The sequence below is a fragment of the Neovison vison genome, chromosome 7 (assembly GCF_020171115.1).
Source record: "Neovison vison isolate M4711 chromosome 7, ASM_NN_V1, whole genome shotgun sequence".
In the NCBI taxonomy this organism is placed as follows: Eukaryota; Metazoa; Chordata; class Mammalia; order Carnivora; family Mustelidae; genus Neogale; species Neogale vison.
The window spans coordinates 154,711,114-154,851,611 of NC_058097.1; the positions used below are offsets into that span (position 1 = coordinate 154,711,114).

General features: G+C 47.7%; 6 protein-coding genes and 1 long non-coding RNA gene across 15 annotated transcripts; 2 read left to right on the top strand and 5 right to left on the bottom strand.

Annotated features, from left to right (window-relative positions):
* Positions 1–6,202: 6,202 nt before the first annotated feature.
* On the bottom strand, positions 6,203–45,563 carry LOC122912669. The gene is made up of 3 exons (XR_006385665.1): positions 45,060–45,563; positions 27,942–28,419; positions 6,203–6,749 (listed from the first exon to the last, which is right to left on the bottom strand). It is a non-coding gene; the product is annotated as an uncharacterized LOC122912669 (long non-coding RNA).
* Positions 45,564–45,784: 221 nt separating this feature from the next.
* Positions 45,785–50,586, top strand: SMPD1 (sphingomyelin phosphodiesterase 1). Its single transcript, XM_044258716.1, has 6 exons — positions 45,785–46,270; positions 47,179–47,951; positions 48,487–48,658; positions 49,284–49,360; positions 49,542–49,687; positions 49,852–50,586. The coding sequence occupies exons 1-6, from the start codon at positions 45,938–45,940 to the stop codon at positions 50,259–50,261; spliced, it is 1,911 nt and encodes a 636-aa protein (XP_044114651.1). The 5' UTR covers positions 45,785–45,937; the 3' UTR covers positions 50,262–50,586.
* A 352-nt stretch (positions 50,587–50,938) lies between these two features.
* APBB1 (amyloid beta precursor protein binding family B member 1) lies at positions 50,939–72,739 on the bottom strand. Of its 7 annotated transcripts, none has more exons than XM_044258718.1 (15): positions 72,646–72,739; positions 64,867–65,601; positions 59,186–59,361; positions 59,030–59,086; positions 58,865–58,950; positions 58,687–58,750; positions 58,100–58,249; positions 57,589–57,716; positions 57,477–57,482; positions 57,063–57,177; positions 56,840–56,924; positions 56,501–56,584; positions 51,935–52,050; positions 51,611–51,787; positions 50,939–51,526 (listed from the first exon to the last, which is right to left on the bottom strand). In XM_044258718.1, the coding sequence occupies exons 2-15, from the start codon at positions 65,585–65,587 to the stop codon at positions 51,359–51,361; spliced, it is 2,133 nt and encodes a 710-aa protein (XP_044114653.1). In that variant the 5' UTR covers positions 65,588–65,601; positions 72,646–72,739; the 3' UTR covers positions 50,939–51,358. The 7 variants fall into 7 exon arrangements, with proteins under 7 accessions (XP_044114653.1, XP_044114652.1, XP_044114656.1 ...); XM_044258717.1 differs by having other exon boundaries at positions 59,186–59,364; XM_044258721.1 differs by lacking the exon at positions 57,477–57,482.
* Positions 72,740–81,063: 8,324 nt separating this feature from the next.
* Positions 81,064–90,132, bottom strand: HPX (hemopexin). Its single transcript, XM_044260878.1, has 10 exons — positions 90,050–90,132; positions 89,836–89,900; positions 89,666–89,737; positions 89,366–89,487; positions 87,565–87,715; positions 86,639–86,851; positions 86,241–86,372; positions 81,725–81,855; positions 81,483–81,645; positions 81,064–81,345 (listed from the first exon to the last, which is right to left on the bottom strand). The coding sequence occupies exons 1-10, from the start codon at positions 90,130–90,132 to the stop codon at positions 81,086–81,088; spliced, it is 1,392 nt and encodes a 463-aa protein (XP_044116813.1). The 3' UTR covers positions 81,064–81,085.
* Positions 90,133–97,473: 7,341 nt separating this feature from the next.
* Positions 97,474–121,255, bottom strand: TRIM3 (tripartite motif containing 3). 2 transcript variants are annotated; one of them, XM_044258725.1, is made up of 12 exons: positions 121,176–121,255; positions 112,846–113,011; positions 106,813–107,044; positions 106,436–106,587; positions 106,063–106,243; positions 105,066–105,798; positions 104,837–104,940; positions 99,698–99,865; positions 99,356–99,524; positions 99,014–99,084; positions 97,853–97,993; positions 97,474–97,726 (listed from the first exon to the last, which is right to left on the bottom strand). In XM_044258725.1, exons 2-12 carry the CDS (start codon positions 112,974–112,976, stop codon positions 97,574–97,576), a joined length of 2,235 nt encoding a protein of 744 aa, XP_044114660.1. In that variant the 5' UTR covers positions 112,977–113,011; positions 121,176–121,255; the 3' UTR covers positions 97,474–97,573. The 2 variants fall into 2 exon arrangements, with proteins under 2 accessions (XP_044114660.1, XP_044114661.1); XM_044258726.1 differs by lacking the exons at positions 97,474–97,726; positions 97,853–97,993 and adding an exon at positions 98,005–98,247.
* Positions 121,256–123,674: 2,419 nt separating this feature from the next.
* Positions 123,675–128,539, bottom strand: ARFIP2 (ADP ribosylation factor interacting protein 2). Of its 2 annotated transcripts, XM_044258727.1 has the most exons (8): positions 128,432–128,539; positions 127,515–127,655; positions 127,160–127,256; positions 126,295–126,413; positions 125,892–126,113; positions 125,208–125,365; positions 124,885–125,059; positions 123,675–124,442 (listed from the first exon to the last, which is right to left on the bottom strand). In XM_044258727.1, the coding sequence occupies exons 2-8, from the start codon at positions 127,611–127,613 to the stop codon at positions 124,287–124,289; spliced, it is 1,026 nt and encodes a 341-aa protein (XP_044114662.1). In that variant the 5' UTR covers positions 127,614–127,655; positions 128,432–128,539; the 3' UTR covers positions 123,675–124,286. The 2 variants fall into 2 exon arrangements, with proteins under 2 accessions (XP_044114662.1, XP_044114663.1); XM_044258728.1 differs by lacking the exons at positions 127,515–127,655; positions 128,432–128,539 and having other exon boundaries at positions 126,295–126,460; positions 127,155–127,219.
* A 140-nt stretch (positions 128,540–128,679) lies between these two features.
* TIMM10B (translocase of inner mitochondrial membrane 10B) lies at positions 128,680–131,361 on the top strand. Its single transcript, XM_044258730.1, has 3 exons — positions 128,680–128,759; positions 128,935–129,030; positions 129,207–131,361. Exons 1-3 carry the CDS (start codon positions 128,706–128,708, stop codon positions 129,381–129,383), a joined length of 327 nt encoding a protein of 108 aa, XP_044114665.1. The 5' UTR covers positions 128,680–128,705; the 3' UTR covers positions 129,384–131,361.
* The last annotated feature ends 9,137 nt before the right edge of the window (positions 131,362–140,498 follow it).

Here is a 140,498-nt window from a genome sequence, read left to right on the forward strand (position 1 = left end):
CCAGATAAAATGCTTTCAAACCAGGGGAATAGAAAACCCAGTTTAGTTCTTAGAAACAAGAAACCCAATCTGCACCTAATTGGAAAAGCCCATTGTAGAGTGATGATTAAATATAGGTCAGTCACAGCTTCAAATCTAGTTCTTTACCGTTCTCTCAACTGTGCAGCTTCATTTCAGGAGTCAGCTTTATTCCCAAACTAGGCATAAGGTGGCTACAGCAGTTTCAGGTCTTATATCAGTATACAAGGTCAGGAGAAAAGAAGGGCCCATCTTAAAATTTAGGACATCTGGAGCACCTGGGTGGCTCAGTGGGTTAAGTCTCTGCCTTCAGCTCAGGTTGTAATTCTCAGGGTCCTGGGGTAGAGCCCCTCTCTCTCTGCCTGCCTCTCTGCCTACTTGTGATCGATCTCTCTCTCTCTCTCTCTCCCTGTCAAACAAATAAAATCTTAAAAAATAAATAAATAAAATTTAGGACATCTATTTCCCAGAAGCCTCCCAGAATCCACTTGCCTTCTACTGGGTTACATGGCCATTCCAGAACGAAATTATATGGCTAGGAAAATATCCTGCATTGGTAAGCTTTAGCCTGGGTTCCTTCACCCAGTGGTGACAAGAGAGCTGAAAATTACATTTTAACAAATTAGGCCTACTTCTTGCCCTTCCCTAGAAACATGGATGGTATGGGAGGAAAAGTGGATATCTCAGCACTGCTAGAATTAGTCAATTAAAATTATCTTCTAGAGAAAGGCTGTGAAAGAATCATCAGCTTTGAGGAGTAATGCTAAGGGAGTCCAGTGCAAGACTACATGGGTAGGTATTTTTAAAGACCTGCTAAATCCCTCTCTGGATATGCAGAGCAAGGAGGAGCTTAAAACTTAGCAATAAAGCTACTGATGATTCTATGGGTCTCTCTAAAACCTTAGGTATAAAAGTAATAGGAACTGACTGATGTTGGAAAAGTGAAGCCCTTAAGGTGGATAAAAATAACTTGGGGCAACTCAGAAGAATGCTCTGAGTTAACAAAGCCCAGACTGATAGAAACCTTGATCATGGAGTATCCAAGAAGAAACCATGTTGCAGTTTCCAATTAGGATAAGGAAAAAAGAAAACAAGGATGCAGAATGAAACCCTCTAAGGCAGTGTAACCTGATCTTAAAGATTTCTGGGGTGTGGCTGCAACTACTCCCTCAAACTCCTTGGTGTGGGCTTGAAAAGTGGAAACCCACTGGAGTAGGTTTTTTTTGTGTCTCCTGAAAAAGGTATGTTCAAGTCCTAACCTTTGATGCCCATGAATATGTTCTTATTTGGAAACAGGGTCTTTGCAGATGTAATCAAGTTAAGAGGAGATCATACTAAAGAAACAGAGGACCTTAATCCAATAGGAATGGTGTCCATATAAGAAGACATGAGGGAAAAAAAAAAATAAAAAGAAGAAGACATGAGGCACACAGAATGCCATGTAATGACGGAGACAGAGACTGGAGTTATGCTGCCAGAAGCCAAGGAATGCCTGGAGAGACCAGAAGCTGCAAGACACATTCAAAGTTCTTCCCTAGAAGCTTTGGAGGGAGCATGGCCCAGCAACACCTTGATTTCAGACTTTCAGCCTCCCAGAACTCTGATAGAATATATTTCTGTTGTTTTATTTTTTTTATTTTTTAGATTTTATTTTTATTTATGTATCAGAGAGAGAGGCCGAGAGAGCAAGCACAGGCAGACAGAGCGGCAGGCAGAGGCAGAGGGAGAAGCAGGCTCCCTGCAGAGCATGAAGCCCGATGCGGGACTCGATCCCAGGACGCTGGGATCATGACCTGAGCCGAAGGCAGCTGCTTAACCAACTGAGCCACCCAGGCGTCCCTATATTTCTGTTGTTTTAAGCCACAGTTTGTGGTAATTTAATAACCCAGGGAAACTAAGATATCCATTAATTAATCAGCATCATTTCACAGAATCCCTTTACATAGGTTGCTCCCCTCAATGGCCTCCCCAGTTAATTCTGTGGGAAGTATGAAATTCTCTGCAGGAAAAGTTAATAGAGCCTGAAGACACCTTGTGGATGTAGACAATTAAATTAACAGTTGCCCAAATATAATGGATCTTGCAAAAATTTGTGGAATGCTAGGTGGTAGGGCCAACACACTCTTTAAAAACCTGAAACAAGGTTGGGGCACCTGGGTAGCTCAGTGGGTTAAAGCCTCTGCCTTCAGCTCAGGTCATGATTCCCAGGGTCCTGGGATCAAGCCCCACATCAGGCTCTCTGCTCCTCAGGGAGACTGCTTCCTCCTCTCTCTCTCTGCCTGCCTCTCTGCCTACTTGTGATCTCTGTCAAATAAATAAAATCTTAAAAAAAACAAACAAACAACGAAACAAAGGTATTGTCCACTCTGTTTGCCAAAGATTCCTTTTACACACTGGCCCATCCCCTTCCTAGAATTTGGCATACTATGAGGAAAAACTGGCTCTATTTAAAAAAAAAGAAAATCCGCTGTACTTTTCACAGGGTCTAGAATATACTGCTTAACAAAGATCTGCTCACAGACAGCTCTCTGTCTCTGCCAGTATCAAGAACAGTTGGATGTTCCCTTCACTTTCAATGAGATGAGGGTAAAAGGAAATCTCTGAGAGCTACAGAACAGGTTATGGTGACTCAGGTGGTATCATTCTGCATCCTTGGTTTTTTTTTTTTTTCTTCTTTTCTCAGCGGTCAGGTGCCCTACTATATGATGTTCCAAAAATCCCCTGAAACAAAAGTGGCAGAGTCACTGAAAGAGTAAGTACCATCAGTTCTGAGGACCAGCTACAAGGAATCCGGCAGACAGTTTAAGAAGTAGTGGCACTTAAGCCTGCAACAGGTAGGAAAGCGTATGCAATAATTACCTCCCACAACAACAAAGAACAGCTGCTAATGGGGTGTTTGGGTTTTAGAGTTGGCATATGCTCCATCTTGGAATTCTTACACATTCCATCTCTTGGATTATCCAAAAAGGCCACATACTTTGAATAGGGTTCAGAGAAGCTTTGGTAACTGGCCCTGGCCAGGTCACAAGTCACAGTCTGGCCAGTTCTACTCCTGGTGCCCTGTAAGTCAGAAAGAAAGATAAGACCTGAGGTCTCTGTAATTTCTGCCTCTCTCACAGATGATTTGGGGCAGGGAGGGAAAGAGGCAGATCCAAGCAGGAAAAATATAGCAGAAATACTTGCAGTTTTAGATTAAGGCAATGCTTCCAGCCTCTGAGAATTATGTTGTTTTTGAAAAACAACTGATTGTGATTCTACCACAAAAGCTAGTGGAAAGATTCACTGGAGCTTGCAGGGTTGTTTTGTAAATGGGAATGCTCTGTCTCACTTTGCAATACAGACTAACAGTCTTTAATTATTAAATGGGTCAGGGGGATCTAAGAAAGGATGAGGGATGGCTCTGTTAGTTAATCATACAAGAATCATCCATGACCCTGAACCTCACCTTCAGCTGCCCAGACAAACTGGGGCATCCTTCAGGGACTTAACTCTTGAATCAAAAGTAACAATGTGCAACACAGGCAGAACCATGCATTTAACAGGGAATGACCCTCAGTGGACAGGCACTACCTTCCACCCTTTGTCATAGACATCCTGTCTACGGAAGGGGTAAGGCCATTCTACACAATGACAGAGCTCTGTGTCACTGGTAATTAAGAGAGCTGTAAGTTTGGGGCAACAGGAAGTAAGAATCTGAATTGAATCCAGAAATTAAAATCCCCACATGGATGGAAGATCCTGGAATGGTATACTATAACCAAGAGGTTTGGGGATGCCTTTTTATAAAAATCAGGCATGCTATTAAATCAAACCACTATTATTTTCTCATATTTTTGGTGAGTTGAATAGCATCCCCAAAAAAGATATGTCCAAGTTCTAACCTCTGATATTTGTGAATGTGACCTTATCTGGTAGTTGAGTCTTATCAGAGACCATCCTAGTTTTAAAATGGGTCCTAAATCCAGTGAATGGTGCCCATGTAAGAAAAGGAGAAAATACAGCTACAGAAAAAGGAAAAGGTGTTATGCAGATTGAGACAGAGATTGGAAAGCAGTCACCAAAAAAATGAACACTGAGGATCGCCAGCAGCCATCAGAGATTCTCCTTCAGAACCTCCAATGGTGTGTAGCCCTACCAACACTGATTTGGACCTCTGCCCTCCAGAACTAGAAGGGAATAAATTTCTATTGTTTTAAGCCACTAAGTTTGTGGACATTTGTTATGGCAGCCCTAGGAAACCATTATACAGAGAGACACCTACCAAAAGGATTAGGGACAGAAAAATGTTAACAATGAGGTAAATCAGTATGCCACGGATGGATGTTTTGGCTGAGGCACATCCGAGTACCACACACCTGGGATGAGACCGAGGTTGGCAGAAGCCCACGGTTCTGGAGTATGTGCCAACAGTCAGGACGTGGGAGTTGAGCTTTTCCTGCAAAAATGTCCTGGGACATTCCAAAAGGCAAAAAGCCTAGAACACTTACTGAATAGACTCTATTGAACCTCCTTCTGTAATTTGAGGAACTCAGTGGGCTCTGACAGGGAAGGCCTTAGCCTCGCCTGGATCTGAGCTTGCATTCTTCACCAAATAACCACATAGCCACCAACAAACCACTGCAACCCTCTACCTTCAGCTCTATGGTCTTTCTCAACTACAGCCTCTGATCCATGACCATATTCTGCCACCCACATAATAAAGGGCAGATTGTTAGGGAATGGTATGCCCTACCTCTCACAGGGCAGCCCTTTAGACAGAGAGATGCGATGGGGCCTGGAGGACAGGCTGCACTATGATGCCGTGGGCAGTGATTCAGACCAGTGGCGACTACCAGGAAACTCTGTATAGCTGGGGTCCTGTAGCCACATTCGTCTTAGTACAAAGACACACACCCCCACCCCCCCGTTTATCTCAGGCTGGGCCCAAGGAAGGAGAAGCCATTACGAGCCACCCAGAATCTATCACAACTTGGAAACAATGTGGCTTATAAGATTCAGCACTGCATGAGTTGGTGGTGCTTAGTTGTAAGATTTTGTTTGAAAAATAACTCATTTGTTTGGTGTTTAAAAAAGGAGAGAGTTGCTAATCAATTCAACTAGGGAAGTGAGAGAAGTAAGCTTTACCCTGGCAGAGAACAGCCTTGGCTCTGTCATCCCATCCTACTCGAAGGCAACTGGCATCGTTTAGCAGTACTGCGCAACACAAAGTACCCTATTAAATATTTCTTATCCTATTCGGATCCAGTGGATTCTAGAAGCAGAAGAGGAAGCTCTCAGAACCTGACTGTATGAATAATCATTTACCAACCCAGCCAGGTATGGCAGTGGTGAGGCTCTGAAAAGGGTAACCATGTTTTGATAGGTCTGCAAGCTTACACGCTTACTCCAAGAGTGAGAAGGATCCCTAAGACTGATGAGATTGTCCTTGAGGCTGGTACCCCAGCTTTTTGGTATCACACCCTGTCCTGTCAAATGGGATAGTATCACAGTCATGCACTGAATCTCATGGAGGTAATATACTATACAAAATGAGTCCACTGCCAGCTAGTTAATTTGCCCGTTTGTGGGAGCTGCAGATTAATCATGACTCCTCCTTATTGTGGGGAGTTAGATGAAGGAAATATTAATTGAACAGTCAGGACATAAGGGTTAAGACAACCTGTTGTCACCAAGTTACATCTAAGCCACATCTAAGCTCTCTCACCCCACAGGGGTACACAGGGCTGCTTCAGGCCCTGGACTAAGTAGTGAGACCAGGGGGAGGAGATGGGGCTGGTCTTGGAGGCACGAGAGTCAGCCAAAGTTCAGTTAGCTTGGAAGCTAATGTAGATGGGGGAATGCAAGAGGGGACTGGAGCGGTCCTACTGATATGGGCTAGAGATTTATGTTAAAAAAGAAAGAAAGAGGGAAAGGAAAGAAGGATGGTCATAGGTGGGCCATGGGGGCGGGGGACAAAGAGGAAGGCAGGAAGGGTGGGAGAGGGGAGGGGGAGGGGAGAGAGAGAGTGGGAAAAGAGAAAGAAAAAGGGGGCGCCTGGGTGGCTCAGTGGGTTAGGCCACTGCCTTCGGCTCAGGTCATGATGTCAGGGTCCTGGAATCGAGTCCCACATCGGGCTCTCTGCTCAGTAGGGAGCCTGCTTCCTCCTCTCTCTCTCTCTCTGCCTGCCTCTCTGCCTACTTGTGATCTCTCTCTGTCAAATAAATAAATAAAATCTTTAAAAAAGAGAGAGAGAGAGAAAGAAAAAGGAAATATTTACTGACTAATACTTCCATGACTGGAAAATTTGTGCAATATATTGAGGAAACCATATACTTACATGGTTCCAACTAGAATAAGAAAGTTTATAAAGATAGAGAACTGTAACTTCTAGATGCTACTGTACTTATAAAGGTGGTAGAGTTACAATGTAAATCCTCCAACAAAGAATGGAAATTGTTCCTTGCAATTAAGTTAGGGGATGACGGACTCTTGGGAAGTCAGATAAGAGTGCCACCTGGTAAAGCGTAATACCAACAATGTGATCCAAAACCCGTTTTCCTAAATTTGTCTCGGGATTTCTCTAGCCTGGCACTGTCCAACATGACAGCTACTGGCCACATGTTGCTGTTTAAATTTAAATTACAAGTCAAGTAAAGGGAGCACCTGGGGTCCTCAGTCAGCTAAGCATCTGATTCTTAACTCTGGTCTTGATCTCAGGGTGGTAAATTCAAGTCCCACTCCCAGTGTGGAGCCTGTGTAAAAAAAAAATAAAAATAAAACAAATTACAATGAAAATTACATCCCCAATCACACAACCCACATTTCAAAAGCTTAACAGTCACATGTGGCAAGTGGCTACTCTACTGACTTACATACCCCTAGTTAATACCACCCCTAGTGAATTAACTACTCTAGTTAATACTATGGGGGTGAATGCGCCACCCCAAATGCTACCAATAACAATAACACAGGTTTCTCTGAGAGATGACACAAAGAAACCTTTCATTTCACTTGAAAGCCAAATCCTGCAGGAGATGATCAGTGTGAATGAAAGCACAAAGCATTAGTGGAGAAGTGATTTCCTCCATCAGTGTTTGGGACCATTTCAAATTGGTAGAGAAGGATACAGGAGAGTACTTTCTGGAATGCTTCAGGACCTGGATCAGCACTGTCAAAAATATATACTTTTCAACATGGTTTACCTTGATGGTGGGAATATTCTTGTTTTAATGATTTATTTATTTATTTGAGAGAGAGTGTGAGTGGCAGGGGCAAGGGAGAGGGAGAGAGACCCTCAAGCAGACTCCACGCTGAGTGAGGAGCCCAACTCAGGGCTTGATCTCACAACCCTGAGATCACGACCTGAGCTGAAATCAAGACTCGGACACTTAGTGACTGCGCCCCTCAGATGTCCCTATTATTGTTGATCTTATCCTTTTGGGGGAAGTATTGTAATAACTGTTGAAGTTAACAAGATCCCTTCTTGTAAAAATGCTCAGGATGTTCACTGCAAGACTGCCTCACCCTGGAAAAGGGAGGTGAGGGTTATGAGAAGGATGAATATGTTTAGATTGGAGCATGCAGTTCTGAGTAAAAAAGCAAATGTGACCTTGCACCTACCCACAACTGGTTACCACAGATATTTGTGTTCTTAGTTTTAGAACAAATGCTAAGCACCCAAGAGCCTAGAATACAAAGGTGCCCAATACAGATTTGTTAATTGAAGAAAACACAAAATTTGCTTCACTAAGCAAATAAATTGTGCTTGCAATGACAGCCTTAGGAGTAAATGTGTTCATGAGAATTAAGTGCCTGCTTCTGACTGGCAACCTGGGGAGAGAGAGACCAGTGAGAAGCAATGAGAGGAATGGGGGAAACACAGCACATGGGCCAAGTTTGGTCACAGGCCAGGACTATGGTGTTTGGAGTAGTAAACCCTCCTGCTGGTGTCATTGATGCTGCCTGGCATTACCCTGAAGCCAGCTCGCCTGTCCAAGAGGAGTCACCATCATATGCATTGCCAGATGTGCCCACCCTGAAGGAGAGCCTGTAGACTATGGTGATACCTCAGCAACAAAATTTGAGAAAGGAAAGGAAGGAATGCACTGCTTTGCTTTGTGTCCATTCCCTCCCCTGAAATAATCCTTTGCTTAGGCTCCTCATAGGACTTGCTTTGTTTTATCTACGCAATGAGTGAAGGGGAGGCAGAGATAAGCTTTCTCTATGGCTGAACAATTTAAGCCCCTCCCCCCCATCATGATCCCAGGTTCAATCTAGGACCTGAGCCTCTATAAGATGCCTCAAGAGGCCAACACATAGTGTCTTGGTTGAAACCAAAAGCAATAACCATTGGGAAACCCTGGCTTCCCCATGTAGTGCACAAACCTTGTGGGACCGGGATCTTGGGGAGGGGGTGCATAGAAAGACTTCCTGACACAACTCTCAGAAAGTGGCATGTACTAACCGAGTCTTTGACTGAAGCTCATGATCCTCAGGTGAGGGACTCCCTCTCACATCCTTCCAGTCAATCAAGCACCATTAGAAGAGAGGGCAAAATAAATTGGAAAGATTTGAAATGTCAAATGTTACGAGGAAGAGGGAAAGAGAGAGAGGAGAAGTTGGTTACGACTAGAATTAAAAACTCAGAAAACAGATTGAGTTAAACATTATGAGGCACTTGGGTGGCTCAGTTGGTTAAGCATTGGACTCTTGGGTTTGGCTCAGGTCATAATCTCTAGGTCCTGGTACTGAACCCAGTGTCAGAAGATCATCGAGGCCAGCATCAGGAAACGAGCCATGCCTTGGTCTCCACGTACAGCAGGGTGTCTGCTTCCCTTCTCCCTCTCTCTCTGCCCCTCCCCTGGCACTCTCTCTCTCTCAAATAAATAAAATCTTTAAAAAGCATATACAAAATAAAATTAAAATAAGCTAAATTTAAATAAAATCCCATGGCAGTTGGATGAGAAATTGATGGTTGAATTTTAGAAGTAAAACTGATATTTATTTTGTCTATCCTCTATAGTGCATTTCACGTGGCCTAGGCTCTTAACCAGTACCTACACTGCTTACAGTTTCTTTACTAGGTGAACTGACCCAAATCTTCATACCAGAAGAGTTTGAACCCTTGGTGAATTAATCTAGAATTACGCTAATATTTTAAGTAACCTTTACTACCAGACATGGCAGAACAAGAAGTCATGCCAGGGGCTCCTCACATTCTACCCATAAATCTTCAGGCCTGTATTATATTGGGTGCTACTCAGGTGTCACTTTTTTGCAATAAGCAGAAGACCACTCAAGCTGGCCAGGCTTCACCACACTGCTCTGCCCAGGATGAAAGAATCTTTGCCACTTGATACCAGGTGGCAAAGCTAGAGAGTATGCACATTCTTTGAGGCTCTATTGCTTGCAAACCTACTTGTCAAAACCCCTTTCTCTTCTAGACAAGGGTCAGTTGGTTGCAAGGAACAGACACTATCTTGGTTAATATAAATGAAGGTGGGTTTATTATAAAAGAATTGGCAGCTACCCCAGCTCCCAAAGAAGACTACTGAAACAATTTATTGAGTCTGGAGCCCTTCCTGAATTACCAAGAGGGAGGAGCCATTAAAGGATAATATAGCTTATTTATTCTTTCAATAGCTTCCCAGGCAGAGCAGGAAAGAAACCAGACCTCTTTTCTGAACAATAATGGGGCCCACTAACTCTGGGAAAAAGGCGAGATGTCCTTCTAATTGAGGAAATATATCCTTTTTCAATATGAGTCTAGATTGTACTCTCTAAAAATTAATGTCTGTTCCTGGGAGCAGTAGATGAGCTAATATAACAATTCTATTAATCAAATGAACTGACATGATTGCTGCTCACACATATAGGAATATGGAAAAGGAAATCTGGCCAGGAAGACCTAAATCCACAACTACTACAGACTCAGGAGTTCTTCCCTCCCCCGCACCACCTCCTCCCCTATACACACAGTTCTGCAAGACTTGGGTGACAACATGCTTCATTTTGAACTAGCTTAATGTCCTTGAGGCTCACCTCAGATTGGCACAGTGAGACTAGGAATGTTGGGCTGGGGTAAGGATGGTGAATTTGGAGAGAGAGAGAAGACCCAAGAAGTGAGATCCCTTCCTATGACTGGTCTGGAAACTGGTGGGGTTTCAAATGGGACAAATTTTAAAAGGAGGCCCGAGAAGAAAAAGTTGTCCAGCTAAAATCCAAAGAGTCTGAAGGATCTGGATCTGTACATAGCATCCTTTTGAGAACTAAAGAAAAAGTCTCAAAAAAAAAAAAAAGTTAGGAGCACTATATCCTTCCCTTCTTTGACACTGACTCTCCCTCCTGAAATTGCTTCAACTCTTTGGTGAAGAAACCTGCACATAATCACTTAGGCTGCTGGTAATTTGGGAGAGACAAGAGGAAGAGACCTGTGAGGGGAAGGAAGATCTGCCCCAAACACCTCTTCCTTTGAGGTCGTGGAGAGAGACCTAAGTGAGCTGTAACAAGGAGCTCCTGGTGGTGACACGCTACCTGAGGGCAGGGGGACATAACTGTGATGATAGGATAGCCTGGCAAAGATGACAAATTTGAGGAGCAATATGATCGAAGCTTTGGCGTCTTTGTGTCAATTACAGGACCCTGCCTTCTAAAAGAGGAAGTGAAGGACGCTCACATCCCAAGTGACCAATATCATCAGGTTAGTTAGTTCTAAACCTCGGTTTCAAGCCCAAAGTTCTACACACTCTGATCTACTTCTATTCTCTCTCTCTCTCTCTCTCTTTCTCTCAGGGCTCCTATACTCCCTTGGGCTGCTTTCATTCCTCCAAATGAATCTGGGTGTCACGCACAATCCCTCAGTTTTCGCTAAGAACACTGACAACTTCCTGTTTCAAGAGATCGAACTCTAAAGTTTCAGAGGGTTGGTCATGGGAAATGTCACACCAACATCACAAACTCTACCCCACACACTCTGACTCTCTTTCTTCCTTTTCTCTCCAGACTAAGCAAATGCTTTTCCTTGCTCCAGCCAATGTTTTGTCCATACTCAGATTCCTCGGCTTCTCAGCTTCTACCCCAAGTGAGCCCATCATGAAAGTTCTTCCAGAAAACTAACAGTGCTGTCTCATCAGCAAGTCCAGCAAGTACAATTCCTTCCATATCATCAACCTAGGGAGAAGTGACTATCTCACTGACTATAAGATCTAAAAAAAAGCCTGTGGGACTACAATAAGAAGGTCAGAGAGCCCATCTTCTGCCTCTGATTCTCAAAGGTCTCCTGATCGTTTATCTCTCCCCACATCTGTGTGCTTGCTCCATACTCTTTTCCCAAAGCTGAGTCTCTGTGCCTACTTATCAGCAAGGAACAGGGCCATAAAATGGCTCTCCCAATCCAGCTTAAGCACCTACTATCGAATGATTAAAGTCACTGTGTCTTAGGAGAATTTCCTGAAAGATAAAGAGAGTGAGCACCTAACTGACAGCTTTGGGTCAGGCCCAGTTAGCTATTGCCCAGGAGTGAGGGAATGAGATGAATACAGTAAATATGGCCAAGTTTTTTTTTTTTTTAAGATTTTATTTATTTATTCATTTGAAAGAGAGCAAGCGAGCATGAGTGGGGGTGGGGGCAGGGGCAAAGGTAGAGGGAGAAGCAGACTCTCTAGTGAGCAAGAAGCCCAATGTGGGGCTCCATCTGAGGACCCCAGGATCACGACCTGAGCCAAAGGCAGGTGATTAAACAACTGAGCCACCCAGGTGCCCAGTATGGCCAATTCTTAATATGACCTGTAGACAAGACAGGCACAGAAGCTTATCTAACACAACTAGCTAGTCCACTTATCGTTGGTGGTAGTTGTAGAGTTTAAAGGCTCCAATAAATAATACCCACCCCATTCTCTGTCTGAGTTCTTAATCAATTGAGAAATAATGCAAAGGAATAAAGTAAGTGAGAGGTCAAAATAGCAACACTACTGATAAGTTGATATTGATAGATGTGGCTTTATCATTTAGTAATTGGACTTCTTGATCCTGAACCCCAGGATTAGGAAAACTAGCCCACCCATTCATAGATTGTACAAGAAAACTGTAGCTCGGGGCGCCTGGGTGGCTCAGTCGTTAGGCATCTACCTTCGGCTCCGGCCATGATCCCAGGGTCCTGGGATCTAGTCCCACATCAGACTCCCTGCTTGGCGGGAGGCCTGCTTCTCCCTCTCCTATTCCCTCTCCTTGTGTTCTCTCTCTCGCTGTGTCTCTCTCTGTCAAATAAATAAATAAAATTTAAAAAAAAAAAAAAAGAAAGAAAACTGTAGCTCTCCTTACTCCCCACCCACTCCATCCTCTACCCCATCCAGGGAAGACCCCTTTTAAATCTTACTTCATGGAGGAGGAGAATAGAATGTGTATATCCAGGGGGAGTCTGGCTAAGAAGAGCCAGAGGAGCTGTGTTGAGCATACCCAACTCATTCTTTTCAAATTTATCAGAGAAATGACCCCAGGAGGGTCAAATTAAAAATCAAATCTGAATCTGATCAAATCTCTGGATCTAACTACTAATTCACCAGCAATATATGAGACAAAGAAACATTTTTCAGTATATCTAAACAATCTAGGCCTACTGTGGGACCTCCTGCAGGATAAATAACTCAGGTTCCTCAGCTAATAAATTTTAAAGAAAAATAAAGGTGGAAGGTAAATGTATAGATAAAAAGAGATCTATAAAACTTATAAACTAATATTAATGATTGTATCTTATTTGGACTCTGATTCCAAAAATAGGCTAAAAAAATTATGACATAATCTGGGAAATTTGCAGGCTAATTGAATTTTTAAATGCTAACTGAACATTAAATAATATTAAGGAAAAAAGTTTGAGTGTCATACTGGCTTTGTGCTTTTTTTTTTTTTTTTTTAAGTGTTTTGAATTCCCATGCAGTTGCAGGTACTGGAGTCAAAACCTGGTAGAGTTGAACTGGAGTGTTCGTGGCTACTGATCTCAGTAGATAAACTGATAAAGTCAACAGAATATGTTTGGCATACAAAAAAGTAAACTACAACTTTATAATTTGCTCACACTATGATCTCTCATTTTGAGAAGCTGCCTCTTAATGGTTTCCTAAATTTAGTATCCTTTGAAGGAGTCATTCCAGTCAGCTCTGAAATCTGGCCTTTTTTTTTAATCTCTTTCTAGATTTATTTAAGATCTAATCACTGTTTCTGAGCTAATAAAAGTTCAGACATCTTACTCTGTTCTTATACCTTCTTTAAGAGTGATGAGACCTAGATGCATCTCCTTTTCCCATCTTTATTCACCCATCCTGGTCTTCTTAACATGGGGTGAGAGGAGGTTAGTATTTCCATGGTTCCCTTTCTTGGGTAGGGTAATTTCAAAATGGCATTATTTTGGATCAGGTTTGGAGCAGTCTGACCAATAATACAACTGGTAAACAATTGTTCTGCATGCCCCATGTCTAAAAGGCTCATATTAAGAAGGACTCTTTCCTCCAGGAATGAAGCAGAAAGGTTTCAGCTACTCCTGTTTATTAGGACACTGCAGCCCACCAGCATCTCTGTGTGGTCCCTACGTGGCCCACGCACAAATGCTAAGTCTAACAGCTGTGTGTTTCAAGGATAAACGGCAGCCATTACACCCAAGGCTCTCATTTTTACTGTGGCTGTGCCTTTTCTCAGAGCAGTGTGGCCAGCAAGTATTTGCTAGATTCTGTGTAGCAGGCACCTGCTGAGGCCAGTGTCAGCTAAGCCATCCCTCCCTGCCCCAGCCCTCGGACCCTGGCCCAGGGTGGTATCTGTCTCAATCCTGCTGTTATAAATGTTGAGGCCACCTACTTGCGCGGAGCAGACAAGTTTGGCTGAAGGCAGGAATGGCCTGCCCCTGCATCCTAAAGCCAGCCCACCACCCTGCCTCTGTCAAAACAGATCCTCACCTTTGGATAAAGTCCTGAGAGGCGTGAGGACCCACCAAGGGGAAGACCCCATATATCTGGCACCAAAAACCTAAAGTTGCCCATCCAATTACAACTGATAAAAACCAACTGCCTCCATAAACAAGCCAGCCCCATGGCTCCACACAAGCAACCACAAGCCACATGGTCACGAACGCATGCTTACTAAAGTCCCTACCTCAAGCTGTGGATTCTGACCTTACCAGAAGCCTCTTCACATGTTAGTTAGATCCCCAAATTCTATTCCCTGTTTATTTAATAAGGCTTCCAATCCAGTGAAATTAGGTCTTGAAGTTCTGTGGATCTTTAGTAAATAGCCCCCCACTTTTCCTCTCCCCAGCTCAAAACCAATTAAAAGGTAGAGGTCAACATATCACCTTTTTTTAATTGATAAAGCTAATACTGGAGAAGGTGATGTATATAATTGGATGAACTTTGTGATAGCCCCGGAAATAAAGAGAGGCTTACCTACCCAGTTACAGATTATCCTGGAAAACTAAAGTTTCCCCGACGGGGCAAGTCCTTTGAAAACGTCCTACAGAACACGTGCTTCCGTAGGCAGACACGGAGGAGCTGAACCAGTGTGCTCACTTAGTTCTTCTCAAATTTTCTGATAAGTTACTGACTTCTTTTCTAGGGAGAGAAGCCAAGAGTGTTACTCCAGAGGAGCTCCCTCCATATGAAACAAAACCCTGAGAGGGAGGGCAAACCACTTTTCTCCAATAATAGTATTGAAAAGAAAACCACTGGCACACACCACGTGCCTGAAGGCCTCCATCCCGTCCACCTGCTCCTTCCACACTATGATCAGTGCTTGTACACTGGGGAGCACCCTCTGCTCAGCCTCTAGTTCGCCTTTCCTGCTGGCTGACCAGCTGAGAATGTTCTATATCTTGACAGAAACACAGGTTACATTAAATGTGTGCATTTGTCAAAACACATTGAACTATACACAAAAGATCACTGTTCATGCGTGGATCATGTTCAGTGACCACTGTGTTGATGTTTACACAATCCTATGGATTTGCCGAAACCTATATAATTGTATACCACAAAGAATAAATATTACTGTGAGTTAGAAGGGGAAAATTAATACCCCAAGTAGTGGGGGGAATGCAAAATAAAATATAAACTATAGCAAATGATCCTACCTCTTTAACAAATAAATAACGTAACTACAATGAACAAAGTGAGTAGGAAACCAAAATGACTTTGGAAAACTATATTTTGAACAGAAACTAGAAGACAGAATACAAAAGTACAGTCCATAAATTATTTTGTATTTCTTTTTATTTTATTTCTTTTTTTTTTTTTTTTTTTTTTGAGAGAGAGAGAGCACAAGCACAGGGATGGGGTGAAGAAGAAGGGGGACAGAGGGAGGGGAAGAAGCAGACTCCCCACTGAGCAGGGAGCCCAACCAGGACCGGATGATCACACCAGACTCAATCCCAGGATCCTGGGATCATGACCTGAGCCGAAGGGAGATGCTCAACCAATGAACCATTTATTTCAAAGATGTGTTCCTCATAATGATACTGATTACCGTTCTGAAATGATGTGTATATTATGCTTGATCAACTATGTATAATAATGTAGATAATGAGAGTCTGTTTAATATATTACAAACAAGGAAAACGAGAAGGGTGTTCTCTAACACTGTGGTGTTAAGATTGGAAAAGGAAAAAAAAAAAGAAAAGAAAACCACAGAACCAAAATGGAGTCACTTAAGCCAAGCCACCAAACCAGGTCTTCATATAACCTAATTGTGTTAACCAGCATGCAACGCAAAGTTACTCAAGTAAGAGGGCTGAAAGCTATCAGCAGAAAGGAGGAGGGGAACAGAAAAAAGCAGTTCTGTTTTGTTTTACAGAACCTACACTTCCAGCCAAGGAGATGCCCAACTAGGTGTTCACCTGATAGCCCGTAGAAGCTAGTGTGTTTCACCTGGTTTCTCCTTACTGAGCCAGTCTAAGCAGGACCGGAGCTGAGGACCTGCACAGAAGCCCCCTGAATTGTCCTGAAGTTACCTTTAGTTCATTATAATACTAAGATCTCCTTCTACGGCAGTTTTCTGCTATTTTTTAAACATACGATGTAGGCACTAGCATGTGGACATGTTAGGCCTACCCAGTTGAACCAGAAGTGCCTAAGCTCCCTGCCCTGCCCACTAATACACTAAATCTGTGCTAACCCCACAGAGAGACAGTGCTTTGAAAGCTATTTCCCTGTCTCCTTACTTGTACCACGGAATAAAAAGTTCACTGCCTACAAATTTCCTTGCCTTGTGTTCAATTTGATGCACCCCAAGTGACAACCAAACCCTTGGAGTTCAGTTACAGTTGCAACTTCCATCTCCCATAGAAATGTAATCTTAACCAGTCAGAAATGCTCTGGTCTCCAAAGAAAGATGAGCTAATCTGCTGGATAAGACCCCCTGCCACTGCCCCCAAGGGAGGGGAAATTGACTCTGCCTGAAAGAAACCCTTCTTTTCTTTCTGCTAAAAATATCTTGCCACATCCTCCTTCCCATAAAAATCTTGTATTTTTGGGGACGCCTGGGTGGCGCAGTTGGTTAAATGACTGCCTCCGGCTCAGGGCGTGATCCTGGAGTCCAGGGATCGAGTCCCACATCAGGCTCCCAGCTCCATGAGGAGTCTGCTTCTCCCTCTGACCTTCTCCTCGCTCATGCTCTCTCTCACTGTCTCTCTCTCTCAAATAAATAAAATAAAATCTTAAAAAAAAAAAAAAAATCTTGTATTTTTGTACCACTTCTCAGAGCATCTCTCCACTTGCTGGATGGGGTGCTGTGAGATTCATGAATCGTTTAATAAAGACAATGAGACCTTCAGATTCACTCAACAGAACTTTGGTTCTTTAATAGCTATCAAGATTAATCATCCTAGACAACACTAGGACACCTTTTGTTCCCTTTCTGTTGTGTGTCATGAAAAATATAAAATGATCAGTTTCCAATATAGTGGAATTATTACTACAGTCCCCTAGGGGAAATGCTCCTGACTTGGGTAATAAAAGAATCTTGGTGTCAGGAAGCCAACATCTTGAGAATGGTTATTAAAGTATAATTATGAGTAAGGACACTCCCATCTTCCAAAGGACATCTGTGTCTTTTGCAGAGCTTCTTGCAAATCAGGCATTTTTGTTGTTACAAAAAGCTGTAATGGATATCCTCCATTAGGGCCCTTCTGTCAAAAAGCCCATAGTCTAGTGAAGAGACTAATATTGTCATAACAATAGTTATGAAATTTCATTACAATAGTTATGAAAACAATTACTTAATTATCATCATGGTAAATGTTAGGAAATGCTGGGACAGGGCATATCATGTAAAGATCTAACCACGTGAGGTTGAGGGTGAATCACAAAAGGCTAAGGAAGTCACAAAGGAAGTGACTTTTTTTTTTTTTTTTTTTCTTTACATTTAAGCTGAGACTTGAAGGATGAGTAGGAGGTGGTCAGGCAACAGGATAGAGGTAGGTACAGGAGGCAGAGGGGTCAGAATAGGTGAGGGTTTCGGGGCGGGGTGTGCACCACCAGCTCCCCACACATACTAATGCATACTGTAAGAGAGGTGGGCCCCTTCAAGAGTTAGTCACCAGCAACCCTGTCTGCCTGATCCTTAGAATGGGGCAGGGAAGGTGTTGAGGGTGGCAGGGACTGGATAGCCAAGGACTCTATGTGCAACTGGGAAGCGTTTTGACTTTATTTTATCCTCTACACGATAGAAGGCTACTAGAGAGTTTTCAGGAAGGATTTTCGGAAGCTCTAGCTTGTGGCAGTGTGGAGGGTGGTCTGGAGAGGGGTAAGACCGAAGACAGGAAAACCAGGTTGGGGACAGAACAAGCTGTGTGACCTTTGGCAAGTTACACAGCCTGGCTGAGCACCAGTTTTTGGATCTGAAAATGGGAATGATGATTCCTATTTTATAGAGCACTGTCATTACGGCTGACAAAGTGTTACAGATATTAAATGCTCAGTAAATATTCACATTTATTATTTGCCTAAATTCTTCATTCTTCCTTTCACATCTACTTTGCCACAAAATCCTATTCATCCTCCCTCCTAAATACCCCTAAATCTGTTTTCTCCTCCCTAACGCCTTCTTTACTTAACTCTCATAAATTCTAATTTGGTTGCCTATCTGGGTTCCTGTATGCAATCTCCCTCCCCTAAGCCACCCCACACCCCACAACTTGGCTACTAACAAATTAAATAGAAACCTGAATTTCACCTGCCTACTTGAAAACCCTCCTGATTCTTCAAGCATTAAACAGCCATTACCAAATCCCTAAGTATGGGCTATAAGGTTCTTAACGATCCCCCACTCCAGCTGTCTATCTGTTATCCCTACTCCTTACCACCCTCCCAGCCCATCCCCACCCTGTTCCTTCTACTGTAGACATTTGGGGTACAAAATGATCCCTCAACACCCATGCTCCTTCCCACCCCACATCTTGATTCACACTTTTGCTTCTACTCCGGGAACCTTCCTCCACTAGTGCCTCACAAACAAAAACCCGGATCATACTTTGAGACCCTGGGTCAATGTCACCTCTTTCTTCCTTTATGTTCACCAACTCCCCGGATCCTAAATTTCTTCCTTCCCTGGATTTCTATAGCATTGGGTACATCCTTATAGTCCTTATCACATGTATTATATTTTGTTTATGTTAATGTTTCACCTCCAAGATTATGGATTTCGAAAGAACAGCAACCTTCTTTAACCACCCTTGTATCTTCCCTCAGAGCCTAGCACAAACTCTATCAGGTACTAGGCCTGCTGAACAACTGAATGGATGAATGAATCAAATGTAAAAAGTCACACTGCATTTAATCAGCCTGGTGATTAAGAGGACTTGGACTCTAAGTGGCCAGTTAGTTTAGGAGATCTGCTTAGGCCTTGGTAGCCTGGTTCCTCCCTGCCTCCAGGGAATGTGGTCAGAGGTCCCCACATCCTCTCTTTCCTCACCGGCTCGCACCTGGACCCCACCTTGGGACCCAACCGGCAGACCTGTCCTTGTGTGGAGCTGCAGTGCCATCTACTGGTGACTGGAAGACCTGCAGATCAGGCTGAAGGAGGAAGGGAAGGCGGAATTAAGGGCCCCTCTGGCTTTATCTGGCCATAGAATCTGTTATTGGACCCCACACTGGACAGTTTTCCCCATCTATATGGAGGCCTTATTTGTATTTCCTTTGACTAAAGACCTTCAGCCATATCTCAGAGGTCAGAACTATTTCTTCAAACCTCTCAAAGCCAGGACCCCCAACTCACACAGTCCCCTCAGAAGTTAGAGACCCTAACTCCATGAACCAAACATCCTCCTTGGTTCTCTCAGGGAGTACAACCTCTCACTTAGGACCTGTTGACCATACTCGAGAATTTGTGACAGTAGCCTCTCCTTTAGGTTTTGGTAACCAGATGGCTCCATCAGTAAGCAGCGCTACTGACAGATGCCTTAGTGATGAGGTACATTTCCTCAGGTCCTCAATGACCAGACCCCACCCTCAGCAGTGTCAGTGACTGGGGACCCTCACTCAGACCTGTGATGACCTCCCAGGTGAACCCCCTCAGTGACCAGGACCCTCACCTAGACCCTCACTCAGTTACCCAAGCTTTTCCCTCCATTCCTCTAGCCCTGCACTCAGTCTCTCAGTGAGCCAGTTCTCACTCAGGTCTCTGTGACAGGGCTTCTACCTCAGGGTCTCTTCAGGGATGGCACTGCTGAAGTAGAACCACCAAAACTGAAAAAAAGTTTTTAAAACAAATTTGGTATTTGCAGAAAAACATCAATGAAACTAACCATCACAGGATAAACCTGAATTGTATTACTGAACTAAACTTATTCTATGATTTAATTGTTTTACTTTGAATGACATATGAAGATCAGCCAGAACCTTTAACATGTTTAGACCTTTCAAAGTTTTGATTCAGCCCCTTTCCCCCAGGGACCTGGTGCCCATCACTTAGGGCTCAGAGATCGAGGGGACTTCATTAAGGTTTAGTGAGCATAACAAGAGTTAGGCTGTCCCTCCAGATTGCCCATCTCCTTTCTGCTTCCCTCTGGTCCCTGAAGAAGCTGCCAAAGCCCCTTGCCTCCTGCTTTGTCCCTGGGCCCCATGTCCAGACAAGGGCCACAGCTGGGCCCAGGTCTCATGAGGAAGTGTGAGCCTGCTGGGCTAATTGGTAAATCCCATGGACAATCTCCCAAAAGGCCAGCTTTGGCCACCTCTGCCCCAGCCCACATGCATCAGAAGTGATTAGCAATAACCCTCCTTGAGACATTGCTGCCAAACAGAAATCCACGTGAACAGTATAACCGATAAACAAACCAACTTCTACTTTTACCCCAGGTCCCCTGGGAACATAGTACAGGGTCCAAAGTAAATATGATCATGGAAGAAACTGGTGGGATGGATGTAGGAAATTGTGACTCACCATCCCCATTCCCATTCCCAGCCCTCCCAGAACCTTTTGTTCCCTCTATTTTGGCCCAAGCAGGTTCCCCTGCACTTGACCAGACTGCTCATGGAGTCCCCTTAAGCATTAACCACTGCTCTAGGTTGCCAACTGTCCAAAGGCTTGTTTTCTCCTTTCATAAGCAGATCCTTCAGCATTAAGACTTCTTTTCAAAAACAAAACCATCCCCTGCTTATGAAAATTACTGTGGGTCAATCATTCAATTCAATTCATTCATTCATTCATTCATTCCTATCACATGACTTTATTAAACTCTATGTGCGGGGGGCCTGTGCTAGATGCTGGGGATACAGCAGTGAATAAAACAGTCAGAATACCTATCCTTGTGGAATTTACCTCCAAATGGGAGACAGAGATGTTAAATAAACTACATAGTTACTTATTTAATGAAGAGTATGATATAAGCTGCAAAGGAGTAGGCCTAGCATTATACATGGGCCAGGGCTACATGCTCTGGGTGATTAAAAAGAAGTAGATTAGACATATGTGTACTGTCAAGGAGTCAAAATTGAGGTGGAGAGCCAACCTGGAGCTCCTGCTAGGAGAAGGAGAAGGTTGCAGAAGTCCTACACTCTAAAAAAAAAAGTCCTTGAGAATATCTCAAGGACTCCTGATGACTGAAAAAGACAAAAAAATGGGTAAAGGAGCCCAGGAAACAGGGCCAACAAGTCAGGATGGCATGATAAACTAGTGCCAACAGGCCAAACATGAAAGCAAACGAAGTTTAGAAAATGTAGCACCAGAGAGCTGCCGGTAGTACCAGCTGGGTAGGGAGGGAGGCATAAAGGGAAGGCAGGGTTTCTTAGAGACGGGGTAGGAGGTATGCAGGCTTCCCTCGCCTGTTCAATCAGTCTGCACGGATAAATGTCAGGCATTGTGCTGGGCACTAGGGATAAAACAACTAACGGAAAAGTTTAATGGGGGAAATACACAATTCAACGCAATAATCGCTATAAAATATATGCAGGAGGCCCGGTGGTGACTTATCCTTGTAATAATGTCACCCTCACTAATTCAGAAGAAAAAGGGGTGGTGTCACAGCCAGGATGCAGGAATTGCTTCTCCAAAGCCTGTGCCACACACACACACAGTAGCCAGGGGTGGGCAGACTGCTAACATGCCAGAAGTCGTGCCAATTTCAAGTCATCGTATTGCATTGAGATGTAACAGTTATTTTTACCACCGGCTTTCATTTCCTGCAAAAATCCTGTCCAGGTTTAGATAAAATTGGGTTTAACCTTTGAGAGCGTGTATGAACATGGATGCCATCCATCACACGTGGTGGGAGGAGAAAAGATTGAGAATGGCTGATGCACATGGCTGAGAATGAGTCTAGTTCCTTAGACCAGGGAGACAGCTGAGTGGGAGGCCGGCGGAAAGGAGCAGCAAAGGATGAATCAGGGTTTCGTGTCCTGGAGACCTCTCCCGTGTGAAGGAATGGAGGGCCCCAGACCTCGCAGGTCTGGAGCAGGGAGGAGAGGAAGCAGCCCAAGGGCCTGGAAAGCCTCGTGGCAGAGCAGCGGCTCCTGACTATGGGACACGCATGCTGCCCTTGGACATCTGACTGGTAGTGAACTATTTCTGTTTTCTATTTCCTCTTGCTCTCTCTTCTTCATAAAAACTCTCAGAATGCTGGCTATATTTGTACTTTCTCCCATGAATATGTATTGCCTGCATAATTTTAAAAAGATATTTATTAAAAGTCATATAAAGAAAAGACTCTAAAATGATATTGCTAGTTGAGCTCTACTTGGAGGAATTAAAGCAAGTTTGGCCCACCTTCCCAGAACAGTTGTTAAAAAAAAGATGAGCAGTTCAACCCCAGGAAAGAGTGGGGGGTTGGGGTGGGCAAGCAGCTGGTTTTTAGGTCTGAAAACCCCAGGTTGGGAGAAGGTGGGACAGGGGAGTCAGGGTCCTTAGCTAGCTCCCTACCCTCATGGCCAGAGCATTCTTCCAGAACACCCCTCTGCCAGACCTCCCCAAGCTTCCACGTGGTTTGTCCCCATGAAGAAAAGCTGTTTCCATAACAGATGGATGATGGTGGCTGGAGAGACACTAAGGGGGACCATCCAGCTCCAGGCTGCAAAAGCCTTGCAAATTCGGAGGGGAGCCAGGAGAGTCTAGCAAGCAGAAAAGTCCATCTAAATGTGTGGCATCTCTTCCCTCCATCTTGGTCAGTCCATATCTGTGAGAACGAGCCCACAGTCCACCTCCCCTGTGGAATTTTCCCTGACTTCTTTGGCTACCATGAACCTCTTCTTCCTCTAATTATCAAGATTAAGCATCCCTCTGTCTTTTTTCTCTTTTGGAAACTATATGCTATATACTCTGTTTATTCACTGGGGTCTCTGTGTATTCTTTTAAAATAAATTTATGGAAGTTCTTGTGGCAGTTGTCTGCAAATATTTCCCTGGTTTGTTTGCCTTTTTATTTGGGTTGCCTTTTCCTTTTTTTTTTTTTTTAACATGCAAAAGTTTAAAATACTTCTACAGTCCAGTCAGTTAACCTTCTCCTTGCTATCTGCTTCTGTTCCTTCTAAGATGGAAACCTACTTCCTTCCAGAGATGTGATAAATAGTTCAGTGTTTCCAAGGTTTTTAAAGCTCCTCAGTTCATCTGGGAAGTTTGTGGTATACAATGTGAAGAAAAGATACCGGTTATTTTTTTCTTTGTTGGTAGCTGGTTTCCCCAGACCATGCACAGACTTAATCTTTTCCTTTACCAGTAATTCCTGATTCCACCTTTATCATCTATTCCACCTTTATCATCTATTTCTTTTTTCCAAGCAAACTTTCCAGTTCCAAGCAACCATCATTTTGACACTTGACGGTACATTCGGTATTTCTCTCTGTTAACTACACTTTTAAGTAAAGAAATCACATATTTTCCTTCCAATTTTTCATTCAGCAAGTATTGGTTAGGTGTCGACAATGGTCCATGAACTTGCTGGGTGCTGGAAACCAAATGGAGGAGAAGACAGGCATGGTTTCTGCCATCATTGTTCTCATGATCAAATAAGCAATGATGATGAACTGTGGAAAGCGTTCAGCAGAAACCAGTGTATCTTAGAGGTGATGGAGGGAAGGCACAGAGAAGGCCCCCGTGAGGTTTCCTCCTAACACCCAGGAGATGAGTGGCACGAATGCAGAGTAGGAGGCTGGCAGAATCTGGGATGCAAGGGGACCCGGGCCAGACCACCCCTACCAGAACCTTGATTCCAGCTCCTGGTGGAAAAGGAAGAGGTGAAGACGGAAACTGATGACTCTAGCTGGCTGTCCTGAGCAGGAGGTGAGGGGCAGGGGGATGGGGAAGAGCTCTAGCTCCCTACAGGTGTCATGACAACATTTCTGTGTGGTTCTCATTTCGTTCTCAGAACCTTCCCAGAGGTTCTATTATTTACTCCACCGCCTACACAGGGAGAAAAATGCTCAAGGTGTTTACATTACCCACCTGCTCCCCAACATATTCAGGATGAAGGGAGGCCCTGAAGCACGGGCATAGGCACCTTGTCCTGGTGTCTTCCTTCCTAGGGGTAGGGGGGACCACTGCTATCCCTGGACCTTTATGTTTCCTGTTCTCCTGTCGTACGATCCTACACCTAAGTCTTCCTAACACTGTGCAGACTCACCAGAGTCCACAAACTGGCAGGGGCCTCGGTCAGACCCTAGAATCTCTGGGCCCATACCCATGATTGACTTTTCAAGTCCTATGTTCTCCACCCAGACACATTAAGAGCTCAGTGAGCTCCCACATAGTCAGTCCTCACCGCCTGCTGCTTGTTGCAGATATCTACATGGAAGCTTCAGTGCACCACACACACAAATGAAGAACTGCAGCCTTCCCAGGAATCTTTTGGGACTTCTTTCCCAAAACCTTCCTATTCCCACCATTTCATTCTGAGCAGGCCATGCCCAAGGCCCACCCATACGGCCACCATCTTCCTTCGTACCCTGTGCTCTAACTTCATGCCAGTGGCCTCCTAGCCTTCTCACTTCCCTGCTGTGCCACTGTAAATATAGTCACTGTTCTTCATAACAGTGCTATTCAAGGTGTGGCCTGAGGACCAGAGCCAGGCCACAAATTCTTTGTACCTGTCCATGATGAGATAAGTTCAGAAATTAAGAGTAAGAGCATAGAAACTTGTATAATGATTTGACTAAATGATTATGTGATTTGAATTCAATAATAAGAAGGGCACTAAATGCCGTCGGTAGAGCACTGGCTTGGATCCTGAAACAGAAAAAGGACATTAGCGGGGAAAACTGCTAAAATCTGAAGAGTCCGTAGTTCAGTTAATTGTACTATACTGAAGTTAATTCATTAATTTTGATAAATGTACCTTGGTTATCTACAATGGTGATGTTAGGGGAAGCTCGGGGCAGGCTATACAGCATCTCCGCTCTCTTGGCAACTTTTCTGTAAATCTAAAATTATTCCAAAATGAAACTTGTATTTTTTAAAATATGGGCTTCTGTTTTATATGTTTTTTCTTCAATTTCATTTTTTGAACAATTTAACTGAATTTTATAAAAGTGTCAGTCTGAGATGGATCCAAAACGGAAATTTTAAAAATAAAACTGGTCTTTCCCCACAGACGGCCGGAAGAGAACGGCTTTATCTGTATCTCCCACAGCACTTGTCACCATGATTGGTACGGATGCTGATCACAAACATTTGCTAGGGGCACCTGGGTGGTTCAATCGGCAAAGCGGCTGCCTTCAGCTCAGGTCATGATCCCGGGGTCCTGGGATCAAGCCCCACTTTGGGCTCCCTGCTCAACGGGGAGTCTGCTTCTCTCTCTCTCCCTCTGCCCCTCTCCCCCAGCTTATGCCCTCTCTCTCTTGCTTGCTCTCTTTCTCTCAAGTAAATAGATAAAATCTTTTAAAAATAAATAAATAATTGGATACTTGCTGATAATGCCCAAACTCACAGGTGCAAGTCTGTGGACCAGTTACTGTACGCAGACTGTGGCTACAGTCACAGCCCAGCACTGTATCACTCAAATTCCGGCACATTTCAGGGCTCAGTCATATACCCAGGTCTGTCACAGCTCAAGGCCAAGCACAGGCTGTGACCGGACCCTAGGAAGTAGTGACAGGACAGGCTCTTGGTTGTTGACAGGGTCCTAGGATGTGCCTTTATTCAAAGAATGTCAAGCCCCGCTCTGTGACTGTACAGAGTACAACAGTATAGTACAGAGCACAACTTTGTTGAGGTACAACAAAGTCCTGACATGTGACATGGTTCTAGAATGTGACTGGACCCTACGATGTGCAGTATTGACTGCTGGGCTGTGCCAAGTTCTGGCTGCAGCAAGGAACGCACTCCAGTTCTCTCTGGGTTTCACAGGGCACCGGATGTTCTGCGAAACAATCGCTCTAATGCTCAGGGCGGATCCTAATTTGTCTTGGATCGGTGGACTGGGACAGCTGAACCAACCCGCAGGCGAAAGTGCATCTGGGTGTGTTGGGCCAGATTTCAGGTTCTTGTTCTGTGTTTCAGAACTATTGAATGAGCCTGTCCCGGCTCCTGGGGTAAGGAACAGACACAGGACTCCTAACTCAGCACAGAATTCTCTGCTTCCAGGGGATCAGCCTGGGGCCATCACCCCAGGGAGTTTGGCTGGAGTCCATCTAACACCCCCCACGCCTCCAGGCCTTGTGGCTCCCAAAGCTGGTGGAGGCTCCCCTGAGCCTTTCTAGCTGAGCATCACCCCAAGGACTGCTCACACCAGCTGCCCTGCTCTGAGTCCCAGCTGCATGGGGTCACAGTGCCATCTGCTGGCTGCTGTGAGTCATGCTGGTCAGGCCCAGAACATCCAGTGTGCTAGGCCGCCTGCAGGCACTGGGAAGGCTTCTCCAAGCATCTCAGTTCAGGATTAATGGAGTGGCCTCCCTCTCAAGAGCCCAGCTACCAAGACCTTCACTAAGACTGCAGTGATCTGCTCATGCCACTACCAGACATGGCCCCCAGGTCCCTGGGATCAAGCCCCTCACTCAGACCCTAATTCCTGTCCCCAGTAACCAGGGCTTTCACTCAGACCCCATAATGACCAGAAACCTTCACTTGGGCTTCAGTGACCGGAACACCTCACTCAGGTTCCACATTGACCAGGGCCTCTCACTTAGGCCCCCCTGCATGACATGGCCTTACACTCAGGCCATTCAATGACCAGATCTATAGCTTATGACTCCCAGAGACCCTCATTCAGGACCCTCTGCACCTCAGTAACTAGAGAACCTTACTCAGAGCCCTGTGGACATATGGAGAGGCATTCTGGGGAGCTCTTGTGTCCCTAAAAGTGAGGCAAGTCCCATCTGCTTCCCCCATCTATCTTCCTCCCTCCCCCCGATCTCCCCAATCTCCCCAGGACTTTCCATCTTTTTTTGCTGTTGTTCCTGGTCCCTGCTTCAGATATGGCCACAGCTGTGCCCTGGTCTCATGAGGAGATCCGGTTCTGCAGGGTCAATTAATCCCATCCCAGGAGCTCTGGCCTGAGAGGACCAGATTCCATAGCAAGGCCGCCTACCCATTACCACCTGGAGCTCACTTCTGCTGGCTCCCCTACACCAAGCCACACACATATGTGTCACCTCATATGCACACAGAGACCCGTCACAGACAAGGCCTCTACCATATCACAGTCTGGCCATACAAAGGCCGAGCACTCCCCAGACCCAGCATTCCACCAAGCCCTGGTGCTGATTCTTCCATTCTCCCTTTCTTCCAGACCCCAGCAGGAGCCAGCCCTGCCCTTCTTGGTCTTTATCCCATTCATCTATTCATTCAAACAAGCATTAAATGAGCCTCTAGTTGTGTTGGGAATCACCTAAATGGCCGCTTGGGGGTTTGCATGCAGGGACAGCAGCACAGAAGGGGCATTTGGGCTGAGATGCTAAGGATGAGTAGGAGTTTGCCAGAGGCATTATGCCAGAGTATGTTATGTAATAATACCAGAGGTATTATGCCAGGAGTATGCCAGAGGTATGTTCACAACAGAAGTGAACCTCTGCCAGAGGGTCAAAGGATAGGAAGGTATTTGAAAAAGGAACTGATATACACAATGCTCAGAGGGCCCGGCTGTTGAGAGATCTCCATAACCATTTGCATGGTGCAGGCAAGAAGACTTGGACAGAGTCAGCTATGGAAAGTAGACTATGGGACTGGGGGCAAGGGTGGATATGGGGAAACCCGTTAGGACTAACTTGAAACCATCTATGCTACAGATAACACAGTTTTGGCTAAGATAGTAGCTGCAGAAGTGATCGGCAGCAGGATTTAGGATACATTTTGGAGGAGAAATAGATGTGAGTTGGTGGTGAATAAAATCTGGAGGTAAGCAAGATGAATGCCAAAGATGACTTCAAGTCTCTAGTACAAATAATTACGTAGATTGAGACACCTAATCCCTCGCTGGGAAGACTGGAACAGTATCAAATTCAGGAAAAAAGATCCCAAATTCCATTTTAGAGATAATTAAGTTAGAGATACCTGTGCTCAGAGGTAGGGACTGGAGATATGAATCTGGAACTCATCACCACACAAGAAGTATGTGAGGCTGTGGGTGTAGACAAGATCACTGGGCTCTCGGGAGATGTAGGGATGCCTGGTTCTGGGTCAGGCTGACCCCAAAACGTTCCCAGATTAGCCCGCAGATCTTCCTTATCACAGGATTCCCCTTATCTTATTTTTTCCCCCTTGGTCAGAAGTGAATCTCTGCATTCCAATAAGGCCTTTAGACTCCTATAAGCAAGGCCCCTGGTCTGACCCCATGACTCAGGGGATCACAGTTTTCTGTATCCTGTGGCACCTGGGAATGGCTGGAGGTGGCAGAGCTGCTGGTGGGTCTGGGTCCGGATCCAGTGGCCATGGTCTCTATTTCCTCCCTTCAGAAGAAGCAAGCACAGGACTTTGGTAAAAGAGATCTTGGAGGATGGAAGATCTTCTAGGTATGCCCCGAACTCATAACCTATAAAAGTAAAGATCAAAATTTTAACAATGGAAAAATTGAGATTCTGCATTGAAAAATCTACCATGAAGGAAAAGACAAACTGGAAAAAAAACTGATATTCGTATCAGTGACAAATGCTTAATTTCTCTAACATGGAAAAAATTTCTAGAAATCAATCATAATAATACCAACAGAATAATAATCCAACAGAAAAATGGGCAAAGGAAAGGGTTCCAATAAAAGAATATATGGATGGCCCTAAATATGAAATGATCAACTTTACTTAAAAAAGAAAAAGCACAAACTAAAACAACTCTGAAGTATCATTTTGTATCTGATCTTATTACCAAATATAATGCTTTGCTACGGTGACATTGTTAGGAGACAGGCAATCCAAGTATTTATTTTTATATGCATAGAAGATCTCTGGAAAGACACCAAAGAAACTGGTAATAATGCTTGCCTCTGAGAAGGGGAGCTCATGGGGACAGGAGACAGGGATGGGGCACTGATTTATTTTCATTTTATAACCTTTTGTACCTTTTGAATTTTGAGCCATGCAAATGTGTTATCTTTTAAAATTTTTAATAAAGTTCTTTTAATCAGTAAAAGGATATAAATTTAAATAAATGAATGTGCTTATTGCCTGAGCCCAAATCTATGTTTTCAAACTTGCCTGAAATGTGCTCTCCCTCTGCTTGGCCCATCCAAATCCTATACAAATTAGAAAACCCACATCAGGCACTACATTCCTCTGGAGCCTTTTTTGATCACCCCAGCCCACACTGACCTCTCCCTTCGCCGAAGAGTCATCTCCTACAATCTGAGTCCAGTAAATACAGGTGGTAAAAGAACACCGAATAAAAATTAGAAAGCCTGAATTCTCATCTGAGCTCTAGCACTAAATCGTTCAACAATTCCACACAGTCTCTGAACTTCTATGGGTGAAGAAAGTGACAGCACTGAGCAGGTGAGAGAATGCAAGGAGGGAATGTCAAGGTAAGTTTAATTAGCCCTGGTACTGAAGGGTTACACACAGCAACAGAGGCTACAGTGCTCTGCAGGATCCCAATACTCCTCTCCTTCTTTGGCCTACAGACTCCCCAGGCCTCCTCCTTGCCCCACTTCTTGCCAAGGGAATCTGAGCAGTAGCAGCAGGCACTATTCCAGGCCCAGGATTTAATGAAAACTGCTTCCAAGCCTGGATCACCTCTCTCTCTCTCTTCCCACCCACACCCACACAACCACCTGCTGCCCGGATTTCAACATCCAGGCAATTCAAGGAGTCATGAGCTAAAGGTGATAGAACCTCTGTCTACCTGTGTCCCCCTCACTTCTCTTTCACGACAGACCCACACTGGACAGCGACAAGAGCCAAAGGCAAATCCATATTGGGTTAAGTCACTGATATTTTAAGACTTTCTTAAAGCAGCTGAAGTTACTTATCCTGAATAATATGTAAGTATGGAAATAGAATAATGGTCCTATAAATCCAATATTGTCTCACAATATTAACTGTGTTTCCCTAATCAATTGGTTTTTGTGCTGTCCACAGCACAACTTTCTCGTTTTCCTCAAATCACCAACTTCCCATCCACACTCTTCATGTATGCCTTCATACTACAGTGGTACAGATCTGTCTGTCCAAGGACAGAAAACCAAAGCTCCATTTGTAAGCTAAGGAATCAGACCACCTCTTTAGTCATTTATAACAAAAGGACTACAGAAAAGACCCTTTTTGTTTGCTTGTATTAACATTACTCATTATGTTCTTGGTAGACACTAGAATGCCACACACATTTCCTACCTTTTCAATGATATCCAGTCCCTGGGGCACACACTCTCAAAGGTTTATGCAGCACCCTGATACCTATAACTATTCCCTAAACTGGAGGAAAGCTTGACATTTTATAGGCCTGTCTCTAGCTAGCAAGACTTTCACAATGGAAGGTGGACGGAAAAAGGCATACATTGGAATTTTGACAGCATGGCCTGGAAGCAAGTCCCAAGTCTTGATTCCACTGATCAATCATTTAATCTCTCTAAGCCTCGGTTTCCTAGAAACTGGGGATGATAACAGTACCTGTCTCACGGTCATGTTGTCATAATTTGATTAAATGCTCTATTTCCTGGCTTCCTCCTCCCTTTCTTAGCTGCTAAGATACTAAAGCCCAGCTCCAGAATCTGATTTTACTCCCCACTCCCTCCAGAATGTGTGCGTTAAATTCTGACCACAGTAAATGAAATTAAGAATTTGAATATTTTCAATCCAAAGAAATGGTGAGAGGGACAAACAAGATTTCAACATAAAGGATACAACAGGTCTGGCAAGTTCTAGAAGGTCACCAGCCCTGCCCATACCCACACCTGCACAGGACTTGGAAAGCAGCCAACTCTCCCGTGCAGTGAGATGGGACCTATAGCTCTCAGCCCCAGTGATTTCCATGCATCTTAGAGTAGCTGAAGTGTCTACTTTAGCACATGAAAGTTAAAGCAGGAGGTTTGCTTCGGCTGGAGCTTTGCAGCAGATAAAAAGCAAAAGAAAGTCCATTATTGGCTACTGGTAACATTGCATACAGTGTCACAAGGGAGGAACAGATAAGAGATATTTTTAAGAGAAAAACACTAAAAGAGAAGAAAACTGTTGCAGAAAATAATATACTTGCCTTGCCTCTTGGCTTAGATTTAAGCAAGACAAGAAAGATAAGGGAAATAACAAGGCTCTGAGCCAGGCGGGCAGGAGGCCCAGTTATGAGATATGTCCTTATGTTAGACAATGACTTCACATACTTTTAGGTGATAAAGGCTGAAATTAACTGTCTTGGCTAAGAGGAAGCTCCCTCTCCCACCCTCACCAAGGGCAAAATGCAAGTATATTGCAGGTTGCTTATGTCAGAGTGTCAGAGTTGAGTGTTCTAAGGGGAAAGAGCATAAAGCGGGAAGGCCATCCTAACAAGGGGCAATACTGGGAACTGAGTGTCTCAATAGGATCTAGGGTTTTTGATGCTATTTGAAGCTAAAACCAGAACCATGATTTTGCTTTTCAGCCCAGAGTACCTGCCTTGCATCTTGAACCCTCCACTGATGCTAGGCTGAGTTAGCAGGTAGCTTGTAAAACCAAGTCCCTTCCATCCCTCAATAATATCAGATAATGGGTGAAGAGCACATGTCACCTCATCACCTTGTGTTTGCAGCATCTCCAGGAAGCCAATGTTGCGAGCGGCTGAGAAGGAACAGAAGGGATGGAGGAGGCAGGAAAGAACAGCCAAAACTGAGGTGCCAGAGAAGCAGAGAGAAGGGAGTGCTGGAAGACAGAGTCATCCAACATGTGCAGACCCAGAAGAGAAAGACCAAGAAGTGCCCACTAAATCTATTCATGTGGAGGTCATAAGTACCTTAGCTGTTCTGGTAGACTGGGGGCGTCGAGATGAGATGGGAGTGTTTTGAAGGACAAATAGCTGAGGAATTGGAGACGGCACACGAGGAGAGCCCTTTTGAGATGCTCCCTGTTTCAGAGAGCAAAGAAATGGGGACTGGAGATCAGATTTGGTCTGGAAAGGCGATTGCATATATTTTGCCTTGCTTATGTTTACTTCATTTTTAAAGATGGAATGTCAATTGGATTTTCAAGTTGAAGGTGCCAGAGAGGTGGAGTACATTGAGACAGCTGATTTCCTCCATCAGCCCTTCTCCTTTATTCCATGGTAGTTGAATCTATGAATTTCAGCTGGGTAGAGGGCCTCCTGATGGGTAAGGCTGCTCAGCCACTTGATGGTGACCCTGGCATAACAGTTCCTCCTGGTCTGACCTTCTCCTCCAGACTCCCAGCCCACCTCTTACCACCAAGTCCTCACTCTCAGAAGTTCCAAAGGACCTTTTCTAGTTTCTCCAGGGCAAGAAGGGGCAAATTAAATTATCTGCTTTGTTCTGTTCTCCATCACCATAATGACATAAAGCCTATGTCTTGATTCCCCTTTCCTTGTCATTTTCAAAAACTTACTTGAAAATAAACATACAGTGAACCATGAGAGACTATGGACTCTGAAAAACAATCTGAGGGGTTTGAAGTGGCAGGGGGGTGGGAGGTTGGGGTACCGGGTGGTGGGTATTATGGAGGGCACGGATTGCATGGAGCACTGGGAGTGGTGAAAAAATAATGAATACTGTTTTTCTGAAAATAAATAAATTTATAAAAAAAAAAGAAAGAAAGAAAAGAAACATACATACCAGGTACCAACACACCACTCTTAACATTCCTACTATTATAACAATCCTAATTTTCCATGAAATAATATGGTTATTTGCACTGTCTACAGCAGGGCTCAGCAAACACTTCCTATAAAAGGCTGGATGGCAAACACTTTGGGTTTGAGGGTCAGAGAGTTTCTGTGGTGACAGCTCAGCTCTACCATTCAGGTGTAACAGCAGCCACAGAAAGGAGATAAATAAGGGTGGCTGTGTTCCAATAAAACTTTATGGATACTGAAATTTGAATTTCCTGTAATTTTCATGTGTCCTAATATATCATTCTTCTTCTTTTTTTTTAAATCATTTAAAAATATAAAAACCATTCTCAGCTCATAGACTGTCCCCCAAAAAAGGCAACAGGCCAGAATTTGCCCACCCCAGTCTAGAGCTGGAACATGCAGAAAGGAAAAAAATGGGCACAGAAAAATATTTCAAGGTATCTTATGATAGTGGAATACTATACTGATTTTAAGTTTTAAAGTAGGAGGAGCTGCTTATCACTTCATTCTTTAAGTTTTCATGGAGAAAAGGATTCTGCTCCACTCTCCAAGAGAACACTCTCCTGGAAGAATACTTCTGGTCTCTTTCTCCTCTTGCTGAGTGAGTAACTCAGGTGCTGAGATGACACAGTGTTTGCCAAACCACAGCCCAGTCTCCTGGCTCTTGCTCTCTCATAGGACTTGAAGGCCCATGTGAACCACACTCTTCCTCCATTTCTGTTCTTGAGTCAGACCTAGCTTCTCCTTCTAGGGCAGCAGAGCATGCATGTCACAGACAGGGCATAAACCAATCCACTGAGGTACAAGAATAAGACTTTAGAAAATTGGAGCTGCTATTTTTATTTTGTTCTCAAATTTGTATTTTAATAAGTTGTTAAAGAAAAATAGCTATGTTACAGTATGACTGTAAATTTTTTATGTAATTTGTAAATGAAGGAACATTTGAGGATGAGTGCTCAACAGTCATTTATTCATAGGGATTTGTAAAAACAAAATTTGGATATTATTATTTTAGAGACAGTAATGAAACTGTGTTGCTCTCCTCTCCCAGGTAGACGGGCCCTGTGCCAGACTGTGATCCTGAATGAGACCCATCCCCAGAGTCTAAATCTAACTGAAAGGTTTCACTGTGGCCTCAGGCCCAAGTGTCCTACTCCAGTATAGTACCAGGTTGAAGCAGACCTCAATCCTCACCTGCCTCTGGGCATTTGCCCTCCATTTAGAATCCAGTGAGGAGCCCATGTGATTCACCAGCTCCCTGGAACTCTCCAAAAGTTAGCTCTCTGCCAGTTGATAGGAAAAGATATTTTGCTAAGCAAAAGAAACAATGTACTGTTTCCTCCTTTGTGTATTTTGCATGACAGCCTATAAATACTTATGTAATGGATTTACTTAGTGAACTGAATGCAGAGAAGCACAAATATTCTTCAGCTTTCTTTCCGAACACAGCCTTTACACATGCTGTACTGAGACCCCTTCTCACACCACCCGCCCCATGAAGTCTCGAGCTGATCCCACAGATGGACAGTCACTTTCAGATAGAAAAATGGTTTCAAGTCAATAATTACAACTAAGCTCACTCCTGTGTATTAAAATGGTTCAGTCCTGCCTAAATCAATATAGAGAAATATTTCCAGTTCAAAATGTCCCCCACCAGCCCTGCACTTCCAGCTCAGGCCAGCTCTGTGGCTTGGGAACTTATAATAATAAAAGGAGGTGTGAAGAGTGCTTTCATCTTCCATCCACCCTCCTTCACCTGTGGCACCTGACTCCTTTGGAGTCCACATGGGGTGTTTGGGTGTGAGTTTATGTGTGTGTCCCTAGCCTGTTGGAACTGAGCTCTGGATAATATAGACGTATAGAGGTATCTACATTTGGCTCTCTCCTGGGGACAGGTATGGATCTCAGAGGCCCTGTAGGGATGCGCTGTTCGCTGACCTGGGGGCTGGGGAAGAAGCAGACCTGAAGGTGTATAAACCCTCCAACTAATCTCCCGAGTCCCCATCTCCTCAGTTCCCCTCCACTAACGTATACTCCATTGTCTCTTATTGCCATTACCAAGTACCACCTTGGACAAGGTTCCTTCACATTCAGCTCTCTTCTTTGATCTTCACTTGACTTGGACATATCATACTCTGAGCACACAGACTACCCCATAGCTGCCTTCTCTCCTTGCTCTCCAGCCAGAGTCCGCCTGAAACATATACAGGTGCAAAGGAGGCAGGAGAGTCCTTGTCACATACCAAGCTCTTCCAAGAACTCTCTCACCATACTTTGCTCTGATAGCTATACTGGGATTGTGCTGGGTACACATTTCTGCAAATTTCCAAGTCTTTCTCCCCAAAAAAGATACCATATTCCCAACCACTCTTGGTTTTCTTAGCAGCATGCCCCTGCACCCTCCCAAACATGTACACAAATGTACACACATTTAGAAAAATCATAGCACTGGCTCCAATGCTTTAAATGTCATAGAATTTGGGGGTGCCTGGGTGGCTCAGTGGGTTAATCCTCTGCCTCCAGTTCAGGTCATGATCTCATGATCTCAGGGTCCTGGGATTGAGCCCCACATCGGGCTTTCCGCTCAGCAGGGACCCTGTTTCTTTCTCTCTCTCTCTCTCTCTCTGCCTGCCTCTTTGCCTACGTGAGATCTCTGTCTGTCGAATAAATAAAATGTTTAAAAATAAATAAATAAATGTCATCGAATTTTTAGACTTCTTTTATATAGACTGAAGATGGATGTTAGGATGAGGGTCAAAGATCTGTTCTCTCAGCCTTTTTTTTTTTTTTTTTTTTAAGTAGACTCCACAACCACCATGGAGTACAACATGGGGGTTGAACCCATGACCGTGAGGTCAAGACATGAACTGTGATCAAGAGCTGCACACTTAACTGACTGAGGCACCCAGATGCCCCTGCTCAGCCAACTTTTAAGTAATCCTTTGGGTATATATATTGTCTAACCTTAAAGCTTTGGTCAAAACATTGAGGCATCAGAAGTCCCATTCAACACACACACACACATACAAACATTCTAAAAAACACACAAAAAAAGAAGTTATGTTTCTCTCCAGAGAAAGGCTCCAGAGTTTGGGGTAGGAAGAAGCATTCTCTATGTAAAGCATACCTTTAGGGGCATCTGGGTGGCTAAGTCAGTGGGCATCTGACTTCTGCTGACTTCGACTCAGGTCGTGATCCCTGGGTCCTGGGATTGAGCCTGCACTGGGCTCGCCACTGAGCGGGAATCTGCTTCTCCCTCTCCCTCTGCCCCTCCCCCTGCTTGTGCCCTCTCTCTCTCTCTCTCTCTCTCTCAAATAAATAAAATCTTAAAAAAAAAAAAAGAAAAGAAAAGAAAAAGAAAACATACACTTTAAGTACTCGAAAAAATTCTTAACATATTCATACTCTGCTCTTCTGGTTTTAAGAAAACCAGCTTTTAAAATAAAACACTTTATTGGGGTGTGGTCCTCACACCGATGTAACAAAACAGTGTGGGTGTTACTACTCACATAAAGCAAAGCAAGGGCTTTGTTAAAGCAATTTAGACAAGTTGATTTCAAGCAAGGATTCAAGTTTTATTTCAAACTTCCCCTCAAGGAAGCTAAACTTCCAAGAAACACAGCTGAAAAGATTTCTTTGAGGGGGAATGACCGTTTTACTGAGGGGGGAGGGGGATGTATATAAAAATTAGATTAAATACAAGAAAATCACTCCTTTATCTTTGAACAAATAAACAGTGACAGTGAGCCTTTACTTTGCCCCAGGCACCATGCCAGGGAGTGGAGATAAAATAGACACTGAAGGTCTTGCCCTCCAGCCCCCACCCCCATCACTCGTGGTCTTGTGGAGAAACCACTGAGTAATTGTCTAGTGTTGAGGGCCAGAGGAGTGTGCTGTAGGTGGAGCACGGGAAGGGTGCCCTGTGTGTGCTGGAGTGGCTAAGCTGAAACTTGATGGACAAGAAGATAAGCAGATGGGGGAGGAAGCAAGTCAGTCACCAGAGCCTGCTGACCTTGATTCCTGACAGATCACCTGACACTGAAATCCTGTTTTCTGTCCTCCTCCTACCCCTACCATCAGCCTCAGAGGAAGCTATATTCCTTTTTTTGTGCCAATCCACCTCTTAACATGTGTGCTCCATTTCTAGCAACAAAACCAGAAACCTTGGTGTCTTTAATTCAAGTGTTCCCTCTGTTCATCTGTTTATTTAGAGATCTGAGGTGGCCCCTTGGCAAGTACCAAGAGCCCTTAGATGTGGTTCTGCGGGTGTTGCTTTCCTTATATCTCTTCTGCTTCCCCTGCTGAACAACCTTCTTCAATCCCACTTTTCAGAATTCATCTCTAACATCACCCATTACCAGCTGATCTCCCTGGCTCTCCTCACTAAAGGTCCACAGGCTATCACGACAGACTCCAATAAAATCCTTTAACGGCTCAGTTACCCAGATTTGCAAACAAACTCTTCAATACCTAGGTCCCGCCTACTTCCCAGCATCTCTCCTCACAACTAGCCTTCACCTGAGCTTTTGGAAATTTCCCCTTTTACATAGTGTTTCATGCCTTTGGCCCTTTGCTTATACTCTCACTTCTAATTTATTCAAGCAATCAATCTTATGGAGACACTGGCAGACATTGTGGTGTGTACTGGGGACACAATGGGAGCAAAACCAGACATGGTCCCCACCCTCATGAAGTCTAGAGTCTACTGGAAAGGCAGGCATTAATTAAATAAGCACATAAAAAACACAAAATTATAATTGCAATTAGAACTATGGTGGAGGATGAAGAATAAGGAAGAAGAGGAGGACAGGAGGAGAAAAGGAAGACAAAGAGGGAGAAAGGAGGAGGAGGAGGAGAAAGAGGGGAAAGAGAAAGAAAAAGAAGAAACAATCAGGGAAAGCATCCTCAAGGAAATCACAACTGAGTAGCACCTAATTAAATGAAGGGGAAGGGAGATCTTTTTAGGTAGAAGGAACAGCAGATGCAAAGGCCCTGAGAAAGCCGGGAGCATGTTGTGTAGGCTCTGAAAGAATATTAGTGCATCTCAAGCACTGAAAACAAAGGAGGGGTGCCTGCATGGCTCGGCGGGTTAAGCGTCTCCCTTGAGCTCAGGTCATGATCTGGAAGTCCCAGGATGAGCCCCAGGTTGGGCTCCCTGCTCACTATGGAGTCTGCTTCTCCCTCTGCCACTCTGTCTGTTCATGCTTGTGTGCTCTCTCTACCTCTCTCTCTCTGAAATAAATAAAATCTTAAAACAAAAAACAAAGGAGAAATCCCTTCCTAATCTTGTCCTCTAGGTAAATAACTAATTCATATTTCAAGACTGGCCTCCTGGAAAAATTTTTCTCGTTCCCATCAACCTTTACTCCCAGGTCAGCAGGAATCCGCCACTTCTTCCCTGGACCCGTTACAGTACCAATGAAACATGTCACCAAAAGCCCTTTCCTGTGGGTCTGTGCTTCATGTCTGTTTCTTCCCAGGTCCACAAGCTGGCTGAGGGAGGAGCTTGTGCATAGTCATCTCTGTGTTTCAGGGTCCACAGCACAACACTTGGCACAGAATAGACTTCTAAGTGTGTGTCACCTGACCAAGGGCTGGATGGATAAATGAACAAAACTATTAACAAATGCATCCATTCCTTTGGGGATTAAGATGAAGGTCTGATGTAATCCTCCTACTTCAGTGCCACTGCCAGTCTAGCGTCAGCCTCGCACACCCTCCAACTCCCTCCCAGGGCTCAAGTGGTCACACTGTCATCTTCCTCAGTTCCCAAATTTGCCAGGCCTTCCCCGCCACAGGACCGTGCATGCAATTCTCTCCACAGGGGCATTAGTCTCACCCCGCCTGAGCATTCTTTAGGCCTGGTATAAAAATAACTCATTTCCTGGGGAACCTGCGTGAAAACCCTTAGCTCCAGGTGACACGCCTCCTCTCTGCTCCCACACCTCCCCACACATCCTCCATGGAAGCTCCTATTGGACTGATTAGATTTGCCGTTACTAGCGTAACAATACAGGGAAACTTCTAAATCATATTCCTCTTAAACGCAAAGTTTCTCTCTCTCCCCTCTGAAGGGAATTGTTGTTACTGAAAGAATCCTTTCATGAGGAATTTAGGGTGGGGAGAGTGAGGCTGCATGAATAACAGCAGATGACTGTAGGGTTTTTCTAGGGACGCTGAGTTCTGTGAGGGTTTTGTTTAGACAAATGTGTGTGTGTGTGTGTGTTGAGCAAATAAATGTATGACTGCCTGGCAATAAAAGGACCCAAGTCACTGCTAGGTCAAGGCTTGCCACGTCTTCCATGGGTGATGAAGGGAGGTGAGTCAGGGAAAGGATTTTTCAAAGTTTCCCACATTCTTTCCTTTGGCCTTCACCTCACCACAGGGTTGCCTCTTCCCAGGCAACAGACCCTGTGAATGGGGCATGGGGTGCCAGGAACCCTGGGACCTGGACCTCATTAAGTCAGCGATGGTCTATACAGATGGGAGATGCAGTTTAAAAGGACGGCATCTTCCTTCCACCCTACATACTATTCTAAGCACTCTGGATTTCGCTGACCTCACCACGACCTTGTACCATCATTATCTCCATGTCATCTAAGAAGAAATCAAAGCTCAGAAAGTGATGTGTTTTGTCTAGGTCACACAACTAGTGAGTGGCCGGCCCAGAACTCTAACCAAGGAGACTGAATCTGAAGCCACTGTCCCTACCACTGAGGGTTCTGGACACACTGTTGGGATTGCCTGTCAGAAGACCATTTCTTCAGGGTCCATGCCCTTAAATTCATAGATTCCTCACTCTCTGGTACTCCCTAAAAAATCCACAAGAGGGGGACCTCTTCCCACCAGTTCCAGGCTGCTGTGGGAATTATGGATTTAATTAGCAGTTTCACAGGCAGCCAGAGAGTTGGCTGGTTACCTGTATAGAATTTGAACAGGTTTCCTGACACAATGGAGCATACCCTAAGTGGGTGCCTGATCCAATTAGCCCAAATTATTTAGGAAGTTCTCTTTCCCAACCAGGCAGCCCATATTATCCCTCTGCCAATCACTCTCCAAGCTTGGCACCCAATTTGCTATGGAAGCAGGACCTGTGTGAGCCTTAGATCTTTAAACACTAGGCTTGTCTCCCCTTCCCCAAGTTTCACCTATTGCCTAGTAGCCTGGGGGCCTCCAAAACAGGTTTCAGAGGTTCTAGGATCCAGAGAAAATGAAGAATAAAATTGTTTTTACCATTTTCAGTCCTAGCCCCACAAAGTTCTGCTTATAATAACTCTTAGGCCAGAGGATGTCCAAATTGTATCTATGCCCTTCCTTAAGGAACCTGAGAACAGGAGTGTGGTGGACACTGCTAGAGGTCACCCACGTTTCCCCTCAGAAATGAAAGACAGTCTCCCAGCTACAGGGGGGTGCTACTGGAATATGGCCCTCAGTGATGAGCCCACACAGGAGCCTCCACCTAGGAAAACCACCTCACCTCAGGCCATACCCATAGGATGCCTATGATTGATCAGTTTGGGAGGGAACAAAGGCCCAGTCCCCTTGATTCAGCCTGGAACACTTCTGAGAGGTTATCTCAGCTTCAGAACTCACTGTAGGGTCAGCTGAGGCCTCTGTAGGGACTACACCAAGGTTCATCCTCCGCTTCTGCCAAACTCTACTTGCTTCCTTTCCTTCACAGGTAGCGATCCTGACAGTACTCCCTAATAAACCTCAGGCAAGTTCATCTCCATCTCAGCTTCTGCTATTGGGTCACCCAACCTGTAGAAGTTGGAGCCAGGATGCTTCAAGAAAGCGGATGGTAAGACAGGATTGTGGAGCTGGATCCTTCGCCACCCAGCTCACAAGTCACCAGCATTGGTTAAGTGGAGTTGGGAGAGTCCCCGGTGAACTGGGGTTGTATGCTGATGGAAGGAAATGCACGGGCCGGGTCATGAGGAAAACTGTAACTATACGAGAAACAAGAGGGAAATTGTAATTGTAAGAATGAGGGAATTGAGTGTAAATAAGCTCAACTGATGCGCTAGAAAAAAGTAATGAAAGGTTTAAAATAATTAATCAGCAGTTAAAAGCATGGAAAAAGTGATGGCCTGCACCAAGGGAGGCAGAAACACCATCACTGACAGGAAGGATAAAAAGGCTCAGAAGGTGGGTATCAAGAATGGACATACTATATGAGATTGGAAAACTTAACGAAATAACTGTTCCATGTGTTCCATGGGATACACAATTTTCGAAAGTAATAAGGAATGTTTAGTAAGAGGGGCATCAGCATCACTAAGAAATTCCATAATGGCCCTCCTATACAGGCCTAGACTGATGGTAGAAAACACCCCTGCTGAGCTGGACTCACGGACAGCACTAGAAATAACAGGACTTTCCTCCCAAAACAGAGACTAGGGGGCAGCATATCATCATTAGAAACCTATTACCATAGACCCCATAGTGTGGGCTCTCTCTTACCAAAGCTGATACAGGTTTCTGACACATGTCAAATGGCTAACCCACTAGCAGCAAAACAGAATCCAAGTCTCCAACATGGCATCATACCTTGAAGAGACCAACTAACCTCTTACTGGCAAGTTGATGATACTGGATTCCTTCCACTCCAAAAGGTGAAGCAATTTGTTTTGTCAGGAATAAATACATATTACAGGCATGGTTTTGTCTTTACTGCCCACTGGGAATCAACTATCACCATGCTCCAAGAGCTTACAGTGTTTGAACAACACGCATGGGATCCCATCACATCAGACCAAGGACCCAGTCTTTAGCAAAGGAGGTGTAAAGTGAGCACATGACTAGGAGACCCACTAGTCACATGACATATCACATCACCCAGAAACTACCAGCCTGATACAGTGTTGGAATGGGCTGGTGAAGGCACAGCTAAAGCATAAACTTGAAAGTGACACCTACAGAAGATAGGGTGTCATCTTCCAACGTGCAGTGTCCACTTTAAAATAGCAACCTTTATATAGTGCTATGTGCCCAACAGATAGAATTCATGAGTCCAGAAACAAGGAAGGAAGCAGGAATGGCCTTCTTACCATTAATCTTGTGATCCACCTGGGGAATTTGCACTTCCTGCTCCTACAAGTCTAGGCTCCTCAGGTTTAGAGGTCTTGATTCCCAAAGGGAAAATGTGTCCAACAGGGGACAGAGCATGACTGCTGCCCAGGAACTTGGGGCTCCTTTTGTGAAAGGACCGGAAGGCAAAACGAGGCATAACTATCTTGGCCATAGAGAGGGTCCTGATTACAAGAACAGAGGAGGCAGGGCAGCTGCTACACAAAGGAGATGTTGGCTGTCCTGATACCAGCTACAGTACCTATAATTCTTCCCACTAGCTTTCCTTTTCTAAGTTGCCACCATGAAGGGAGACTCACAAGAATGCTGAGAGAGCTGCTCCCAGACCATATATGAAGAAATGGATCCAAGTGGCACACAAGGTGTATGAACCGTAGTGGATGCTGTCATTGTAGCCTGGTCTCCATTCAGGAATGAAGGACTTATTCTCCTGGCTGTTAGGAGTGCTCTCAACAGAAAACCCTCAGCCCCCTACAGGCATTTCCCCAAATGAAGCAAACCCACTCATGCCTTTTCAGGACCATTCTGAAGGGTCATCCCAGCTTCAGAACTCCCATATGGTCCACTGAGGTCTCTACCAAGACAGCATCAAAGTTCAACTTGTCCCTCTCCTCAATCCTGCTACCCTTCCTTCCTTCCACAGCTATAGATTCCAAGAGAACTTCCTAAGAAATCTCTTGTATGTTCATCTCTGTCTCAGAACCTAATTCCTGGAGAACAATGTATCCATGTCAGGGGAAGAGGGGCTTTTGATCACCTACCCAGAAGGGTAAGAGCATGTGACACACAGCAACGATGGTACTGCCAAAAGCAACACTATGAAACACTGTGAGAAAGAGAACTGGGCAAGTGAGCAAGGAGGGAGTGAGCAAGAAAGATGCTGTAAAGGAGATGCAATGTGAGCAAAGGAAAGGACCTCCTGAGATAAGGTCTTGGAGAACAGACGGAATTTGGGCCCTAAGGGTCATCAATGTCCTCTTACATAGGAAGGACAGAGACTGAGAGCAGTAATAGTTAAGGAGAAATGGTGCTATTTGAAGTCCCCCTTCTTAATAACCATCTAAAGATACCCATCCTACTGTCCATCAAGATGGACCTTAACTCTCCCCTTTGTGTCTCCCCCTTCTCTTGTTAATCTAATGTTTTTACTGGCATCTATAAAACCCATGAGGGGAAGCTTAGACAACAAATTTGATAAGACTTCTTGGACTGGGGCGCCTGAGTGGCGACTGCCTTCGGCTCAGGTCATGATCCCAGGGTCCAGGGATCAAAGTCCCATATTGGGATCCCAGTTCAGCAAATGAGCAAGGAGCCTGCTTCTCTGACCAAATAAATAAATAAATAAAATCTTTCCAAAAAAAAAAAAAAAGCTTATTGGACTGTTGCTTGATTTCTTGATTTTGCAGCAGAAAATTTACATGGGGGGGGTGCATGCAAAAGTGTCCTGCTTAACCACAGTGTTTATCATGACCTAGGTAATGGGCATATTCAGTGGGTGAGTATAAAGCCAAGATCATCATAAAGCCAGTCCCACATGGCTTGCATATGAAGCAGATCAGCTGCTTGATGTAGGACATTCTACTTGGAATTTATAGGGATTGTTAACAGTGTCCCTTGTCAGGGTAAAGAGAACTTACAGTGGCTTTTATCCAACCCAGCAGGCTGGCCATTTCCTCAGGAATAACCTTCTGTGTATCTGGATGGTGTATAGCCATCTGGATGGTTCCACAGTAACCAATGGGTCCTGTAACAACCCAAACATGCTCTTCCATTCTGAAGTATGTAAAAACAAAAATACTGCCCCTAAATTCATCATGCTCACAGTCCATTTCAGTAAAGGTTCTTCAGGAAGTTGATGATCTTAATCTACAAAATAAAACAACTCTCTCACATTGTACCTCCTGGTTTCAGTAGTTTCTTGGTTTTGCCCTCTCCCATATGGCCAATCTTCTTATGACCAGAGTCTTAGAGGTACTCTGTTTTCCCCATATAATTTTTCCTTCAGGGGCAGATTTGAGACCAGTGGTGAAAACTCAGATTAGCTAAAATCTGAGCTTGGTCCAGCATCAAGGACTCACCAGCGTTCTCCTTCCTTTCATTTTTGCTATTACAGAGAACAATAACCAAAAGATTATATAGTTTGACTTTTTCATATTAGTTTCCATCACCTTTAGCATCCAATGAATCAATTCCCCAGGAGTTGGATCTACCTCTAAATTCCATTGGTAAATTTTACCTTTAGTAACTGGTTACAGCACAATTACTATTCCACACTTTGGGTAACTATGGAATCAAAGGTTCCACCCTGGAATCAAAGGTTCCTCATCCTTTCCTCCACCGTTTCATCTTCTTTACCCAAACCACATGTTTCCATGAGCTAGGGCCTGGCTAGCAAATCCTACTTCTGATACCACTTCTAGTGACACCACACAATTCTCCAATTCTCCAAAACTAACTGGCTGTTCAACAACTCAATTAAATTCTGACACTACCTAGAGTTAACATCAAATCCCACAAATTAAAGGACTCAGTCCCACCAGATTGTCCAGCTTCAGATGCCAGTGGCAAGCTCCAGGTTGCCACAAGCACTTCTGATCAACCAGTTACAAATTCTGGGGTTCTATGACACTCTCCTCAAGTTTGCTATTTTGCTGGAACAGCTCACAGAACTCAGAAAACACCTTACTTACATTTACCAGTTTATGACAAAAGGTACAGGTTCGGAATAGCCAAATGGAAGAAATGCACAGGACGAAGTATAAAGGGGAGTGATGTCACGGAGCTGCCAGGTGCTCTCCAGCTGTGACCCGTACTAGCAACTGAGTAAATTCACCAACAGGAAACACTCAAGAGATTGAGAGCTCATTCTGGAGTCCTCCTCCCTTCCCCGCAGGTTGAGGGTGGAGCTGAAGTTTCTCACCCTCTAATCACTTCCTCTTTAAGTCACCAGCCCCATCCTGAGGTTATCTGGGGGCCCACCAGAAGTCACCCCTCATTAGCATAAAGTTTAGGTGTGATTGAAAAGGGCACGTATAAATAACAAGGAAGTTTTAAAAGATTTTAGTTCTGTGCCAGGAACAGACACTGGAGACAAAGATCAAATATATTTCGTACTATACCACAATTACTCTGAGATGATGAGGAAGAGTCACTTAAAAGAAATTCTCAAAGAATTGCCAGGACTTGGTAGCTCTGGGACTCTTGAAGAAGAATTCTAGAATTAAAGAGCTCACAGGTTTTAACTGCTGTTCTGCCAATTAACTTCCCCATGCTTCATTTTCCCCATCTGCAAAATATAAGTAATAACAGCATCATACTTACTTCTTAGAGTCGTTCCAATTGAAGACAGCATTATAAAGTGTCTGGATCCATGCGGGAACGTGTATAGAGCTCAGTAAATGTTAGTTTTCACCAACATGGATACACGGGGTTGGGACACACAAGTTCTAGTCCCTGTTCCTGGCTCTCCTGGCTGTACGCTCTGTACCGCCTCCTTAGTCACCTCACTATCTCTGGGACAGTTTTCTCATCTGTAAAGTGAATGTGTGGGTGTCCCCACGAGTTCAGGGCCCCTTCCATCAGGAAAAGTCTGCGTCAAAAGTGACTCAAAGATTCTCAGTCAGGGTGATTGAAGGGTGCTGATGCCAGGGGCAGAACATCAAAGATGGAAGGGAGGCGCTCTCTAGCCAGAGGTAACACACTCGGCGACCTGCTTGGTCGTGCTCTCCCCGCGCCTCCCTTCCCGAGTGGGCGGCCGAGTTGAGTGCCAAGTGGGTCTGGAAGTTAGCTGCCCCAGGAGTTTAGTCCAGGTTTGGAGAGTCGAGCCGTTCACCAGCCACACCACACTGCACCCACACACAACAGGTGCGTGGGCGGCTGCGGCGCCCTTCCACGGTTTAGACCGCAGGGAGCTTCCCCCAGCCCAGCGGCCCGCGCAGGCGCAGTCGCAGTTGGAGGGGGCGGGGAGGGGGCGGGGAGGGGGCGGGTCCCGGGCGCGCTCGGTTCTCTCCACCTCCCCGGCGCTGACAGGACTCTTGGCAGCGGCGGCCGTCAGCAGCTGGGGAACGGAGGAAGAGGAAGGGGTGGAGCTGCTTTGCGGTTGGACGCGAAGCAGTCCCCCAACTGCAGCGGGGGCTGGTCAGCTGTCTCTGTCGCTGCTCGGCCCCTTGAGAGCCTGCACCTAGACCGGCGGGACACCGATGGGCGAAGCGGCCTATCTAGGAACTCGGGCAATGCCCCGCCACGGAGTATCTCCCGACCAGGGCCACCCTAGATCCGGCGGGGAGACGGAATCGGACCGGCTCCGGGGGTGCCCCAGACTGAGGCTTCTGTGGATAGGCCTGGCTCTGGCGCTGGCGCTGCCCGACTCCCTGGTTCTCTGGGCCCCTGCCGGGGCCCACCCTCTTCCCTCCCAAAGCCATCCCGCCAGGTTCGGTCGCTTAGTGCCCCAGCTCCGCAACGCCTTTGGGTGGTGGAATCTCACCTGCCCAGTCTGCAAAGGCTTGTTCACCGCCATCGACTTTGGGCTGAAGGTGAGCGCTTAAAAGGGCTGTGATGGTGCAGCCCAGGGGAGCGCTGGTGGGGGCAAGGGCGAGGGAGGTGTTGGGCCTGGGGTCCTGAAAAGCAAACCTGATGGGGAGGCTGGCATCTATCTACAAGCCTTCACCGGATTTGCTGTCCTTTAGGGACACCCATGATTACACACCAGCACCACCTCCACTGTGACCTTGTGAAGAAAGGAAAGAGTGGAAATTGTGGGCCGGCCACTGTGCTAGCCATTTTATATAGGTTAAATCAAACCTGTGAAGTGTTCATTACAGTTGTTATCTTCATTTTACAAATGATTAGAGTTTGGAAGAGGTGAAGTCACTTGCATAAGGGCACACAGCTGGCGGCTAGGGGAAGGGCTGGGACTTTTTTCCCTGTACATCTGACACTGAATCCCCTGTGCCTTAAACTTGGCACCTCTAATCCAGAGCACCAGGCCTTGTACCAGTTACTCAACAAGGACTTGAATTCAGAAACATCCAGGGGTGTGGGACTAGATAGTGATGTCTTGACCCTGATGGGATTATGATGAGTGCTAGTTGGTCAGTGAGCTCTGCAGTGTTCTCCAGGGCCTGCCCCAGACTGTGGCCAGATATACTACCCAGCCCAGATTTCAGGGCACTCTGCAGACAGTTTCTGAGGAAGCCAGCTGGGTAAGCAAAAGGCCTGAAATGCCACTGCCTCTTGAGGGGAAGAGGAACTATTGGCCTGGTGCTGCCTGAGTCACAGGGCAGTGTCTGTGGGAGGCAGAGAGTGCACTGAGGTCTCTTCACGGTGGCACTGAGGCCAGCCTGGCCCCAGTTTGGAGATGGAGATACAAAGGGTGGTAGCCAGGGTTCGGCCTGGTTCCTGTGCTGCCTCTGACCTCTCATCACTGTTCTTCCCACTACAGAAGGAGCCCAGTGTGGCCTGGATGGGCTCCATGGCCACCAAGCTCTGCAAACTGCTGAAGATAGCACCGCCTACTGTGTGCCAATCAGCTGTCCAGCTCTTTGAAGATGACATGGTGGAAGTGTGGACACGCTCCGTGCTGAGCCCATCTGAGGCCTGTGGTCTGCTCCTGGGCAACACCTGCGGGCACTGGGACATCTTCTCATCTTGGAACATCTCTTTGCCAGCTGTACCAAAGCCTTCCCCACAACCACCCAAACCCCCAGCCCCAGGCGCCCCTGTCAGTCGCATCCTTTTCCTCACTGACCTGCACTGGGATCATGACTACCTGGAGGGCACAGACCCTGACTGTGAGAACCCTCTGTGTTGCCGCCAGGATTCTGGCCTGCCACCTACCTCCCGCCCAGGTGCTGGATACTGGGGCGAGTACAGCAAGTGTGACCTGCCCCTGCGGACCCTGGAGAGCCTGTTGAGCGGGCTGGGCCCTGCTGGCCCCTTTGATATGGTGTACTGGACAGGAGACATCCCCGCCCACAACGTCTGGCATCAATCACGTCAGGACCAGCTTCGGGCCCTGACCACTGTTACAGCCCTTGTGAAGAAGTTCTTGGGCCCAGTGCCTGTGTACCCTGCTGTGGGCAACCACGAGAGTACACCTGTCAATGGCTTCCCTCCCCCTTTCATAGAGGGCAATTACTCTTCCAGCTGGCTCTATGAGGCAATGGCCAAGGTGTGGGAGTCCTGGCTACCTGCTGAAGCCCTTCACACTCTCAGGTAGCTGAGGTCCATGGAAACCCAGGAAGAGAAAGGTGGATGATAGGGAAGGGAGTAGAAGTTCTGGGCATTACCTGTAACTATTCTATCATGAGTCAGCTCTCCTCACTGGCCCTCCCCCACCTCTGACTGTAGCTTCTATCCCTACCCTTATGTCCAGACACCCTCCCTCACAGGGCTGACAGCATAACCTCTCCATATCTTTGCTCATGTTGGCCCTCTTTAAAATGTTGGCACCCCCCATTTTAACATCCCAACTTTCCCAGGCCCAGATCATATTCCTTGTGAAGGGCCTTCCCATTCTAGCTCACTTATCTCTTCCCTGAACTCCTAGAGCCCTTAGCCTTCTGAGCCCCTTCATCTCAGTCACATGGGCCCTACAATCAGTACTGTTTTTTGGTCTTCAGCTGGAATGGGAGCTTCTTGGTGAAAGTCCTGTGTGCCTCTGCCTTCTACCCAAATGCTTAGCACAGGACTGGGTGAGCAGGACCTGGATTATGAATGAGTGTTGATCTTCATATTCACTTTGTTCCAGAATTGGGGGGTTCTATGCCCTTTCCCCACGTCCTGGCCTTCGTCTCATCTCTCTCAATATGAATTTTTGTTCCCGTGAGAACTTCTGGCTCTTGATCAACTCCACAGATCCCGCTGGACAGCTCCAGTGGCTAGTGGGGGAGCTTCAGGCTGCTGAGGATCGAGGAGACAAGGTGAGGGAAAGTGGTGAGAACATGGTGTAGTAGTTGCTGGTGGGGGTTGGGAAAGAAGCACGCCCTTTGTGACCGGACTCCTATCTAGAGCCAGAACACCCGTGAGCAGAGAAGCTTAGTTTTCTGAGGCTCCCAATAAGTGTTCCTGGGAGTTCGCCTCCTGGTCCCTCTTAGAAACCCTTTCATCTACTCCCTGTCTCTGGCCAGCAATGCCGGCCGTTGTGGGAAATGAGTACCAACTTTTCCTGGCCAGGGCTGCCTGAACCCTTCCTTGCTCTGATAATTTGTTTGTTTGTTTACTTGTTTATTTATTTAAAAGATCTAATTGGCGGGGCGCCTGGGTGGCTCAGTGGGTTGGGGCCTCTGCCTTCGGCTCGGGTCATGGTCCCGGGGTCCTGGGATCGAGCCCCGCATCGGGCTGTCTGCTCCGCGGGTAGCCTGCTTCCTCCTCTCTCTCTGCCTGCCTCTCTGCCTACTTGTGATCTCTGTCAGATAAATAGGTGAAATCTTAAAAAAAAAAAAAAAATCTAATTGGCTTTATTGAACAACTCATGAATCAGGCAGCATCCCATCTAGCAAATAGAGGGGCATTATCCCTGATAACCTTCCTTAACTCTCCCTGCAGGTACATATAATTGGCCACATTCCCCCGGGGCACTGCCTGAAGAGCTGGAGCTGGAATTATTACCGAATAGTAGCCAGGTAGGAGGGAGGTGGGATGAGGGGTGGATGAAGGTTGGAAATTCCTTTCAGCATCTTATTCCTGCTGTTCCATTGGGGTAGAGGCTTCTTAGTTCAGTGTGTGAAGAAAGAAGCATCCCATCTCCCCAGATTTCCTCCCTATCCCTAGAACCTTCTGAATATAATTAGTATCTTCTGGCAGGTATGAGAACACCTTGGCTGGTCAGTTCTTTGGCCACACCCACGTGGATGAGTTTGAAGTCTTCTATGACGAGGAGACCCTGAGCCGGCCACTATCTGTAGCCTTCCTGGCACCCAGTGCCACCACCTACATCGGCCTTAATCCTGGTAAGTGAGGTGGAAGGGAGCTATTAGGATAGAGGAAGTTGGTGGGATAGAGGAAGCAGAAACAGACTTGGAGCCAAGGCTCGCAAAGGGCAGGTGGGACATGTTACCCCTCCCCCGAGTGGCCTTGGCTCCTTCCCTCTCCAGTCAGTTCTCCCTCCTTGCAGGTTACCGGGTCTACCAAATAGATGGCAACTACCCGGGGAGCTCTCATGTGGTCCTGGATCATGAGACCTACATCCTGAACCTGACCCAGGCTAATGAACCAGGAGCCACGCCACACTGGCAGCGTCTCTATAGGGCTCGAGAAACCTACGGGCTGCCCAACGCACTGCCTGCCGCCTGGCATGACTTAGTGTATCGCATGCGGGGTGACACGCAACTGTTCCAGACCTTCTGGTTTCTCTACCATAAGGGCCACCCGCCCTCAGAGCCCTGTGGCATGCCCTGCCGCCTGACGACTCTGTGCGCCCAGCTCTCTGCTCGCTCTGACAGCCCTGCTCTATGTCGCCATCTAGTGCCAGATGGAGGCCTCCTGGATGTCCAGAGCCTGCAGCCAAGGCCACCTTTCTGCTAGCACCCCCAGGGCCCAGAGGAAATCTTAGAAAAGGAGCAAAAACCCCACATGATAGCTGTGGTAAGAAGTGCATCTGAGCCCCAAGCACACCAGGGAAACAGGACCTTCTTTCATGGAGCTGGTTTGGCTAGATAAAGAAGGGGCAGCTGCTCTGCCTCGGCCTGCCCTGGGACTACTGCTGTTCATGGCTGTGGAGCTAAGGTCTAAGTTGGCACTGTGCCAGCAGATCAGACAGGAGCTGTGCTGGCCAGCCAGGAACCCTGTACTGATGCTGTCGCCTGGTTGTCAGGCTATTAAAATAAAGATAAGAGACATGGACTCCAGACCCCTCTGTGATCGTCCCACTTACTTCTTTTAAAGCTTGGAGGGCAGGGCAGCTGAGTGGCTCAGTCGGTTAAGCCTTCGGACTCTTGGTTTCAGCTGGGGTCATGATCTCAGGGTCGTGGGATCGAGCCTTGAGTGGGGCTTTGCTCTCAGAGTCTGCTTGGAATTCTCTCTCTGCCCCTCCCCCTGTGTGTCCTCTCTCTCTTTCTCAAATAAATTAATAAAATCTTTAAAAATAATAATAATAATAAAATAAAGCAGGGAGGGTATGGTGGCTTTGGGAATATGAGCCTAACTGAGGGGTCAGGGTACTGCAGGTGATGATGTAATGCAGGCACAGGAAGGCACACGGCTTAGCAGGGCAGACAGACTTTATTAGTGATATCAGTACAGCAGAGGTGCTCATGGAACAGGGGGGAGGGGACCCATGCCTGAACCAGTCCCCTCCTGCCCCTGCCGGACCCTACCAAGATGGGGCCTGGCCTAGACCAGTTCCTCCTGCTCCACCTGAAATGTGGGGGTGGAGAGCCAGGGGCTGGCTTTGCTTCTAGCTCCCCTTATCAATCCAGTATTGTCACTTCCTTGCAGGGATTAGGTCTCTCTCTCCCCAGCCCCTAAGCAGGGAACCCCAGCTACTGGGGAGGGGCCACTTTGGTGGGCGGGGGGGTGGGGTGGTGGTGAGGCCTAACAATAGCCTCCAGGGCCCCTCCCTGCCCCATACCCTTGAGTTCCCTGGGACCCAACGCAAGCAGGTGGAAGGAGAACTGAGGGCTTCAGGGGGTATGGGCCCCCAGGCGTTTGGGCTTGAGGGAACCCCACAACGACTGAACGCCCCTGCGGACAGTCCACCCTACACGCCGGGCAACAGACTCAGCAGGGGGTGCTGGGAGGCAGGAGGTGGAGGCCTGGGAGCGTGCATCCAGACACTTCTGGTAGCGGAGCTGTAAAGAGGCAGGTGGGGCAGTCACTCTCCAGCCTGCCCCCTGTGAGGTGGGCGTCATCACACCACCACCCTACCCACTTACCATGCACGCAGCCTGCACGGCCTCTGAGAGGCTGGCAGCATTGGGCTCACACCAGAACATGTGGCAGCAGAAGGAGGCTGGGCCGGCAGCCATGATGAATGCAAATGTGTGGACATCTCTGCCCACGGCCAGGAAGGAGAGGAAACGCACCCGACATTCCCCCAGCACTGCTTCCGTCTGGAGGGATGGAACCCGGTTAGAAAGGAACTGCCCAACCCTCTCTTCCACGGGGCACATCCACCTTACTGGCAGCTCTTCCTCAACCACCCCAGGCTCCCCTCCATGGCAAAGCACAGCCATGCCTTCTCCCACCCCAGTCTTTACCTGCTGATGCAAGATGGTAAGGGTAGCAGGAGCCACACTGACATGACTTGGAGTCCACTGCTCACGGCTACTGGAGGACAGGACTGACTCCAGGGCCCCATTTATCACATCCACTCCTGGAAGATAAGGACACAAATATGACACCACTAGGAGTGGGGAGAGGATACCCCAGGGCCTTTGCTCCATCCCCACTTCACCAGTCTACAGTGCTGTATAAAGCTGCACAGGTATCCCTTCCTTGGTGCCCTCCTCCTTGGCTTCAGTGATTTAGCACTTTTCTGGTTTCTTCTATATTAAATCCTAGGCTTAGCTTTCTTCACCTGACTCAGCCTCTTCCTTCAACCTTCAAAATGAACTGATCCCCACCTAAGCTCTGACCTCCCCTTATCTTGGCTCTCAGTGTTCACCCACGTTCAGACATTTACTGCATCGTACCACAAGAACTCCCAAATCAGCACGTATTAGCCACTCTTCTCCCAAGACAACCTTTGTTTTGTTCTATATTCACTTGAGGTATGTTGACTTGTGTGTGTGGCAGTGCATGCCAGTCATTACAGTGCACAATCCCATGCATACCTCACAACAATCAATTGATTCTTTTATCACCATTTTACAGATAAGGAAATTGAAGTTTACAGTTCCCCTGCTCCTTCTCTTTTTTTCTATTTTCAGAATTAGAAGGACTGTCAAATCTTAGTTGGATTCAGTAAATTTCTGTAATTTCTATAATGTGCTAAAAGGACAGTTGTAGCTTTTAGATCAATCAACATCCCCCTGTAAAAGGGTGGCTTCCTATACCTCAAACTGCTATTAAATACTTCACTCTTGGTTGCACTTGGCCGAGAACCAAGGCAGAAGCAACAAATGGCATGGCAGAGGCATGGGTTCTGGTCCCTGCACTTCTCATGAATGTGTGATCTACTGTCTTTACCTTCACAGCTAAGAGGTTAGAAGAAACTGCCGATGCAAAGACATGCAGCTCTGTGGTCCATTCCTGGGCCCTCTCGCCCCTTTCAGGGCCTCTGGGCTCCCAGAGGAGCAGACCACATGGACCCTTTGTGGGCAGAGGACAAGGAAGAGGACAAATAACTTCCTCAAAAGCCCTCCCTCATCTTGGCCTTGCTCATCTTACCTTTGGCTGGATCAAGGCCCAATTCCCCTCGCAAGCATGCAAGTCCTCCAAAAACTGGCCTCATCTGAGCTGTCAAGCCTCATATTGTATTGCTCCCTGAGCTTCAAATGATTTATGTAGCATTTATTAATACCTAATCTTGGTAAATGCCCTGCTAGGCAGATGGGGAATACAAAGTAAGAAGAGTATGCCCTCAAGGGACACAGGCAGTAACTGTGGAAAAAGCCTCTGTCTGGAGTGCCCTTTCCCTCTAGACTATGTGAGAAACTCCTAATTTTCCTCCTTCAGGGTTCACCCAGGCCCCACCCAGGAAGCCTTCCCTGCTGCAGGGCAGAGGGGGGAATGTTGCTGGGACAACTGGGACAACTTGGGACATCCCAAGGACAGAAGGCATGTTTATTTCATCGATGTGTCCCCAGTCCCAGCACAGGGCTTATCTACTTAAGGAATTCCAGACACTTGAGCAAGACACCCTCAAGGCAATACTGGCCAATGCGTTCCAAACTTGTATAACCAAGTAAGCTAGGAGTCCACAGATGGGTGAAAACACGGGCAGTTCCTGAGTGGGTCTGGTCCGATTGGCAAGGGCTGTGGTGTGTTTGACATTTATGCCAGTCAGTGGAAAATCTCAAGGACCGTAAGTGTGGACAAGATATCAAAGTCAAACCATTTAATAAGCTCATAGGGCGTGGGGGTGGCGCTTGGCCTTGGAGCATGGATCAGTACAGAGGTGGGGAATGTAGTGGAACACTGTGGCCTAGAAACAATCTGCCATATTTGGTGACAACTCGGGATTAAAAACTTACCCTGACCCCTAGCCCTGCACTCCGAATCCCCCTTACTCTACTATGCATTTTTTTCCCCATATCAATTGTTGCCTTCCAACATACTATGTAATTTCATTATTGTCTGTCTCTCCTGACTAGAATGTCAGCTACCTGAAGGCAAGAATCTGTCAGTTTTGTTCATTAATGTGTACCAAGAACCTAGAATAGTGCCTTGCACAGAGCAGGCATCCAATAGTCACTTGTTGAATAAATGAATGATTTATGAATGAATCAATATTGCAGCCTCATGAGGAGCCAATGTTAAACTCCTGGAGGTTAAAAAGGGAAGATGAGACAAAGTAGTAAATAACTTTAAAGACTCAATAGAGCAGACCCGTCGAGGTAACGGGCAGCAGAGGGGCAGTCAAGGATCACAGACAGTTGTTTCATTATAGTGAGAACCTACATGAGGTGGTGGGTTGACAGGGGAGTAGGGGTAATAACTAGAAGAGGCAACACGGGTTTGGAAGTTGAGGATGAAAGGAGAAAGAAATGAAGCAAAGGCGTCGAGGTCAGCCAAGCTTCCTTCCTGCTCCCTAAGCATGATTTTCTCACCCCCAGCTCCATGTCTCTGGCCCTGCGTTGAATCCAACTGGAGTACTAACTCCCCTCTGCAAATCCAGGCCATCTTTCTAACCCCAGCTCAATCCCCACCCTTTCTAAGATGGGTTCCCTTATAGGATTTAAAGTGCTGGTCATTAAAGTCAGCATGGTTTGAGGGGAAAAGCAGACAATTAAAGATGACCGGGGTTTGAGTCCTAGGCCTACCATCTCCTAGTCATGTCATTTGAGGCAGGTCTCATTCATTGTTGCATTTGTCTGTTCATTTATCCAGACACCAAACAGTTGAGCTCTTCCTAAGTATCTTTTGATGTGATATCTGACCACTTCTTGAAGTGGCCTCTTTTGTGCCTCCCCCTCTCTCTCCTTCTGCTCTCACAATCCTTATAATTTCTCCATCCATTAAGTGCTAGAAAGTCTAAAAGCTAGGCCTAGCCTCATTTCTCTTTTCACTGTGGGCTGCCACACTCATGGTTTTGATTACTTCTATAACCCAATAGTGCCACACTTTAATCTGTAACCCAATCCGCTCCTCTGTGAATCCAACTGCTAACCCAAGTTTGTCACTCAGCTTCCCCATCAAACTTGGCATGTCTGAAACTGAACTCCAATCTCCATACCAAAACTGACTTCTTCCAGTGTCTGCGTGTCACCATCCGTTAATTCCCAAAGCCAGGAAGTCAGGAGTCAGCCTGAATACCTCCATCTCTCCTCCCACAGTCAGTGAATCACCAAGACCTGTTGATTTTAATTATCTAAACACCTCTTGAATCTGCACACTCTTCTTCAGCTCCACCATATTCCGTGATACTCTTCTTATCGGCCATGGCTACTCAAAGATCCTCCGAATTGATTCCTCACACCCACCTCCACCTGCTAAACATCTTTCTCCATGGTACAGCCAAAGCCAGCTTTTACAAAATTCAAATCTGATTATGCCAAGTGCTTTCCTGAAAACTCAACTATAGCTCCTTGCTGCTCTCAGGATGAAGAACCAACGGTTAATGTGGCCTCTGACATCATATAAGGTGTGAGTGCCACCCAGCTCCCAGCCTCTTCTGGCCCCAGTGGCCTTCTCTCAATGTCTTTGAAGTACCAAAGTACCTTCCACTAGGGTCCTCTTCTACCCTGTTCACCCCTGCCTGGAGAGTTCTTCCCCTGCTTTATTCCTATCTCCATCTCGTTTATCCCATTAGCTCCCACCTCATTTTTTTTTTTTATCTCAGTTCAAATGTCACTTTCTCAAGAAAGTCTTTTTCCAACATAGTTTTATAGCACCTTGCTACTTTCTTTCAGTGAATAACTCAGTTAATAATTAGACATTTATTATTAATATGATTATTTGACTAACTCCTTTTTTGTTTTTGTTTTTTTGCTGTTTTTTTCTGCTGTAACCTTCTGTAACCTCCACGAAAGCTGTGGCCATTGTTCTCCCAAGACCCAGCCCAAGGTGGGCTTCATAGGAATTCGTTAAGTGAATGAGCAAACAAATAATGTACTGTGAAAGCACTGGAAATATAAGAGACAACCAGACAGGCTCTACTCAGTTTCCTTATCTACAAAATGGGTATTACCATAATCCCAACCTGACAGGACTGTCAAGACTTAAATGACATATAAGGAAGTACTTCGCAAGCAATAAAGCATGTCACGGCTATGCTCACGGCTTCCTCTCTGGATGCTCACAGCCTATCTATCATCCTTAGCACTGCAGTACCAAACCCAGCTCCCAGCTGCTACCTGGTATTTACAGTCATCTCGGACCTGCCTCCCAAACCAATCAAAGCTTCTCCATGGGATGCAATAGTGCATCTCCCGATGTGCCTGGTTCACCGGTTCAAACTCAGTGAAGGCAAGCCAACTGCTACTTACAGGCGGAACACAGAGTGCAGATGGGACAGAGGTACAACAAGCTGGGATGCATTTTAAAGGGCAGAGTGAAGTCAAGCAAGAAGAAGGTCTGGTAAAAAAAGGCATTGGGGGCAGAGGGTGGGCATTGCCTTGGTATCAAGGTGGTGGTCCCTGGGTGAAGAAGAATGCACATACCAACAGGTTTAGCAACAGGCACATTCCCCAGATAATAGACTTGGAACTTTTGTACCAACTCATTCTTAGGTGCTGGAAATTCCACTGTGGGAAAGAAAAGAGGGATCAGTCGTGGTGGCAGACCTTGCTCACTCTCAGTCCCCACCACCAGGGCATAAGCTGGATATGCACCCAGCCAAGGCCCTACCTCCCCCCCTTCCCCATTTCCCTTTGACTTATTTGATCCAAAGAATTTAGTCTCCATGTGCCCATGTCCACGTAGTAGTTTGTGCCTCCTCCTGAGTCACTTCACCTTTGCTGACAAAGCTGAGCTGGACCTGGCAGGGTTGTGGCACTGACCTTGGAAAGGGACATCCACCAGTTTAGAGTGGTCCAGGGAGAGTCCATTTACCAAGCAGCGGGCATTACGCCTTTCAGCCATGATCTGAGGAGAGGAGGGCAGGAGCAAGGGAGAGTCTGTTAGGTCTTCGTTGCCCTGGAGTCCCCCACCCCCACTCAATGACCCCACCCACATCCTTGTAGAGCAAATGGCAGCTAGTCCAGGGAGCAGAGGGGGCCGTGCCTTAGAGCAGATCTCATGCAGGCTGGTGGCGATGTTCTTGGCAGGTGCCTCACAGCGAAACACGTGGCACTTGAGCATCTGGGTCAGCTTATCGCGAGCTACGTAGGCAAAGTCCCTGTTGGGGGAGGGGCACCTCAGTGTCTCCCAGTGCCATCCAGTGTGAGGTGTCATCCCTAACCCACCCAAGCCCTCCCTGTCCTTTGCGACTCCTTCAGGGCTCCTGCCCTCGGGCTGGTGTCCTGTGGGTGCCGCCTTCTGGCTGGGGCATAGACAGGCAAGCATGCCGAGGTGGGGGAAGATGGGCGAGCACAGCGGGCAGGAAAGGGCAGGGCAGAATAGGGGAACTTCGGTGCTTTGAGGCATCTGGTCCAGGTGTGGGAAGAGAAACGGTCAAGGTAAATTAGACATAAGTACCTCTCTCTGGGTCCAGCAGCACAAGAGAGGCAAAGAATAGAGTTAGGAAGGAGGGCCCCCACTCTGACTGCTGGATGCACCCCCACCCGAGGATCCCCAGCCCATCTCCCACCTTCCACTGTCCCGCCCGACGCCCCAGACGCGGATGCTGACGATGGGCTGGGCATGCAGTAGGGCCTGACTCTGCGGTTCCACCAGCTTTAGTGTCTCATCTTCCAGCTGTAGCAGCAGGTCCTTTCCCTGTGGGCCCAGGAAGCAGGCACTCAGTGGAGCCCCAGCTGGGGAGGTGGCCGATCTCTGCCACCTCCAGCTCAGGGGAGGTCAGCCACAGCTCTGGGCCCCTGGCCCTGGTGTGAGACCACCCGCCCTGCAGGCCTCACTCTACTCGAGTCACGTCTGTCATCTCTTACATGATCTGGTTTTACATGATCTGGTCACTGCTAGAAACCATCTCCCCAGGCCACCACCTGGGATTGCACACCCATCTCACCGGGCTGTCACTTGCGGGGGTTGTCACCTCCCTCCCCCAGTCATCGCTTGGGCAACCCAGCTCTCTCACGCTCTCTCTCTCTCACAGCTTCCTTCCCTTTCCACTGAACCACACCCGCCAGCTGAGCCCTCACCTCCCCCCAGCCCCCAGACATGGGGTCGTGCAGATTGTTTTTGTGGTAGGAGAGCTGCCGGATGCAGTTGTTGACAGCCACGCTGCTGCGTCCAGGAGCCAGCTCCTCCTCGGTCATCTCCACCCAGCCTAGGGAGCGCACGGCGAAACACTGCCAGACACAGAAGAGGGGGTGGGAGGTACAACCGGAGGACCCCCCCAACACAGGATGCTCTCTGCTAAGAGCAGAGGAGTTTCTGACTCAGAACATGGCAGTTGGGAGGGTGTTCTGAGCTAAGACTGAAAAGCTCCCCAAACAGGATATGGTTGGTGGGAGGGGGATGGTCTGAGATGAGACCCCTGCCAGTACAAGAAAGCATCTGAGCCAAGCCTGGAGAGACCCCCTGCCAAGGTGCTGGATTGGCTGAGTTAGACTCTGACATGCTTCTGGCTCAGACACAGGGATCTGTGCTAAGACTGGAAGAGCTCCTAACTCAGGACCTGGAGAGCTTCCTGAGACCAGAGATGCCCCCCCAGAACATGACACAGGGGGTCTCCTGCACACAGAGGAGCCCCAACCTGGGGAACAGGCATTGGTCTTGAACAAACCTTGATCCCTGGGTTGGCATTCCGTGGGGGCAGCTTCTCCTCCTCTTGGGGTAATGGCTCTGGGCTGGAGGAAGATGGTAACACTTGGTACAGATCCCTGAACATGAAGCTGTCCTATGGTCCCTCCCAGAGAGATCCATTCCCCTGCCAGCACACTCTATCATGCCTTCCCACTCACCTGAGACTCTGAGCTGGGAAGGGCAATGTCCCCTCCTCAGGGTCCTTCAGTCCCAAATCCATAGGAGCCTCCTCACTGGGTTCATCCTTGGGAAAGGGAGAGAGGAGTCAGGGCCAAAATGGTGTCCCTTCTCCCCCTCACCCATTGTGAAGCAGGTCCCCTCACCTTCCAAAATTCTCCATCCTCAAAGCCTTCTCTGTGGGCAAAGCCTGTCCAAGTGAGCTAGGAAGAGGGATGGGAGTGATAAGTGGGTGGCTCGTCTGGCTCCAGCAGCACCACCCCTCCACCCTTGGACAAAAGACAATAGGCCTGTGAGCTCACCTGAGACTCCTCTTGGGGGCTGCTCCCCTGTGAGGGAGAGGCCCGGCCCGGGGGCTCCCACTGGGTGGTCCCTGTTGGGATGTGCCAGTAGTAGGTCCCTGAGGTATCCTGGACCCTCATCCATCCAGCCGGCAGGTCGGAATCCGTCTCGAAGGCGTTGGGGTTCCAGAAGGAATCTGCTGGGTAGGGGGACTGATGAGGGTCTGCCCACCCAACAAGCAGACAATAGGTACTGATGCCCAGTCCTCTTGAGGAGACCCCATGGTGAAGAGGAAGAGATGGGGGAAGGCCCCAACACAAGGTTCCTGCTTCCTCCTAGAGCTTGCAGTCTGGAGTCACAACATGGGGGACCACCAGCCGGGGACACGACTCAGGTCTCCTCCTGGACCCTGCTCCTGGCTAATGTGCCCACATAGAAGGAAGGAGGGAGGCAGAGAGAAGGGAAGGAGACTGGGTGACCCTAACTGACCTCCTGTCATGGATATCCATCTCTCAAGTACACGGACTTATCAGCAACTCCTGCGCACATGTGTGCATTAGGATACACAACACATACAAGCCCTACTACGATCCTGTGCAGCCATCACACAAAAAATACCAGCAGAGACGGCAGGTATCACAGTCAGATGCACACACATGAGCAAGGGCAAACACACACACGCACTCCAACTCCAGCCATAGCCTAAGGCAGACACCACACGCAGAGGTATGCACACACACAGTTGTATGTATCAGCTCCCATCACACGTGTGCAGAAGCCACACCCACAACAACCCCCCACAAATGTGTGGGTACCACCCAGACAGTGAATGCACACTCAGTCAACCTCTGCCACATGTGTGCAGATACCACAGACACTCATACCCTAACCCCTGGCACACACAGATGCAGGCAAACATTCTCTGCACATGTACACATACCTGTGACATACACCCCTCTTTTTCTAGCAGAGCCACACCACTCCAGCTCCATAAGCCAGCTTCTGCCTCCTCTGCCTCTCCTCCCCACCCAGCCCCAGCCCACATCAAGCCCAGACTCGGGCTACCCCTCACCTGGGCTGCTGTCCTGCAGGATGATGGCCAGGAAGAAGTCCTGGGAGAACATGGCGCTGGTTCCCAGCCCCTCCTGCCTCCACCCTCCCTCCTCACAGCCCCTCCAGCCCAGCCAGCTGGGCTCACAGCCTGGTGCTGGGCTGCAGAGAAAAGCTCATACCGCCCCCTTCTCACCAGGGCAGAGCGCCTGCCAGGCAAGATCCTCCCCCACCTGGCGCTCACTAAGGAGGGGCCAGGACCACCATGGGAGGGGACCTCCTTTGCGTGGGGATGGAGGGTCCTCATAAGACCCCAGCCCTTCCTGCTCACATCTCTTCTTTCTAATCCTGGCTCCCCTCCCCCAATCCTGAATCTCCATCCCACCCCACAACAGGCACCACAGCACCACAGTCAAACCTAGTCTTAGGGACACCAGGAAGCTCAGCGCCTTGGGAATACCTCAGCCACCTGGGGCTCTGCAAAGCCTGGAGCTCTCAGCACAAAAAGGGTGTGGCTTCAGGGCTCCCAGGGATCCCTCCCCTGCCCAGAACCTGTCCTGCAGTTTGAGCCCCAAAGTGGGCCTTGAGGGCTGGGCCCCAGCAAGCTTGAGGATGGGCTTAGGGCTTCCCAGAACAGCCCCCCTCACCTGCCAGGGCCCAGCTAGGCTGCAGCGTCTCCTCGGCAACCGCAGCACCAGGCCGGCTGGGAGCGCCCAGACTGCTGACGTGCTTCCCGTTACCAGGGAAACGAGGAATCCTGACTGGTCCAAGAGGCAGCACTGAGGATATAGGCAGTCCCCAGACCCAGGCTGCTGGGCAACCAGGCACAGGGGTGCCGGGAGCAGGTGTGGTTACCCAAGGTGGCTGCACACCTGATGGGAGAGTTATTTCAGCAAGATGTCTTACCACCCTGTTTGCAAATGAGGTGGGCCCACAGAGGAGGGGCTCTTCTTGCCTGTCCAGCCTTCTAGGTAGCCATTACCACCTCGTCTCCCTCCACCCTCCCCTTTCCTCACGCCCCAGGGACTTAGAATGTCCACTCTTTCCCAGGGACCCTCTATCACCTTCAGGGCTCTCCTGTCAAATCTTCCGGGAACACGGGCACCGAGGGCAACCGTGCCCTCCACGGCCACACCCTTCTTCATGAAGGATCATACACCTCTTGAATCTGGGGACCAATTCATCTTCTGACTGAGTCACGAACACCAATCCATCTGCCATCCCTGTTAGCCTGTACCTTCCTGCTTCGAAGAGCGTCATCCTTCCGATCTGTCCTGGAGGGGCCGCTCTCCTCCTCTCTCCCCAACCATCTGGGAGGCCCTTCTGGAGCCTGGCATATCTCCCTCCAAGCAGAGCCCCACTCAGGCCTTTGCCGCCGCATGCACACATTTATTCCAGAATGGACATCTCCCCTCTTGCGTCAACTCATTCAGAAGCTCACACATGGATTTAAAGGTTTGTGTATCATTCTTTCATCCATCCACGCATGTCTTCATGGTGAAACCGATGTAGTCATTTGCTCGGGAGTCAGTGAGTCACGTAATGCTCTCTCCTCTTCTCCATTCCCATGTCACTACAGGAGTCCAAGCTACTACCTGCAATTTTTCCCTGGATTGCTGCAACAGCCTCACAGGTGGGCTCCCTCCTCCAGCCTAGTCTCCTCCAATCTGGACTGCACATTACAGCCCACATGACTGTTCGAAAATACTGAACTATTCTCCACTTTAATACTCTTAATTGTTTTCTCTTGCCCTCAGGATAGAACCCAAACTCCTCCCTGGGTTTGTGTGCTGTTCTCAGCCCTTAACCTCTGCCTCTCAGCCTTATCTCTGATCACCCTCCACCCCTTGTCTCTCTCTTCCTGCGTGGCATGCCCCTCATCCTCTCCAAGCCCAGCCTCCCTTCCTCACTCTTCACTGGACTCCTCCTTCAGGGATACATGTAAAGATCATGCCTTAAAACTGACCCACCCCCTCTCCCGCATCACACACACAGGCAGGGCTGGGTCACCCTGCTGCACCTTCCCCATCCCAGTGCTCACCATGCTGATCAGAGCGCTGCCCATCTATCTCTGTCTCCCCCACTAGACTGTAAGTGCCATGAGGACAGGAACCTCTGTCCCCTATAGTATGCCTTCTCAGCATTTAGGACAAGACCTGGCACCAAGTATGAACCCAACACAGGTAGTTAAGTTCATTCACTCATTCACTTATTCATTCATTCATTCATTCATTCAGGCACTTATTCAATCAAAAACTTTGTGGAGATCCTAGGCTGGGAAGGGGAAAATAATTTTGCTCAATTCTACTCTGTTCCTACATGAGCCCAGACTTTCTCCGTGGCCTTCAGGATCATGGCACCACAATTACAAAGGAGTAAGCAGTGACTGGACCCCTTCCCCAGGCTGACGCCACACCACTCCCTCCACTTTCCAGAGTCTCCACCAGAGCTTGATCCTTGGCCATCCCCTCTCACTGAGGTCGATCCCCATGCCCAGCAGGCCCTTTCCACTTCTTCAGCAGTTCCAGCCTCCTTCTCCCAGGAGGCTCACAGGTGCAGCTACTGCACTGACCATCCCAGCAGCCTCTGAGCAATCACGCCCTCCAGTATTTGGCCTCTGACTCAAACCTCCAGCCCCCCAAGCTAGGGCAGAGTCTGTAAACTAGCAACCGATAAACCAATATGAGACTCAGACTTTGTATGGCCTGCATGGTGCTTTTTCAAAAAACAGAGTTGGTTGTTAATATCTAGAAATTGAGATATTTCACATCAGTGTCAGTTTTCAGTTTACACTGAAAAGTGTCATGAACTGGCTCCATTGCCACTACATTTCCCCTCACCCAACCCTATAAACAGAGTGAAGCAGCAGCTGCTCCCTTCAAAGGAGGTCCAAGCAATGACCATGGAAAGTCACTAACATCACAGAAAAGAGAGGCAATCAGACTTTGCCTTTGTTGGAAGCACTCGATATCACCTATGAGGTGTCCTTGCAAAAGCAAAATACCAAAAAAACTCTCAAATCCAAATCTGATCAAGTCTCTGGAACACACTACCAAATTTGCAGGAAATCTAGGGGAAGAGACACCTGCTCAATGGCACCACAGGGACAGAGTCTGCAAATTCAGACCACAGAAAACCCAGGCCAAATAACACTGTGTCACCAATTTAAAACAACAACAACCCGCAAGCAGAAATAAAGAGAGACAGAGGGATGGAAGCATAACATACAGCTCAGAGAAACTTTGAGATACACGTCCATCATCAAAAGGTCTAGGACTACTTGATTATTGATTCAAAATAATCAAAACTTTTTAAATAGCAGAGTGGGGGATCATTTATTAAACAACTGGGAAATCGTAAACACTGGATATTTGACAATATTAAGGAATTACTGTTAAATTTTTGTATGCAATATAATGGTACTGGGGATTGTTTTAAGAGTCTTGTTTTCTAGAAATGCATGGGTGAACACTTATGGATTTGAATGTTTGCTTTAAAATTACCTAGGCTAGGGCCTGGAGTAGATCAGGGTATAGATGCAGCAAGATTAGTCATGTGCTAATAATTGCTGAAACTGCATCATGGGTAAACTGGGCTCACTATTCTAGTCTCTCCACTTTCGTAGATGTTTGAAAATGTCCATAATAAGTTTTTGGAAAAGGAAAGGGGATGATGCACTGCCCTTGGCTCCACGGCTCCATGAACTGCATGCTCCCCTGCAAAGGCTCCCCAATTTGGGGTTTGGTACGGTGCCTGTTGCCAGGGGCACAGCAGAGTCCTTCCGAGGCTCTACTTAGACTCCAATCCACAGAACTCCAGGCTTGTAGCTATGACCCATCATCTCTGTCCTCTGTTCCTCAACTCTGTCTGCATCTCTACATGACAGAGACTCAATTTATTTAAATGGGACACATTTAATGATCAGTCCTTGGAGTCCTAATACCTACTTTCTACTTTCTCCTCCTGTCCAACCCCACAAAGGATCTATTTATTCTTCCTTTATTTCCTAACCTTTAGTCAGTATTCTATTCCTGATACAAAGAATACAAAATGGTATCCTCGTAATGCCTTGAGTGGTGCTCTGCATACAAGCCCCGACCTCAGTCTTTCCAGGTAGACCTGCGTGGGGAGGTGCTGTTGCCTCCAAACCTGGCCTGGTAAAAGCTGGCTCACGTGCACGTGGCTCACTGTGCCACATGCACCAGTGCAGGGTAAGCAGGGCTAAGAACTCGGGTCTAGACACAGTTCCACTATGAACACAGAATGTCTGTGACTATGGGAAAGCTACTTAACCTCTCCAGGCTGACTTTTCACCATCTGTAGCACAGGCCCCATAATAGTATCAGACTCACAACATAATTATGAGGATTCAGTACAATAACGCTGAGCAGAGGGCAGTACCTTGAAAGTGCTCCCTAAATGCAACAAGTCCACCATCCATCAGCGTCCACAATGGATGGATCTATCAGTTTGTACAAACATTCTGAATATAGGAATAGTTTTGTTCAGGAAAACCCAGTTATGGCCTGCTGAGGACTGAGGACATGGGCTCTGTGGCTCATGCCCTGGCTGGCCCTGGCCTTGATTTGGAGAGGCCTGACCTCTGTCCTCTTGCCCTCCCATCTTCCCCATGTCAAGCTCCATAAGGTACCTGTGTCCTCCGGGGAGCCGTAGGAGGGGCTGCCCTGGGATAAGGTAGCCCAGCTTGAGTCCTCGTCACTGGCCGCACTGTTCCGCATGCCAAACAGGAGGCTGGCACTTTTGCTGTGATCTCGGGGACCGTCGGCAAGGGCCTGGGGCCTGGGGGGCACCTCCACACTCTCCGGGGGCTCAGGCAGCCCTTGGGGAGAAGACAAGTCCTCCTCCTCCTCCTCCTCGTCCTCTTCCTCATCATCCTCCTCGGCCTCCCCTGCCGCCTTCTCCTCTCCTTCATCCGGCCCCTGCTCTTGGGTGCTGATGATCAGGCCAGATCCTCGGAGCCCTCTGTTGGCCGCATTGTGGGCAGAGAGCTCCAGCTCAGAGTACAGGTGCATCAGGCCTTTGGGGCCCAAAGGTGCCATCTCAGGCTCCTGACTGGCCTCCTCTGCCAGGGTCAAGGTCACGTTGCGATTCTGGTCACGATGGGCTGTGGCAGCCCGCCGGAGCTGGTTCTGGCCCTCCTTTAGCCACTTGGCATTGGCAGGGCCTGGCTCAGGCCCACCCCCCTCCCCCATGGCACTGCGCAGGTCCTTGGGTCCCACAGCCGTGGCCTGCAGCTTGGAGTTGAGCAGCTGGTTGTGGGCAGCGTGCAGGGGCAGGGGTAGGCTCAGAGCGGGGCCTCCGTGGCTGTTGGCATTAATGGCCGACTGGCTCAGTGATGACGGAACAGACATGGCCTTGGCAGATCCTGTGGGTGAGGAGAGGAGACCGCGTTGAGCCTCCAGGTGGGAACAGCAGCACCCCTACATCTGCCTGAGGCTGTTCTCTATACCTCCTCGACTCCCTCATGCTCAGCAGACCAGCACCCACCAGTCTGTGTCCTGGGAGCTATTTTCCCAAGACAACGACTAGGCTTAACTCCTGTCCCCTCTCACCACCACCCACTCAACAACCATCTCCACCAAAGGCTAGAGCCAGGTCCACAGTCTCCCCTGGGCCCCAGTCCCCAGTCCTGAGCTTTCTGAGCCAGCACAGCCAGCCCCTGCTCTGCCCTCACTCCCAACGGCAGAGCCTCCACACAATGGCTCTCTGTGCGTCCCCACCCCCAGCTGATCCGACCAGGGCTTACTGTGCCAGGGACCCAGTTGCTGTGGGACTGGCTCATGTGCTCTGGACACTGGACACTGACTGCCCCCTTCCTCTTGTCACGCTGCTATCCACAGTGTCCCAGTGTGAGCTCCCCAGGCAGTATTCCTATCATCATCAATCACTGGGCTCAATCAGCCCTGAAGCCCAGCCTTACTAGGGACTGTGAGAATAGGAGAGAATGAGCAGCAGAACCATCTCTCAAGGGCATGGACCTGGGAAGGAAGGTCACAGAGGAAGGACCATCAGCTCCAACTCACAGCTCCTTTTGCTGCATGAAACTACACTTTGATGAGTGTTTCTATTAAGTACCTCACTTTGGGCACCACTCCATCTCCCAGACCCTATAATGCCCCATGTCTGGTGGCTCACTGCAGGGGCTTTTGACCTGTACCTTCCAGGCCTTCAGGTCTTGATCTGAACATCACCTTCTCAGTGAGGCTTTCCCTGACACCCTTTTAAAACTGCATGCCACCATGCCCTCTCTCAGCAACACCCAAACCTTCCCTGGTGCCTAGCACCATCTGTCAAGGTATTTACCAATATTATTATTACTATTTGTTTAATGATTGTCTCCTCATGACTATAATTTCAGTTCCATGGTGGAGGATTTTTTCTTTTTTTCAATGCCATATGCCTAGAGCTTAACACAGTAATGGCACAGAACGGGAATTCAATAAATATTTGTTGAAAGGCCCTCCTATCTCTTCCAGGCCTGATTTTAGCATTCCTCTGCCAGTTTCAGAAAACATACTTGGGCCACGTTACTGTGTCTCAACCACTGTTCGTGGTGGCCCAACCAAATCCCATCTGCCCTTCATGTGAGGGGATCTTCTGGTCCACAGTGACAGCCTCCCCCCACTTCCTGTCTCCTTGGACCCCTCTCACTAGAAGCCTTTGAGGATCACTTTCTCTGCCTACCTGTCCTTCCAGCCACATCACCCAGTGATCCCACCATCAAGGTCTCATTGCATCCTCCCTGTCTCTCCTACCTTCCATTTCTCTACCCCCCTCCCTCCCTGACCCCTCCTGTAAAATGCTTACTCCCTGGACCCTCACTGCCACCACATCGCCGGCCATTCTCCCCGACCAACCACTACCCAATTTTCCCTCATCCTGGCCCCCTTAGCTCCTGCTGTCCACTTCCCCCATGCCCTCCCTGAGTCCTCCCATAAGGCCTCCTTGACCCTTGTCCCCAGCACACAACTCTCCCTCACTGCCTGCCTCTCACTGCACACCTCTCTCTCTGACTCCCACTGCATGGTTCTTTTACCCCTATTTCTCACCTGAGAGTTCTCTCCCCACCCCAAAACCCCACTGAGGAGTTCTTTCTTCCCCTGACTCCCAGCCCTGGTTCTCTCTGCACCTCACTATAGCTCTCAGCCCTGAACACAGGTTGCCAGTGAGAAGCTTTAGGCTGCCTGTCTCTCAGGTGGAGTGCATGACGCCTTTCCATCCTGCCTCCCTCCCACCCTAGCACAATTCTGTGTGCACATCTGTGACATGCATTGAAAAAATGTTCCTGTCTGTGTGTCTGCTTCATATGGAACTGCTGGGGCACTTGGTGTGGCTCCACCTGGGCAATAAGCAAACTCATGGTCACGGGCATAAACGAGAAAAATAAACAGCTCTGCCACTACCTAGAACCACAGTAATCTTCCAAAAATGGAAACCAGATTGTGTCACTCCCCATTTGGAAAACTCAGATGGCTCACTGCTCCCTTCAGGATAAGGGCTGTGCACACTAGCAGGAGCCTCCTTGAGCAAATTCCTATGACCTCTCAGACCTCCTCCCCCTTCCCTGCCTCCTTCACACCTGACATTCCAGCCTCACAAAGGGTGGCAGATTCGAGAACATGTCACACCCTAATAGCTCTGGCTCTTTGTTTACAGTGCTCTCCCCGCCCCCCACCTGGAATCCTATCTCCCCATGTGAGAACCTCTGCTCATGTTTCAAAACTTGGCTCAGCAGCACAGCTCCGAAGCAGTGAGCCTTTCCTATTTAGTCCTCCCTCTTCATGCACAGGGGACCATTCCCTCCTCCATGTCTCACGATAGCCAGTGCCCCACTCCAACCAAACACCCAAGACTGTGTCTTACTCAACTTCACATTCCCATTACCAAGGAGCGTGCATTGTGCATGTGTCACAGCGTGGGCCCTCAGAAGGACCGAAGGAAGGATGGAGGGGACAGACATAGAGTAAGAGGAATTCGGAGGCTCAGAACTCAGAATCTGGAGGCTGGAGCAGACACCAAGATAAGCTTGTGTGGCCCTGTGGGCTGAAAGCAGGCAACGAGAGTGTTAGGGAGGGTGATGGAGAATGATGAAGGGTACCCAAGAAGGCAGGGCGTCCCAGAGCAGCGAGGACCAAGATCTGGAGAAAAGGAAGGGAGGGAGTTAGTGTAAGCCGACATGCTGGACCAAAGGCTGCTCCACGGTGGCATCTCCATGAGTGTCAGGATGGTGGGAGACCTGTGGCTGGCGAGCGCAGAGGATCATGGAGATGACGAGCCCTTCTCTGATGCAGCCAGGCTTATAGGTGAGGATAGGACCGACCTCCTTAGCACTTGGAGGTGTGATCTGGGAAAGACACACACACTATGAGGCTGGGGCGCTGAAGAGCCAGGTCATCTCCAGGACAGCCCTGTCCCCCTGGTCACCAGGGCAGAAGGTACTAGGGGAGAAATGAGGAAGTTCTGCTGTGAATAGCACTGAAGCCTAGGCACCTGGCTCAAGGCACTGTGTGGAGCCATCACCTAACTTATTGTGGTCAAAGGGTGACCAGCAGCCCAGTATCCTCAAAAAGAGGCACATTTTGGAGTTTGGTGTACCTGAAGCCTCTCAAAGGATGGAAAGAGCCACATGGATTCTGGCTCAAGGTAGGGAGCTGGGCGGAGCCCTCATGGAAAGGAGCTAAAAGAGTGGCCGCTAAGCCTGAAGGAGCTGCGGTGGGGGGCACATCCCACTCAAGGTCAAGCCTCCTGTAACCTTACAGCTTACTATTTGCAAGGCACTGTGCCAGGCATGGGGAAGAGTGATAAGTTATAAAGCAATGGTCCCTCCCCGGTGGAGCACAGAGATCAGCAGGGAAACCACCCCTTACTGTACAGAACAGTGCCAGTGTCTGGCCAGTCCCTGGCACCGATGAGTACTCCCTATTTGTTGAATAAATGATGGAGTACTGTGATGGGGAGCAATAAGGCACTACAGGGGTAAGAGTCTGTCTTCCTCTAGCCCAGACATCAGCAAAGAGCTGCTTGAGGAAAGGACTTTTTTTTTGTTTAAGTATTTATTTATTCATTTGACAGAGAGAGAGAGAGAGAGATCACAAGTAGACAGAGAGGCAGGAGGCGGGGGGGGGGGGTGTGTACGGGAAGCAGGCTCCCTGCTGAGCAGAGAGTCTGATGCGGCCTCAATAGTAGGACCCCTAGGCAGAGGCTCAACCCACTGAGCCACCCAGGCAAAGTCCAGGAAAGGACTTTTAAGTTGACACAAGAGCACAACTCTCCTGGGACCACCCCCTGCACCAGCCCTCGCTCCCAGAGGAAGACCTCCCAATCCTCCTTCACAGAGGAAACAGAAGCCACCAGTTGAGGGATGTCCTCAAACACAAACTTGCTGTCTTCAACACCTATCCCTTCATCCTTCTTCCTAAGACCAACTGCTTCATCTGTTACTTCCCTCCTTCCTTTCATGACTTTCCAGGAATTTTATACCACTGTTTATCCATTTTCTCTTCTATATAATCAACCTCTCCTTCTCAATGGGACCCACTATCTACCAACTTACATGCAGAATTTTTCTCTACTGACACTCCTCCAGTGCAACTAACTGCTCTCTCTCTCTCTCTCTCTCCCCACTGCCAGCTCAAGCAAACTTCTTGAAAAGACTTGTCTCTACTCACTGTTGTCACTTCCTCACCTTGCACTCACTGCTCAACCCTCTCCAATCCTGTTTCCACCCACAGTACGTCTCAGTAACAGCTCTTGCCAAGGTCAAAAGAACCCTATGTCATCTAATCCAACCCACACATAATCTTGGTTGTATTCTCAGCATCCCTCGATACCCTGCTTCTCATCCAACTTTCATCCATGGCTTCCTCATGCTACATCTCCCGGTTTTCTGCCTACACTCTAATTCCTGTCCGGTGGCTTCTTAGAACCCTCTGCTGGCTCACCTTCTTCTACCAGCTGTTACACAGTGGGATTTCTCATGGCTTATTCTTATGCCCTTTTCTCTTTCTCACCAAATATTCCATGTAAGTATTTATTTGTGTCCATAGCTTTGGGTGTCACCTCATTGGGCATATACTGCCCATTTCCAAATTTACATCTCCATTTCAGACCCCTCATCCAAGCTCCAGACATGTACATTCAATTTCCTACTCAACATCTCCACCAGGATGTCTCAAAGGCTTCTCAAATATGCCTGCTTATGTTTCTCTCTCCCACACCCTTACTGGTCCTCTTTCAGAATCCTGATTCATGGAGGGATATAACCACCTATCCTGTTGTGCAAATCAGAAGCAGGGGTACCATCCTTAACACTATCATCTCCCTCACCACCCCCTACGTTTAATCAATCCCCAGATACTGATAATGTTCTCTCCAAGGAAAATTTCTGGACTTCATCTACTCTCTGCATCCAATGTCATCACAATCCACACCAAGGACAAAGAACTTAAGGTCAAAATTATTAACGTGGCCTAAACTGTCCTGCTCGGTTTAAACTGGTCTCGGCCTTCCTCTCCATCTTCAGCCTCACTGGCCTTCTTTTGATTCCTCGAAGACCTCATGCTCTCTCCTTTCACAGTGTGTTCGCATGTGATTTTTCCCTTCTACCTGGAACCTCCTTCTGGTAACCCTCAGCCTAACTAACTCGAACTCAACCTTTACATCTGAGTTCAAATGTCACATTCTCAGAGAAATCTACCTCAGCTCTCTCTCTCTACCTCCCAGACCAGTTTAGCTTGTGCCCTTATGTATTCTCAAGGCACCATCCACTTCATGGTATTTATTACACTTGTCATTTTATTCTGATTCCCTCCTGGATTGTGGGACAAGATTGCAGTCTATTTTGTTCATAATTATATCTTCAGCGCATAACACTACCTGATATGTAAAAGGTGCTCAAAGTTTATTTGCTGAATGAATAAATAATTAGATCGCTGCAATTTTTTTTAAAAGATCACACTGTGTTGAGAGCATTTAATGGGAGGTAGGCAAGAGAATATATGCTATTAGAGCAATGAGGGGGAAAAAGAGTGTTGGCCTAGATTAAATCTGGTAGTAGTGAGGATGGAGTGAAATGAATGGATCTGAAAAATATTTAGGTAGCGGATGTGACAGAATTTGGTGACATTAGATGCAGAGGATGAGGGAGAGAGGTTAATCTAAAATGTTGCCCAGGAATCCAGCTTGGATAACTGATTGGAAAGTAGCCATTTCTGGGAGCTGTAGGAAGAACAGATTTGGAAGAAGGGTAGAGAGGGAACACATGGAAGGTAATTCAGCTTGGAATCTGTAGGTATGGAATTTCTCTTGATTCAATGGGGATGTCATGAGGGCAGCTGGATATGGAGTTCAGAAAAGAGGTCTGGGCCAGATACACACATTTAATAATCATCAGTGTAGATATAGATATAGATATATGAATCTGAAGACTTGGGAGGGAATAAAATACCAGAGGAGAAAGTACAGAGTAAAAGAACACAGCTCAGGACAGAACCAAGAGCCTTACCAACATCTAAAGGGAGGGGAAGGAGCTGGTAGCAAATGAGACCATGAAGGAGCAGACAATGCCGGACAAGAGAAACCAGAAAAATGCTTCCAGGAGAGTTAACGCACACCACTGCATATACTAAAAGGTTAAAGGGGAAACAGGAAAGTGTCCCTTGGAACCGGCCACATGGAGGTCTCCGGTGACCTTGGCTCCAGCAGTTTCGGTGGATGTCCGCGACAGAGACCAAATGAAGTGGTTTTGAGAATGAATGGGAAGTGGAGACATGGAGACAGCAAGTGTAGGCAAGGTTTTGGCTTTGAAAGAGTAGAGAGAGATGGGACTATGCTGGAGGGCTGGGAATGCAAGAAATGCACAGGCAGATGCAAAATAGGCTCGGAATAACCTCTGAATTGGCGGTAGCAAAACTACTCTTCATGAGTGCTGCTGCGAGTGCTAGGCCTCCTGTCTGAGCTGGGGACACAGCCGGCCCCAGGGCACACCCCTCGGTCGCTGAGGGCAACTGAATGCGGCTTGACAGATTGCAGGCCAGGGACCCTGCAGAAAACCGTAAAGGCTCTGGCCACTTCACCCCACGTCCCAATCCCAGCCCTAGACCTCCCCTCCCCCTCACCCCTCCCCCCATCGACCCCTCGCTGCGTGTACCCCATTCTCGCCCCTCTCCAGCCCCGAAGGACACGAGGTAAAGGTTGGGGAGGGGGCCTTGTGATGACCGAGGTAGAGCCTACAAGGGAGGGACAGGACGGCGGTCGGAATGCGCGCGGCGGGAGGACCGTCAGCGGGGATGGGGCCTGACCGGGGGGGACCCAGACCGAGGGACCAAAGGGAAGGGGCTGCAGGGTCCGCCGACTGCTAGGGCTCGGGATCCGACCTCCAGACCTGGGCCCGGGCAGGGGCAGCTCTTACCTGCGTGGGGAGGCCCCAGGCCCAGGTGGCGGAGGTGGCTCAGACTGCGGGGCTCCGGCTCCGCGGCGGCTTCTCCATCACAACATCCCCCGCCCTGGAGCGCGCGGGCCGCGGGGCCGCGCCCCGAGCGTCGGAGGCGCGCGCGGGGCTCGGGGGGTGGGGAGGTAGCGCGGAGAGGCGCCATTTTGGGCCGCGCGCGGCCACGGGCGCGCGAGCCCGTCGCGGGCGACACTTGCCGCAGCTTGCCTGGGGGCCTCACCCTGCGGGACCCTCGGGCCTCCGTGCACCCTACCGCCCAGCTGCCCCGGCCAGCCGCCAGCCCTGGGCCCGAGTCCCCGGGTCCCAGAGCTCTGCCCCTGCCTCCGTCGACCCCTGCCCATCCGGGCACCGCCCTCCGCGGCGAGGCCCCGGACTCACCGAGAGCGCCCCGCCGGGCCCTGGGTCCGCACCCCCGCGCGCGCCCCACCCACGAGGCTGGAGCGCTAGGGGCTGTGGCTGTGGCCGGGCGGCGGCCGCCTGGGGAGGGGCTCCGAGGAGGCAGCTGCTCCACTCTTGCGGCAGCAGTCCCTGACGTCCTGGTGGAGAGGCGATGAGGACACAGCGTCGGTAATAATAATAATAGATCGTATTTACTGACCAATTACACTATGCCGGGCTCCGTGTTAGGAGTTTTTCAGGCATTCATCCGCACATCAGACGTGTGAAGACGCCACTGTTATCCTTATTTTTCAGAGGCAGATGCTGAGATTCAGAAAGGCAGAGCGACTTGCCTGCAGTCACAAGTTAAGTGCTGAAATCAGACTGAAACCTAGACGTTTCTTAACACTCCAGCCCTGATGCCGAGGGTAAAGCTGTGACACCAAGGTCTCTTAACATATGTCTGATATAAAGCCTTCCCTGGTAGAAATTCGTAAGAAAGAAGGAAAAAGAGAGAATGTGGGCGAAAAGTGTGAAGGAAAGAACGGAGGGGCGCCTCGCTGTGCAGACTACTCCCTGGATTGTGGGGAAGTACTCAGTGGTCAGTGGCCAAGACGTCATCAAAGATATAAGGGGAAATGTTACCATCCAGAAACCTTCTCTTGGTTCATTCCTCTAAGGCAGAGGTTTCCATTTATTGTAAATGCTAACTGTGGAGCAACTGATTGGAGAAGCCCTCTAGGTACCTGAAACTAAAAGTGCCCAGATCTAAATTCATTATCTCATCCCTTTTATTGACCTTCTGAGAAGTTTTACTGGGGTGTGAAAGAACCTCCCCAACACACACACACACTCACACACACCAGTCTGGATGCAGGTACGCTTTGTCCATCCCAAAACCAGAAGCCTCAAGCTCATCCTTGACTACACTTCTGCCTAACTTGAGACGAACATAAATGTTTTAAGTGTAAGCTTACTTATTATGGAAAATTTCAAATATATACAAAAGGAAACTTAACAGTATAATGAACCTTTATATACCTGTCATTCAGTTTCAGTAATTATCAGCTCCTGGCCAAGAGTTTATTATGATTTGACAAACATCTATGATATAGGAACCATGTACCAGGCCCCAACCTAAACCTAAGGATCCAAAAATGAATCAAATTTAATTGTAACCCAACCTGAGGGATATAACATCTGACCTTGGTTCTTGAAAGATAAGTAATTACCCAAAAGAAGAAAGGTGTCCTCATTCACTAATTCATTCTCTTTCAGCTACTAGTTATTATGTGTGGGGCACTGTCCTTGGTACTAGGAACATATAAACAAGCAAGATTGAGTCCCCATCTTCATGAAGCTTGAATAACAGGGGAAAGAGACATTAAGCATGTGGTTAGAAATGTGATGAGTATCTTAAAGGAGATGTTCAGGATGCTATGAGTGGACTAAATTTGGCCTGGGAGGTTTGGGAAGGCTTGCATAAGGAAGTGGCACTTACATGAGGGGAAGGGGTGAAGGACTTGGAGGTCAGCCAGAAGAAGAGAAGATTATTCCAAGTCCAAGGAGAAGTACAAAAAGGCCAGTATGGATGTAATAATGGTGAAGTATTCTTATTAGAAGTATTCTCATCTTATTAGATGAACTGGGAAGGGTAGGCACCTACCAAATCAAAAGGACCTTGTATATTAGGCTGAGGGTTTTGGACATTATTTTAAGGGGAATGGAAAACCATCAAAGCATTTGAGGCAGGAGAGTGGCATGTCCCCCCCCCCTTGCATTTTAGAAGATCACTTCCACTGCTAAATGGACAATAGGTAGGAGGAGAGGAAAACTGGAAGTGTGGGGACCAGTTAGGAGGCAATTGAGGTAGTCTAAGTAGCAGATGATTATAGTGGTAGGAGTAGGAATAAAGAAAGTTGCACAGGTTTAATAAATGTGATCAACTGATTGATTGGCTATGGAATTATGAATAAAGAGGTGACTTCCAGAGTTCTGCTGGAACAAATGAAAAAATCCAGAAATATCACCTGTTTACAAAGCAAAATACTTGTCTTTCCAACCCCATTGAATAGGGTGGCTCCAATATTCAGGAAAATCTCTTCAGATAACCAGACATACGCAGATAGTGGGGGAGAGGGTGGGGAAAGGAGTCTAATTATCTAAGATATAAAAAGCAAATTTTACAGTTCACATGTAGCACAGTTTGACCCACACACAGTCTTCTTAAATCCCTGATCTTTTCCTTTCTGCAGAGCTTTCTGATCAATGGGGAATCAACCTGTGTCCTTCATCTATCCTCTATTGTATCTCTTCCCACTTCTGATGTTCTCCATACCTAGGAGCAGCCAATAGCCTATGAACTGCCTCAGATGCTCAGTGTGTGGTTCTGACCAGTTTAGGTCCCTCTGAGGCAGAGATCTTTTAAAATCATTACCTGGACCTATTTATTCCTAAACTTGAATTAGAAGCAGATCTATCCAGAGTTACTTAATAAGAGTACTGGCTTTATGCTCTTTGGATTAGTAGACCAACCATTTAGCATTACCAGGCAGTTGGCACCATATATGGGAGAATAGATCTTTCATCTCTATTAGCAGCAAAGACACTTAATGAAGTAAAGGCCGCCTTTTCTACCACTACCTGTAAGTATTGCTTTGATAATGCAATCTTTCTTGTAGTTGACTCAATAAACCCTCTTTCTTCTGGGTGTTATTATTATTTGAAAATCTATAAGGAGGGATGCCTGGGTGGCTCAATTGGTTAAGCGTCTGCCTTTGGTTCAGGTCATGATCCCAGGGTGCTGGGATTGAGTCCCACAATGGGCTCATTGCTCAATGGGGAGCCTGCTTCTCCCTCTGCCTGCTCTGCCTGTCACTCCCCCTGCTTGTGCTCTCTTTCTCTCTGACAAATAAACAAATTAAAAATCTATAAGGAGTAAAATCCTTCCAAATATATGGAGGAATTCATAAGCCACATGCTATCCATGGTATGGTCTTGCTCAACCCCTTTCTTCAGCAGAACTATTCTAATACATTCCCAGGAAGAACATATAGGGTGAGAAAAAAGACTTGGAAAAAAGATGTAGGCCTGAATTATAGGAGTACCAGCATTTGGGGAACCAGTAGAGGAGAAGAAGGCTAAGAAGAAAACTGAGAAGAAACAGTAAGAGAAGAATCAGCAGAGAGTAATGTCATGGAAGAAGTCCAAAGGAGGAGAGACCTTCAAGGAGGAAGAAGTGGTCAACAGCATCAAATGCAGCAAAGATTTCCAATAAGTTCAAAGCAAAAAAGTATCCTCTGAATCTGGCAACACTGAAGGCCTGGATCCCCATGATAAGATCTGTGTCAGCAGAAAACGAGGGCAGAAGCCACAATACAGTGAATTAAACAAATGAAAATGAGGTAGAATAAGTGCCTACCTCCCTTTTAAGAAATTTGGAAGGAGGAATAGACTGTAGCTGAAGAGTGATAGGAAGTTAAAGATTCTGGTTTTGTCCTTTTTAAACATAGGCATCAGCTACAAAAAGAAACCAGTAAAGAAGATTAATTAGAAAATAAAGAAAAAAGATGATGAAAGATGGAGGGAGAGTCCAGAGACAATGAGAGGAGGTAGGATCAAGGGCTCATGGAGAAGAACTGGACATCTTAACTTTATACGCTGATGGGAAAGGAGAGAGGACAAGGGTATAGGTAGGGTAATTAATAAAGTGGAGCAGGCAAGAAGTTGAGGGATTTTGTGCCTAGTGATATCAGCATCGTCAAAGTCTTTAGCTGAGGAGTAGAAGAAGTTTGAATGGAGTACAAGAAAAACCATACAAGGTAAGAATTATCCTGTCAGGGACATGTCATTGCCTCTGTTGTTATCTGCCCAGCAAACACCGCCCCCGTTCTTATTGGTAAAAGCACATCAGTGTTCTTTAAAGATCCGTCCCACCCCACTTTAAGTCTATGTGGTTCAGATGGGAATCACCCAGTCCCATACCCATGTCAGCGACTGAGTTCCTAACCCATAATCAGGTCAAAGTGATCAATTCAGAAATGGGCACATGATGAAATCAGATCCAGGAATTTTCCTGCAAACTGCTGGGCAAGAGTTGCTCGTAGAAGGTAAACCTGGTAGACATCTTGCCACTGGGAAGGATGAGCCTGCCTGAGAACAAAGCCAACAGAAAGCAGAGCTACAGGGTAGAGAGAGACGAATGCCTGGTCACATCAATTTAACATGTATATTTACCTTGGTCTAAAGTCACATAAGTCTGTAAATTTCCTTTGTACTTAACACTGATTTGAGTTGGGTTTTATTACTTGCAACCAAGAGTTATGCTGAATCTATGCAGATATCGCCTGCTGGAACTCATCCCCACACCCACTCTTCTATACTCTCCCCTGGGAAGGGCTGGAAATCTGAAAACCACATTTCTCAGACGCCTTTGTCACTTCGTTCCAGTTAGGTTCCACCGTGGGAACCCTCACATGAGGGAGGGAGAGGGGAGAGGTCCTCTTGCTCTTGGCAGGCTCTCTGGCCACATCAGCAGCAGTGGCTCCTGCCTAGCAAAAGTGGAAGTGGTTCCAGTAGCTTCAGCAATACAAACTCCAGGTGCATCAGCAGCTCGTGTAGAACTGTAGGTTCCATCTCCTTGATCTTTGGGCTCCTCTTTTCTCCCTTTTGCTCCCCTAAACCAAGATTAAAGGTAGTTTCCTGATATCTGGGTAATTCTGCTTTCCTTTTTATGTTTCTCAGACTTCCCTTACAACTTTGTTGTTGTTGTTGTTGTTAAGTAAGCTCTTTGCCCAACGTGGGGCTTGAACTCATGACCCTGAGGTCAAGAGCTGCATGCTCTACCAACTGAATCAGCCAGGCACACCCCCTCCCTTACAATTTTGTAACAAATTCTTTGCATTAAATCCTTCTCTACTTGGACTATCTGAAGTGATTTCTATATGCTTACTGAATAGCCATTGTTACAATACACATTTCTATTTTGCATACACACGTGTGTATACACACATACACCACTCACAAGGCTCAGAGAAGGTGTTTCTCAGATATATAGAATTAGTAAGTAGCCTAGCTGGGATTGGAATTCAGACATGTCTGATTCTAAAGTTTTCACTCTCTCCACCTAACATTGGCTTTTGTATTTCTTTTCTTTTCCTTCTTTATGGCTTGATTAAATAGAAGCTAAAGGGGACAGAAATAAAAGTATTGTTAGGGGCGCCTGGGTGGCTCAGTAAGTTAAAGCCTCTGCCTTCAGCTCAGGTCATGATCCTGGGGTCCTTGGATCGAGCCCTGGGGTCCTGGGATCGAGCCCCACATCCAGCTCTCTGCTTAGTGGGGAGCCTGCTTCCCCCTCTCCCTCTGCCTGCCTCTCTGTCTACTTGTGGTCTCTGTCTGTCAAATAAATAAATAAAATATTTTTTTAAAAAAAGTATTGTTAAGAAAGTTGTTCAGGTGATTGATCTTGATATTCAGTTTGGGTAGGAAATTCAGACAATGGAGGACTGGAAGATAATAAAAGGATTAAAATTCTCTAAAGGCAAGGAGCTGAAGTGCAGGAGGCAGAGGGATAAAGGTAAGAAGTGGTCACAAGTGGGATGGTGGAATTTAAGATTTTTCACAGGTGGAACAAATGTGAATAATCACTAAGGTTTGGCCATACTAATTGGATGGCTTCATCAACTGAGAGAACACAGGTGGTTGGTAGACGATGGCCATGAGAATGGTATGGCTCACTTGCATGATGCCAAAGAAAGGGAAATTTAGTCTGCATAGAAAGAGGAAGAGAAGTGGTACAGATGTGTATGGGGGTCATGCTAAAGTTAATACTTTTGCCCATCTATTGGGACAGCTATAGGGAAAGGAGGAGGGACCCTAGGGCAGAGCCTGATGGAGGTAAAGAGATAGAGAACACTCTGTGGAGTGTGTAAAGAGTATAGAGAAGCTTGTTAGCTATGGAGTGAATTACAAGAAGTGCCATGGGAAGTTTGGGAAGAGGAGGTACAATTGTGAATGGGGAAAGGACCCATGGAGCCTTTTGGATGTGAGATTTCTCACTTTCCCTCACCCCTCTATCCAATCTAGCAAGTCCTATAGACTGTCTTCTAAATATTTTTGGTGCAGTTTCTTTTTTTTTTTTTTATTTAAATCCAGTTAATTAACATATAGTGTATTATTAGTTTCAGAGGTAGAGTTCAGTAATTCATCCATTGTATATGACACCCAGTGCTCATTCTATCACGTGCCTTCCTTAATGCCCATCACCCAGTGACCCCATCCCCACACTCCCCTCCCCTCCAGCAACCCTCAGTTTGTTTCCTATGGTTAAGAGTCTCTTATGGTTTGTCTCCCTCTCTGATTACATCTTCTAAATATTCTTAATCTGCCTTTTTCTCTTCATCTCCTTTGCCACCCAGTGCCCAGATCTATGTGGTTTACCACGTGGGCCACAGCGCCCACCTCAGCGGTCTCCTCATATTCACTGTGGGCTCCTTTCACCCAGCATCCTCCCTGCCATAGTCAGAATGATCTCTCTAAAATGCGAACCTCAGCATGCCATGCCCATGTTTAAAGTCTCTTAGTAAGTCTTCATTGCCCCAAAGACAGACAAAAGCTGTGCTTCTTAGCCTGACATGAGCTGACAAGCCCCTGCCTCCTTCTCCAACCTCACCCCCCTCAACCCCTCTTTTAGCCCTCCTAAGTAACTGTGGTTCCCAGTCCTGGCTATTTCCTCTGCTCTGGATTTTTTTTTTTTTCTCATGTTGCCTCATCTGCCCATAATGTTCCTGGCATGGTAGTACATAGTAGGTACTGAATTTATTAAAGGACGTCCATACGTTCTACTCATCTTTTAAAATTCAGATTAAGTGTTACGTGTGAGGCCTTTTCTAACCCCTCCATCCCAGGTATTGCCGATCCAACTCTCCTTTGTATATAGATAGGCTCTTCCACCTTAATATCTATCTCACTTTATGTATTTATTTATTATCTCACTAACACCTTATCTGGGGTCCCCTCTTGACTCTAATGTACAGTTGGAGATTCTTGAGGCACAGACTGTGTGATTCATTGACTGACACACTGTTCTGCTCCTAGGAGCTGCGGAGTGAATGAAAGAAGCATGAGTGGGACCTTTTCTGGGAGTTCCTTGGAGACAAGCTGGAGGCTTCCCTGTGACAGAGCAGGTAGGAAAAGAGAAGAAAGAAGAGACTTAAATTTCTTCTTTGATAGAGAGGAGGAAGTTAACCTAAATACCAGAGTTGCTGGATAACTGTTTAGACACTGCAAAGTGCTCTGGCATGACACAGTAATGGGCCCAGATGTCGCACATCAACTGAATAAGGCCCAGACCCAAGACTCTGGCCTTACCCCCATCTCTCAGACTGAAGGAGGGGCACCCGCCCCTATGAGAATCATTTAGACTCCATCAGGGATGAAGGGGAAAGCTCAAGACACTTCCTCAGAGTGGACCCCACAGCTCTGGTGCCTCACCCCTAACCTCTGTTTCCAGCCATACCCAACCTCAAGCCCTGGGTGCATCCTGGTCTGAGAAGCTCAGATTCATCTCCTGGGCTTCTGGGAGGGACTCCCAGCCATTGAAGCTGGTGAAGGAACCTTAGGCAGTTCTTCTGGTCTAGTGGTACCTGGTACTTATCAGAAGCCACTCAATGGCCTGGCCTCCCAGTACAAAGCCCTGTGTGGCAGGTGGTTCTATCCACCAAATTCACATAAGGGAAGGGACCACCAGGTCATGAGGGGTTAGCCTTAAACCAGATGAGGTCATGGTCTAGAGTGTGAGTCTACTTCTGGGAGTTTTCCCTCAGCCCTCTCCTCCCTTGCTTCCCACAGCCTTGTTTGAACTTGACAGCCTCCAAAGAGATATTACTAGCTCCTCAGTTACAAGAAAGAAATGAGACTCCTCCACAACCAGGGACCCTTGAGTCCAGCAAAGAAGCACTCTGGCTTTATTGTGAAGGAAATAGGGAGAAGGAACTGGGCCAGACTCATCCCAAGAACGCTCCTGTCAATGACTGCAGCCCAGGAGATTCTCCACTCTCTGGGGCTGAGGAAGAGTCTTGGCTGTGCTCAGTTTCTCCACATCACTGTAGCAGTACAAATCAGAACCATGGATGAGGTATAAGCCAGGACCATGGGCAGAACATGAGCTGGGGCCGAGGGACTTTTCCATACACAGGGCCGCGTCAACCTTCTCATGGGGCCAAGGAAGCTCCATCCATGTGGCTTGAGGTCCTAACTTCAGGTCCAGCCACCACAGCTTCCGTCCTAGGAAGAAGGCAACAGACAAAACATTGCTTCCACATCATGGGATTCTCACCTTACCCTTCCCCATGCCCCAAGGGCATCTATGAAATGGAGAAGTAGCAGAACAAGCCACCCTTCATTATCCAGATGCCCCTCACCTGCCATAATGTGGAGCCGAGAAGTCCCTGGACAAGTAAAGGCTGCATCCACAGCTTCAAGGTTGATCCCATGAGGGCTCCCAAATTCCTTCTCCAACCTCTTTGGATAACCATCTACTAGAGTATAGCCTCCCTTTGTCAGGAAGATATATACCTGAGTGCCCTGAAAGACAAAGGAATTTATCAGCATAGAGCTGGATATTCTCCCAGTCCCCATTTCAAGCCTCTCTCCCAACACATACCTGGATTAGGTAGATTTTACTGTCCCAGGAAAAGGCGGCATCCACTGCTGAAGGACCCTGGGGCCACTGATGGACAATGGGCCAGCTGTGCCACCCATCCTTGCTAGTGTCCAGACGCCAGTAGTGGGACCCTGTCGGGTATCAGAGGTACCTCTCTAGTACTGATGGTAAAAGGCCAGGCAGTGAATAGGCAAGTAACAGGTGCAGGGATAGGTCCTGAGAAGGGGGAGAGAATACATCCAGAGGCCAAGAGGGAAGAGGCTGGGTGAGAGGAAATAGAGCAGGACTTGAGCAGCAAAGTTTGGCATGGTGCCCTGATTGGAGCTGGAGTCACTAGGGGCCTGACAGAAGGGCACGCATGGAGAACAGTGGCTAAGGTGCCAAGTGGGGCCAATGTCATGGGGTTTGGCAGGGGCTCCCTATCAGACATCCATTTACAGAGATACTGTAGACAATGAGGGACAGTGACCAGAAGGTAAAAGAGAAGCACCACAGCATGATCCCACCAAGTGTTCTCACTATGGCTGTGTTCCCTAATCCCCTGATGTGGCAGGAGAGTGAGGGAGTAGCCAGACAAGTGCCCTGATTTTCTTCTCCCCTCTTCATAAAGCTTTATTAAGGGAATTATCTAAGTTCCCATTTACCTCTCCTTCCTTAACTGCTTCACTTACACTTGTTTCCCTTCTCCACTGAAACCGTACTTTTCAAGGTCGTCAGTGTCCTCCAACTTGCCAAATCTAATCGTCAGTTCTCTGTCTCCATCCTGCTCCACCTCTCAGCAGCATTTGACTGCTCACGACTCTCTTCTTGAAATATCTTTTTTTGGATCTTGGCTTCTGTGATACCAGCCTCTTCCAGTGTTCCTCTTTTTTTTTTTTTTTTTTTTACTACCCTTCTCTTCAGCCTGATATCTTATATTGGAATCCTCTAGTTTGGGCCTCTTCACTACCTACACTCACTCTCTTGGTGATTTCACCCCGTCTAGGGCTTTAAATACCATCTACATGCTGATGACTTTGGATCTGTTCTCCTCAGCTTTCATAGACCTCTCCTTTAGGCATCAGGCTCAAACTTAACCACCTGCCCAATATGTCTACTTGGGGCCATTAGACACCAAAACCCTACAGTGTCCAAGCTGATGTCTGCTCCCTGCCAAACACACACGCACACAGACACACACACACACACGCATGCACACACACACACCTACCTCATCTTTCCCAATTTTAGAAAAAGGAAACCACCAGTCACCCAGTTGCCTAGTCCCAGAAAGCTAAGTCATTCTTAAGACCTCTCTTTTTCATTCCCCACTCCAACCAATATTCAGTCCATTGGTTAATGCTGTTACCTCGACCTCCAAAAGATATCAAGATGACTCCTCACCACCTCTGGTGCTATTATCCTAGTCCACACTATCATTGCCTCTAATCCAGACAACTGCAAGAACTACTAGCTGGATTCCCTGCTTACAACATTGTATCTCTAATGACTGCGTGCTACAGGTTGATCTTCAAAAAATAAGTGAGAACATATCACAGCCCTGCTCAAGACCCCCTCCTGGTTTTCTTTCACAGTTGAAAATCCTTACCAGGTATATGTAATTTGTCCTCTGTCTCACTCTTTTCAAGCCATTCACCTGCTCTTACACTGTTCTCTAGCCACTCTGGCCTCCTTTCCTGATTCCTCAAAGTATATGCTATCTATCCTTTCTAAAATGCTTTTCCCCCAGTGCTTTATGTACCTAATGCTTTAAAATTTTTTTTTTATTTAAATTCAATTTAGTTAAAGTACAGTGTATTATTAGTTTCAGGGGTAGAATTTAGTGATTTCATCAGTTGTTTACAACACCCAGTTCTCATTATCCCAAGTGCCTTCCTTAATGCCCACCACCCCGTTATCCTATCCCTCTCACCTCCTGCCCCTTTAGTAACCCTCGGTTTGTTTCCTATAGTTAAGAGTCTCTTGGCACACCTGTGTGGCTCAATCATTTAAGTGTCTGTGTTTGGCTCAGGTCATTATCTGAGAGGCCTGAAATCAAGTCTCACATCAGGTTCCCTGCTCAGTGGGGAGCCTGCTTCTCCTTTTTGTGCTTCCCCCTGCTTGTGCTCTCTTGCTCACTCACTTTCACTCTCTCTGACAAATAAATAAAATAAAATAAATAAAATAAGTCTTTTATGGTTTGCCTCCCTCTCTGATTTTATCTTATTTACTTACCTAATGCATTTTTATTACTAAAATATCAGCTCAAAAAGCATCTCTTCAAAGAAGGTCCCCCTCATTTTCCTCACCTCTATCTCATTATCCTGTCTTAATTTCGTCACAGCTTTTCTTTGACACCTAACATTTTTTATTTTATATTTTTAAACATCAACAATCTTTAAATCCATTTATACCACTTCCAAATGATATTTGAGGATAAGGAACATCCTGATGTTCCCATAACACTTCACAACTACCTGAAAGTAGTCTCTTCTTTCCTTTTCTTATGGTCCTTTCTCCCCTTGTCAGGCTGTGTGAGGGCACCTGTCTCATCTGCCATGCTGCCTCCTGTATCCCAGTGCTTAGAGCTACATCTGGTGCCTCTCAGGTGCTCAATAAACACTTGTTGCATAAATAGCCAATGTTCTCACGATAGCCACAATCTCCCTTTATAGCTGTTTACCAGGCATGTCATAGTGACTACATAGCCACCTTCACCTCCTGCAGAAACTACCCTGCTTATGACCCCTATTTTGAGATGGGCTGTGGTGCTCTTTGTGCAGAGGAAATAAGTTATAAGCCCCTGATGCCTCACCAGGCAATGCACAGACTGGCCAGCAACCACTTCAGTGTGGGCTAGAATGAAAATATGGGCTGGGTCAGTCAGATTTCCTCTCTGGCAACCCAAGCAGGAAAAAAGAGAGCAGCAGAGACAGCTCCCAGCTGGACCTGAGGCTGAAAGATCATGACTAGGAGAAGGGAGAGGGCATGATGGGCCTTGTGCAAGCCAACATTGTGAAAAAGCAGAAACAACGGGTAAGGAGCTAGGGGGCAGAGAACAGAGAAAGATATATCAGAGAGGGGAGAGGACCAGCCCTATGCTAAGTAGCTGGGTCACACTAGGGTTGTCATCTCAGCTGGGGATTTTTAACGTAACAGTGTTCTCTCATCTGCTAGGAAACGTATTTAATACTTTTTTAAAAAAGATTTTATTTATTTGACAGAGAGAAATCACAAGTAGGCAGAGAGGCAGGCAGAGAGAGAGGAGAAAGCAGGTTCCCTGCGGAGCAGAGAGCCCGACACAGGGCCCAATCCCAGGACCCTGGGATCATGACCTGAGCTGAAGGCAGAGGCTTTAATCCACTGAGCCACCCAGGTGCCCCTATTTAATACTTTTGATTTAGGAGTTCAGCTGCATTCTATTCATGGCCACATGGCCTGGAGGTTCTATGATCTCTCCATGGTTGGGTATTCTCTGTACATCTTTATGTGGTCCCTGCGGCCCTGTTTCCCCGATATCTCTACCTATCTACCTCTATCTCTGTCTCCCTTTTTCTGTCTGTCCTTCCAATAGTCCCATGCTCTCACCACAGCTACATGTTGATAATTATGTGTTCTTACTATGGCATATATTCTCGGTATAAGTCTATATTTTCACTGCAGGTGTGTGTTTCTTCATGGATGCATGTTCTCACTACACCATGCATTCCTGTTGTGGGGATATACTCTCCTCACAACTGTGTCTTTTTCATTATAGCTTGGTAGTCATATCTGACCAGATTTGTCCAGGAGTTAGCAGCAAAAACGGATTTTCACTATTCTGTATTCTCACCACTATTTTACATTTATATCTGATCATATGTATATCTTAGGCTGAGTATTTGTTTACTCCTTCTCTTGAGCTATTCAAGGTGGATCAAGACTCATCGCTCTCTGCCTGACTAACGCCAGAACATCCCTAGGTATCCTTACATGGCTTTTACTAACTAATGCCAAAGGTCTGGAGAGAGATGTCTCTCTGGTCACTAAGAGAAGAAACTTCCTTAGGCCAGCAAATCTATCTCCTAGAGGTCTAAGGGACCCAAGCTTTCTTGGCTGGTTCTCAGCAATAGGAACATCTCATCCCCAGGTAATGCTGTGCCCAGAGGCCTGAGCTAAGAACCAAGAGGCACTTGGGAAAAGATTGAGCTCCTGAGGATATGTTTAAGGGGAGCTAGAGAACCTAGCAAGACATGCAAGAGCTAAGGGAATATGAGGAGTCATAGAGACAGAAAGAGGGCACAGACCTGAGAGTAGATGGTCCTGTGAGATAGTCAGGCAGATGAAGTTAGAGGCCTGGGCAATGAGAGACAAGGTTGAACAATATGCACCAGAGGAGATGAGGGATAAAAAACTGCATGCCAAGGAGGCTAAGGTTGGGGCCCAAGGGGACAAAATAAAGCATGCAGTGATGAAAATGGAGGAAGTAATCAGAGATATATGAAAGAGACAGGAGGTATGGAGGGCAGAGATGGGGGAGTCAGGAGGCATCTCTCACCACTGAAGGCATATGTGGCACCATGGTTGTCGGTCAGCAGTGCAGACAAGACTAGATGTGGGCTACAGCGCATATTTCCATGGCCACGATGGGTACCATTCCCATGGCCCGTCCCATTCCTGTGTCCATGGCCTGGGAAGAGAAATAGGTGTGGGGGAACACAGAGGGAAGCCAGAGGTCAGAATGAAGTCCGAGATGGCCGAGATGGCTAGGGTTAGTGGGGATGTAGACCTCTTCCATAGGAGGACAACTGGAAGTGTCCAAAATGGAGATTGGGCTAGGGCAAGGGCCAAGGTGCTATATCACAGAATTAAAGTAGGAGCTAGGGTAGGTGGGGTCTGCAAACTCAGGGAAGGTAGGTGAATTCAGGTGGATTTCAGGGGCTGGGGCTTTCTCACCTCTGCCGGGGCAGGGTATGAAGTAGTCTCGAATATCCAGAGGGTACTTTGGAAGCACCTCTCCCGTGACAGGGTGGAAGCGCAGAAATTGGTTACCCCGGAAGCAGAAGTAGCGGCCGAGCCATCGCAGGGCAGAGGAGCATTCCCCGACAGCTGGCCAGGAACGCTTCTTTTTGGTTCCCGTAGCCAAGTCCCAGAACCACGTTTGGTTACCTTTGTCCAATCAGTCAACAAACATTCAGTGAGGCCAGGCTATGCCCTCCCTTAAGCTAGCAGTGGGCCCCATGATGGGCCAGATACAGTCCTGGCCCCGTGGAACTCACAGCCCAGCAGGGAAATGGTTGAAGAGAATGATCATATAATAAACTTCAGCAGCAAAATGCATATGATTGGCTCAGCAAGTGCATTTGGAGGAGACAGGGAAAGGTTTCCAGAGAAGGTGATATTTAAACTCATACCTAAAGCAGGAATTACAGGGCAGAGATGATGAGGAGGAGATGGAACTCTAGAAGGAGGAAAGTCTGAAGCATGGAGCAAATGAGGTGTACAGGGAACAGTGTAGAGTCTCTGGAACTTCATATTCAAGATAAAGGCATGATGAGTATCAAGGCTGGAGGGTCAATAGGAAGTTGGTCATGGAGAATCTTGTATGTAAGACTAAAGAACATAGATTCATCCTAAGGATAATGGAGAACAGTGAAGAATTTTAGCAGAGGTGCACCATGCAGAAGTCATGCAGGGTGACTTCTTCTCCTTCCCCTATTTGACCTCTAGACCATAACCAGCTTCTCTATTTCTTCCCTTCCTTGGGAAGCCACATGGTGCTCCATCACCACTACCTCAGGTAGTGGCACCACTACCTGCCACTACCTCAATCACCACCAGCCCACCATTACTCCAGGCTTTCTATTCCAGCCTGTGCTGACCTTTGAAGAAGAGGACACCCTCCTCTTGGCATTCCCCATGGTGACATTCCACAGCTGCATCCACTGGTGATGGGATTCCAGGAAACTCTTCTTTGAGCAACTTTGGATATCCTTTCTCCTTCTCAGGAGGATACACCCAGACTTCATCTCCCTGCATACAAATCACTCTATTTTTAACTGTGGACCCCACATACTGCCACCTGCATTCATACATTACATCTCTAATCTACTGCATTTATATAATATCCCCCTTGCGTCCCTACACACTTTCAATTAACCTGTGGATGACTGTGTGCTGCCCCTTGCACAAATACATACTATTAGCTTGACTGTGCAAACCACCCCCCCGTTGCTATAGCACATGCACACATCTGACACTTTCATGACACACTTTTCTGTAATACCATTAGTCTTGGCAAACACATCCACAAATAGTCATCCTGCAATCATCCATCCATTCATACATTCATTCGTTCACCTATCCTTTTGTTTATCCTTCCGTTCACTTGAGAAACAGTTGCTGAATGACTACCATATGCCAGATATTGTGAAAGGCGCTGGGGATAAAGGGATGACAGGACAGTCTCTGCCTTCAAGGAGTCCACTGTACAAAAGCAGAAAGGTTCCTACAATCCTAGCCATGCAACCATCAAAGTAGAAACAGGTGAAGTGCATGGGGATTATAGAGGGAGTGCTTAAGCCTACCCAGAGAATTCCTGGAAGGCTTCACAGAGGAGGAAGCATTGGGGCCAAGAGTTGAAAACGGAGTAGGAATTCAGTGTGACAATTGTATAAAGGGTGTCACCAGCAGAGGGGGCAGCAGGTGCAGTGCATGCTCAGAGAATTATATGTAGTCTCATGGAGCTGGCACACAGTATTGTGGTGGGGGAGGAGATAAGCCTGAAAAGATAACCAAAGGCCAGATCTCGAGACCCAAGTGTACCTGACTTGCAGGAACTGGCACAGGGTGGTGCCACTTAATGAAATAGAGGACACAGCAGAAAGGGTGAGTTTGTAAGAAAGATACTAAGTTTGATTTGGGGATACTGAATTTGAGGTACCCACAGAACTTCTAAGCCAAAGATATCTGCCAGGAAATTAGAAAGAGATATCTGGAGCTCTGGGAGGAGCCAGATCTGGTGTCCACAACATAGAGAGTCCTCAGAGCCATGACAGTAGTTGAGATCACTCAGGGAGGGTGTTTTAAAGGGCTGGGACAGATCTCCAAGGAACATTCAGGGACTTGCTGAGGATGGGAAGCTGGAAAACAGCAAGAAAGAGGCAGGAGGGAACCTAAAGCTGGGAGTGAGGGCTGCTGCAAGCACATGGCACCTTGTACAAATTAGGAGAAGGTGCCCCTCCTCCAAGCAGACACAGTCTGGGCCAGGACATGGGACTTGGTGAGCACAGCAGACTAGATTTCATCTTCCCCTGACCCCTTGGCTAGGTGCCATTGTTATGAACGGCCTGGCCACCATATGAAGAGTACGGGAGGCAGAGTCAGAGACCAAGGGAAGACATTACCAGGAAGGGAAGGATGGCCAACAGCATGAGGAGCAGCAGAGAGGTCTGGACAGAGATTGGGCCTGAAGAAGAGCCACTAGCTGCTATGGCTGCCAGGCCCACATGCACGTATACTCTCTTAGCTTGAGCTTTTTCAGGAAAGGAAGGTATAGGGGAAGGAAACCAGGAACCCACTGTAAGGGGTCCATCTAGGGCCACCTGAGGGTCTCTAGAGGGAGGGTCTCTAGTGTCCATTCCAGCACTTCCTGGCCCAGCCCTGACCTTGCTCCAGCAGTACCTTGATCAGGAAGACACTGTTGTGACCACGGCGGAATGCAGCATCCACAGGGTTGGTGAAATTCTTCCACCTCTCTGAAATTAACTCCCGGACCCATTTTTTACTGCTCCACACAAACTCCCCTGAAAAACACACACTCACTGAGGGACCCAGAACAAAGCTTTGGCCTCCTGTGATAGTTACCAAGAAGCTGTGGGTGATGCCCTCAGATAACTTCCAAGATCTCCCACAGACAGATACACCCTCAGAGAATGGGACCAAGTCTGAAGTCCCAAATGCCCCAATCCCAGTCCCTCCTACCTTTAAAAAACTGCATGGCCCCGTGTTCATCCAGGGTGGTAGCATCAAAGCTCGAGCCATCCAAGCAGAGTTCTGGGGTGGGGGTGGGGAGGTGCAAGGAAAAGCCCAGTCAGGTAATACGTTGCAGAGACACAACTGGACAGACAGACTCCAGGGAGGCAGGGCCTTACCAGTCACACCTGGGTTCCCTCTGGTCCCACTCCCACCTTCAGTCCTGTTCCCTGGAGTACCGTCCCTAGAGAGAAGACAGTTGTCTGGATCCACTGGGCCCAATTCCTCTCCCTTCGTTCTTCACACCTGTCTTCACAGTTGCCCTGGCCTAAAAACTGGCTCAACCCAGTCTAGCCCAGTCCCCAGTCCTTCCCCAGCTCAAGCTTTACTCACGGAGGAAGAGGGTGGGCAACAGCCAGAGACCAGCATAGGCCCACCAATCCCAGTGCAATGGGTGTTCCCAGTGCCTGAGCCATGCTGAGGCACTACAGACAGCTCTGGGCTCCAGCTCAGCTCCCTATATAGAGACGGTGGCCGCGCCACCCCCACCATGGCCTGCTGATCCTCCAAGTCCCATCTCTCACAACTATGCCAATATTAGCTGATTACATCAGTGCAAATAAGGTCAGGGTCTGGACAGAAATCTGAGTCCAAGACTAACTTTTCCCAGCAAGAGGCCCCATCCCCCTTCAATGACTTTCGAGCAGTAACTAGCCCGTGCCATCGATACCCGGCTGTGACTCTCATCACCTTGGTGATGGGTCCAGGTGCCCATAAGGTCAAGGAAGGACGTAGAATGATTGATGATCACCTTGCTGTGGTTGGACCTCTACAATGGGGTGGGGGGGGTAGGAAAGAAGTAGAGGAAAGAGGAAACTACTATTTTTGTGTACTAAGTGTCAAGCCATGTTCTAAGACAGATAAAGACACTGATACTTATATCTATTTAACAAACACACTTAGAAATACTCTTTTTACAAACTTCATCAAGGGTCTTTTGGGGCATTCCCAAACCCCTTCAGCTTTGCCCTTGATGGGTTAATAATATTTCACTATTGCCATATGTACAAGTCCCACCCTTCTTTCCCCCCTCCCCCACTGGCAAAGCGCTTAGAAAAATCACCTGGGAGGGAAGGGCTGAATGGGGCAGAAAGAGGTGTCTCTCTCTTGCAGATTGCATTTTAATAATTAGTCTTTCCTGGGAATTTCCACCATAAGGGAAAAGGGCTTTATTTACCCATCACAGAATAAATAGAACTCTAACTGGTGTTTCACAATATTTACTGCTGAGTCTTGCCTAAATGCTATCTTCTGAATGAAGCCTTTCTTGACCACCTTATCGAGCCATTTCAGACACTCACACATTTCTTTTGTGTCATTTATTAAAACGTGAAATTTCATCTATTTATTTGTTGCTTTTTTTCCTTTGTTTTGCCCGTCTTACTTACCATTACATTCTCCCCACCTAAAATACTACCTGTGCATAATAGGTGCTCAATAATGGATTTTGCCTACTAACTAGTGTTGCTAATGTTGCAACTGAATTCCTAACAATTCCTTCTGGGAATTCCTTCTTTGCTTCTGGGGTGACGGGAATATCGGGAATTGGTGGTGTGTTAATAATGGGAAGCATACTGTAATCCAGGGGTCACAAGTCCCCTTGTCACTGCCCTTTACCTGGTCTTGCTTCTCTCTCCAGTGTCCCATCCCCACATGCCTCTCTTCCTCCAGCACTAGAATCTTACCTGCTCTCTCTAGTAATTGCTATCTTCAGTACTCCTAGGGGCCACTCCCAAAGCCTGCCTCAGTCCCATCTGAGACTTGGCTGCTGAATCAGAAGACAAATATGGGTAGTCAGCTATGGGCCAGGATGAGGTTCCAGGACCCCTGTTCCCCAGTCCAGCTCCAAAGGGCCCTGATCCCTCTCAGATGGCTCCATGCCCTTGACATTCCCCTATATAACCTTAGGAAAGGTCTCAAATTCTCCTTCTACTCTGCAAAGTTTCCTCTCAACAGGAAAACAGAGACCTGTGGGACCTCTGGAACATGCCACTAGGCCTCTGCCATCAGGCCCAATGTTCTCGTTTGACTTACAAATGAAAATGTGCTTTTTTTCCCCCTTTCTTTCTTTCTTTTTTCTTTTCTTTTCTTTTCTTTTTTTTTTTTTTTTGAGAGAGAGAGAGGCAGAGGGGGCTAGGGAAATCCACAGTGAGGGTCTTCAGTAGTCATATTATCAGAACATGGCATGGTCCTGTGGGCCCAGGGGAGCAGCCTCCTCTGGCCTAGCAGGACTCTGAGCACATATACAGGATGGCAATTTTCAGTTTAGCTTCTTTTTCCCCACACAGCACTGGTTCCCTTCACAGCACCCCTGGGTCTACCTATCCTGGAAGAGTGATTTGTAAAACTTTTCCACTACTGTTTCCCAATTCTTTTCTACTCTAAGGGGGCTTAGATAGCAGTAGAGGAGACTTCCCCTTCCCTCTCTGCTTCCTAACCTCCCCATCATGCCCTCCCCCAGCCCCTGCCCATCTCCCCCGCCCCACCTCCACAGGGACTAGACAGTTCTGCTCAAGCTCAAGTTCTGAGCAGGAGCTAAGAGGCAGAGGACTGTGTCCAATCGGGAACCCAGGCTGTGGATGTGTTGGCCATTCTGATGTCAGTCACAGGGCACAAGGCAACTCTTCTCAGGGGACCCAAACAGGGCTGGCTTTGCTTCTCTGTTCCCTTGAGGTGGCCATTTTTGCTTCTCCAGAGTTCCATCCAGCCCTCTGGTCTGGGCTGAGAAAGTGCTTGTCCACGCTTGGTCCTGAGCGCCCCCTGGAGGCCACAGGGTTCAGTGCGCATCCACCCTTAAATCAGAGGCCAGAGCTGTTTTTCTTCCCTGAAACGGGTTCTCTGTAGCCTTCTTGCCTCGCTCCTCTCAGCCCGACTATGGGGGCTTAGTAGTACCCCTTCCTCTGCAAACTTCTGCTGCCTAGAGCAGGTTTGGGGACCTCCTTCTTTTGCTTGATATCCTGGGGAGTTCAAGCCCAGAAAAAGCCAACTACCCCTTTTCCTTGTGGTCTTCTCAATCCTATCCAGCAACTTTCTGGCTTCCCCCAAAGGGCATCTGAATGTGGACTTGCAAATGTCTTCATGGGCAGAGCTTCCTCTTGCATTGCCACAGGCTACATTTAAACTGGACACTGACCCATTGTCCCTTGGAATGACTGTGTCCACCCTGCCCCACCCCTGGTCTGAGTTCTCTGATCTCAGTCATTTCTCCTAGGGCCCACTAAGTGCTGCCTGTGCTGGCCTGCAGCCTGTGGCTGTGTACTCCCAGAGCAGAGCCTGGATTCCTTTCCCGTGACTTAGAAGCCATGAGATAAAGCTCCACGCACCAAAAAGTGTTAGCTGCTCCCAACTGACTCCTCCAGCCACGCATTTTTGTCCTTGTTCTGCCTATAATAGACCTCCCTGAATATTCCATTCTTGCTTCTCTATGAATAAACATACGAATAATTTGCTTATATCTGTTGGGTATATGTATGTGCCTGGCACTGCGCTTGACATGGATTATTTCATTCAATCATAAATATTATTTATATAATATATGATACTATCAGTCCCATTATACAAATGAGGAAACTGATAGTAGGTATCATAGCCAAATCCCATTGTTTTTTTTTTTTTTAAAGATTTTATTTATTTATTTGACAGAGAAAGATTACAAGTAGGCAGAGAGGCAGGCAGAGAGAGAGGAGGAAGCAGGCTCCCCGCCAAGCAGAGAGCCTGATGCAGGACTCGATCTCAGGACCCTGAGATCATGACCTGAGCCGAAGGCTGCGGTCTAACCCACTGAGCCACCCAGGCGCCCCCAAATCCCATTGTTAACAAGTGGTAGTGCTATGATTCTGGCTGCCTGACCTTTGGGCTGTGCTCATTACCCTATCAAAGGAGATGCTACAGCACGTGCAACACCCAGCTCTCAGAAGAGAAAAAGTCCTGATCTGTTGCATTTGCTAATTTCTGTGGGTAAATCTACTATGGCCATTGTCAAGCTACAAACATCACCAAAGTGGAATTAGGAAGAAATGCACAGTAATATACTACTACTATATGGTTTTCCACCATGCAGATACAATAGATGTAAATAACTTCAAGAACACAGGTAAATAGTAAAATAATCAGGGAGTGATGAGTTTTGAATATTTATAATATTTAATGTTAATAAAATGTACTTAACTTCAGATTTACATAATTTAATTTTTAATAATGGCTGGGTTATTTAATAATGGCTGGGTTATTATTGACAGCAATAACCAGCTGTCAAAATTCCTGAAAACTTAACCGTGAGCCAGAATGAATTAGCTCCAGCAACCCACTGCCCACCAGACTGCCTTAGTAAACAGAAGGATGTCATCTGCTTTATTCACCACTGTATCTTCAGTTCTTAGAGCAGTGCCTGAAACACTGTTTAGTATTGAATTCTATTGTTCCCACTTTCTAGTTAGACCAAAATTTATCCACTTCTGCCTGCCTCCCTCAAAATGCAAACACCATCATGTCTTACTTGGCCACTGAAATAACCCTTCTCTCCCTGCTTCTCCTGCCCCTCTATAATACATTCTTCATAGCAAGCACAAGCTTCAAAGACATGCCTAAAAACATATTAATGCTCTTGCTTAAAAGTTTTTTTCTTGAAGACAAAAATCAACTTTAATTCTATTAACCAGAGAACACCACTACTCACACTTTATCTATTCCAGCCTTTCTCTATTCTTTTAATATCCCTTCTGAAACAAACATATAATTTTATAAAATCTTTTTCTTCTTTAATGTATCAAAGACATCAGCATTTTAAAAGGATGCATATAATTCCATTATATATTTAAGCAAAACTTTATATAGCTATCCCCTGTTGAGGGACACTTTGGTTTTTCTAGGATTATTTTTTCCTATTATAAATATAGCTGTGATAAACATTGGTGCTCATACCTCTTTGTGCCTTTGCCCAATTTTTCTTGAAAAACATCCTCAGAACTGGAAGACTCTAGATGATTTTAAGATGTCTTCAAGAGGAGCACATTAGAGAGGTTGAATTTTCTTCTTTTTTTTATTCTCACTTTTCTTTCCACCCCATGGAATTGCTGTCCAGCTACCTGTTCATCCTATAGGGCATCCATTCATCTCTAGCAGTTAAACCTTTCTGTGGTTTACTAGGATACTCCAGATCGAATCCAAACTCTATCTGACTTAATAATCCAACACATGCCTGACTCTCCAAACTTGTTCCTTTCCTCTCTTTCTCTGCCTTCCTTCCTCCCCATCACCAGGCCTCCTTTCAGGTCCTCCAATACACTGAGATCTTGACCCTCACGACATTTGTACCTGCTCTTCCTTTATTTGGAAATCTCTACCTCCTCTTCGTAAAACAGGTGGTTCCCTACCCACCCCCACCGCAGCCTGCAGGTGACTGCAGGCCTTCCTTGCCCACCCGATTTCACACTGTATTCTTCCACGTATTGCATTCTGTTCATTTCCATCACAGTGTTAACAGACTGCCACTACACATGTATGTTCTTGTGTTTACTAGTTCGCCTGTCTTCCCCAATGAATAAGCTCCACAAGGGCTAAGAACTTTTCTGTGTGTATTCCCAAGGCACACACTCTGGCCAATAATAAGTGTGCAGAAGTACTTGTTGAATGAATAAATGAACCTGCTGCCCATATATGACCAGAGGGCTGTTCCAATCACTTGATTGCCCTTTTTAAGCCAGGTGTGAGCCCTCATGGGTGCACAATATAACTTTTGTGCTTTCTGATCTATTCCAGCGGGGCTTTGATGTTAAGTCAGTAAAGATTATTTAAGACGAATGCCAACTAAGCCAAGGCATCACCTCTACTGCCAGGCACCACTTCCAGCTACTTCTGGGCCCAAGGCCTAAGTTGGGGGGAGAAAATATGCACTATGATCAGGTCAGGAGGAAGTGAGTAACCCCACCTTGAGACACCTTCTGATGGCTCAGGCAGACAACCTAAACAGGTATCTATGGAAGCCAGCCCCAGCTGCCTGCTCTCAGTCTGGTAGGAGAGCCATGTGGGGCTTCCCATCCAAGAAGTTCATTTTTATTGCCCTTTTATTCCCCTGCTACTTTTAGATGTCAAGAATGTGAGTGGTGAGAAGTTTGGGAACTCCGAGCTTGCACCCTCAGTGCCACCGTTGGTGCTGTGTCATAAAGGATACACCTGAAAACTAATGTAACATTCTGTCAGTTATACTTCAATAAAAAAAAATAAAGAAAGAAGGGAGTGCAGGGGAGAAAGACCATCCAGCTGTGAACTCCCGGGGAAGCCCCCACTGGTGCTGAGGGACCTATAAGTGAGCACACCATCTCTGCTGGCCAGGGCATGGGTTCAGACAATCCTACTCTTAACTAGAGCCAGAAGTGCAGGCCCTATAAGAACCCCCTGCCCCAAAATTGCAGGGAGCTCATATGTCCCTACACCTGCCTACCAGGTCCCAGCCAGCAAAGACAAAGAGGATCAGGGAAGTGAAGATAACCAAGACTTCCATGTGGTTCATATGGTCCCCCTTAATCTCTGCAAAGCCCCCATGGTCTTCCACAGGTCCATGGACAGGCCCTGCCATCTTAGCTCTGGGAATCACCCCACAGAAGGACAACGTCTTGAGCTTTCCCAGGACTTCTTATAACTAACCTTCCTAGATCCATCATTCCCCAAATCTTGGGTGCCTTCTCTGCCAGTTACCATGCCAGATGCAAGGTGCATAATGAGTAAGGAGCGACTTTCAGGTTAGGAGTATGACAGCTGTAGATTCAGGTCCAGGCTCCATTCTTCATCAGTCCCATGCCCTATTCCTCTGAGCCTCAGCATTGTATAGAGGGAGAAGTCACAGTCCCTCATAGGCCCTGCCTCCCAAGCATTGAGTGCTGGTTGTAATTATCTCCAGAATTGGCAGCCAAACCCTGGCCCACGACAACTCAGGATGCTAGGGCCCCCATTCCACCATGGAGAATGGGCAACAACTGTAGAATGGAGAAAAAGCAGGGTTCTAGGGCTTCATCACTGAGCTTTAAGATTGGCTTTGCAGTCTCTCACATGCAGCTTCCACCTGGGATTAGCCCCAAGTTCCCTTACCTGGTCCTGGGCTTCCAGGATTACCAGCATACCCTCAAACTGTTCTCCCTGCAGCTGCTGGCTGTGTTCTGGGCAAGGATCATTTTCCCAGGTTCCTTCTCAGCTGTAGGGCAGGCAGCCAAAGGACTTACTGTGACTGCAGGAGATGCGGGCCTGGGGACAGTGATCTGGCAGGTGCCTAAGAGCCCCAGGGTTCACCCTCCCTTATGCTCCATTCCCGAAACTTTAAAATGTCAGGACTCTTTGGGAATCTGGATCCTCTGCCCAGATCTGCCTGTCTTTTAGTTCAGAACGAATCCCAACCTCCTGTACCCTCACAGCCCCAGCCCACAAGAAAGCAACAAAACCATCTTGGTGAACACATTTACTTAATATGGGGGGTGGGGTATTGCTGTCTCTGTCAGTGTGTACGGGGTGGTAGGGAGACAACAGAGGGACTTCTGCCCTGGAGTAAGAGGCTGTTCTGGACCCAGGCTGGGGGTGGGTGGGGAGCAGACTGATGGGACAGGGCAAGTATGTAAAGGGTGGAGGGTAGGTGAAGCTCTGCACACATCCTTGGGACCACAGTCCAGGCCCACCCAGTCACCAAAGCAAGAACCGAATAAATAAAGTGCAACCGTGGGGTTGGGAGAGAGGGAGAGGGAGGGCACCGGGCGCACCCACGCCCACAGCCCACATTCAGTGCTGCCAGGTCCAGCCCACCTCCTGGCCAGACCCTCTTGTCCAATCCCCCCATGTCTGTCCCTCCATGAGCCAGGCAGAGCCCCTGTGCAGCTACTGGAGGTAGCGATAAGCTTTAAAGCAGTGGTTGCCAGCATCGGCCACCACCACGTGTCCATCTGAGGTCAGTGCCAGGCCCTGGGGGCCATACAGTGGCTCTGCAGACGTGTTGATGTAGGACAGGAAGGAACCAGAGCTGTCGAATACCTGGAGAGTGAGTGGACAATGGAAAGAGAGGTGAGATCAGGGAGGTGGGAGGCATTTCCAGGGAGGGGGGAGGGGTGCACAGAGCACAGCAGGAAGCCTCACCACCCAGCCATCCCGAAGCCTCACCTGGATGCGACTGTTGCCCCAGTCAGCCACGATGATGTTCCCGTTGGAGTCCACTGCTACTCCCGTGGGGGCGTTGAACTGCCCATTGCCCTCGCCATGGGAGCCAAACTTGAAGAGGAACTCACCGTCGGCACTGTACACCTGGCAGGGGAAAGGGCTGGGGGCTGGGGAAGTGGCCTCAGGCAGAGGGCAGGGCCTTAGAGGGGGCAGGGTGAAGCCCCAGGGCTGAGGACCCCCAGATCTGTAGCTCCAGCCCAGTTCTTCCCAGGCTTCACAGCCATGCTTACCACTGCCTACTGACTATCTCCAGGTAGTGTCCCTCGGACAGATCAAATCCAACAGCTCAACTTCCCCCGTGCTCTCTTTCTCAGCCATTCTCAACTCCACCTTCTCCCCTGCTTGATAACCAGGGAATTCACACAACCTGCTGATTCGATCTCAAATCTGCACCCCACTGTATATATCGCCACTGCGGTGGTCCTCAACATTTCCCATCTTGATTACTACAGAAAACCGATCTCCGTGACTAGTCTCACCACAGCCAGAGTGATCTTTCTAAGATACAGGTCTGCGTGGCCCTGCAGCCTGCAGGACTTCAGTGACTCCCCACAGTTCTTGGGAAGAGAACAAGCCCCTTCACAGGCACATGAGACTCCTTGGCACTTGAACCACTCCCCTCTTCAAACTCAGTCTGAACTACCTGTGGTTTCTTGAACACACGAAAGTGTTCCTACCGCCAGTTCTTGGCTCCTCCTGTCCCCTTTGCCTGAAGTCCTCTCCTCCTCCTCTCCCTTCTGGCGAATTCCCCTGCTGCTTTAGGGGGTTCTCCATCACACCTGAATCAAATGCTTCTGCTATGCCCTCACACAGTTCCCTGCACTTCCCTACCACACAACTGTAACAAAATAATACACTGTGATATGCTACTTCACTTCTTCCCTGCTAGACCATTACTAAGAAGATAGACAGCGTATCTGCCTTGTTCATCACTGTATCCCCAGCTTCCAGCATAGTGCCTGGGACAAAGTAGCCATGCCATAAATGTTTATTGTTCAAATGAATGATCTTAAGGTGGTGGTGGGGGAGGTGAGGCAGAGAGGGGTCTTGTCAAAGAGGAAAGGATGTTGGGACAGCGGTCATAGAAGGCAGGAGGACACTGACCTTCACCGAATGGTTATGGAAATCCGTCACTACAATTTCATTCTTGTTGTTCACAGCCACAAAATGGGGCCCTGAAAATACAAAGCAGTTTCTAAGGCAGTGAGCTGGGATACGGAGTGGGTTGGAGAAGAGTATCCAGGATGACAAAGTTAGGCTGTTAGAAGAGGGGTGGGACCTCAGAGGCTGACAGATGCCTCTGGGATGATGGTACTAGGGTACAGTAAAGGGACGGGGGTCCTCTAAGGCCAAAGTATAGGAGGAGGGGTGGTTAAATCTGGGGTAACCAGGATAGCTCTCTGGGGCTGGCATATCAGAATATATCTCTGAATTGTTCCCCAATACCTGCAAAGTGACGGTCGGTGGCCCCGCGGCCCCCAAAACGGCCAACCAGCTTCCCATTGGGCTGGAAGGTAAAGACGCAGCAAGACTTGTTGTCGACCACAATGATATGTCCGTTCCGGTCTACGGCCACGCCTTTGGGGCCCATGAGGCGGCCAGCTCCAATCTTGGTCTGGAGGAAGGGAATACCATTAGGTGCTTTATCCTGCCTTGTGGGAAGAGTAGGCCCAGCCTGACAATAAAGGAGAAGCTTGGGCTGGGGATGGACCATCCCAGGCCCTAACCACCGTGCTCACCTCAGCTGGCCACCACTAGTGCAGAACACCAAGACCGTAGGCCTCTTACCTTGAATTTGCCCTCAGGGGAGAAGATGCTGACCCAACGGTTGTCATAGTCTGCCACAATAATGTCTCCATTGGTATCCACTGCCACACCCGTGGGGCGCTGCAGCTGCCCAGGTGAGCGCCCTCGGACCCCAAAGCGGAATTTGAACTGGCCTTCATTGGAGAAAACCTGGAGCAGAGGAGCAAGGGAAGGAGCGGGGAGGAGGGGAGAGACTGTGGGCACAGAGGGAAGGGAGCAAGATCCTGAGGGAGGAGACCCCCCTAATCATTCAGCCATTCAGCAAACACTTACTGACACCATGGTGAGGGGTTTGTATAGAGAAGAATCAGACGTAGCTGCAGACCTGAGGTGACATGCAGCACAGGCCTGATGAGAGAGACTCTAGGAACAGGATGTGACGGGGGAGGGTGGATGGCCAGGAAAGGCCCTGAGAAAGGACTATCTGGTTTCATGACCTAATAAGGATGCCAAGAGACAAACCATGCTGGCCAGGAAAGGAAGAGGAAAGGCATTTTAAGTAGAGTGAACCGTATGTAAAAGGCCCAGTGTCCAGGATGGGCACTGGTTGCCCAGGGTGGCTGGACTGCAGGGAGCACTCCCATGAATAGCAGGAGAAGTAGGGTTTTATCCTGGGTGTAGTGAGGATTTACTGAACATTTCTGGGCAGGGGAGTGATAAGATGAGATTCACTTCTGTGGTATAACAAGAAATATACTTGGGCTTTGTCCCCATTGCCTGGTGCAGAACTCCTCAAACCCTTGGAATTTTCTGATTAATAGGAGTGTCTTTTGTCATTCACAAGGAGCCCCTTTTGAGCTTATGCTAATTGGGTGACTTAGGATGGGGCCCCTACACACAGCTTCAGGATGGGGCTGGTCACCAGAAAGACCAAATCATTAAAGGGTTGGAACTTCCAGCCCTATCTACCAGCCTCTGGGAAGAAGAGGGGAAGGCAGAGGTTTGATGTGCTCCCAGGTGGGTGCTCGGGGGGTGGCACGCCCTAGTTCTACAGGAACCAGGGTTCCCACACTAGAGACTCTTCTAGACCTCCCCCTATGTACTTCTCCATCTGGCTGTTCATCTTTATCCTTTACAGTAAACTGGCAGACATAATTAAATGTTCCTCTGAATTCTATGAGGCACTATAGCAAATTAATTAAACCTAAAGAGGGGGTCGTATGACCCTCCAGTTTATACCTGGTCAGTCAGAAGCATAAGTAACAACTTGGACTTGAGTCTGGCATCTGACAGGGAGACTGTCTTATGGGAAGTGATACTATCTCTAGGTAGACAGAGTCAAAATCAGTTAAATTTGTAGGACACCTGGTCAGTGTCCACTGACAGCTGCTTGCTGGTGTTGGAAAAAACACATGGGAGCTTTTAAGAAACAGTACTCTGGCTGCAGGGAGGAGTCCAAACTGGGCACTAGCTGGGCAGTCAGAGGAGTTGCACTGGTCCAGGTGAAAAGGGATGATAGCTTGTTGCAGAGCAGAGCACTTGCTGGAGCAAAGATGGACTCAAGAGACATGGGAGGAAGACAATAAGACTTGGTAGCGGACAAGAAAGGGTGGGGTGGAGAACAAGGATGAGCATATCCAGGCTAAGAGGCTGGCAATGTAACCTTCTCCTAGACAGAGTGAACCTTCCTACCTTTCCCCCACTTCTACCTCCTCCCTTAGCTGCCCAACATGCTCAGGTTTCCCCATCCTAAGAGTACCTCCTTTAAAGTCCCTTTAAAGCTCCTTCCCTCTACAGCCAAACCTTCTTGTTTCTCCTTCACAGCCAAAACCACTCACTATACAAGCCTCACATGCTTTGCTCTGTTACATGCACTAGGGACACAAGATGAGTCAGAGCCAGGAGCAGCCTTGGGGAACTCAAGTTCTGGGTCTTGCCCTGCTCTTCCATCTAGACCTGTTCCATCCTTAGTGGACTAGGCCCCCTGCCCCATCCCCACCTCTTAGACCTGAAGGGATGTTTGAACTGGTCCCACCAGCCAACTTCAACTCCTCCGGATGTGGACTTCCAGCATACCCTCAGCTGGCCAGTCAGCCCAATGGCTGGAGTCTGCCCGGGTCCCCTGTGGCAGGCCAGCCCTAGCCATCATGAGAGCAGGCACCCTGAGCAGAAGAGCTGATGTCAGAGGGACTAAAAGGACCTGACAGATGAGCAGTGAGGCTGTGTGACTGGCCCCCGCCCACCTTCCCCACCAGTCTGAGCAGCTGTTTCCAGCTCAACACTGAGGCTTCGTGGTGGTGGGCAGTGGGGTGTCTAGCTCCTCCCTTCCGCTCTTATCCCACCTCTGGCACATGGTCAACTCCTATTCATCTTGTGATTCTCAGAAATTTCCAGGTCACTTCCTCAGAGAAGTGTTTCAGGACCAACTCCAGGCCCTGAATCAATACACACAGGTAAAGGCAGGCCTCCACAACCTACACTTCACAGTTTTCCTGTGAACAACGGTCACTCCTGCAACTAACTGCTGAGTACCCTTATCTCCTAAGGAGGTAAGCCTCAGGTGAGACCGGGACTGGCTGCATTTGCACTCCTGGCACAGCAACGGGCACATGGAAGGCAGTCAATAAACGCATGAATTCCTTAGCTCGAGCTCACACAGAGCTGGGCATCTCCTCTCAGCTGCTGCACAGCCATCTCACGCTCCACATGTGCAGATGGGAACTCACCAACTGATAGCCCGGCCTCCTCCTGAATGGCAGCACCCGCGACCCTTTGCCCCAGGTCCTGCCATTCTTGATCCCTTCTCCCTTGACATCTGAAAGCTCACCAAAACCTGCCATATTTGCTTTCTTAACATCCCTAATCCGCTGGTGCCATAGTTTGGTCCCTGAGCTATACTATGGTTGCCCTTAGTAACTTCAGGATCTGAGTCTAGTGGGGTGGGGGGAGCAGAGAGACTAAAAAAATAACACAACTATCCAGTGACTCTGATAAAGAATGAAAAGTGCTACAGCAAAGGCTGAGGAAACTCAGAGAAGAATGTGATTAATATTCTGCCTGAAGAAAATGAGGAAGTTTCCACAGAAGAGCTGATAAATTTTTTTTATAAAGACTATTTTTTAAAAGACTAAGACTATTACACAAGGATGTAATATATACAAATCACATTTTTCATTCAAAATCACAAAATGTTTTTTCTCTCCTGTCAGCTGATGCTGATTCAGCAAAACACCCTAAGGGATCTGCCTCAGCTGTCACCATAGACAGTCCAAAGAAGGAAAAGTTCACAAGGTTATCAAACCTCATAAATGGGGAGGGAGGCAACATCTATCTGGGAGCCTGAAAGACCCCAAAATAAAGGAAGCAGAAACTCAGCTCTGGAATCCAAGAGCCCACTTCCTAGCAATTATGAAATTAGGAGGCAGGTGGGGTAGGAGCGAGAAGGAGGGCTGCTGTAGGAGCAACAGGTATCCGGAGAGGAGAGGGGGCCCTCCAAGGCCCTCCCTCTCAATTCCCCAGTCCCTCTTCAGGGAGACAAAGCAGCATACATATTTGTGTGCATGTGAGCACCCATGTGTGCACACCAGGGACACTTTCCCAAATCTCAGCCTTTTGGACCAAAAGCCATCCCTGGCATAAGGAGGAGAAAAGGAGTTGGAAGGTGGAGGGTAGGGCCTCAGCACCACCCCCTCCCACCCGATCCCTCCCTCACTGTCTAGGCTGAACTGAAATGTTTCCATGTGCTGCCCTGCACCTCTCCATTCCTTTGCCCTTAGGAATAGGGGAGGAGTAAAAGCAGGCTGGACAGGACCAGGAATATGGCCATGGAAGAGTTCCTGGCACCTTTAGCCTGCTAACATGGAAAGCAGGGGGTGGGAGCAGCTGACATTGAGGTGACAGACCTGTGGCAGGGGTACTCAGATAGGGTCAGGAAGAATTTTAAATTTATAGGTGTTGTGAAGTAAGGATCTTCAAGAGAAGTTTTGCCACCTGATAAAATGTTTTCAAGAACTGAAGTGCATGGTAGTTAGAAACAATCCAGAACAGGATAAAATCAAAATTCCACAGCATCCTCTCCGAAACTATTTACAATGTGACCTCAGCTACTCAGCTCCTAATAGTAATCTATGTCCAGCTGCCTGGGATACTTCCAGCTCCCTTAACAATCCCCTCCAGCACTCTTCTACCTTCTGGCTTTTGTTTACAGTCTCCACCTGGACAATGATATTTTTAACAATACCTAATATTAGAAGATTCGCCAGGTGTCAGACACTATGCATTAAGTCATTTTAATGTTCCCAGCAACTCCATGAGGTATTCTTTTCCTAATTTTACACATGAGTTAACTGAAGCTCAGAGAGATCACATGACTTGTCAGTAAGTGGTAGAGCTGGGATTCAAGCCCAGGTGTCCGGTTTCAGAGCCTGAGCTTTGAACTGCTGCTGTACCATCTCCGAAGCCGGTGTCTGTCACTAGCCTCTGGGCTCAATACAAGGAAAAGAGAGGGAAAAGCATGCTTCCTGGCTTTAAGGAGCTCAAAGTGCAGTGAGGCCATGTCCATTTGTGTTGTGCAGCAGATGCTTTCATCAGGTATGTGAGGGACTGGGAGCACCAGGGACAGGACTACCTGTGAGGCTGCACTATAGTTTAGCTTCTAGAAGACACCTCTTTTCACAAGTTACTCCCATCTGACTGTCTAGCCAACCAGATGTTTGCAGAGACCAGCAGAGACAAGATACACTCTGGAGCCAGGCTGATACAATGAAAGGAAAGCAGGGAGCCTGCATCCAGACCACGTGGGGACAGGGCAGAAAGGAAGCCCCTCAGGTGAAGGATCAAACAGAGAGAAGTGTATGAAGAATGAACCAGATCTTTGGGGTCCAGGAGCTCGTGTGGCCTGAGGCCCAGACTGGGAGGTAGAGGCTGCAAGCATAGTAAAACCCCGTGCCTAACCACTGAAGGGGCACGATAGTGTTGCGACCAGTGGGAGTGGATAGCAAGTGGAGGGTGGGGGGGTGGGGGGCTGGTTAGGGATGGTGCTATGATTCACTGCTCTTAAAGTACTGGTACTATCTTCAAGGGCTGGTTCATCTTTCAAGAGGTGACCAGTACACTGTTTTTTCAGGAGGCTGTAGTTTGAGGACCTTTACTGGCATCACGGGAGAAGAGAAAGACGCTTACCTGGATACATTGGTTGTTACTGTCTGCTACCACTATCCGGCCGCTGCTAGCTGCCGACACTCCCTGTAAATTGGTGAATTCGCCCTTCTCTCTTCCTCGGCTGCCTGTGGGGAAGGCAGGGAGGGAAAAGAAAACAGTTCGCTGAGGTCATTTAGAGTCGCCTTCCCAATCCGCCCTGCCCAATAGCCTGAGCCCAACCCCATCTGGCTCCGCCCTCAGCCTTCTGTACCAACACGGAAGACAAGCTCGTCCTCAATGGGGTTGTCCTTCCGTTTGCCGCCCGTGCTGTACATGGAGCTGGGCCGACGCACGGCCTTCTGGCGCACGTGGCTGCCCGGGCCGCCGGGGGACTTGACACGGCGCTTGACGTCGTCTGGGGAAGGTGGCAAGTCCCCAGGACGCAGGGCACGCACGCGGAAGGGGCTGCCGCGCACCGGTTGTCCGTAGAGCAGCACTGAGAGGAGCAGCTCGCCTTCGGCGCGCGCGGTGTACACTAGCTCGTATGTGCCGTTCTTGTGGTCCACCACCGGCACAGGAAGGCGCGTGCCGTCGGGGCCGGTGATCTCGGCGCGCAGCTCGGCGCTGCCTGTGCGCACCAGCCTCCCATCCTTGTCTTTGGTAGTGACGGTGAGCGAGGCGGGCTGGCCCACCAGCGCCTGGCGCAGGCCCTCGCCCGTCGCCACCGTCTCGTGTGCAGTAGCGCTCGTGGTGAGCAGCGCGCCAAGATTGAGCACCGACCGCCGCAGCCCGTCGACCTCGAGGACTAGTTCCAGCTGCGCATTCTCGTGTGGCCGCTCCGGGAAGGCCTGGGCCGCCAACGCCGCCAGACGCTCTCGCATGTGCTTACGCACTAGCAACACCTCCGGAGCCGAGCCCAGGCGCAGTGCCTGCTCAGCAAAGCTGCAGCTGCTGCCGATGTGTTCTTGACCCTGGCGCAGTGTGTCTAACTGGGTCTGCAACACCTGAGGAGGGGTTGGGGGAGGGTTGGGTGCGCACACTGGCACCGAAAGGGTCTCTGTGATTCCTCATGACCTTACAGTACTATAGCATGAAAGAAATGCAAGAGGGTGAATATGGACAAGGAACACAGATACCGCGGTACCTATGGGGCCAGGGCAGGGGGCAGAAAGTATAGTATGGGGGAAGGGGTGCCCAGGTATGGAAAGCATGGTGGCAGTAAGGCCATCTCACAACGGATGGTGGTAGGGAAGGGTGAACAGACACACCTTCTGCTTGGCCCCACAGATGGCCTCCAGGTCGCTAACCAGAGCCTGCTTGCGCTGCTGCAGTGCTTGCTCCAGGTCCTCGAAGGCTGCGCTGATCTGGGCCAGGGCCTCTGCTTTGCGCTCCTGCAGCTGCTGGCTGATGCCCCCCACTAAGGCGATAGCTGCGGACAGCTGTGGCAGTCTAGGGAGGGGAAACATCTCTTAACCAGGGTTGCCTGAGGATGGCTTCACCAAACCACTCCTTCTCAGGGCAGAATCTACTGTGTTGTCCAGGAGATCCCCTCCCCAACACCTCCCTGCCCCCCAGAACAGTTTTATTTCTAGCATCCCCAGCGTCCCGCAGCCCAGATTTCCCCCCCTCCCCCGCTCCTACCGGCCGCGCACCGCCTCGAGCTGGCGCTGCAGGGCCGCCTTGTGCTGCTCCACCACATCTCGCAGCAGCACGGTGCCATGCTCCCGGTGCTCCCCGGCGCGGCACTCGCCACACATGGCAGTTTCGCAGGCCTCACAGTAAAACTCCATCGTCTGGCGGCAAAAGCGCTCCAGTCAAGCAATGGCTAGACACCAAACTGCTTTGCCTCCTCCCCTCCTGCTCTGCCCTTCTTGCCCTTCACCTTCCAGGTGCTTTCCCTACCTGGACCACTTATCCAGAGAGACACCCTCTCTCACCCACAGCCACTTGGCCCCTCCCACAACCGCTCCTCACCCTCCACCCCAAGTCCTGGCCTCACTGGGCCTGCTTGGGCCCACCTTGCCTTCATGGTTGGGGCAGGAGAGGGGGCGGCCAGCCACTGCGCTGAGGGGGTGGGGGTCCTCCGGGTCGTGGGCCCCATCAGGTGCCTGCTGCATCGCCTCCATGAGGCTGCTGATGAAGAAGTTGTTCTGCAGTGCTGAGACACCCTGCTCGGGGAGGATGGATGTCTGCCGACACACCGGACATGACAGCGTCAGGCTCTGGGCAGGTATGTAGTTCTGGAGGCATCTGGCCAGGGAGGAAGGGGAGTCAAAGAAAGGAGGAGTGGGCAAAATCAGTGCACCCCTCCTCGTGCCTTCCAGGAATGCCAATTCTCCTCACAGATGTATACTTCATTCTGTAATCTATCTGATTAGCACATATGTCTTGTTCTGCCAACAGGTGTGAAAGGCCTCACCTTTCACTACTGAGTAAAACACAACCCTGATCCCTCTCAGAAGAGCAGACAGATCTGCATTCCTCACACTGCACAAATACAGGCTCACCTTTCACAGGTGTTTACAAACCATTCTCATAGAAAATGTGCAACTAGCCCCTCCTCCCATTAACTCATTAAACATTTACTGACTGCCTACTCTTGCCAAATCTGGGCCAAGCTCTGGCGATAAGTAGATAAACCACAGTGTCCAGCTTTAAAATATTTCCAAGTTGATGGAGGAAAAAAAGTCACAGGAAGAGTTTATAGAAGTAAATAGTATAATGGTAAGGGCATGGCAACTCACAACTCACATGCCAACTCGCAGCCTGGAATTCGGCTGCTGGGTTCAACTCCTAGGTCGGTCATCTATGAGACCCCTGCTAAATGACATACCTTTTATGAGCCAAGGATCCTTCCTTTGTAAAATGGATGCAGCACAGACTTCACAGGGTATTGGAGGGAGGATTAAATGTGAATTGCTCACATGCCAACTCACAGCACTATATATTGTAGGGTATTAGTATTATTTATTATTAACATAAAGAATACTGTACATGCAATAATAAGGAAATGTGTAGAAGGGACATCTGGCCCTGGCAGGGGTTGCTGTGGACAGAAAAGCCAGAAAAAGCATCAGAGGATTTAAGCTAAATCGTCCTGGATAAGTCAATGTTAGCCTAACGAAAGAAAAGTGCCGGGAGAAGAGGAAGGGTGTTCCAGACCCAGAAGGTGGCCAGAAACTGCATCATGTAAGTAAGGAAGCAGTGTGAGGTGGCTAGAGATCGAGTTCGAGTCAAGAAATGGTAAAAGAAGTCCGGAGAGAGAAGCATAGAAGGTCACATGGGCCACATTAGGAGGTTAGAAATTATCCCTGGGACACCTGGGTGGTTCAGTTGGTTAAGCATCTGCCTTCAGCTCAGGTCATGATCCCAGCATCCAGTTATTCTGGGATTGATCCCTGCTTTGGGCTGCCTGCTCAGAGGGGAGTCTGCTTTTCCCCTTCCCTCTGCCTCTGCCCCTTCCCCTGCTCATGCATACTCTCTATCTCTTGCTCTAATAAATAAAATATTAAAAAAAAGAGAAAATATCCCAATAGCAATAGGGAACACCAGGAGCATGGTACAGCCAGGTTTATGTTCTATTATCTTCATTGCCTCCGAGAAGGATGAATTTGAATGTGATGAGACAGCACACAGCATCATCATCGTCGTCACTGTCATCCAGCTACTGTTTATTAAGTACTATGTGACAGGTCCTGTGCTTTATGCTTTATGTTTATGTTAATGGACTCAAAAAGGGAAAGCTGTCCAAGGTAACAAAGCCAGTGAGCACTGGAGTCTGGATTCAAATCCAAGGCAACACATGTGCTTAGCCAAGATACTCTTGCAATAGTCTTGTAAGAGATCTTGCAGTAGATGAGAAAAACCCGGAATTAGGCAGTAGCAATGTAGACTATGAGCTGGAACAAATTTGAGAAGTATTTAAGAAGTACAGCAGTAGGAGGTGTTAGGTCTGAGAAGATACAGGGAGTGGAAGATGAGTCTTGGTTGACTCCCAGATTCCTAGCTTAGATGACTGAGTGGCTGGTGCTGACAGTCACTAAGATGAAAAACACAGAAAGAGGAGTGGTTTATAAAGGCATTCAGCTTTGACCTGGCTACGTTTATTGGAACAGTGGGACATCCAAGTAGCAGGGGCCCAGGAGGCAGCTGGGGAAAAGGCAAGGAGAGATGGGGATGGCACTGACATCGAGGTAGCTTCTGTAGCCATGGGAGAGGATGAGATCAGCCCAAAAGGCATGTTCAGTGAGAAGAGCAGGATAGAGCAAATATGGAATGAGAGCAAAGAGGAACCAGCAGAGAGGTAGGAGGAGAGACACTGACAAGACCGTGAAGTGGGTAGTGCGTTTCCAGAAGGAGGGAAGGATCAGTGACCAGTGTCAAAGTGGCTGAGGAGTCAGGGAAGGTAAGGACTAGAAAGAGGCCCCCTGAATTTGGCCAATGTGAAAGTACTTTTGTTGGTAAGGAAAACTGGGGGCAGGGGATAGGGAGTACCAGGAAAAGGAAAGCTTGACTGCTGCTGGTTGAAAACTGAATGAGAGGATGGGAGTTTGAGACAAAAGGGGCTTGAGGGACTGCATGGCAGCTATCAAGGAACGAGGAGCCTTGGGCACGTTTATCAATTGCAGAGCCAGGAGAGAAGAAGACATAGAACCAAGAAGAAGCATGGGCAGGGCTCTGGGAGGGGGTAATGGCTCCGAATGGCCTGAGGAGGAGAAGTGGACTCCATTCTCTGAGTGGGGGAAGGGGGAAAGAGAGAGCACAGGGGTGAAGTTACAGAAGATCCCTCGGTTGCTTCAGGCAAGATCAGCTGCTAAGAGTGAAGGAGGTGTTCAGGAGACTGGTGAGGGCTGGGATTAGTCACTGAAGGGAGGAGGAGAGGAAGCTTTCTAGAAACACACAGCCCCTGGCTGTGTTTGGAGACCACGAATCTCTGGAGGGAAGATCTGCATGGTGCACAATTTCCCATATCCCCAGTCTCTTAATGTTCTCTACACCTCTGGATCTGCATTAATTAATTTTTATTTATTTAACAAATACTATGTGCCAGGCACAATTCTAAGTGCTTCACAAATATTAACTTATTTGTGACCTAGTTTTCCCAGCAGTTGTCTCAAGTAGAAAGTGGTTTCGTCTCATACTCCACATTCCTTAGGTCCAGAAGGTGGGGTTGAGTCTTCCCCACCCATCCTGCAGCTGGAACATTTCTGTTCTTCTTCAGCTCTTTGGAAGCTCATGCCTTCTGTCTACACCACTCTCCTGTTACTATCTTCAGTTGCTATCATGGTTGCTTCCCCAGTGGCTGAAGACTTTCTTCTGTTACTGCTGACCCCCAACACCGTCCCTCCCCCACCATATACATACACTCCTGCCATCACTCTCAGGGGCTCTGACATCCACGAGGTGGATCCATCCAGCATCAGGATCTCAATTCCTTGACCTCCTCAAACCCAGTGATCTCTTCCTCCACTTCACCTCAGCTGTCCCTTCTCATGCTCTCCAGACTTCCTATTTCTCATTGCCAGTCACTGCATCAACCCTGAAATCTGAATTTCAGCCATTAAAATCTGTCCCCCAGTAGTTCTGCCCAGCTCACTGAATCTGGGGTTTCCCCAGAAAAATACCTGCGAACTCATTAAGACCTCATTCCTACATGTTCAGCACACCTGGCTTCCACTACCTTCCTAACTGGTTTCCTCTTTCCATTCTTGCTCCTCTGTAATCCATTCTCCAACACAGCAGCCAGAGGGAGCTTTAAAATCTAATTTATGTCACGTTAATCCCTTGCCCAAAACAAAAACAAAAGCCCTCCTCCAATTGTTTTCCATTGCGTTTAGAATAAAATCTAAACAGTTTTCTAAAAGTTCCTCAATGAACTGTCCTGGCGCTTTTAGACTTTACTTCATTCTCCTCATTCAGCCACTTTCATTTCTTTTGATCTCTGAACATGCCCAGATTACCCCTTCCTGAAGGCCTTGGCATGGGTTTTTCCCATTGCCTGGAACAATCTGCAAGTCTGTCTCCTCATCCTCAGGCCTCAGGTCAAATGTCACCTCCTCAGGGAAGCCTTCCCTGATGACTCTATGCTGAATAGCCCCTGGCCCAACCACCCCCACTCAAAGCACTTAGCACAGACTACAACTCTCCTATTCAGTTATTTGCTTGCTTACTGTCAGTCACCCCTCACTAAGGCATAAGCTCTTAGAGAGCAGGGACCAAGAGATAAATGAGTAGTAGTTAACAGGGAAGGCCCTGCAGTCAAAACTGGATTCAGACGTCAGCTGTCTACTTACTGTGGAGCCTCAGAAACAATTCTTACTCACTGACTCTGAAGCCTAGTTTACTCCCCTCTAAAATGGGGATAATAAAGTATCTATTGTGAGGATTAAGGGATTCAGCACATGTCTATCACTTAGCCAGGCCCCGGCAAATAGTAAGCAATCGATACACTGTTGCTACTGGTATCATCATTTCTCAGGCACTGATTTTTTCCAGGACTGCTCAGTGATCTGGGCCTGAGGAGGAGGTGCAGAGATGTTCAATTACAGTTGTGATCCGGGGTTGAGCATCTGCTGCAGGGGTTCAGAAAAGAACAAAGACACAGAGGGAACTGTGGCATGGTCACATAGGTCACAGAGATGGTCAGCCATAGGGCCTGGCACGGGTAGGAAAGGATGGAGCTGGCAGCTGGGAGAAGGAGCAGTTGAGGCAGCGGGACGTCTAAACCTAGTCAAAGCTGTATAGTGGGACTGGGGTAATGGCATCCAGGAGTGGGATACCAGAGTTTATGACCACAGAAGCGATATTGTTCTGGATGATGGCAAGATCCAGGCATCCGGAAGTGGTATGGAGGATGCTTCTGGAGAAACAGTTGAGAACCAAGAGGCCTAAATGAGTAGTGAAATCACCCAGGTTGATGGAAGATCCTGGGAGAAGCCAGAAGGCTGGAACTGCTTCCAGCTGATGACAGGGGGAGAGCAGCAGAGCTGACATTTTAAAGAGCAGTGGGGCTGGGAAGGAAGTGTGTCCCCGTGGCAGAGCCAGCTTTCCAAGAAGGCAGAAGGCAGCAGGACGGCTTGGGTGGAGGCAATGGTGAGAAGACCCTGGGACCAGAGGCTTCCTGGGGCCCTCAGAGTAAAGGTAAAATTCTGATAGGTCTACAAAGCCCCATGTAGTGTGGGCCTCACATGCCGCTCCAGCTTCACCCCAACCAGTCACACTGCTCTGCTCCCACCTCACCAGGTTTCCTCCAGGCCCCCTTACCTGACACATTCCCTCATGCCTGTCCCATGTTCTTCCTTCTGCATCGAAGGCTCCTACCACTCCCTTCACTAGTTAAGTCACCAACTTCATTTAGTGCATACTCCAGGTCGCCCCTCAGGGAAACCTTCCCTCCTTCTCCGAACTGTGACAGACCCTAGCTAAACTCTCATAGCTTAGCACTTTATTTGCAGCCTTATAAAGGGGGTGATATTTATCTATAGTCTGGCTATATGATTATTTGATTACTATCTTTCCCCTTTAACTACACTGAAAGCTCTTTGAGAGCAAATATTACATCTGTCTGCTTATCATACCCCATGCCTGGGGTAGTCTGGCACATAGTAGATGCTCAATAAATAAATACTGGCTAAAAGCCTAAAGGTGGGAAGTAGCTTCCTTTCACTCAGTGCCTCAGGACAACCATGAAGACAAGCAGGGAAGGACAGACTGTCAATCATCCTCCCACTGCTGACAAGAGCCCACAGCTCTTCAGATGCTGCCACTCATGGATGATGTCTCTGTCTGATGTCTCTGGCAGTGTTGAAAGCTGCTTGAGGTTTGGGAAGGGGCAGGGACCGTGGCCCAGTGTTAGCAGCTTCTGGTTCTCTCATACATCCTTGCACCAAAAGTTCATCTCCAGCAGGTTGGGGTACATCTGCTGCCCTATGTGTGCCTACATTTCCCTCCCCACTACACTTTTACACGTGCCACCCCCATCTCAGGCGGGCCTGCAAGGACTTCATACCTCCCCCTCACACATACATGCACACATACACACACCCCCTCACCTCTCACAAAAGGTATGCAGGCAAGGCAGAACCTTGGGGCATCGGTAGCGATCCAGGCAGATGCTGCACACCAGGAACTGCTTGTCCATCGGCTGGACCTCTGGGCCAGGGCTGTCCTCCCTCTTCGCCATGGTGCCCAGAGATGGTTCCCACCACTCACACCAGCCTGTGTACAGAGAGATGGTCAGCCCCAGGGAGGCCCACACTTCCTCTCCCCACCTGAGCCCCACCACTCGAATCCCCTGCAGAGAACCGACTCCATTTCTTCCCTGCCAGAGGCAGGACAGGCAGTGACCAGAAAGCAACAGGATGAAGTAGGTGGGCTGAGGGGCCTCTGAGCATGGTGCTCTGCTTAAAACCACAGATGTAGGCTTAGATTGGGTTTCAAACCCAGCTCAGCCTCTAACAAGGTATGTGACCTCAGACAATCCATATAACCTCTCTGAGCCTCAGTTTCCTCATTTCTAGTTTCAAATGGATGGTTTGAGAATCTGCAATAGTGTATGTTGAGTGCACAGTACAGAGATGCCCACTTTCAGTGACACACCCATCCTTCACTTCCTCTGCCCTCCCCAAATCCTCCTCCAGGAGACCCTCTTCCTGGAGGGTCTCTCCTAACTACCTGTGGCTCTTCTACTTATGCTCCGACCCACCTCTCAGCACACCTGTCTGGGATCATATTCAATCAGAATTCTAGTCAGTATCAGGTCTGGCGGAGTCTGCCTCTGGAATATCTTCTCCCCTTTTCTCCAAGCACATAGCTACTGCCCTCAGTTCAGGTTGCCACCAAGTCTCTCCTGCGGTACAGCGGTAGCCTCCTAATTGGTATCCTTGTCTCCTTGCTTGTGCCTCTCATCCAACCCCCTGGCAGCTGGACTGATGCTCCTAAAACACAGGTTCCACCTTGTTGCCTACCCCCTGTTAAAACCCTTCAGTGGTTCTCCACTGTCCAGAAGACAAAGTCCAAACTCCTCAGAGTGGCCAACAAGGCTTAGCTTTGTCTGGCCCATACCTCCCTCTACTACCTCATGTCTCATTATTCTGTGATCAGTCCCATTGGTTTCTCTTCAGTTCCTGGAAAACTTGTTCTCTTTTGCTTCTGGGAAGTCACATATTCTGTTCTCTTTGCCTGAGATCTTCTTCCAAGTCCCCATTTACCTGGCTGGCTCCCACTCATCTTTCAGGTCCCCACATAAATGTTACTTCCTCCAGAAGGTCCTCTCTGATTTCCTGAAGTCTGGGTTAGGTATTCCACCTTTAGGTCCCTCCATACTCTGTATTTCCTCTATTCTAGCCTGGATATGCTATACTGTAATTTTCTTGTTACTTCTCTTCTTCCTTCACTGCAGGCAGAGTTCTTTTTTTTTTTTTTTAAGCATTTTTTTCTTTTTTCTTTTTGACAGAGAGAGAGATAACAAGCAGGCAGAGAGGCAGGTAGAGGGAGGGAGGAAGCAGGCTCCCTACCGAGCAGAGAGCCAGATGCAGGGCTCGATCCCAGGACCCTGGGATCGTGACCTAAGCCAAAGGCAGAGGCTTAACCCACTGAGCCACCCAGGTGCCCAGAAAGCAGAGTTCTTAAAGGCAGGCATTATATCTTATTTTTTAATTCCTAACACTTAGCATGGAGACTGGCATAAGGATTGATCCATATTTATTGAATTGATTCCATAATTCAATAAATATTTAATTAAGTGTCTACTTTGTGCAGGTGATGGGGATAGAGTGATAAACAGTGGTTACTGTCCTTGTGGTGGGGAGTGGTAACATATATTTTATTTTATTGTTTATTTATTTTTTTAAAAGATTTATTTATCTTAGAGAGAGAGTATGTGTACCAGCAGGAGGGACAGAGGCAGAGGGAGAGAGAGAATCCCAAGCAGACTCCATTCTGAGTAAGGAGCCAGATGTGGGGCCTCATCCCACGACCATGAGATCATGACCTGAGTTGAAACCAAGTGTCAGACACTTAACTGACTATGCCACCCAGGTGTCCCGACGTATATTTTAAAAGCAAATAAACAAATACGTACTTATACATTGTGGGGGAGGAGAGTGCTAAAAAGAAGAAAGGCTCCTATGAGAAACAACACTTTTTTGTTTGGGTGATCAGAGAGGGCCTCTCCAACCAAGTAACTTTTAAGTTGAGCTCTGAAGAATGGAAGGAAAATGGTAGAGATGAGGGTGGGGGCATCAAGGAGTGAGGTGGGGGAAATCATTCTGGGCTGAAGGAACAGCAGGAATGGAAGTTCTTAGGCAGAAGGCTCACTAAGAACTTGAAAGGACCATGCGGTCAGTGCAAAGTGAATAAAAGGCAAGAGGTGAGTCTGGGAAGGTAGGATGAAATGAGTCACCAAGAACCTTGATGTTCAGAATTGGGACTTTATACTAATTGGGGGTGGGAGGATGGCATGGTGTAATTTACAAAAATTAATTAATTAATTAATTAAAAAGCTCCTCTGGTAGCTATGGGGATTAGGAAGAACCAGAGTGGAGGCAGGGAGACCAGTTAGGAAGCTGCCTCAGTTCTTCCTGTCAGATGATGCTGGGTATTAGCAGAGATATAGGCAAAAGGGTAGACTTATTCGAAAAATATTCATGAGGCTGAATCAAAAAGACATCATGATGGATTGGGTGTGAAAAGAAAAAGGGAATGCCGATCATGACTCCCAGGTTCCCACTTGAGCACGTGGTGGGCCATGCCCAGAGACCATGAAAGGTGAGGAACTGATGTGGGGCATTCTGTTTTCAGCAAGCAAGTTTGAGGCGCTGTATGATATCCAGGTAGAGATGTCAAGTAAGAAATAGAATATAAGCTGGGTAGAATAGAATCTGGCTGGCTACCGATTTGGAAGCACTGGCATATTAATGGCATTAAAGCAATGAGAATGGATGAGTCTACCTAGGGACAGAGAGTGCAGGGCAAAGGAGAACCCAAAGGGGTGGAAGAAAACCAGGAGTCCATGGACCCAAATAAATCCAAGGAAGAGAGTGATTCAAGAAATAAGGGAGGATAGAGGCAAATGAAGACGGGAATGCCCACCAGGTCTGGCTGTGGTGGCCCAGCAGGGGCAGCAGCGGGGCTGGAGGGGCTGAGTGATGAATGGAGACGAAGACACTAACAATATTGGCTGTAGACAGTTCATGAGAGAAATGTGGCCATGAAGGGAGGCAGAAAGACAGCTGGACTCCTTCAAAACACGCCATGGCTAGAAGAATCTGGTAACCACTATCTGTGCCCAGCTAGATGCACCATAGGCTCTGTAAAGACAATGAGTGAGTGAATGAACAAACAAACGTGTGGGGGCCAGTCCAGAACCAGTCCGGGACCAGTCCAGGTTTGGGGAGGAACAGAAGAGCTGAACTGCATATGTCTTATGTTTGTGTAAGGATGGGCATGAGTAGAAATAGGATAGGAAGGGCATCCCTGAGAGCATCCTCTCCTGATGCAAGGACTGGCATTCTGAGGTTCTCCAGGTAGACCTAACACCAGAACAACACAGCAGGGGGAGGACAGACTGAGGGTTGGTGGAAGGAACAGGAGGTGGGAGCTAAGCGGAAGCTCAATCTGGTGAAGGGGAGGGCTTGGGAGGAAGAGTAGGAGTGGTCTACCGGGCCCTGCTGGGGCAGCTGGATACCAGGCTCCGCCTCACTCCAAACCCAAGGGGCTCTCCCAGCTTGTCACACAGGGGCGGGAACTGGGCTACATCCAAGGACGGATAGCTCCTCCCTCCCTTCCCCTTCCTGCTTCAGTTCCCCACCCAGACTTGCTGGGCATGCAATCGCGGAGGCCATCCCCCAGCCTGAATCACTAAGATTCCCTTCTTCTCTTGGGCTCCTACTCCCACCTCTCCCATCCCATCGTGTCCTGGAGATCTGGTCCCAAGGTCCTATAGGTGATGGTTTAGGTGGACTGATTTTCACAGAGCAAATTTGGAGGATCTTGAACTCAGAACTGAGAGTTCACCCTCCTTCCTCAGGCTGCCTACTGTCATCCCTACATCCCTTATTCCACCCATTTTTTTATGGCTCAGTTCTAAAGGCACCTCATTTCCACATACAGCATTCATTCAACACCACTGCTAGAACGGGGAATACAAGGATAAATAGTCTCAGTGCAGCCTTCATGGGCTGTACAATCTAAGAGATTACTACAAGGCAATGTGGAAGGGTCTGTGGGGGAAGCATGGGTTGCTACAGGAGCAGAGAGGTCACCTAACCTAGAGCTGGGTCAGGTGAGAGGGGTTACTGAAGATTGGGGGTCAAGAGAGTTCTCCTGAAGAAAGTGTCATTTACGCTGAGAGCTCCAGGGTGAGGAAGAGTTACAGAACATGGTACTTTCTACTTCAGGAGCCTGAATCACACACTGACAGAAGAGGGCTAAGAAATGAAATGGAGTGATAGGCAGGAGCTAGATCACACAATGCTTTGTTGGCCTTATTAAGGAGTTTAGACTTACTCTTCCCTGTTTGGGGATTAAGGCTTTATTCAAAGAGCAAGGGAAACTTTGGGATGGGGGGCTGGAGCGTGGGAGGGTTGCAGGGGTAGAGAGGGTTAAAGTATGAAGTGATAGAGCCACAAGAGTCACTTTTTGACTGCTGTGTGAAAAATAGTTTAGAAGGGTCACCAGGGGAAAGGTGAGACTGCATGATATTCCACAGGAGGGGTGATGGTGGCGTTGACTAGGGGAGTAGCAAAGGGGAGGTAGAGAGAAGTAGATTTTATAGAGCAGAATCAACAGAACTTGATGACTGGTCGGTGGGATGTGAAGAATAGAGAAGAATTGGAGATGATTCCTTGTGTTCTGGCTTGGAAGAGGAGCAGCTGGATGAAAGGATGAAAAGTTCAGTGTTTTCGTAAGATAAATCTGAGGTGCCTATGGAGCATGTGAATGGAGAGGTCCGGCTGCCAACGGGAAAGGTAGGCCAGAGCCTGGGAAAGAGGTCAGCCTGGAGACAGGGATTTGGGAGTCACTGGTGTAGAGATGGTGCCTAGAGCCATGGAATTGGCTGACATGACCCAGGCAGTATAAGGAAAGAAAGGAGAGCCTGTGACTGTGCCCTGAGGAACCTCAAAATTTAAGGGATAGGCCCAGGAAACAAAGCTTGCTTGCAAATAAATTGAAAAGGTGTGGCTTAAGAGGCAGGAGAAACCGGGAAGGAGAAATATTGTCAAGACCAAGGGAGAAAAAGTTTCATGAATAAGGGAACAACCTTCATTGTGAAATGCTGCAGAGAGGCCCTAGGATCTAAAGCAGAAGAAAGCTGTCTTTAACTTTAGGGAGCATGGTTTCCAGAGGCTGGAGGAGAGGAAGCCAGATCCAGAGGGCTGAGAAGGAAGTTGATTGTGAGCAAATGAAGAAAGTCAGTGCTGACTCCATTAGATCCTTGCCATCTGCAAAGGATATGTTTCAAGGCTTTTCAGTTTCTCCAAATTCTCACACAGCATCCAGTTTCCCCCCAAGACTTCCTCCTACAACCTCATGAGAGTCCCAGGACACATGATTTACACAGCTGTGGCTAGAGGTAGGTGACCAAGGCATTGTTAGAAAATGATGCATGAGGTCAGTATGGCTCACTTACTTCTTAAAATGACTCAGTCCTGTACACTAACCCCCAAATGTATTTGATCATTTGAGACCTCAGCAAAATGACAATGACTGCAGGTTACAGTTTCAGGGGTTTCTCTGGAACAGAAAAATCCCTGGAGGAGGAAAAGTCCTGAATGCCAAGGAATACTTTAAGTCAGATTGACAAGGAAGGAAAGTGATGAAATTCACAGTGCTTTCTCCCCCACCACTGCCAGAGTGAGCAAGTGGATGAACCATCCAATCAGCTGATTAGCCTAGCAAACAATCAGACTGCCCTCAGCATACTCTGGACCAGGCTCTTAACCTGGGAACTGGAGACACAAAGCAGAGACAGATGTACACCATGCCCCTCACAAGTTCTCAGACTAGTGTGGGAAAGAGACATGGAAATATACAACCGTAATGTGTTGTCATGATACTGGCATATTCAAACTGTTGCGGCTGAAAAAAGAAGGAAATCTCTAACTCTAAAGGTAGTGGAGGAGAATAAAGGGGGCTTCCAGAGGAAGGGATATATGAGCTGAGTCTTGCAGGAGCTTAACAGGTACATTGGGAAAACAGTGAGTAAAGGAACAGAAGCATGAAAAATTAAGAAACATGGACCAGTTGGGGCAAGAGAGCAAGACTCAAAAGGGCAGAGGTTGTACTAGGTGTGTTCATGATTCACTTGCTAAGGGTTCTCCACCTGCCCATTCCTTAAATGTCTAATTCCCCAGGGCTTTGATCAAGGGCCTCTTCTCTTAGTTTCATACTCTGCCTGGGAAATCTCATCATCTCCCACGGTTTCAGTTACCATCCACTTGACTTGCAAAGCCTTATCTCCTTTGCAGAAAACTTTTTTGAACACCAGGCCTGTCTATCCAACCATATCTTGGACATCTCTACATGGATGATGCACAGAGATTAGTCTAAAACTGATTTCATCTTTCCTTAACCTACTCTTTCTGCTGGTATTTCTCCTCTCAATAAAACATACCACTACCTACCTGGCCACGTGAGCCAGAACCCTGAGAATCTTCTCAATTCTTCCTGTTCTTTTACCTTTCAGATACTAGCTATGACTATATTCTTGATTCAGCCTCTAAAATGTAACCAAGTAAAAGGTCACGAGATTTAGGAGCTAGCCTTGACTCTGTCACTAATCTCACTACTGCAAGGTAAGACTCTGGGCAAGCTCCTATTCCATCCCCTTACTTATATATTGGGATTGGAGGCGGGGGGTCTTTTTGTTCCCAAAATCTGTGATTCCCAAGGTTCTCTTTCCAGCCAAAGGTCCCTACAGACTGTATTATGTGCCATGATTAAATCCCACCTTGGGGATTTGATTGCTGGTTTCCACAGTAAGACTAGGTGTGTTAGAGGATGGTTGTAGTTGCCCCTCACCTCCCTTCCAAAACAAATGTTTGCTAAGTTTAGGGCACCCATGACACTCTCTTTGGGCACCCTCTACTCTAGCCATATGGTTTTGCTCTGTTTTTCTGAACACGGACTGTGGGCCTTTGCTTAAGCTCTTCTCTCAGCAAGAATGCCATTGTCCCCTAAGTGGCTGAGGCAGCACCTGGCACACAGAGGGTGCTCCGTATATGTTGGTGACAGGAGAGCCATGTTTAAATCACTGCAGTTCCCTCTCACCAGACAGAGAGGCAAAAGCAGAGTCAATAACAAGACAAGTAAACAAAGTTCCAAGGAAAAAGACATCTACTTAACATAAAAAAGCTCTTCTACAGCATAAGGTAGTTAAGTGCTCTGTCACTGGAGGCATGCAAGCCAAGAGAGGCAGGGCACCTGTCAGGCCTGCAGCTCTGATTCCAATTCTGCAGCAAATCAGAGCCCTACTTAGGGGATGAATGGGCACTGGTGAGCTGGACAGACAAACAGGGAAAGACCTGTGAAAAAGACCTCTGCACCCACTCCAACCTCGCAGATCTCATCTTCCTACTGGAGCTAGTTGTGGGTTTATGCTGTCCACATCAGAGACCCCCACACCAGGAACAAGCCCAGGACCTGCCTTCAGTCAGACCGACCTCCCTGGGGTGCAGCCTGCCCCCCCAACCTGCAACCATCTGTCCCTGCAGGTTTGCAGCCCAGGATCTGAAGCCAAGTCCAGAAGGGAGGAGGCTAGAACCAGGGAGGGGCCTGGGGTCCTCCAGGCGGGGCCCAGGCTGAAGGGGAATCAGAGGGGTCCTTTCCTACAACAAGCAGCCCCCGGATGAGGCTTCCTGTCCAGGGAGCAGCGCCAGAGGAGGAAAAGAGTGTCCTCCACCCGGGCTGGTGGGCTTCTGGGTGCCTAAGGAGGATGAAGGGGGTGGGGGAGCCAGGGGTGTAAGTGTCTGCACCAGGGAGAAAGGAACCCCTCAGATGAGCTGGGCCACAAGATTGCAGAGTCCCATTCAGCAACCCCACCCGCCACACCACCAACACCCTCGGCCGAAGCGTTCGACACCCTCCGCCAACATACACAAGCCCCCAAACCTCGAGCTCCTCCAAGGAACCATCACCCATCCACCCGCGCCTCCCCCCTCAAACATGGACCTCACGTGAGCAGCCACAGCCCGAAGAATCCCCCCACTGCTCTCACGGACACGGACACGCCTCACGTGGACAGAGACAGACATAGCTTTCGAAAAGCATCTGTGCCCCCACCCACAGACACTCGGACAGACACACCGCCGTTCGGACTTGGACCCAGAGCCAGGCAGATAGGGACACAAACGCACCCCTGGGGGCCGCCCGTCGCACTCACCGCGGCGGAGCAGGATGGGAGGACCAAGGCCCAGACTGCGGCCACTCGGAGCGGCCCGCGGCGCTGCCCCTACTGCCAGCGCCCGTCCGCCCGGCCCTGCCCGCGGCGCCGCCCCACGTCCCGCGCCTCCGCCTGTACCCGCGCCGGCGCCGCCGCCGGACCCGCCGCACAGGCCGGAGGGAGGGGCTGGGGCGGGGCTGCGGACCAGCTGGGGGAGGGGGTGGCTCGGGTGCTGAAGACCCACCCACGCCCCGCCCGCCGCGGCGGAGGCCCCGCCCGCCTCCACCCCACCCTCCCGGCCCCCCCAACCCCCTCGAGGCTCCTGCGGGAGCTGCCTCCGCCGGCGGGCTGGAAAGCCGCGAGAACCGGATCCCGGATCCTAATCCCTGCCAGCGGCTTCTGGCTCCCAAAGCCAGGGGCTCTGGGGCAGGACTGCGTAGTAGGTTTCAGGGACTGGGCTGAGGCTCCGTCACGATAACGCAACTGGGCAGCAGAGATTTCGGACTCTGGAAGCCGGTCCGGGCCCTCCAGGAGGTGCACTTCCCGTCTTTCTTGGGGCGCACCTTTGAAATATGCTAGCGTGCTCTCTACTGTGCAGGGGGACACAGGGATAGTTGTACCTCGGCACGGATCCTTGGGCGGCGGAAGGGTAGTACCCAGAGCGCTAGGAGAAGGGGCGGACGGCGTGAAAGGTGGGGGGACTGGATTTGGCTGTGTATGCCTGACTCTCCCTCAGGAGCCCCCTCGCCAGATTATGGTTCAGACCATCCAGCGATTCCTTTCCACACTCCAAAAACCAGAGCAATTCCGAATAATCGCATTGTGGAAAAGCAGCCCCAGTGGAAAATTATAATAACAGTTAACAGGGACTGAGTGCTTATTATGTGCCAGAAACATAACGAATCACTTTACATATATTGTCTCCTTCAGTACTTATAATCTTAATAGGTATCTTCTTTTATTAGCTGTGTTTTACAGGGCAAGGAACTGAGGGCCCTTGGCTCCTCAGACATTAACCTTCATCAGCTAACTCAGCCAGAAAGTGGTGTGTAACCAGGGTTTGAGCTCTGCTTTAGAGCCTGCCTCCAGTTACCCGCAGATTCAGTACCTTTCATGTTGTTAGTCCCCAGTGACCCACAAAGTCGGGGTTTATATGTGAAGCACCCAACCTGGTAATCAAGCTCTGGTCAGATGGCTGCAGGCTGACCCAAACCGAGAAAGGCTGCCTGGGAGCTGTAGAATCAGTGGCACAGAGCAAAATCAGGCTGCATGGATCTCAGTGCTGTAAGAACCTGCTGAGTGGGCTGTCCTCTTCCTCCAACCCTCCAAAGGTAGTGCAGAATGCTGAAAAATTCTGGAGCTCTCCTTGGTTGAGGAGCACAGAAGTGGTGATACCTGGGCGCTGACTGAACTGAAGTGCTTCTGGGGGAGAATTCTTGCCTCAAACAGGGTTGATATGGGCTCAACACCTGGGTGCACCCTCACCCTTTCATCCACCTGAGTTCTCGTGGCCAGTACACCTGGGTGCACTCTCACCCTTTCATCCACCTGATGAGTTCTGGTGGCCAGTGCTGGTGAATGAGCCTCAGGGTTCTTGTTTGCTTTCCGGTCTGGGGCCAGGGTTACTAGACTACCCAATGTGAGGGGTCCAGGGTCTGTATGAACTGTCTCAAGCTTCATGAGGACTACTTCCCTCAATTTTAGATTTCTCTCATGTCATCAAATAGGTGCTTGAAAAAGCTTTACAGCTCCCTTTCTCCTAAAAGCAAAAGTCCTTAATCATAAGCCTGAAGAGGCCCAGTGTGACCTCCTCACTGCCTCATCTCTGTTGTCCTTCTCTAGCCTTTCCCCTTCCACTTTTCATTCCAAACTGAATTCCTCCCAAGTCCTATCAGGGCCTTCTCATATGCTGGCCTCTCTGCTTAGACTGCTCTCTCCCTGTTCTTTGCCTCTGTCTACTTGCCCTTCAGGTCTTAGTTTTCAAGGTGACAGCCCATATGCACTCCAGTCTCTGCTAGATGTCCCTCCTCTGCACTCCCACAGCTCCCTGAACTTCTGAATCCTAGTACTCATCACTGCATTGTAGTTGCCTGGTTACTTGTCTCTATCCCTCACTAGGCCATAAGCAATGTGGGAAGGGACTATTTTATTCTCTGATGTATCCCCAGGGTCTAGAGCAGTGCCTGGCAAATAAAAGCACTCAGTAAATATTTGCTGTATGAATGAATGGCTGATGAAGGTCAGCGGGCCCAACCCCCTCTAGGACCTGTGCTCTTAAGACCATAGCTATCTCAGTGCTGGCCTAAAGAGCAAATAAAGCTTTGGCTCCAGCTGGGGCTGGGGGAGGAGTGGTCTCTCAACTGTTCCTAAAACCTGTAAGTTCCAGCTATCTGGCCTCTGCTCCTCTGGCTTAACAGGATTTTGGTGTACGGTTAGACTGAACATTTCTCCACCCAGCCCACCCTCCTAGAGTACCCCCACAAATTGACCTCACTGGCCTGCTTTTATGAAAGGTTTATTCCTAGTGCTAGGTCCCAATCTTCCAGGGCTCTAAGCACAATTAAACTGGGTGGGAAGGTGAGAGGAAGCCCATTCAGATGCAGGGCCAGAAATGGGGCTCCCCATTATCCCCACCCCTTTGGTCCCAGTCCCCTTCTCTGCAATGGGGACACATAGAGGAGGGACAAAGGGTACTGGAGGCAACATCATTGGCCCAGGGGAGCCCAAGAAGAGCTGCCATTGGCTGACAGGGCCTATTGAGGCCCTGCCATTGGTCAGGGGGCACACCCCAGGAGCTGGGGACAGGCCTGAGGAGTAATGCCATTGGCCAGGGAGTGGTTCTGTCATAGCCTTTGGCTGTGGAGTGAAGGAAAAGATCTGGGAATGAAGCCCAGTGGCCAGGAAGATAAAGGACAGGACAGCAGCTGCTGGGCCTACAAGCCCCCTCCCTACCCACAGCAGTATGGGCAAAACTGGTGTCAGGCCCCAGCCAGGGAAGGGGAACCCAAGCCAGAGGGCAGGTGGCAAGGGATGTCCCAAGTCCAGTCTCCCCCACCCTGGGACTGCCTCTCCCAATGTCCTTCTTGATAGCCAGGTTTGATTAGGAGCAGCTCACTGCTCCTCTAGCCAGGAGGGCTTCTCAGCTCCTGGAGGCCGCAGCTTGATGTTGAACTGCTGCAGGGTCTGCTCCAGTTGTTTCTGGTTCCCAGCAAAGTAGGCTGACACGGCATTGTGGAAGAGCAGCAGCTGCTTGTGCATCACCTTGATCTGGGGGTCCAGCAGGGTCAGCTGAGACTGGACTCAGATGCCCTTCTTGAGCCTGAGCCCAGACCAGGGGTACCCGGATTCTGCTCTGATGGTGTTTTTAGGGTGGGGGCTGACCTCTACTAAGGGAGTCAAAGGATAAGGGTCAGTCTGATGGGAGAAACCTGACTTGATTTGCTGGGCCTGGAGTTCTGGTACCCCAGCTCAGGGAATGATTTTTCCCAGTTATGTTCCTGGAATCAGGAGCCAAATCCTCCAACAGAAAAGGGCCAGGGATTGGAGGGCGGGTGACTAGAAAGGTCCAGGAGTTGAAGGGGCTGGGGGGAAGATCCTACCCCTTAGCCAGGCTGTATTTCCCCCATCCAGTAATGGGGAGGGTCTTGGGGGTAGAAGGTCAGTGTTACAGATGGGAAGGTGGGCTGGGGACAAAGGGTGGGGTTGGCACCTTGTTTTCTTCCAGGAACTTGAGCTTGATGGCCACATCTCCCCGCAGCTTCTCATATTTGTCCCGATGGGCCTGGAAAGTGGCCTGTGCACTCTCGAGTCGACCGCGCGTCCCTGCATCCCGGGGGCCTAGGCTCAGCTCCTCTAAGTCTGTTCGGTAGGCATCATATTCCAGCCTGGGAAAGGGGTGATACAGGCTGGTCTCCGCCCCTGTGTCCTCCACACATATTCTCCTTTCCTTCCTCAATTCTTATGACCCCAAAGCTCAAACTTCCACCCAGGCCAGTCAATCCCCAAAACCCTGGGCCCTGCTGGTGCCCACACCTGGCAGCCTCATACTGCTTGACAGTCATGAGCGTGTCTTCCATGGTCTTGGTGACCAATGTGTTGATGCTAGAGACAAAGAAGTTCACAGCCCCTAACAGGGTCTCTCCATTCTTGCACAGCAGCTTCTGTGTCTCTGCATTGTAGCCAAATTCCTCCTGAGGGCAGAAGGGAGGACAGACCTTGAGCAACAGTTCCTACCTGACTAAAGCTACAGGGCCCTTATTCCCCTCCTCCCCATGGAGGAAACAGCCATGGAAACTGGAACAACCAAAGGCTGCCTCTAGCAAGACTCTCTTAGCCAGAAAGTTAGTGGGGCCACCCCAGGGATGGCTGGGGTAGGAATGTGGGAGTGGGGTTCTCATATAAGTTCACAGGACGAGAATAGGGAAAGCTAGTGCAGCAGGCAAGGGAGGGACTCTGATTAGGCTGAGCACTGATGCAGAGAAGGGTTACTTGTGAGGCATCTAGTGTGCCATCTCCCCCACCCCTCCAACTTCTGAACCTCTGTACAAACCCTTAGGCTGCCTCCACAGGTGAGTGCTGCTGGGAGTAGGGCTGGGCCTACCCTGGAGGGGTTCTCCCTCTGGGCTGCAGGAGGGAGGGAGGGAGGGAGGCTGAGGGCTGACTGCCTGGGAGGGCCCGGGCCCAGTCCCCCCACCCTCTTTGGCCTGACCAAGGCACCTGAAGCTCTGGGGACTTCTGGCTGAGATCAGCAAAGGCGTCACCTAGTGCATGCTGAGTCTGCAGCAGGCTGTAGAGGTGGGCTGTCAGTGCCCGGCCCAGCTGCAGGACACTTTCATACTTGCGCTTCGTCTCACGCAGCAACTCAATCTGCAGCTCCAGCTCCAGGTCCACAGTCCGGGAGCCTCGGCCAAATCGCTCTGATAACAGCTGCTTTGTGCACTGATTGGGAAGTGGGGGAATAGGTCAGAGACCCTAGCACCTTGCCCCTCCCCCCAACAGGTATTGACCCTAGCATCCCCACACTCCTAGTCTCGGCCATAGATGGGATAGTGGAATCTGGAATATGGGGTAAAGGTACCCAGGGAAAGTGTGGGAAAAGGGAAAAGTGCTTAAATCCCACCTTGTATGTGTTGATGCCCCATTTCTTGACGATGTCAAACTTCTCTCCAGCGATGCCCCGAGCCACCTCATCTCCAGGGCCAGCAGGAGTGGTACTGTGAGATGGATGGCGGCCAGACCCTAAAGAACCAAGTTCTCTGACACCAGCCTCTCTCAGATATAACCAGATATTTCTGTGGGTCCACCCATACCTCCTAGCCAGCATTTGAATGACTTTACTGAAATAGCAGAAACTAGAGACAATGAGATTCTCCTACTCACTAGGAACAGAACTCATACCTTGTGCTCTGAGACCCAAATTCCAATATACATCTGGCCTCCTTCTGAGGTGGTGATGGGGACTGGGGTGTGGAAGGGAGTTGCTGGTGTACAGGGGCAGAGAAGATGGAAGAAAATATGCTAAGAATGGGGTGGCAGGTCAAGGATGGTGGGTCCTGATAATAAGAAACCTCACTGACATCCACATGTGGAATCCGAGTCAGTGTGAGATTCAAGAATATTTGCTTCTCTAAACTTTAGAGTCTAAACCAAAACTCTGAGAAGCTTCAGAGTTCCAAATCGGTCTCAAGCTCCAGCGCAGGGAGAATGTCTGTGAAACAGAGTTCTTAACGTGATTCGGGTAGTTGCAGCAGAGAAAGGAAAAATGGTCACATCTTAGGGGCTAAATGGCAAATGGGAGCAGCTGGACAACCCTGGGCTCTAGCCTTGGGCTCTAGCTAAGGACAGTCCATAGGTCTCATACTAGCAGAAGTTCCCAGTATCTCCAGACATACTTCAAGCTATCTTAGACATACCCTATACTCCCCAAAACCATTGCCCTACCCTCTCTCCAAACAAGCTTCCTGTCCTGTTCTGATCATTCATACCTGTGGGGATGAGTCCGTCACCAGAGCCCCCATAGCCACCAGACACAATGCTGGTTTCATTGAGGTTGGGTCCTGACACCATCACCTGCTGGAGGTCCTATAGGCCAGAGAAGAGGGGGGCTTCAGGAACATTGGGGCAGCTGAAGCATTTGGGGGGTGAGAACAAGCTTGGATTGAAGCATCACAGAGAGAGCACACAAGGGAAGTCTGCATAGAATCAGAATGAAGATTTGTAAAAAGATTGGCGGGAATTAGGTAAGTTGGGGGAAAACTAATGGAATGGGGTAAGAGCCCAGGGCTTATGATGTGGGTTTCCTAAATTAAAACAATATGGAGAAGAATCAAACAGAAGCACCTGCTCCAGCCCATCATCCTCAGGAAGCTGCCCAGCTTCACCGTTCCCGTGGATGGGGATCTCCATTGTGGCTGCCTTCCCTAGGATCCCGTCCGTCATGGCTAGGGAAGGGACTGGACTCAAAGTCTCCACCCCAGTGCCCTGCAAAGCCCAACACAAACAGTTCTGGAAACTGGCCAATACTCCAGAAAGAAAGGTCTCCCCCACCATTTCAGAGATTTTAGAAGTTGTCCCAAGACTGGAGTATTCTAGGGTTGGGCCCCTACTCCTTTCTTAATATGTATTTCTTCCCTCCAAGATGTGTTATCTTTCCACATGCACACCGAGGCCCCAGGTTGTCTTCTCATGAACCCTCAACCCCATCAGGACTCAGGTGATCATTCATGCATTCAGTCATTCAACAGACATTTGATAAGTGTCTACTATGTGTCATGCATTATTTGAAGTCACAGCAGTGACCAAGAGAGATAAGGTCTGTACTGTCTTGGAACCTACCCCATGCAGCTGTTTCCCCCCACCAGGTTAACCCCTTTCCAAGGCTCAGGAGCTTACTCCTCCCATTCGGGTATGTTCTCCATTGCTTGGCTTTTCACACTCCCTTAGTGTTTCTTCCCCTTTCCCTCAGGTGGTCTCCTCTTCTTCCATCCCATGCACCTCCTTTTCCTCGGGCCCTCCCCCCCAGGCCTTAGTTGAATCAGTTGGTGTATGTTCTCGGTCTCTGGGAAAAGCCTCTTTTTCCCAGAACATAGTGGTCCCTTCCAAAGTCAGTTATGTCCCCCAGGTGTGTTAGTCCCCGCCCCCCCCCCATACACCTGGGCATCAGGTGTGTCCTCATCCTTCCCCAAGGCTCAGTAGCATCTTCCCTTAGGGCAGGTTCGTGCGTTCAACTTCCCCTCGCCCAAGTATGTCCTTCTCACCTCCGGCCGGGCCGCTCTTCCCCTCAGGGCGCCAGGCCCGGGCCGCGCGGGGACCTCGGGCTCCAGTTCCCGTCGCGATCCTAGCAGCAGGTCAGGAACTCGGCGGAAGTGACGTCCCCTCCCGGGCAGAAGAAGCCGGCCACGTCGCAGATTATAAGGGCGGAAATGACGTTTAGCCGGGGCATGGCGATCCTTGAGCCAACCCCCTCAGTCCCTGGGGAGCTGGGAGAGATCACTTCCGGGGCGTTACCGAGTGGCTGTAAGGAAGTGACGTATGAGAGCTGGTGGCGCGATGGAACCACAGCAGCAGCAGCAGCAACTGAGGAACGTGAGTGGGTGCTAAGTCGCTGCAGGGCCATAGGTTCAGCCAGGATCCTTGCCCATTTGGCTGGACTTCGGAAGGCCGGGAACGTCGGGCTGTGGCGCGCGGTCCTGGGAAACTCGAGCAACGAGGCCTCGAGGTGCCCCCTCATTGCTGAGTTCTTTGTCCCCTTTTCTCCTAGTTGCGGGACTTCCTGTTGGTCTACAATCGGATGACCGAACTCTGCTTCCAGCGCTGCGTGCCCAGCCTGCACCACCGAGCTTTGGATGCTGAGGAGGTTAGGTGGGGAACTCTGTAGGGAGGTTCGCGGTAGACTGTTCCCAGCCCCGACTTCCCCTGGCTCTGGCTCTGGCCTTTCCACGACCCAACCTGCCCCTACGCTAGGGATGGGAAGGAAGGAGACGGACCCAACAGGACACCTTTGGCCTCTGCTTTACCCTGTCTTCCATCCAGGAAGCCTGTTTGCACAGCTGTGCTGGGAAGCTGATCCATTCCAACCACCGCCTCATGGCCGCTTATGTGCAGCTCATGCCTGCTCTGGTACAGCGCCGCATCGCAGACTACGAGGCTGCCTCACCTGGGCCAGGTGTTACTGCTGAACAGTCCGGAACCTCACCATCAGGCAGCTAGCCCTCCCAACTCCAGGAAGGGAGGCACTGGATGGACCCTCAAGTTGAAGGAGCCAGTGGACCTTGGGCTGGATGCAGCCTGTATATAGAGTGAGGGGTTACCTGAGAGCTGGGTACTATTGCTCCTTTTCCCGGAGCCAATAAACCCACTTTTACTCTCTTTGGTTTATGTCCTGGTCGGGGAAGGTTTGCCCACTTTATTGGCATCATCCTTTATTCTGTTAGCTAGCACATATCGCTTGGCTTCAGCCCTGGCAGTGGAGAAATTGCTGTCTGTGTGTAGAAGGAAAACCTCAACATTCCCAGGCACCTGGTTATAGCAAGGTCTGTGGGTAAAATTTTAATGTTAGTGACATCAACAGGAAGCTGGTTTCTGCCCAGATGGCAGAGAAAATGAGACCTCTTTCTAGATCTCCTTCACTTAAACCTGCCTGACTTAAATGGCTCATTTGTGAGCCAGTGTGCAGTCATTCATAACTCTTTTTGTGGACTCTTCTAAGGAATTCTGCTAGATGTAGGGAATGGAGGAGATAACTAAGGATAGCAGATAAGAAAGCACAGACAGGGTTTCTAGGCATTGCCTCCCGGAAACTCAGTAGCTCCAGAACAGATGAAACCTGTAAGAATTTTGGGGTGTTCTGGAACTTCAGCCATCTTCCCAAGTTGTTACTTTCTTACTATTTTCTGTCTACCCGAGGATAAGTGGTAAAGCCTTTACACAAAAGAAGATCTGTGTCCTTGTCTTCAGGAGAGTCAGAAAGGGGAAACTTGGAGGACCATATTCTGCTATATAGCCAGACCTGAGGGACAGAAGCCCAAGGGAGAAGTAGATGATGGTGGTTATGGGGGAAAAGGGGATAAAGCAAATCCTTGGGACTGCTTTATCGTTATCTGCATGTCTATAATTTCAACTCTTCTGTCCTCTACCCTATGTTCCTGCTGTCTCTTTTCTGTTATTTCCATGTTGAGCCTCTCCATTTCTCTCATTTATTGTCCTCCTTTTGAAATTTACTTCTGTATTCAGCAGTCTCAATGACCTATCTTCCATCACTGCATTTTCTTGCCTCCCTTGTGTCCTTTTTATATCATTCCAGCTGTTTTATCTTTTCTTTTCCTCCATTGAGACTGCTAGAGAAAAACACAGCTGTGTAACGAGTGGCACTAAATATTCAAGGTCTCCAATTTCAACCAAGCCCTCACTGCCAACAAGCAACCCTTTGTGGCCTCCTGGTGTATTTCATCTCCTAATCACCATGGTGATTATTTTACATCTTCACTGTTCTCCTTATCTCCCACTTCACGTTCAGCTGTTCCCCATCAGGTGACCATGTTTTGTTTTTTATAGAGGAAATGGAAGTTCTTAGACATTGGCTCCCACAATAATAACAAAAACTACGCACAGAGCAGACATCCCCACCCCACCCCCCGTGTGGATCAGGAAGTTGAGATTCTCTAGTAGCAGACCCTTATAGATAACAGATCTGACTTTAAAATCCATGTACTTTTTATTACACCAGGCTGCCACTCAAAATATCCATTGAGCCACCCAATTTGTATGGGTTCTGATACTGATACATGTCCTGCTTTATCTTCATCTTTATAGCAAAACTACAAGTAGAGATTATCTCCCCTTAAAGGATGAGGAAGCAAGAATCCAGAATGTACCAGAACCTTATCTTATACATAGTTAACTCTTGAGAAAAGTGGCTCCAAACAGCTTTTTGCCTCTGTAGCTCCTGTATTTTGAACAAAAGTTTTTGCTAGGAACATATTAGTTGCTGACCAGGAACTTCCCTACTGAGTGGATTTGTGCATACCAATAAAGTTCTCTCCTTGGTAAGTAACTACAGCTAAAACAGCTTGTGAACTTAACAATCCCAAGATAGGAATGGAGACCTGGAATACTGTGATGCTGGTGGGAGGACTCTTCTACATGGACATTTGTGTGTATCCTTCTAGTAAATTTCCATTGTAAATTGTCTCTGTTTCCATGTCACTTAACTATTACTTGCTGGAGAAGGGCTAAGAACAAGATCTGTCTTGACTCTAGAGGCCATGTTCTCTGAATTGACAGAGTTTATCTTGGTTGCTTATCTGCACCGAGCCTGTCCCTAGGCTTGGAAAAGCAAGTATCCCTCAGTGTAATCCATTAGTTAATCCCTTAAGTTTTTAACCTCTTCTTTTCTCTTTATAAACATGTTTGGTACTTAGAAGAACCCTACTGTTGTTACCCATCTCCTGTAGTCACTGATGGCCCCTTCAGGTCTTGCCATAAAGTGATATCCATTGTGTAATGAGAGCAGTGTGACATTTTAAGCACAACACAAGAGTAAATGTTAACAAAGCTCTATCTCTTATCATAAATACATACCAGAGACAGAGTTGGTGTTCTTGCCATTGTGGCTTCAGAACTTAATTGCCTACTCCTTTGCAAAGTCTGATTTCTTTGAGTATTTTGAACTAGACCACCTTCTCCCATTACTTGTCCTTAGTAACTAATGCTTTCCTTGAAATAGGTAGCCCTTGGTCTTCCTATAACTTCTTGATGCTTTAATGTTACTGGACAGTCCATTCAGTATTTCAGTTTCTTAGTTCCTCGATTCAGTCTTTCTGTGAAAGAAGACTTTCTGTGTCTTAGCTAACCACACCCTTAGTTATGTCCTGGCCATTATCATTACCCCAAACTGCTCCATCTATAAAACACTGTTACCAGCATCTTACTATTTTCCTTCTGCTTTGCTTATTGATATGTCCTTTGCTATTCTTTGATTTCCCTGGAGCATTCAAGCTATTGATTCTACCTTATTTCCATTAACACCTTATTTATTTATTTAATTGACAGAGCACAAGTAGGCAGAGGGAGAGGGAGAAGCAGGCTCTCAGTTGAGTAGGGTGCCCAATGTGGAGCTTGATCCCAGGATACTGGGATCATGACCTGAGACGAAGGCAGCCACTTAACCAACTGAGCCACCCAGGCAGCCTGCATTAACGCCTTTTGTCTTAAGATTCCTGTCCAACTTAAATTCCAGTCATTGGAACAAGCTAAATTTCTTTGTCATCTCTTTATTGGACACAGATAAAATGAGACATTTGACTGTCTTTGAATTTGGGCAGCTAAAAGCCCAAGGAAATCACTACAGAACAGATTTATGACTATGAATTCATGGTTACCTGGGTCAAATGAAGACTCAACTCCTATAATCCCACTAGATTTTTACAGTTTCTGCTGGTCCCTGCAATGACCATTCCAAATCAATATTCTTTTTTTTTTTAAGATTTTATTTATTTGACTGACAGAGATCATAAGTAGGCAGAGAGAGGAGGAAGCAGGCTCCCTGCTGAGCAGAGAGCCCGATGCAAAGCGGGGGGGCCCCCTCCCAGGACCCTGGGATCATGACCTGAGCCGAAGGCAGAGGCTTTAACCCACTGAGCCACCCAGGTACCCCTAGATCAATATAATTAAGCCTCTTATTACCCTCACTATTCCCTTTAGTTTTCTGCAGGTAATTTTTTACTTTTTACTTTTTAATTCTTAGGTAAAAGTAGAAGCTCTCAGGAGTTCCCGCAAAATGTTGCAACAAAACTTGGTCACCTGCTTATATCTGCATCATTATCTTTCCCTCCATCTAAATAGGACAAGCATGTCTCTTAAAGCCAATGCCTATTCCTGCTCTGAATCCTAGTCCTTCTTTGGGAATCTCTGACTTTTTCCTATTTTGCTATATTCTCACCATTGTTCAAACATGCTAAAGACTGCCCTTTTAAAACAAACAAACCACTACCTTATTTCCCTTCCAACTACTATCCTATTGTTTTCCACTTTACAGCTTAACTTCCTGAAACAGTAGGATACTGTGACTGTCTACATTCCCATTCCTCCACCACGTCTGTTTTGAGTTCTACAATCTACTCTGTTAAAATTCTTGATGAGGTCACCTTGGCCCACCAAATGACTCATATCCCTGAATTCAGTGATGATTTCCCAGTCCTCATTTTACTTCACTTCTCAGTAGCATCTGGTACTATTGACTAGTGTTTGTGATTCCATTCGTGGTTCTACTTACACTTTCACCACAGCTTTATAGCCTCCTTTGAGGTTCACTTCCAGCCTTTACATCTAAAGGTTTCTCTAGGACCTCTTTTTTCTCAGACATTTTTCTAGGATTGTGTCCCCACTCAGCTTCACTTACTGGTGCCTTCCAGATCTCTCTTCTGAGCTACTTGATAGACATTCTGACTTGGATGTCTCAAAAACACCCCAACTCAGCATGTTTTCCTCATCAACTTTCCTTCTATACCTAGTACTCCTCCAGTTGCAGGAAGTCGAAACCTCAGTTGCCAAATCCCGCCTGTTTAAGTTTTACACTTGTAAATATCCCTTGATTCTGTCTGTTTCTCCCCATTTTTATAGTCTTCAGACAGGGTTACTGCAATTGCTACTTTACCTCATACCCACTTCTGCATCCCTCCACTCTTCTCTATTCATAGTCCAGAAAATACAAACTTAGGCTTAAAAATCTCACAATAGCTTTCCATTCTTAGGATGAAAATGCATTCTACATGTGACCTCTGAGACCCTGCATGATCCAGTCCCTTGCCCACCTCAGCTTTATCTTATCATCATCTGTCAAACGCTGGACTGTCATTACTGTTTGTTCAACTGAATTGAGCCGCACCTCACTTGCTCCCTCTCTGTGCTCTCACTACATTGACAACTTCATTCTAACCTGTCAGGGGGTCCCCTTCCAAGTCAGGGCCTTTGCACCTGTTTCCTGCTTTCCCTTCACTTTACCTACTTAACTTCTACTCATTCTTGAGTACTTAATTTGAATGCTGTTTCCTCAAATAACTCTTCCCAGACTCCAGCTCCCATAATTCCTCATGTTTGTGGCATAACAGTTGGTAATTACATACCTCGTGAGGGCACAGTCCATGGCTGTATTGCTCACCTTTGTACCCTTATCACAGTGCCTAGCATCTCACATGTGCTCGGTAAGTATTTGTTGAATGAACATCTTTCAGTTTCCTCCCAGCTCAGTCCACTGTTAACATAGGAAGAGAAAGGCTTAATATCAGAAGAGACACAAATGAGTCTGCATTTAACTTTTGACATTTTGCTGATGATTTAGAGGTGTTTTTTCATGCCTTCTACCCTTCTGCCCTTAATATTCACAGATCAGTCAATACCAGAAAGCTTCCATCTGGAGCAAATCAGTCATTCTAGTTTCTACTCAATTTCTAAGCATTTTAATTCTGCTTAAATATTTCTTGAACCCTTTCTTTTCTGTCCATGTCCTTTGTCACTACTTTGATCTGGCTTTCAATCAGCTCTTGTATAGATTACCGCAGCAGTCACCTAATAGCTTCTTCCTTGAGCCTGTACCCCTTTGATTAGTTAGCATTTAGCTAAGGTATATGTAACAGAGACTAAAAATGACAGTGACTCACAAACTTTGAAGTAAAAATCTAATCCAAGACTGGTGTGACATCACAGTCATTTAAGAACCAAGCTACTCTTCAGCTTTCTGCTTGTATCAAAAGTATGATCCTCAATCATGTGACCCAGGATGGAGCTTTACTTTGGACACAAACATTCCAAGGGCCAGAATGGAGCAGGGAGTGGGTGAGCGGGTATATCCTCCTCCCTTTAAGACACATCCGAAAAGTTGCACATGAGGGATTTGTCATGTGGTCAGACCTTCTTACAAGGGAGGCTAGGAAATACCACTTTATTTTCACCAGTCATTTTTTATGCAGTTAAAAGTTGGAAATTCTGTTACTAAGGAAGAGGAGGAGAATGGCTAGTAGGAGACACCTACCAATCCATTTTCCATACTGATCGAGAGTGATTCTTGCAAAATACAAAAATAATAGTACTTCTCTACCCAACACCTTCCATCACCTTCAGACTCTTCAGTATCACAACTGTTTTCTGTGATCAGGTTCCAGAAGATGTCTCTGGCCTCATTTTCAACCCCCTTTCCTCAGTTTTTAATTCTCTTACCCTTGGTTGTAAAAGGATCAATTTATTTGTGGTACTGAGACATGCTAATTCCTGACTCTGTTTTTCTTTTACTGGGTATGCCCCCAGTTTCATTCATATATTCAGTGCTTCACAAATACCCAAGTGAGTGTATTTACCAACATTGTTAAGCCCTGCAGATGCAGAGGAAATGAAAGAGATGTAATCCTTTTTTTCTGTTGGAACTTGACACAGGTATGGTGAAGGGGAATATAGAACAAATAATCACAACTATGGTGAATGTTACAAAGAAGACATATGTGTTGCAATGGAACATGTAGTAGTACTAACTTACCTGTGTGGGGGATGAAGGAGAGCTTTCCAGAGGAGTGATTTGGAACCTGAGAGCTGAAGGATGAAACAGAATTAACCAAGCAAAAGACAGGGGGAAGGGCTACCCTCATTCATGTCTTTGCTTAGATGTCTCCTTTTTATTAAGGTTTAGTCCGATTATGCTATTTAAGATTGCAACCTATCCTCCCCTCAGAAACTCCTGGTCTTTATTCTGCTCTATTTTCCATAGCACTGTCATTTCTCACATAATTTTATATATATATATATATAGTTTACTCATATTATTTTTTTCTTTTTGTTTCTGGATCAAGATTCTAATAAAATTTTTTCTATATACTACCATGATTATTTAAAACTATTTATATTGGCATTGTCCCCTGCAGTGTTTTACACACATTACTGTATTTTTTTCCTACAAGACTATATTTTAGACTGTTAACCACCCATAAACACTAAATAGTGTGAACTTTTGGAATAGTTCCCATCTAATCTAAACAGGAACTACATTAGGGTGGAAACCATTGTAGGGCTTTTGCAGGTAATTTCTCTTCCTTCAGATTCAAAGTATTATTTTCTTTCCCAAGACTAGTGATATAAATTCTCTAAATGTGATTCTCCTGAAGAGGGTGAAGATTAAGACCAGTAATATTTCTATGGAAATTTAGACTTTTAAGTCATATCCTATCTGTTGGCCAGTCCTATGATTCATAATTATATTCTGACTAGGTTCTATTTATTTTTATTTACCTTTTGGTCCCCTTCATCCATTGGTGAAATGGGTAAAGGGCTTATTTTGTTTATTATTTATTACTTGTATCTCCCACTAGAATTTACATTGTCTAAGTCATAAATCAGGAATTTTGTCAATGTCAGCTCTTTGTACATTGATGTAACAAAACACCTGAAATAGTACCCAGCACAGTTGATGCTCAGTAAAGGTCTAGAGCTTGGTTTTAGAGAGGAGGAACATCTCTGATTGGTAACAGGAAGCATAGAGGAATGGGTAAAGCAGATCTAAGTTGTTGTTTTTTTTTTAATTGGTACTAAGAGATTGAGTTTCTTTTAAATATCATGTGTGATGGTTAGTGTTATGTGTCAAATTGGCTAGTTACTATATCGTTATTTAATCAAACACTAATCTAGATGTTGCTCTGAAGGTTATTTGATAGATGTGGTTAACATCTACAATTATTTAAGTACCACAACTATTCTTAGTAGTGAGGGTGGGCTTCATTCAATCAGTCAGAGACCATAAGAGCAGAAAATGAGAATTCTTTCTTTTTTTTTTTTAAGATTTTATTTATTTATTTGACAGAGATCACAAGCAGGCAGAGAAGCAGGTAGAGAGAGAGAGAAGCAGGTAGAGAGAGAGAGAAGCAGGCTCCCCGCTGAGCAGAAAACCTGATGCGGGGCTCGATCCCAGGACCCTGAGATCATGACCTGAGCTGAAGGCAGAGGCTTTAACCCACTGAGCCACCCAGGCGCCCCAAAAGTGAGATTTCTTAAAGAAGAATTTCTGCCTCAAGATTGAGCATTAATTCCTGCCTGAGTTTCCAGCATGCTGACCTATCCTACAGAGTTTGGACTTGCTAATCGCCATAATCATGTAGCCAGTTCTTTAAAATAAATCTATCTATTTACCTACCTACTTACCTACCTATCTGTATATAAATGTGTGTATCCACTTGTTTCTGTTTCATCTATTTTTTTTTAATAGGAGGTGAAGTTATCATTGGAGAGTAAAACAAAAAAGGAAGATCAGAATACAGGTTTGAAATAGTGTTTGCACAGAATGGAAGAGTGGACTGATGCAAAAAAAAATATTTGATTTTTGGGTGATGTTGAGGGTTCAATAAGGCTGCTGAACAGGATTCCCTTCTGTCCTTGTCTGTCTGGAGAACTGTTATTTTAGGGCCATAAACATCAAGACCTGCTGTGACTCTTTGCCCTTTCCAGGAAGGGCTGCCCTTATTCCTGCCCTTACTGAATACTACGATGTCTTGTTCACCTTTATGTAAACAGCACTTGGTAGGGTGTCACAAGCAGCAGAAACACATAGCTTACACAAATCAACTATATCAAATGTAGTATTATCAGGCTCTATTCTAAGCATTTTATATGCATTAACTCATTTAATATTTACAGCAATCCTGCAAGGTAGATACTATTACTTTCATTTTACTAAAAGAAAGAGTGAAAGAAAGAAAGGGAAGGAAAGAAGGAAGGAAGGAAAGGAGGAAGAAAGGAGGGAAGGGAGGGAGGGAAACTGAGGCAAAATACCCTACAACTAATGAGTTGTGGAGTCAGGTTTTTAATCCGGACAGTCTGACTCCAGAGGTGATCCCCTTTCTCATCAATGAAGATTGCTATACATTTATGCATTTGTTCCAAAAATATTTTCTGATCATCTACTCTTGGTGCCAGCACTAGGGGCTGGGGATAGAGCAGAGAGCAATCAGAATCTCTGCCACCATGGAGCTTCTGTTTCTAGTCAGCGGAAATAGACAATAAGCAATTAAGTATTTATGCAAGATAATATTAAGTGCTGTGGAGTAAACAGTGAAGGGTAGGAAGGAGAAGAAATGTGGGAACAGTGTTGTTATTTTATGCTGGGTAGTCAGAGAAGTCGTTTATGAGGTCTTTGAGCAGAGACTTCAAATGAGGGAATAAGGCTTGTGGACATCTGGAAGAAGAGTGTTTGCTGTGGTATAAGCCTGTTGTTGTCCCTCAGTATCCATTGTTCCCTTCTTCCTTTACTGATGAAATCCTTTGCTTTTATATGGAACATAGCCACTGAAAATAAAGATTTGATTTTGCAGCTCTCCTTGCAGCTAGATGTGAATGTGTGATTGAGTGATGTGTGCATTACCAGATTGTGCCCTTAAGAGTAAGGGTGGGCCTCCCCCTTCTTACTCCATGGCTGGTATGGGACCCAGCGGACATGGTGGTGAACTCTCTTGGACCTTGAAGAGAGGGGCCATTTCCTCAGAGAAGGCAGAACAACAAAAAGGCTGCCATATTAGCCCTCAAGTATTTCTACTTGGACAGATGTAAGGGCGGGGGAACTTTTATCAGGTTCAAACGACTATATTTTGGGATCCTTTTGTTATTGCAACGTATGTGGTGGGCAGAATTTTAAGATGGTCCTGAATTTCTCATTCCCTGTGTGCATATCCTACATAATCCCTAGGAGTATGGGTATGATAGATTTTACTTCTGTGATCAGCTTACATATATGGCATACCTGACTGTAAGAAAGGGATATTATCTGGGTAGGTCCAACCTTTCCACATGAACTTTTTAAAAAAAATAACATACAATGTATTATTTGTTTCAGGGGTGCAGGTCTGTGATTGATCAGTCTTACACAATTCATAGCACTCACCATAGTACATACCCTCCCCAATGTCCATCACCCAGCCACCCCATCTCTCCTATCCCCTCCCTTCCAGCCACCTTCAGATTGTTTCCCGAGATTACAGTCTCTTATGGTTTGTCTCCCTCTCTGGTTTCATCTTGTTTTATTTTTCCCTCCTTTCCCCTGTGATCCTCTGTCTTGTTTCTCAAATTCCTCGTATCAGTGAGATCATATGATAATTGTCTTTCTCTAATTAACTTATTTCCCTTAGCATAATACCCTCTAGTTCCATCCATATCGCTGCAAATGGCAGGATTTTTTTGATGGCATTATATTCCTGTGTGTGTTGATAAGTTCTTTATAGATTTTGGATACGAGCCCTTTATCTGATATTTCATGTGTGAATATCTTCCCCCATTCTGTCAGTTGTCTTTTGGGTTTGTTGGCTATTTCCTTTGCTGTGCAAAAGCTTTTGATCTTGATGAAGTCCCAATAGTTCATTTTTGGCCTTGCTTCCCTTGCCTTTGGCGATGTGTCTAGGTAGAAGTTCCTGTGGTTCTGGTCGAAGAGGTTGCTGCCTGTGTTCTCCTCAAGGATTTTGATGGACTCCTGTCTCACATTGAGGTCTCTCATCCACTTTGAGTCTATTTTTGTGTGTGGTGTAATGAAATAGTCCAGTTTCATTCTTCTGCATGTGGCTGTCCAATTTTCCCAACACCATTTGTTGAAGAGACTGTCTTTTTTCCATTGGAACTTCTTTCCTGCTTTGTCAAAGATTAGTTGGCCATACAGTTGAGTGTCCATTTCTGAGCCCCCTATTCTCTTCTGTTAATCTACATAGACTAAAAGCAAGGAGATTTCTCTGGCTGGATGCAGAAAGATTCCAAGCTTGAGAAGGTCTTTAGGCACTGTTGCTGGCCTTAAGGTGAATAGGCCATAGGCAAATAGGCAAAGAAGGTGGGTATCTTCTAGGACCTGAGTATGACCCCAGCTGATGACCAGGAAGGGAACCAGGACCTAGTCCTACAACAGTAATGATCTGAATTTTGTCAACAAGAATGAGCTTGGAAGGGGATTTCTCCCCAGAGCCTCCAGATGTGAGCTCCACTCAGCCAACATCTTTTTTTTTTTTCCACAGTTTCTTTCTTTCTTTCTTTATTAACATATAATGTATTATCAGCCCCAGGGGTACAGGTCTGTGAATCTCCAGGTTTACACACTTCACAGCACTCACCATAGCACATATGGTGCTGCTCCCCAATGTCCATAACACCACCACCCTCTCCCTACCCCCTCTCCATCTGGCAACCCTCAGTTTTGTGAGATTAAGTATCTCTTATGGTTTGTCTCCCTCCCAATCCCATCTTGTTTCATTTATTCTTTTCCTACCCCCCAGAGCCCCAACGTTGCATCTCCATTTCCTCATATCAGGGAGATTATAT

Coding starts and splice junctions, on each gene's coding strand:
- SMPD1 (XM_044258716.1), top strand. CDS start 45,938: ATGGGCGAAGCGGCCTATCTAGGAACTCGGGCAATGCCCCGCCACGGA. Junction 48,659..49,283: donor CTGAGGATCGAGGAGACAAG/GTGAGGGAAAGT, acceptor CTCTCCCTGCAG/GTACATATAATTGGCCACAT. Junction 49,688..49,851: donor CTACATCGGCCTTAATCCTG/GTAAGTGAGGTG, acceptor CCCTCCTTGCAG/GTTACCGGGTCTACCAAATA.
- APBB1 (XM_044258717.1), bottom strand. CDS start 65,587: ATGTCTGTTCCGTCATCACTGAGCCAGTCGGCCATTAATGCCAACAGC. Junction 56,585..56,839: donor GGTGGATGTCCCTTTCCAAG/GTCAGTGCCACA, acceptor TCTTTCCCACAG/TGGAATTTCCAGCACCTAAG. Junction 52,051..56,500: donor GCCTGTTGCTAAACCTGTTG/GTATGTGCATTC, acceptor CTTATCTTCCAG/GAGTGGATGTGATAAATGGG.
- HPX (XM_044260878.1), bottom strand. CDS start 90,132: ATGGCTCAGGCACTGGGAACACCCATTGCACTGGGATTGGTGGGCCTA. Junction 81,856..86,240: donor TGCCACATATGCCTTCAGTG/GTGAGAGATGCC, acceptor GATACCCGACAG/GGTCCCACTACTGGCGTCTG. Junction 81,646..81,724: donor GTAAAATCTACCTAATCCAG/GTATGTGTTGGG, acceptor TTTGTCTTTCAG/GGCACTCAGGTATATATCTT.
- TRIM3 (XM_044258725.1), bottom strand. CDS start 112,976: ATGGCGAAGAGGGAGGACAGCCCTGGCCCAGAGGTCCAGCCGATGGAC. Junction 104,941..105,065: donor CGAGCTTGTCTTCCGTGTTG/GTACAGAAGGCT, acceptor CCTTCCCCACAG/GCAGCCGAGGAAGAGAGAAG. Junction 97,727..97,852: donor GGGGCAACAGTCGCATCCAG/GTGAGGCTTCGG, acceptor CTCACTCTCCAG/GTATTCGACAGCTCTGGTTC.
- ARFIP2 (XM_044258727.1), bottom strand. CDS start 127,613: ATGACGGACGGGATCCTAGGGAAGGCAGCCACAATGGAGATCCCCATC. Junction 126,114..126,294: donor GGGGCATCAACACATACAAG/GTGGGATTTAAG, acceptor CTTCCCAATCAG/TGCACAAAGCAGCTGTTATC. Junction 125,366..125,891: donor AGAAGTCCCCAGAGCTTCAG/GTGCCTTGGTCA, acceptor TTCTGCCCTCAG/GAGGAATTTGGCTACAATGC.
- TIMM10B (XM_044258730.1), top strand. CDS start 128,706: ATGAGAGCTGGTGGCGCGATGGAACCACAGCAGCAGCAGCAGCAACTG. Junction 128,760..128,934: donor AGCAGCAGCAACTGAGGAAC/GTGAGTGGGTGC, acceptor CTTTTCTCCTAG/TTGCGGGACTTCCTGTTGGT. Junction 129,031..129,206: donor GAGCTTTGGATGCTGAGGAG/GTTAGGTGGGGA, acceptor TCTTCCATCCAG/GAAGCCTGTTTGCACAGCTG.